Below are 144,179 nucleotides of genomic sequence, written 5' to 3' on the forward strand. Positions count from 1 at the left end.
AATTACCTAATATGTCTTTTTGGAGCTAAATGGGCTAATTATCCCATTTTAGAGGAAAACAAGCTAAGTATATAATATTCATGAGCTAACCAAGGTTCTTATGCCATTTTTAGCTTATTATGGTATTTTGGAGCTAAATGGGCTAGTTATGTCATTGTTGGGGAAACTAAAGCAAGGATAATATGAAAGAGGAGAAGAAAGAGGAGGAGGAGGAGAAGAAGAAGAAATCAAGAAGAAGGAGGAGGAGGAGGAGAAGGAGGAGGAGGAGAAGGACTAGAAGGTCCTTGGCCTTCTCCTCCTTCTCCTCCTCCTCCTGCTCCTCCTCCTCCTTCTCCTCCTTCTCCTTCGCCTTCTTCTCTTCTTCTTCTTCTTCCTTTTCATTTTGCCTATTTCTTCTCCTCTTGTTGGAGCTAAATTACCTAATTATGTCTTCTTGGAGCTAAATGGGCTAATTATCTCATTTTAGAGGAAGCCAAGCTAAGTATATAATATTCATGAGCTAACCAAGGTTCTTATGCCATTTTGAGCTTATTATGGTATTTTCGAGCTAAATGGGCTAATTATGTCATTGTTGAGGAAGTTAAAGCAAGGATAATATGAAATAGGAGAATAAAGAGGAGGAGGAGGAGAAGAAGAAATCAAGAAGAAGGAGGAGAAGGAGGATATGGAGGAGGAGGAGAATGACTAGAAGGTCCTTGGCCTTCTCCTCCTTCTCCTGTTCCTCCTCCTCCTCCTCCTCCTTCTCCTCCTTCTCCTTCTTCTCTTCTTCTTCTTCTTCTTTCTTTTCATTTTTCCTATTTCTTCTCCTCTTCTCCTCTAGTTGGAGCTAAATTACCTAATTATGTCTTTTTGGAGCTTAATGGGTTAATTATCCCATTTTATAGGAAAACAAGCTACGTATATAATATTCATGAGCTAACCAAGGTTCTTATGCCATTTTGAGCTTATTATGGTATTTTGGAGCTAAATGGGCTAATTATGTCATTGTTGGGGAAATTAAAACAAGGATAATGTGAAAGAGGAGAAGAAAGAGGAGGAGGAGGATAAGAAGAAGAAATCAAGAAGATGGAGGAGAAGGAGGAGAAGGAGGAGGAGCAGAAGGACTAGAAGGTCCTTGGCCTTCTCCTCCTTCTCCTCCTCCTCCTCCTCCTTCTCATCCTTCTCCTTCTTCTCTTCTTCTTCTTCTTCTTTCTTTTCATTTTTCCTATTTCTTCTCCTCTTGTTGGATATAAATTACCTAATTATGTCTTCTTGGAGCTAAATGGGCTAATTATCTAATTTTAGAGGAAAACAAGCTAAGTTTGGAGGAGAAACTTACCGTAGTGGTCATCAAGGAGGTGAAACACCACGATTGCTCGTGGCGGCTTCGTTTGGAGACAGTTGCCCAGGAGAAGGGTCGTGCGATGTCGCTTGGGAGTTATTCTGCAGAAAAGATATTTTGCAATGTCTCAGTTAGCATGATGACACTCAATTATTAATACTAGTTTATAATGAAACTCACCGTGCCAATCGAAGAGAAGACGGGCATCGGCGGAGGGACTTGACCGCTCTTCTCGCACAGACCCTAAAGAGTGGGTCGTATTAGTTAGTAATGAAACAGACATTACACGCATGATTTGGCTAATGTGAAAAAAAACATACCACAAAAAGCTCGTACACGGCCCGTTGACCCGCCTCATTCCGGGCCCTCTCCTCCTCAAGCAATCGTGCCATGGTCTGGTCCCTCTCATCAAGAGCAGCCTGGCTTGCCATTCTCTCTTTCTCAAGAGCAGCCTGGTTTGCTGCTCTCTCTTTCTAATGAGCAGCCTGAAACACCATTCCTCGTTACCACAGTGACACACATAATGAAATGGATGAAAGTGTTCTTAGTCCGTACAACTAACCTCGATGGCAAGTTCGACTGGCCGTGGACGACGCGTTATCTCAGGACAGCTGCTCGACTGGCGCAACTTGATCTCCAGAAGAGTGAGTGGACAACGTATTATCCCATCTCCAATGGCTATCGAGCCATGGGGCCTCCAGCCACCAGATATCATCACCAGCTCTGGATCCAAAGGTTCCTGGCTAGGGTTAAAGTCATCCCCTTTCATAGCCTTCCCCGCGTCCTTGTATGCCACGAGCTTCTGGTGGGATGATATGTTGGTGAAGTTATTGGGATCATCCAGGTCAGACTCAGAGAATGCCTTCGCCTTCTTGTACGAGGCAGTATGGGCCATGCCATAAAGGTCGTACAAGTGTGGCATCTCAGTCTTATTGTGATGCACCTAAAAGAGAGGAACAAAATATTAGCATCAAGAATGAATTGCATGAATCATGAAGCAAATCACATACCCAGTTTCGTCCAAACTGAAGTAAGTTGGCGCTGCCTTGATGGTGTGGCACACCAACCATTTGGCTACGCCGATCGTTCGCATTCTCGTGGACGGCTTGCCAGCTGCCTGTGCACCACTCATCAACCAACGCCTCCCAACAATCCATCTTATCCGCACACCATCTCGGGGGCACCTATAAGTTATTAGAAAGAATTTTCAGCACTACGCCTACGAATGAAATCAAGAAAACTACATAGAAGGACTTAAGAATAGGTAATGACCTTCATGTATTCCTCCTTCTTCAGAAACTTTCTGCGGCAATGCTTCTTCTGCTTCTTAATACCACGCGTGGCGTAGTAATTTCGAATAGCCTGCGGCCGAGCCTCGTGGCACAAGTTCTGTAGTAACCTCCTACACTCGGCCTCGAGAACCCTGGCTGCCTCCTCCTCATATCCATCCTCACACCTATAGAAGGTCTGCAATCAAACGTGAAAACACCGATTAGTACAGTCATTAGCTATATTGTTAATTTTAGATTTCATAAAAGGATAATTTACCCAAAAGCTCTTGATCACCATCTCGGCCCTCGTGTGGCACAAGACACCATCTATAATCTCCCCCGGCGGGGCCTGCGCAGACTGGTAGTGCTCGCAGGTAAATCCTAGTGTAAGAACCTGACCCTCACCAGGCAATGTGACAAACCCCGGGAAATTTGTCCGGCAAAGCACACCAAGGACGGAGTTCGGCCTGCGGACTCCAAGAGGGTGTACCCATCCCCTGCAGTTTGATAAGGTCAACGCATTAGATATTTGAACAAACTTGAAGGAAAAGAAGCTAAAAAAAGGGTAAATGTACTTACCTATCTCCTTCAGGTTTAATCACCGGCCTCTGCTCGCGGGTAGCCGGGGTGACCGGGAGACGTGTACTACCACGCTTGTACACGGTGGCCCCGTCCACCTGCACATCGCCCTCACTATCCGTAAGCTCATCCCCGCCATCCCCGCCCCCTGAGCCACCCAGACCCTCGGTCCAATCCGGCAACTCGGTAATATCCGGCCAGGTCTCCCATCCGGGCCTCTCCACGTCGGGTGAAGCCTCCGGAACCGTAGTCTCCTCCGGCTGCTCCTGGGCCGAATGCACCTCGACCCGAGGTTGCTCCTGGACCGGAGTCTCATGGGACGAATGCCCGTCAACAACAGGCTCCTGGAATGGAGTCCCCGTAGTCTCCTCCGCAAACGGGTCGACCATACTAGTCCTATGCTCGGGTGAATGAGCTGGTGGTGGTGGCGAGGACGGCTCAACAGTCCTCCTGGATCTTCCGCAGCCACCACCTCTCCCTGTACCCTTCCCCTTCTTCCCTACCCGACCAACACCTCTCCCAGTGGGCAATGCCACCGACGAAGAAGAACCCACGGGTGGTGTCGACAGACTGTCTGCCAAGGCTCTACAGAGAGATAGGGGCGGAAGGGAAGTACCACCCCTCGTGCGGGGCGCTTGGGAAGAACCCGTCGAGCGATCTGGACCAGCGCCCACCATCTTTCCACACCTGGTGACTTGCCATGATAAAGATTAAAAGAAATTAGTACAACATAAAAAATTGAATAACTGACAAGAATAATAAAGATTAAAAAATATATAATTTAAGTTGTGAATCTTACAAACTAATAATCATCATCAATAAATGCATCATCATCATCACTATCACGCATGTCTTCATGAATGACATGCTCGTCGGGTTCAACGGCGTGAAGTTGTGAAAGGCCTTCCTTTAATCATTGAAGCATTGACAGGTCATCCGCATTAGTAACCTCTACGAGTTCCAGGTCTTGTGGTTCCGGCTCAGGGCTGGAGTCGGATTCATTGTTGCTGTCTACTTCCATGTTCTTCGGCGAAGCACGGCTGTTCTTGAAACATTTCTTGGAAAGACGTGTTTCTTGGAAGAATTCTCCATCATATGTGTCTGGGTTAATGTGAGGTTCATAATCGTGTTCATTTGGGAGAGGTGGTCTGACATGTGGCGGCACTTCATAAACAACATACCAACCTTCCAGATTCTTATCCGTTTGGCATGCCCACGGTAGATAGAAAACTTGGGTCGCCTGTTGAGCCGTAATATAGACATCGGGAACATCTAAATGGGTGTTTGGATTGATTTCGACTAGTCCTATATGTTCATGAGTCCTTCTAGTCTTTTTCGGCTGGAACCAATAACATTTGAAGACTACGACGTTCGGTGGGTTTTCACCATAGAATTGAAGTTCATAAATTGCTTCAACTCTTCCATAATACTCGATAACACCTTCGCCGATAGTAGAGACATCACAATTTGTAGATTTCCGGTCGGGCATAGATAGCTCTTTGCCAAAGGTACGAAAGAGATACCCGTTGATGTTGTATTTCTCAAATGAACGGACCTTATAGTCAAAACCATTAGCGACTTGTCTCAATTCGGCGTCCATAGACTCTGAATTATCCTATAAGTTTAATACGAAACGGTTGTTGCATTAGCCGCAAGTTAGACCAAGAATGAAATGGTCCATTATTTATAATTACCGTTTGTTTGAACCAAGAGATGAAACCGGGATAGCCGCCTCCTGTCTTTGACAGAAGCTCATACTCTTCGACGGAATCATTTTCGATCACCGCTCCATCCGAGAATTTGACGACGTAACGACTGTTTGAAATATCCGGGAATAAGAGAAATTCAAATAAATTAGAAGTTACGGGAAAATGTGCCGAGAACTCACTCGATATATGGCCGCACTTCTATTAGGTTGTTGAAGATATACAACGAAATGTTCCGCCATTCTTCGACAAGCAACGTTATTGGTTTCGAAGCACCAGCTGGTGCGGGCTTCCCTTTGAATAGGCTGAGGTTGGACCCACCTTTTTTAGGGTCTGCATCATTGTGTCGAGGCTTCGGATTATGCAAATGATGATTTTTGGCTTCGTAGTGTGCTGTCACAAAGTTTGCCACCTCCTTAGTAATGAATGCCTCAACCATCGATGCTTCAATTCTATGCTTATTTTTACATTTAGCTCGAAGGGTCTTCTACATCCTCTCAGTTGCATAGCACCAACGATCTTGCACGGGCCCACCCAATCTTGCCTCGGTCGGTAGATGTAAAATCAAATGTTGCATTGGATTAAAGAAGCCCGGTGGAAAGATCTTCTCTAACTTGCACAACAACTCCGGTGCAAACTCCTCCATGTCTTCTACCATGCCAGTCGACAATTCTTTCGCACAAAGAACATGGAAGAAATAGCTCAGCTCCGCCAGTACTAGCCATTCATCCTCAGGAATAAAGCCACGTAACATCACCGGCATTACCCGCTCTAGCCATATGTGCCAATCATGACTCTTGAGACCAAAGATTTTTAAATTTTCAAGACTCGCTCCCCTCTTTAGATTCGCTCAATACCCATCGGGGAACTTCAAGTGCATTTTGACCCACAAGATAATTTCCCTCATAGCTGGCCTTCCAAGATTGAATCAAGCCTTTGGCTTCGACCACTTCTCCTTTCCTTTGCCTCCTCGCATGTTTTGTAACGGTCTATGACATAGTGTCTCTTGATCGACTCTAGCCTTAATATTATCCTTTGTCTTCCCATCTATGTCGAACAACGTACCAAAAATAGCCTCTCCGATATTCTTTTCAGTGTGCATCATGTCAATATTGTGTGGAAGAAGGAGGTATTTGAAGTAAGGCAGATTCCAGAAGCATGGCTTGTGAGTCCAGGCATGTTTTGAATTATACCCCTTGAAATACCCTAGACGCTCTGGATCAGGCTCGAGGGCGTTTAACTGATCCAGGATCTGTTGGCCTGTGAACGCAGGTGGTGCCAAGCTTTTGACAACTTTACCTTTGGTAAAGTTCTTCTTGTCTTTTCTGAACTGATGGTCAGGATCCAGGAACTGTCTATGCAAGTCAAAGAAAGAATACTTCCGACCCTCCTGCAACCAATGAAACTGAAGAGCTGCCTTGCATTGGGGGCACGGGAACCTTCCATGCACACACCATCCAGAGAATAGCGCATCCGCTGGCAAGTCATGCATAGAGTACATGTACCACACATGCATTTTGAAGTTTTCTTTTCTAGCGGCATCGTATGTCTTGACCCCATTATCCCAAGCTTCTTCCAATTCATCCTTAAGCGGTTGCAGGTACACATTCATATTCTTCCCCGGATAATTGGGCCCTGGAATTATCAACGTCAGAAATATGTTCTTTATTTGCATCATCTGCCCGGGGGGAGATTTAGTGGAATGACAAATACAGGCCAACAACTGTATTGGGTTGCCGTCATGCCGAAGGGATTAACACCATCCGTGGCGGCGCAGACTCGAGGATTCCTTGGATCTGCCGCTTTATCCTGATGCAAACCATCGAAATGTTTCCACGCTTCCCCATCCGATGTGTGTACCATCATATTATTCCCATCCGCATCTAGTTCGGTTCTTTTCCCCAATTTGTGCCATGTCATCTGTCTGGCTGTCTCTTCGACCATGAAAAGACGTTGAAGTCTTGGTACGATTGGCATATACCGAAGAACACTAACTGCGATTTTGGTCTGCCTCTCCTCAGCCATACCGTTGTCTACCACAAGATACCTGCAGGACTCTCAATTGGGACAATAGTCCAAGTGTGCATACTCCTTCCTAAATAAGACACATCCTTTCTCACATGCATCTATCTTCTCAAAGGGCATCTTAAGTACACGAAGTATTTTGTACGACTGGTACAGGTTTGCAGGCATGACATGGCCTTTGGGTAGGAAACGTCCAAATAGTGTCATCATCGCGTCGTAGCATTCTCTTCCCAAGTTGAACTGAGCCTTCAGAGCCATTACTTGTGCAATGGCATCCAGCTGACAGAGCTCAATGTGCTCATGGAGAGGACGTTTTTAAGACTCCAACACTTCATAAAAGGCCTTTGCAGATTCCTCCATTTCATCTTTCGAATCCCGAGCATCACCAAAGTCTTGCACCATGTCTTCGATCCCGGTACCATGCTCGTGCGTGCGACGACGGACCACCTCAGCTCTTGTGCGTTGCATAGACTCACCTTGAAATGTCCACACCGTATAATTAGGCTTAAAACCCCTCCTCTGCAGGTGTTTAATCATTACAGCCTCTGTCGTCTTTTTATAGTTGTCGCATCCAGGACAGGGGCGATAGTTTCTTTCCTGGCCATTTCGGATGCGGCTTTCACAAATTCCTTTGTTTTTACAAACCATTCTTTCGTCATCTCTTTCTGACTAGGGTGACCGGTATACATCCTCGCACGATCAATCATCTTGCGTAGCTACTAAAGATAGAAGAAATATATTTATATATAATTTAGCATTTATATTCATCGGTTAATCAGGTTCGCTATTTTTATTACGTCCACGCAACCTACACGCTAATAGGTAAAGATAGGTCCTAATCCCACCCGAGTATGTGTAGATTGGGTTCGTTTTCCCATGCTCTGCTCCGGATCCAACGCAAAATTTCGGCAGCACCTCCCCGCTGTTCTCCTGATACACGTCTCTGCAATAAACAGAGAGGATGTGCATCCGGAGAACAACGGGGGAAGCACTGATGAAATTCCGCATTGGATCCACAGCACAGCATACGGGAAAACAAACCCAATCTACACATACTCGGGTTGTCCATGGATAATGTTGGACAATTCGAAAGGATGGCGGTTATAAATATGCAAAGACATGCATATTTATAGATGTCGCCCTTTCGAACGGGAGACGCATACTGGTCACACATACTGATAAATTAATTGAATTACCTAAATCTAGAAAGTTTCATCCAGAAACCGAGCCACAGTAAATGAAGGGGCGGGGAGGAGAAGAAATTTGTACTGACCCACGAATGCAGGGGCGAAGCTCGTACAACGCACGGGCAGGTCTTCGCACAGCAGACCTCACAGCGACGAGACAACTATCACATGTAAATCCACCCGATCAACACAAATATTCCAATTATGTCATTTTAGAGGAAAACAAGCTAAGTATATAATATTCATGAGCTAACCAAGGTTCTTATGCCATTTTGAGCTTATTATGGCATTTTGGAGCTAAATGTGCTAATTATGTCATTGTTGGGTTAATTAAAGCAAGGATAATATGAAAGAGGAGAAGAAAGAGGAGGAGGAGGAGAAAAAGAAGAAATCAAGAAGAAGGAGGAGAAGGAGGAGAAGGAGGAGGAGGAGAAGGATTAGAAGGTGCTTGGCCTTCTCCTTCTCCTCCTCCTCCTTCTCCTTCTTCTCTTCTTCTTCTTCTTCTTCTTCTTTCTTTTCATTTTGCCTATTTCTTCTCCTCTTCTCCTCTTGTGGGAGCTAAATTACCTAATTATGTCTTTTTGGAGCTAAATGGGCTAATTATCCCATTTTAGAGGAAAACAAGCTAAGTATATAATATTCATGAGCTAACTAAGGTTCTTATGCCATTTTGAGCTTATTATGGTATTTTGGAGCTAAATGGGCTAATTATGTCATTGTTGGGGAAATTAAAGCAAGGATAATATGAAATAGCAAAATAAAGAGGAGGAGGAGGAGAAGAAGAAGAAATCAAGAAGGAGGAGAAGGACTAGAAGGTCCTTGGCCTTCTCCTCCTTCTCCTTCTTCTCTTCTTCTTCTTATTATTCTTCTTTCTTTTCATTTTGCCTATTTATTCTCCTCTTCTCCTCTTGTTGGAGCTAAATTACCTAATTTTGTCTTTTTGGAGCTAAATGGGCTAATTATCCCATTTTAGAGGAAAACAAGCTAAGTATATAATATTCATGAGCTAACCAAGGTTCTTTTCTTCTTCTTCTCTTCCTCTCCTATTTTTCTTCTTCTTATTCTTCTTCTTCTTCTTCTTCTTATTTTCTTTTTTCTTTTTTCCTCTTATTCTTCTCTTCCTCTCGTATTTTTCTTCTTCTTCTTCTTCTTCTTCTTCTTCTTCTTATTCTTATTTTCTTTTTTCTTTTTTCCTATTATTCTTCTTCACCTCCTTCTTATTTTCTTCTCATTCTCCTCCTCCTCCTCTAGCTCTTCTTCTTGTTCTTCTCCTTTTTTCTTCTTCTACTTATTCTTCTTCTTCTACTTTTTCTTATTTTCTTCTACTAAACAGGAAACTAACCTAAGACTAAACATAAACGTAAACTAAACTAAAACTAAACCTAAACTAAAACTATACTAAGCCAAAACAAACCTAAAACCTATAACTAATTAAACAAAACTATTACAAAAAAAGCTAAAAAATGACCTCGATCTGGTGGCGCGGGGAGGAGAGGCGCGGGGAGGAGGGCCGCAGGGGGGAGGGGCCCGAGGAGGGCATGGGGAGGAGGGCCGTAGGGGGGAGGGGCGCGAGGTGGAGAGGCGCGGGGAGGAGGGCCGCAGGGTGAGGGGCGCGAGGAGGGCATGGGGTGGCATGGCGGTGGCGGCGGCGGGGCTGGGGTGGGGTGGGGCGGCAGCGCTGGGATGCGGTGGGGCGGCGGTGCTGGGGTGGGGCGGCAGCACTGGGTGGGGTGGCGTCAGTGGTGCTGGGGGGTGGAGGTTGCGGTGGAGAGAGAGGGGAGAGAGAGTGGGCGAGCGCGCGGGTGGGCAGGACGACCGTTAACGTTAGGGGATCCATCCCCTTTGCCGTCTGCCGCAGACGGCAAAGTTAGTTAGGCTGACGGAAAAGGGGTGGGGTGGGGCGGGGTGGGGTGGGGAAAGAGGAGAGGAGGGGTGGGATAGGTTTGCCGTGTGCCTTCACTACCTTTGTCGTCCGTTGACGGACGGCAAAGCCCTGGCCGATGGCAAATATTCTTTTTACCATCAGTGAGCCCTTTACCGTCCGCTTTAGGTCAGCTGACGGCAAAGAGGGTCTTTGCCATCAGCCAGCAGACGGCAAAGCCCTGGCTGATGGCAAATTACTGTTTTCTAGTAGTGCATGTCTTTCTTGAAGATTTACCGAACTGGCCACATCGTGTAAACCTCTGGAATTTCCTCACGAGCATTGCAAGCTCCTGTCCAAATTCTTCAGGGCACCAATGCTGTCATGCGAATCTTCTTCTTCAGATGAGGAAATTTCTCTAGCCTTTAGTGCACGTGGTCTAGAATAGCTTGGTCCATATAGATCTTTCTTTTCTTCTAGCTGGAATTCATGAGTATTTAGCCTTTCGAGTATATCAGCTGGATCAAGCATCTTGTAGTGTGGTCTTTCTTGAATCATCAGAACTAAAGTATCAAATGAAGAATCCAAAGATCTCAGCAGTTTCTTTACAACTTCGTGATCAGTAATGTCTCGAGCTCCTAGTGCTTGCAGTTCATTTGATATGTCAGTGAGGCGATCAAAGGTGTCTTGGCAACTTTCATTGTCATGCCTCTTGAAGCGATTGAAGAGATTGCGAAGAATATCAACACGAGAGTCACGCTGGGTTGATACGCCTTCATTTACTTTGCACAGTCTCTCCCAGATCAGTGTTGCAGAGCCCAAAGCACTCACTCTTCCAAACTGGCCTGGGCTCAGATGGCCACAGATGATATTCTTCGCTTGAGAATCGAGTTGCTTGAATTTCTTCACATCAGGAGCAGAGACACTAGAAGAGATGATGGGGACGCCATTTTCCACAATATACCAGAGATCATTATCAATAGCTTGTAGATGCATTTGCATCTCGTTCTTCCAGAAGGGAAAGTTCTTTCCTTCGAAGGTAGGACATGCTGCAGTCACCTTAAACATGACTGCAGTCGACATAACTAAAACTCCAGGTGGTTAAACCAAAATCACACAGAACAAGGGAGTACCTTGCTCTGATACCAATTGAAAGTGCGTTATATCGACTAGAGGGGGGTGAATAGGAGATTTTTAGAATTTCATCACTGAGGAAGTTCCTTTTGAGGAAATCCCTCACTGATGACTAACTTACAGCGGAAACAGAAATGATCAGAAGTGCAAAGTTTCACAACAACATTTTTTCAGAGTGAAGAATGAGAGAATAGATTGCACAGTGAGCAGGCATGCAGAAAACAGATGAGGATTAACTAGCATGAAGAATTTATTGTTGAGGAATTTCAGAGAAAGTCTTCAGCAAATTCTTCAAACAGTAGCAGTGAAGGTCATCAACACATAATCTGAGGAAAGTAAGGAGTTGAGGAATTAGAACCCGTTTCATAGCGAAGACAGTAGTTGATGACCCAGTTCCAACTGCTATGATAGTCGTACATCTGGTTTGGAGCGGCTTGGTATTGAAACCAAAGGACACACAGTCCCAAGACTCACAGTCCCTACCGTGTTCTCCTTGGGCTAAGAACACACAGTCCTCGCCCAACACTCGTGGTAAGACTTCAGGGCAGACTTCCAAACCCTCACAAGCTTGGTCACCCGGCGGTCCACAATTGAGTGCTGGAAAGCTCTAGGCCAATACGCCTAACCGTCTGGAGGATGCACAGTACTCAAAGGTAAAAGGCTTCAGTCCCACACAGGAACAACTTCTTCAGTGATGCTCAATCACTAGGTTTGGTTTGTGGTTTCGGTGTATGGGGTATTTCCTCACTGATGAATTACTCTCGAAGACTCTCAGGAATTGGGTTGCTCCCTGAGCAAAGGTCATTCAAGCAACTGATCTGAAGAGATTCAAGCAACTCGACTCGCAAGCGAAGCATATCATTTGTGGCCATCTGAGCAAAGGTCAGTATGGCAGGGTGAGTGCTTTGGCCTCTGCAAACGTGATCTAGGAAAGGTTGTCTAATGTTAATGAAGCAGTCTCCACACAACGTGACTCTCGTGTTGATGTTCTTTGCAATCTCTTCAACTGCTTCAAGAGACTTGATAATGAAAGTTGTCAATACAACTTTTATCGCTTAACTCACATCTCCAATGAGCTTTAGTCCTTTGGAGCGAGAGATAGCACTGACCATGAAGTTGGGAAGAAACTGCTACGATCCCTTAATCCTTCATTTGACACACTAGTACTGATGAATCAACAACGAAGAGACTAAAAGCTACTTGATCCTGCTGATATTCTTGAGAGACTCAATACTCATGAATTCCAACAAGAACAGAAGAGAGACCTTTATGGACCAAGCTATACAAGACCTCGTGCGCTGAAGGAAAAGGTTGTTTCCTCATGTGAAGTAGAAGACTCTGATTGCAGTCTAGGTGATCCACTACTAGGAAAAGGCTTGCTAATGGCGCACCTATTTTTGCTACTAATGGCACACTATAGGTGCGCCACTAGCATCATGCCATTAGATTTTTTTACTAATGGCGCACCACAAGTGCGCCATTAGTATCTGGTATACTAATGGCGCACCAGGTAGTGCGCCATTAGTATTTCTCACGGTGCGCCATTAGTATCTGGTATACTAATGGCGCACCAGGGAGTGCGCCATTAGTATATATCTTGGTGCACCATTAGTATAGATCCCGGTGCGCCATTAGTATAGATCCTGGTGCGCCATTAGTATTGATCCTGGTGCGCCATTAGTATAGCTTATGGTGCGCCATTGGTATGCCTCCCAGGGCCATATTTACCCATATGCTCTGGCTTACTAATGGCGCACTAGTGTGCTGAGTGATGCGCCACTAGTGTGCTGAGTGATGCGCCACTAGTATGAATATTAGGTATTTATTTTATTTTTTCTGATATTTGCACAGATTACAAAATATATTATTGCACAGAATATAGATAGCACAACATATAAACAATAGATTTATCGAATACAATAGAAGATTAGTCTCCGAATACAATTCATCATATTAGTCTCGGAATTTAAAATACCGAACAAAGTTAGAACATTACAAGTCTCGAGACCGCGAGTAGCGAGTTTGTCTTCACATTACAAGTCGATATATCGACCATCTAAACTACCATCACATATAGAAGAGAGCTGCCGTCATCACGATGAGCATAATCGCAATGAAACTGGTCTTCATCCGGTTCCTCCAATGCTCCCTCCTCTCTCCCGCTAGATAGCGCGCGTATCTAACTTCCGCCTCCACCCTTGTGGTGTACCCTTTGTAACTGTTATCGCTGAATCGGTGAACCTGTCTCCGACACTCCTCCCAGTCATCGTAGACTCCGGGAACCTTACCCTTGTACACGACATACGACGACATCTCTATGCACTAGCCAAAGAAAACGTTAGTAGCAATTCATAGAGACATACAAGTTCATTAAAGTGTAATATTACAACTATAACAGCACGATTCATGGTCCTGCTAATAAATAGCATCGATTATATATAAGTTGAACGACTATCCAAACCAAAGAGACATACGAGTTCATTAAAGTTTAATATTGCAACATAAATTAGTAGCGATTCACGGGAACGTGGATGAAGCCGCCGTCTTTCGTGATGGTCATGAAATTGCGGTCGTTGTCAGCCTGTATTTGTAGCATTGTATCTATCTCACTATTGGACAACGGAGATCTGAGGTAGAACTGCCCCGAGGTACGAAGGACATCTTGATGGATGATTTCCGCAAACTCCGACTGGATGCAAAAGAATTCTTGTCTGATGTCCGCATCCTGGATTGCCGACAAGCGTGCGGTCCAATCTTTGAGATTATTTGGTAGCCGAAGGTGATTAATGTCTCGTATGATCGCCCGCATGTGATGGAGGGCGTAGTAGGCATCCTTCTGACTGCCAGGCAGCTGCTTGACGCAGGCGAACGTCGTATTTTGGGTGAACACGTCCTTGCCGTGCCTGAGACTTGTCCTGCTGAAGGTGCCTCCAGATATGGCGTAGCCGGGAAGAGCTTCATCAAGAACTTTCTTGATATTTGTGTAGTCTTTTTTTGACTGACGGTCCGAGTCGAAATACGTGGCCGTGGAATATTTCAGGCTTAAGAGGATGAGTGTGCAACGTGTGTCACTGCACAAAACACGGAATGTTAGAAAAAAAGGACGATCAAAATCTAAGAAATCATATGTTACCTGGCGATGAGGGGATAACTTACCAGGAAAAGTAAGGCACGAGGAAGTTATCCTTTTCTGAGTTTGCCAAAATGACGCCTTCGAGGTATGAACTCGCGACTTGCCGGTCCCCAGCGCTGCCCAAGATCTTGGCACGCATATAGAAGGGGTCGACTATCACTAGGTCCGGGGTCTTGTCTCTAATGATCCGCATCTCCATACTCAGCGAAAATAGCCGAACGAAGGTGTAGTGCAGCGGATGAAGGTTAAACATAGGGAAGATGTCAGCAAACCGCAGGACGATCATACCCCCGATGGCGCTATCGACAAAGCCCTTGCCCTCTGGCACCTTGGCCACGAAAACCGGGTATGCCACATTATTCTCGGAGAGACGCCTCTTCTCCAAACAAAGAACACTGTCATGTAGACTCCGCATAGCACCGGTTGCAGCATTGAGCAGATTAGTCGGTAGCATCGGCCTACCCGCCACATGCACCCTCCTCGAGATATCCTTAGGTGAAGGTGGCCCGTCCAAAGCATGGATCGTAATCAGTGCTGGCTGGCTCGCACCCTTGTTAGTCTTTCTTTTCCGTCCCTTCTTCTGCTGATGTAATGGGATCCAGTTCATCTCCTCAGAGACCACCTTCTTGAGTGTGTTGGGGCTGATAATATTTTGCACCTCGGCTATCTGAGGCTCGGTGAAGGCGGCAGCTGGAGGCGTCTCCTCAAAACTAAACGCCAGACAACGCCTGTTGCAATTGGGTTTCTCCGCGGTACAAGCTAGATCGCGGTCGTCTTTTGAAGGTTTGGGTTCTTGAGAAGGAGGCCCCAAGAATTCCTCACCGTACCCATGTTCGGCAAAGTACTAATCGACCTTGGTAAATGTACCATCATCGTCATCGTCGTCGTCCGGAACCTGTGCCATATGCATGTCCGGATCCTGTGCCATATGCATGTCCGGTAGCGTTGCGGCGGTCTTGCCATGGCTTGGTGCCGGCACGACTGGCGGTGTTGTCTGTGGGGTGGTGTCGCCCGCCCCAAACGAATCTGGCTCTTCGGCCAAAGCAAGGGCCAGCTTAAGCAGGCGTTGAGGGTCATCACATCATCTATGTCGGCCCCAGCGGGGTGGAACGGAGGTAACAAGTCATCGCAGCCTGGCAGCACCCGAACCAGTTGAACCCTATACGTGGTGGGTGGCATCGGTTTACCGTGGAACATGGGGTTGCCCGGTTGACCGATTCTGCCCTTGGCGACATCGATCAACTCGCCGCCCATGAAGTGCAGGAGAGTGCATGGAACGTCGGTGCCGGCGCCCTGCGAAAACATGTAGGGCCTCAGGGGATGCCCAGTCAAAGGCAAGGAGATGAACTCATCGGCCGAGAGAGGCTTAGTTACCGTGATGGCGTCGAGCTAGGCTAATGTTGAGGCATCGCCAACGGCGGGCGTGCAAGTGACGGAGGGGCCGATTGCTACCGAGGTGCCGGCCGGCGTCGGAGACACCAATGGCGCCTGCGCCGGAGACACCAATGGCGTCGCGTGCGCGTTGTGCGAGTTGCTGGCCGTGAAGCTGGGAATCGGGGGCAGCCCCTGTTGGCCGCCCGCAATCCACGCCTACAGCCCCTCAATCAAGGTAGGCACAATGGCGGTGATCACCCCTCCCACTTGGTGTTGCACTAGCTCTTGGACCATCTCCAGAATCCGCGCCACTTTTGCCTTGAGTTCTTCAACCTCGCGCGACTGGCTTACCAAGTTGGTATTTCTCTCCTTTCGCCCACCAGCGTTATAGTATGACGACCATTTCGTGGACAAGCCTTTGTCGGCCACACGACCAGCTGACGACGGCTTACTGGACTTATCCTTGTTTTTCATTATGTTAAACGCCCTATTTAAATTGGTGTCCCAATGGGAGCTCTGAGACGACCCCGCGCTACTGCTTTTAGTGTCCTATGGAAGGAATGAACCATTTAGAAATTTGGCTTCATTAATTAGAATGCAACCATATGGAGCTAATTATGTGGGGTGTATTCCTTACCAGAACACGCTCAAGCGCCCTGGTCTTCGCATCCATGGTAAGCTCCTTTGTTACTGGGTCCACCTTGTACCGGGCCCTGACATAGTTCCTGGTCTGCTTGTCACCGTATTTCTCGAAGCAAGGTGGTAGGCCTTGCTCGGCACGCTCCGCGTCCTCCTTCTCCCATATAGGTTCCGCCACTCTTTAACCGCCGGGGCCGAGTTGGTGTACCCCTAAGTTCAACTCCCGCATTTCTTTCCCCCATTGACTTGATTCGGCGGTTGCCTTGCTCTCGCACTTGATCTTGAACTCCTTGTAGTCATCTTCACTAATCGAAGGATTTTTCGCCTTGATCTTCTCATAACTATCACCTTTGTCAATCATTCTCTTCACCACGCTTCTCCAAGTAGATAGGGCCTTTCTCATCTTCGTGAGGGCGGCACTGTTCACTTTATTCCTTGAGAGGCGTGTGTTTGCGACGTCACCGGGGAACTTGTATCGTTCGTGCAGCTTCGTGAAGAGGAGGTTGCGCAAATTCCCTCGGTCCTTATGCCTTAGGTTCTCGGTGTTGATCGAGACAGTGCTCCGAAGAATGCACCGGAGCTGAACCGCGTACCCCTTGACTATTTCTTTGGGCGCCGTTGGATACCCGTCGGAGTTCACTTCAATAAATTCCTCCTTTACGGTACTGAGCACGTTTGGGCGCCGGTCCTTCCGTTGCCTCTTCGATTGGCTGCCATCTGTGCGTGCGCTGCCATCATCACTGGTGGCATCCTCGGCGGCACCATTAGTGGTGTCATCCCCGACGCCACTAGGGTTTCTGTACTCGGAATCGGTGTCTTCCACGGCATCCTCATAGCAGTGAGGTTCTTCCTCCATCTCCTGGGACAGCTCCCAGAATGGCTTGCCCGAACCGCTGGCCTCATCGTTGTGGGCCATGTTTCGCTCTAAATAGGAAAAAAGTTTGGTCAAAAAGTTGGTTATTATCAAGGAACAAGATCATGGTCTCATCATTTAGGGTTTGTCGACACCGAGGCATCCTAAAAGCTAAGATTTTATCATTTAGGGTTTGTCGACGCCGATGCACCCTAAAAGCCTAAGCTTTCATCATTTAGGTTTTTATCGACACCGAGGCACCCTAAAAGCCAAGGTTTTATAATTTAGGGTTTGTCGACGCCGAGGCACCCTAGGTTGACTGATATATATGGGTATCTTCTAATAATATACCCTATCATGAAAAGGGAAGTTGGGCCTAATCACTTGGCTCTATTGCCACCTATGGTTTAATGCAGCAAGAATAAAGGGGCAGTTGATCCTACTTAATTAAGTACTAAGATACCCCGGCCCATGCATTAGTCGCAAGTACCCCATATGTCCTATTTTTAGCAAAGTCATGCTAAAATTCACGGAAAATTTCAGCATGACCTTTGCTGAAAATAGGACATATGGAGTGCCCGAATTTGCCGGAACGGAAGTTAATCGACATTCCGGCAAACTCAAGGGCCTCTCAGGGTACCTGCAAAATCATCACGACACGATGGTCATAAACAAAACCCAGCAAACTAGCACCACAATGCTAACATCTGGATGCACTACAACTTAGCAAAAGAGTAAAACAGAGACTGGCACAACCATAAGGCAGATCATGGATCAAGAACAATCAAAGGATTCAGCATGAGACCATGGACTGATCACTGATGCAGCAAAAAACAAGAACCTACAATAGCAGGCCCAACACTTAGGGGATCATATCTGTTCAACAAAAACAAGGTCACGTTTAATCTACACCTCAATTCACATGTAATGTACTCTAGTATAAAATTGAATACGCTATTATATTATGTACGGACCTAGTACCTGATTACGAGGTCATGCATGCAGCAATCTGTACACATGATTATTTCCAGAATTTTATACACTGCCCACGTTGTAAAACTAGCAAATAAATAGCCCATAGGAGGGGAAATTAAAATGTTTCTGTGCGTAAGCATGATAGATCCTGATCGAATGGGAGGCTGAGGGTAGGCTCACCGGTGGTTAGGTTGCAGGCGTCGCTGGAGAAGTCAAGCGCAGTGACGTAGTCGGTGTGTCCCCTGAGGGTGTTGAGGTCGAGGTGGTGGTGCTTCTTGGCCGCCTCCTGGAAGACAACACACAATTCAGCTAAGACCACACTCATCACACATTCCAATATTTATATGGAACTATGAATGCCTACGTTTCAACAGAAAGTGGAGGAATGGATGAACTATGAAGATTATGTTCTCCTAGGATACTTCTATGGCAGGCGTATGTCCAGCATGAAACATGGAAGTATCCCAAGATAGAAACAGAGGTTGCTGGTAGAAACTTAAAATGGAAACCCACTGGCTGTTGGTTCAACCCCATTGGGAAGATTAATATGCTGAAAGTTTGAGAGAGCAGTGAATGAAGACAGCAAAAAAAATCATACTGTACAAACAAGATAGTACTACTACTGTTGTACTATAGAAGGAAAGAAAGAACACCTGCAGCGAATGGGGTCGTCGTAGTGGATCGCTACTTGTCTTGGCTGCATATACACATACATAGCTCAGTGTTAATATTGCCTTCTCTTCCGCGAGAAAATTTATTCATCAAGCTGTAAACATCGGCATGTGCACGTGACAAGTATAAACCATACTGCCACATAAGTTATTAAATTTATTTGCAAGGAGCAGAGGTATTTACAGCTGACAGTTGATATAACTATATGGGTGCTACAGATGAGTATTGTATTTCTTGCATGTATCAGTGGCAGCTCTAGTTAGCTGGTTCATGTATGCTTGTTTTAAGTGCAAGTTTGTATGCTCCTTTTAATGAAGGAAAGTATAGTACATTATTGTTGTTCCTTGTCTATTGCTGTGTGAATTCAGCTCAACTGTTCTAATCTAATTTTCTTGGGTGTATGTAGGACAGAGAGAATATTGAAAGACTAGAAATTACTGGTGTTGGTGGTCCATCTAGCCGTGGACTAGGATTTATACTGCCAAAGTACATACTACCAAATGGCGCAGAATATAAGCTATCACATAATTTGCATATAACAATTTGTATAGCACCAAATTTTCACTTTAAGCAAGAACAAGTGATAAAACAGTACCCAGTGCAAGTTATTATAAAGGTGAATAAAACAATAAACATTAGCTGTGGGTGTTCACTCAGGGCTGCAAGCCAAAGCTTCAGAACTTTTTCACTTAACAAACAGTGAAAACTCAATCCCATGTCTGAAGCTGGATACTACTACACGAGGATAGCTGACCTTAACGACGATGTCAGACTTGGCTTGCACCAAGGAATCCCTCGGGTTCTGGGCCTGCGCCGGACCCTGCAAAAACACCATGAGAAATCTCTGTTAGAGCCAGCGCACAGGCCTACAGACTCCTCTGAACCCAAACAACAGCAGAACAGAACAAATCTGTGTGAAATCGGTCGCTCCGTTTGACCGCATGGACTGATGTCTTCATCCAAGCACAATCTCAAGTAGCAGTGGAGTAGACAGTCAAGGTAAATCGAGAGAGAGAGAGGAGGGGAGGCAAAGGGGGAGGTGGAGAGTGGACCTGTGAGCCCCATCCGATGACCCTGATCTGCTTGACGCCCTTGAAGGCCTCCGGGAGCAGCAGGAAGAGGTTCCGCCGGTGGAGACGACGAGGAGAGGACGAGGAAGGTGCTGCGCTGCAGGGGCGGAGGAAGGGGCGCCGCCGGTGGAGAGGACGAGGACGGCGTGGGTCTTGCAGGTGGACTTGAGGCGGCGGCCGAGGACGGTGAGGTCGGGGAGGTGGTGGCCCTCCGCGACGGCGGAGCTAGGGTTCGGGGAGACTGCAGGCGCTGCTGGGCGGTGGAAAGGGGGTAGGGGGAGGCCGCGCGCGGGAGAAGAGGGCAGGGCGCGAGGGCAGCCGGCTTAGGAATGGCGCACCCCGAGCGGTGCGCCATTAGAATGTTTTTTTATATAGTAATGGAGCATGTATATGAGGTGCGCCTTCTCTATGTTGTTAACCTCCGAAGTAGCAACGCAGTGGTACGTGGGTTTTGCCTCCTAGCAGGAGGTGGCGGGTTCGAATCCTCTTCCCCCCTCCTTTTTTAGCCCTTTTTTTCTATGCATTGTTTTCTTGTGCTCGTTGCACCTTGGTTTGAGAAGTGCCTAGTATTGTTTTTGATATTTTGCAAGTAGATGCCTAGTATTTTTTTTTTATGTTTGCAATTAGATGCCTATGAATATCTAGTGCCTCACAACAACACATCTAGTGCCTAGTATTTTTTTTATGTTTGCAAGTAGATGCCTATGAATAGGAGTTGAATCTTGTGAATAGGTGTTCTAGTGGTAAGTGTGCCGACGGCGGCGGCGGTGGAGCGGGGGAGGGTGTGGGGGGTGCTCAGCGGCAAGGGGGATCTTGCGAGGGGTGATAGCTTTCGAGATGGAGGGGATCGAGATCGAGTGTCCTCATGAATATTCAATATTTTTCATATTGAATATGAAAAAATGTCAACAAAATTGAAAATGTCGAAATACAATTGAGAAATGAAGGCTACAATTTAAATACAATCGATCTTAGCTAGCTATTTGTTCACAATCTTCTTGCCCTTATTTTTCATAAATGGAGTTCTTCTCTTGAACGGACGTCCTTTAGGTAGGGTGGTCCTGCTTCTTCTTGTGGTGTATGCTGGTACTTCATCATCGTCGTCATGTTCCATCTTCGGGTCGCCGTACTTGTCGAAGTCTTGCTCATTGGCGACTCGATCCATTCCGATGATCTTCCTTTTGCCTCTCCTCACGATAACACGACTGGGCTTTGGCGGGTCGGGAACGAAGAAGCATTGGTCCACTTGGGAAGCCAGTACCCATAGCTCATTTTTCGCGGTGACGTTTGCGCCCATGGTCTTGGATTTGGCTTCGGGTATAACCATGGTGGTGAAATACCGGTCTTCTTTTATGACGCTCTTGGCCCATCTAACACGGAACATCGGGACCTTCTCTCCAGCGTAGCTCAGCTCCCAGATCTCCTCGATCCTTCCGTAGTATCTATCCTTGTCGTTACAGGTGTAGGATTCCATCGTTACCCCGGAGTTCTGATAACCATCGCTCTTCATGTCCTTTCCCTCGGTGTAGAATGTGTAGCCGTTGGTATCGTACGCCTCATATGCCATCAGATTGTGCTCGGCGCCCTGTGACAAGGCGAATATGAGTTGTTCTTCCGTGGAAGAATCCTCGTGTAAAGGGTACGACAGTAGCTTCTGCTTGAACCAACGTGTGAAACATGAGTTGTGCTCTTTGATTATATCTCAGTCCGTCCTCTGTTGGCCTCGGTCATTGTACGTCTTTTCAATAAAGGTTTTGTGCTCTCCGACCCAAGGATCGACCACGTCTATGTGTTGTAGCGCGTCTAGGTTTGCTCTTTCAAAGTCGGCGAGTCGACCCTCGAAGTCGACATGCATTTCGCGGTGACCCTCACGGTGACCCCATCCTGCGAGCCTGCCGAGGTGCCTGTTGACGGGCAGACCAACGGGGTTCTCGATGCCTAGATAATTAGTGCAGTAGGAGATGCACTCTTCGGTCAGAAATCCCCTGGCTATGCTTCCCTCTGGACGTGACATGTTGCGAACGTATCCTTTGATGACACCATTCATCCTCTCGAACGGCATCATGCTGTGCAGGAACGTCGGCCCGAGTTGGATGATATCCTCCACGATATGGACCAGCAGATGCACCATAACGTCGAAGAATGCGGGCGGGAAGTACATCTCAAGCTCGCATAGTATCACGACGATCTCTTCCTGTAGCCTTCTGAGTAGCCTCACGCCAACCAACTTCCGAGAGATGACGTCGAAAAAGTTGCATAGGCCAAATAGCGTTTCACGGACGTGCGCGTCCATGATCCCACGGATTGCAACTGGAAGTATCTGCGTCATCAGCACGTGACAGTCGTGAGACTTCATCCCGCTAAACTTCTGCTTCGCTGAGTCTAGGTATCTGCTTATCTTCCCCGCGTAACCGTAAGGAAGTTTTACTCCTACGAGGCAGGTGAAAAACTGATCGATCTCCTCCTGACTTAGAGTGAAGCACGCGGAAGGGAAGTCATTTCCGGTCTTCTTGGACTTTTTGCCTTTGCGACGACTTTCCATGTCCTGCTTCGCCTCATCATCATCATCATCATCATCATCATTATAAGCGTGAAGCTCCTCCCTGATGCCCATTGATTTCAAGTCTGCCCTTGCTTTCGGTCCATCTTTGGTCCTCTCTGGCATGTTGAGCAGGGTACCAAGCAGACTCTCGCACACGTTCTTCGTGATATGCATGACATCAAGGCTGTGAGGCACACGGAGGATCTTCCAGTACGGCAAGTCCCAGAAAACAGACCTCGTTTTCCATACCTTCAGCAGCGGCTCTGGCGCCTTTCGCTTCTTTCCCGGCTCTGGCGCCTTTCCCGGTGGGCACTCTTTCCAATTTTTCAAAAGCTCGTATATTTCCTCACCGCTCCTCATAAGGGGGCGTGTTCGGGGTTCGGTTTCACCATCGAACAGATCCTTGCGTATTCTCCATGTGTCATCGTCGCGAAGCCACCTTCGATGTCCCATGAACACGGTTTTTGAAGACCCGGGATCTCTATCTAGCTGGCGATACATTGTGTCATCCATGCACTTGACGCATCCAGAAAATCCGTGGACCACCTGCCCCGCGACATATCCGTAACCGGGATAGTCATGCACCGTCGTGAGCAGTGCGGCTCTCATAGGGAAATATTCTTTCTCTGCAGCGTCCCACGTATTGGCTGGCGTTTTCCACAGCGTGTCTAGCTCCTCTTTCAGCAGCCCCAGATATATATTGATGTCGTTCCCTGGTTGTTTCGGCCCTTCAATTAGCATACTCATGTGAATGTACTTCCTCTTCATGCACAACCAGGGGGGAAGGTTGTACATCCACACAAACACAGGTCAGGTGCTATGTGTGCTTCTCTGGCTGCCAAACGGATTGACTCCATCGGTGCTCGCGCCCAGCACGATATTCCTTGGATCGTCCCCAAATTCTGGGTATTCGTAGTTCAACGCTTGCCACTGGCTCGCATCGTTAGGGTGACTCAGCATCTTGTCTTTTTTATTTATCTCCGGATCATTTCCGTCATCTTCTCACTTTTTCTCCTCCCTATCCGCGTGCCAACGCAGGAGCTTTGCTACCTTAGGGTCCGCGAAATACCGTTGCAGACGAGGAGTGATCGGAAAGTACCACACCACTTTTCGAGGAGCTTTCTTCCTCTTCTTGTATCGACTGACGCCGCACACCGGACATATGGTAGACTCCGTGTGCTCGTCCCGATAAATGATGCAATTGTTCATGCACACATGGTATTTCACGTGCGGTAAATCCAGAGGACATACGATTTTCTTCGCCTCCTCGAAACTGGTCGGGCACTTGTTCCCCTTGGGAAGACGTTCGTGCCAGAATGACATGTTCTCGTCGAAGCATGCGTCGGTCATTTTGTGTTTTACCTTCATCTCCGGAGCCATGAGCGTTACTTTCAGGCGGGTATCCTCGGGCCTGCATCCTTCATACAATGGAGTAACCGCGTCTATCTCCAGTTGATCCAAAATGGCTTTCTCTCGGGCGGCAGCTCTTGCGTTATCCGTCTGCTTGAGAAGCAGCTCTTGAATATGAGGGTCCTACACCCAGGCCATCGATGGTCCATCGCCGTCTGCTCCGGCATCTTCATCCTCATGATCATGCCCTTCGTCTGCTCCGACATCTTCCTCATCATCATGCCCGGCATCTTCTACATGATGACTGTGTCCTGGAGATTCTTCGTCTTCTCGCCCGCCCTCGCCGTAGTTGTCTTGATCATGCCCTTCCTCATTTCTTTCCCGACCCCATGGACGACTTCATAATCATATTCATCACCTTGCCACCGATAGCCATCCATGAAACCACGCAAGAGCAGGTGGTCCCGCACCTTTACGGAATCCGGGTCCATAAGGCTCTTCAGCTTGCATCTTCGACACGGACATCTTATCTCCGTCTCGTTCTTTTGAAGCATCTCGGCCTTCGCGGAGCTCAAAAACCTATTCACGATGCCTTCGGTCATCGTGCGGACCATGGTCGCCTGCGGGGTAGAGCAAAACGATATTTTAGAACCAAAAAAAAATTGGCATGACTTTGCCTAAAAATAGGACAAAAAAGAATGCATAGTGCCAAATTCTCGCCGAAACGGAAATGAATCAACATTCCGGGAAAATATTGGCAACTATCGCATTTCAAATACCGGTATCTGCAAACACAAACATATATGCAACACCACAAACATATGCAACACAACAAACATACGTAGATCTAGCTAGGCCATAAAAAGTGCATGTGCACGTTGTTGGAGGGAGAAAAAAGTAGATCTACAACATAGAAGCTTTCCCCTTACTTACCTATCAAAAAAAGGTAATTTAACCACTTAATTTGGTTGAATCTATGAGGCAAATGAGGTGAGGAGGAGGAGGCACCCGAGACAAGCTTGGAGGAGGAGGTGGAGAGAATGAAAGTGGGGAAAGTGAGTGTGGTAGGTGGCTGTCCAAAATATCTAGCTGGTCCCAGATTACTAATGGCGCACCATCTACATATGCGCCATTAGTAACCCTGGTTACTAATGGCGCACCTCCTCTCGTGCGCCATTAGTAGTTTTGTAAAAAATATATATATATATATATAGTAGTGGCGCACCACCAACAGATGCGCCATTAGTAACATTGGTTACTAATGGTGCACTAGCTTTGGTGCGCCATTAGTAGTTTGCAAAAAAAAACCAAATTTTTTTTATAGTAGTGACGCACTGCTAACAGATGCGCCATTAGTAAGCATGTTACTAATGGCGCACCAGGTACTGATGCGCCATTAGTAGTTTTGCAAAAAAAATAAAAATAAAAAAAAGATAGTAGTGGCGCACCGAGAGTGTGGTGCGCCATTAGTATCCACCACACTAATGGCACACCTCACATGGTGCGCCATTACTATATAGTTGTGGTGCACTGCTTGTGTGGTGCGCCATTAGTATCTATATCATCTATAGCCCTTTTCCTAGTAGTGATCCTGAAGAACTTGGTGAGGAACTTGCAATGCTTGTGAGGAAATTCTAGAAATTCCCAAGGCATGGCTAGTTTGGAAAGTCTTCAAGGATAGATATGAGGAAATCAGAGTCCTCATCCGAGGACTAGAAAGAAGAACATGACATAAATGCAAGAAATCTGGTCACTACATTGCCGATTTTCCTCGTTGGGTGAAGGAATCAAAGAAGAAGAAGTACAAGGATGACAATTCTGTGAGTAGATGAAAAAGAAGAAATCTTCAAAGTCCTCATCCTCAAAGTCCTCATCGCACAAGAAGACCGGCTTCAGAAAGGCTTGGGCATTTATTGGTAAAAGAAATGGATTCTGAAGAAGAATCTGACGAATGTGATGAGGAGGAAGGTTCTGAAGTGGAGTCACAATCAGGCGTGGCAATCCTATCCATTCCTACCACATTCGTCAGCAAGTCCATTTTCGGCCTCGAAGAAAATGACAACGTCAACAACACTGATGACGGTGATGACGACCTTGCTCCCACCTATTGCTCCATGGCAAAAGGTTAAAAGGTAACAAGCCACACATCCTGTTCTCACTCTAATGATTGTGAACCTAATGACTATCAAAATCCCAGTTACTATAAACTTGCTAATATTGCCACTAAGCAACAAACTCCTATTGAAAAGCTTCACAAACTGCTAGACAAAAGCGATGACCTGTTGAGTGAGGAAATGAATCGTACTTAGCTCCTCAGTGATGATGTTCATAGTCTTCAATCTAGGTTTGATTGTCTTCAAGAACATTATGGCACACTCTTGGCTGATCATGAGAAGCTTTCTTATGAATTTCTTCAGAGAAAGCAACATCTTGAGAAGCTAAGAATGTCTCATGATGATCTTCAAATCGAAAACGATTCTTTTCTTGCTCAACAAATCAGTACCGCTCAGGAAGAATTCATTCCACCATGTTTGAAATGCATCGAACGTGAAATTGCTAATTCTTCACCTAAAACTTCAAATACTTCTATCGCTACAAATTCTTCAACTATATATGTGGTAACAAATTCCTCACTTGAGGAAACCACAAATATCACTAAAGAAAATGTAGGGTTGAAGGAATTGTATGTGACGGGCAAATACAAAACCCTCAAAGGGCATCAAACCCTTTGCGATGTGCTCAAAAAGCATATTTTCAACAGGAACCCTAGGAAAGAGGGTATTGCCTTTGAGAGAAAATTGAATGTTGATGGCTCATTCTGGAAACCTGAGTAGTACCCCAAAACCTCATGGGTTGCTGCAAAAGGACCTCATGTTGATCCATCTACTCTAACATGCTTTGCATGTAAAATGTCTTATTCCTCTCATGAGTCATTTGACTCAAACTATAATGTCTTCAAAAATCAGCATAGTGAAGTATTTGCTAGATATGTTGGACCTAACTGCAGGAATGGACCACCCCTGAGGAAAATCTGGGTTCCCAAAAGCAGCTCCGAAAGTCTTCAGGTGAATCTCCTCATGACACCACCAGTGAAGAACAGGAACCCCATATCAAATTCCTTAGGTGGACCAAAGTCTTCACGAGGTTCAAATTCCTTATATGGTCAAAACTATGCTCGTACTCGCACTAATGCTACTGATATGCAGGGAAACTACAAAGGACATGAATATGTGCATTATTCCTCATATCACTATATTTATAAGTCATCAAAGAATTTCTCTGCCTATTCATTTGAGTACTCGAACCCCCCTCCTGTGAAACGAAGTGTATTAGCCTCAATGCCTCAATTCTCATATGGTGCTCGCGGGATGATGAACTCTTTACCACCCATTCAGATGTGGGTGGTGAAGAAATCGAACTAATCACTTCTGCTAGTCAAGTCTCCACATGAAAGTCGTCAACTGGACAATTTGCTAGAAACCTGAGGAAATTGCTTGATAGGATGCAAGCTAATCGTGATCAAATGAGTTGTCATTTCACTCGTCCTTATTATGTATAAAATATACCTTATGTGATGAAATTCAAGTCTAATGAAGTTGATATCATATTCTTCATTTTGAAGCATATGAGATGGTAAGAAACACTAATTCATCTATAGGATGACCAACCCAAAATCAGAGAGTCGGTTCTTGACAGTGGGTGTACAAATCAAATGACTGGTGACAAAAGCCTATTCATGAATAACTCACTGACTCCATCACCACTGAAGCATATCACCCACGCTAACAAAGGTAAAAGCAATGTATTGGTACTTGGTATGGTGGCTATCTCTAAGGACCGACACACGGACAAAGTCATGCTTGTTGAATCCCTTGGGTTTAACCTCATGTCATTCTCAATGATTTGTGATCTTGATATGATTGTCATCTTTCAAAAATATAGATGTGTAGTGATCATGGAATCTGAAAAATCCAAAGTCTCTGGAGACTTTAGGAGAGGAGAATTGTATATTCTTGATTTCTCTGCAGGTCCTCAGCCAGCCACGTGTCTTCTTGCAAAAGCCTCAGAGGGCTGGCTATGGCATCGACGACTTGGTCATGCGGGCCTGAGGAATTTGCACGCACTAGCAAAGAAGAAGCATGTCATTGGCATCGAAAACGTCAAATTCCTCAAGGATCACCTATGCGGGGCTTGTGAGTCTGGAAAGATGACCAGATCCAAGCACCTCTCGAAGACTATGATGACTACTACTCGTCCTTTTTAATTGCTCCACATCGATCTCTTTGGACCTACTCATTATGCTACTCTAACCAATGCAGCATCTCTACATGGCTTTTTCATCGTTGACGACTATTCTCGTTATACTTGGGTGCATATCATTCTTTACAAAACTGAAATGCAGGAAGTCCTCAAACGATTTTCCTCAAGGGCCTCAACGAACTTTGGTGTCAAAAGAAAACATATCAGGAGTGACAATCGAATAGAATTGAAGAATGCAGGCCTTGATGACTATCTTGATGAACTTGGTATTACGCACGAATTGTCTGCTCCTTATACTCCTCAACAGAATGGCATCGTCGAGCGCAAGAACAAGACTCTGGTTGAAATGGCATGGACTATGCTTGAAGAATGTCAGACTCCTCGTTGCTTCTGGCCTGAGGCAATCAATATTGCCTGGCACATCATCAAGAGGGTATGTCTTCACAAATTCCTCAAGAAGACTTCATACAAACTCCTCATTAAGTTATTTCAAAGTCTTCGGGTGCAAGATGCTAGATTGGAGATCCTCACCACAGTTCAAAATTTGCATCGAAACCACATGAGGGTTTTATGCTCGGTTACGAAAAGGACTCACACACCTACAGGGTCTTCAACAACTACCACAACAAGGTTGTTGAAACTGTGGATATGCGATTCGGTGAAACTAATGGCTCGCAAAGAGAGCATCTGCCTCCTTCTTTGGGCACGTTGCATGGGAAACAAAAAAATTCCTACGCTCACCAAGATCAATCTATGAAGATCAACATCTACGAGAGGGGGGAGTGCATCTACATACCCTTGTAGATCGCTAAGTGGAAGCGCATATAGCGCGGTTGGTGTAGTCAAACGTCTTCGCGATTCATTCACAATACGCCCCGTGATCCCATCACGATCCGTCCGACGATCTCATCACGATCCGTCCCGTGATCTCCTCACGATCTGTCCTGATCTAGTGCCGAACGAACGGCACCTCCGTGCTCAGCACAAACACAACTCGATGACGTTCTCCACCTTCTTGATCCAACAAGCTAGGGTGGAGAGGTAGATGAGTTCTCCAATAGCACGGCGACATGTCGGCGGTGGTGGTGGAGTTGTTCCGGCAGGGCTTCGCCAAGCAATATCAAAACCGATCTAGTGGAAAAACTGATCTATGGAAGAGACACGGTTGCGCAGTGGGAGAGTCCCTAGCCCCCTTGTGGATCCCCACCTTTATATAGGCGTGGGAGGGGCTGGTGGCTTGCCCCCCAATCCCCTAGGGTCGTTGGCCAAGGGGGAGGAAGGAAATCCCTCATTTCGTTCCCCACCGATCACGATCCCTCTTTTTTAGGGATCTCGGTCTTATCCTTTCGGGATATGATCCTATTCCTTTTAGGAGGGATCTTGATGCACCTAGACCACGGGTGTGGGGACTTTCCCCCACTACCCACGTCCATGTGGGTCCCCATGCTGGTGGGCCCCACTCCGGAATCTTCTAGAACCTTCCCGGTACAATATCGAAAAATCATGAACATTTTTCGAAACCCTCAATATGACTTCCCTTATAGAAATATTTACCTTCGGACCATTTCGGAGCTCCTCGTGACGTCCGGGATCTCATCTGGAACTCCAAAAAACTTTCGGTTATCACCACATATAACTCACTAATACCAAATTGTCACCAAACCTTAAGTGTGCAGATCCTGCGGGTTCGAGAACTATGCAAACATGACCTGAGACACTCTCCAGTCAATAACCAATAGCGGGACATGGATGCCCATATTGGGTCCTACATATTCTATGAATATCATTATCGGTGGAACCACGATGTTAAGGATTCAATCAATCCCGTATATTATTCCCTTTGTCCATCGGTATGTTATTTGCCCGAGATTCAATCGTCGGTATCTCCATACCTAGTTCAATATCGTTACCGACAAGTCTCTTTACTCATTCCGTAATAAAAGATCATGTGACTAACTCCTTAGTAATGTTGCTTGCAAGCTCATTGTGATGTTGCATTATCGAGTGGGCCTAGAGATACTTCCTCATCATACGGAGTGACAAATCCCAGTCTCGATTCACGCCAACCCAACAGACATCTTGAGATATACCTCTAGAGCATCTTTATAGTCACCCAGTCACATTGTGAGGTTTGATATGCACAAGGCATTCCTCCAGTGCTCGGGAATTGCATGATCTCATGGTCATAGAAATAGATACTTTGACATGCAAAAAATAGTAGCAATAAACTAACATGATCACCTGCTACATTCATAGTTTGGGTCTTGTCCATCACATCATTCTGCTAATAATGGGATCCCGCTATCAAATGACAACTCATGTCTATGGTCACGAAACCTTGGCCATCTTTGATCAATGAGCTAGTCCTTAGAGGTTTACTAGGGACATTGTGGTGTCTATGTATCCACACATGTTTTTGAGATTCCAATCAATACAATTATAGCATGTATAATAAACGATTATCATGAACAAGGAAATATAATAATAAATAATTTGTTATTGCCTTTAGGGCATATTTCCAACACTCTTATGCCTGATAAATTGACTCGTGAGGAAACTAATAAGCTCAACGCTACTGAATATATCATTCCTACTAAGGAACAACCTCCCGTTGAAGAAGTCGTCCCCAACAATGACAAAATTAAAGCAGAGGCACATGGGGAAATTGCTCCAGATCAAATTCCTCAAACCAACCAATTGCAAATGAAGTGGAAATTGACAAAATCCTCGATGATAACAATGCACCAGGTCCCCTCACTTCATCAGTTCAACGTGAACAACATCTAGGAACTTGTCGAACGACCTGATCCTCGCAAGCACAATATTATTGGCACCAAGTGGATCTACCGAAACAATCAAGATGAGGATGGTTAGGTAGTGAGGAACAAGGCACGACTTGTAGCCCAAGTCTACACACAGGTTGAAGGAATTGAAGTTGATGGAACTTTTGAACCTGTTGCTAGACTTGAAGCTATTCGTATATTGCTTGCTTATGCTAACCATCACAATATTACACTGTATCAAATGGATGTGAAAAGTGCATTCCTCAACGGTAAGCTTGAGGAAGAAGTATATGTTGCTCAGCCCCAGGTTTTGAAGACCCGAAGCATCCTGACAAAGTCTTCACACTCAACAAAGCACTGTATGGCCTCAAGCAAGCCCCTCGGGCGTGGTATGATACATTGAAGGAATTCCTAGTGGAGAAATGCTTCAAACCCAGTTCACTCGCCCCCACTCTTTTCACAAAATACTATGATAACGAATTGTTTGTATATATGCCAAATATATGTGGACGATATCATCTTTGGTTGTACTCACAAACGTTACAGTGACGACTTTTCCTACATGATGGGTGAAGAATAACAAATGTCCATGATTGGGGAGCTGAAATTCTTCCTAGGGCCTAAAATGCATCAACAACTCAATGACATCTTCATATCTCGAGACAAATACCTCAAGGATGTCCTTAAGAAATTCGGCATGAATGAATGCAAAGGCGTCAAAATTCCCATGTCTACCAACGGCCATCTGTGCATTGACAAAAATGGTAAAGATTTCGATTAGCAGGTATAAAGCTCTATGATTGGCTCTTTATATTACCTATGTACATCTAGGACAGACATTATTCTTAGTGTTTGCATCTATGCCCGTTTCCAAGAAAAAACGAAGGAATCACACCATAAGTCTGTGAAACATATTCTTCGATATCTAGCTCACACTCCAACACTTGGATTATGGTACCCCAAAGGGCTGAAATCTTCACCTTGTTGGATATTCTCATTCTGATTATGCTGGTTACCGTGTGGATCGCAAGTCAACTTCAGGCACCTCCATTTTTTGGACAATTCTTAGTGTGTTGGTCCTCAAAGAAGTAGAATTGCATGTCACTTTGCACTCCTGAAGCTGAGTACATTTCTGATGGTTCTTGCCATTCTCAATTGATGTGCATGAAGCAAACTCTCAAGGACTACATCATCAACATGAAGAATGTGCCACTCTACTGCAACAACGAGAGTGCAATCAAGATTGCACACAATCCAGTACAACACTCAAAGTCCAATCACATCCAGATTCGTTATCATTTTCTACATGATCATGTACTCAAGGGAAACATAGTCATCGACCACGTGAGGGTTGAAGGCCAGCTAGCGGATATCTTCACTAAGCCTTGATGTCTATCCACACAATCTTCATCTTGTAGACTCGTGTTGGACATCCAAGCACAAAGTTTTGTAGACTGTAGCAAATTTCCCTCAAGTGGATGACCTAAGGTTTATCAATCCATGGGAGGCATATGATGAAGATGGTCTCTCTCAAGCAACCCTACAGTCAAATAACAAAGAGTCTCTTGTGTCCCCAACACACCCAATACAGTGGTAAATTGTATAGGTGCACTAGTTAGGCGAAGAGATGGTAGTACAAGTATAATATCGATGGTAGATATAGGTTTTTTGTAATCTGAAAATATAAAAATAGCAAGGTAACAAATACTAAACAACGAGCAAAGCATTGTATAAATGCTTGGAAACAAGGCTTAGGGTCCATACTTTCACTAGTGCAAGTTCTCTCAACAATACTAACATAGTTAAATCATATATAAATCCCTCACATGCGACAAAGAGTTCACTCCAAAGCCACAAATAGCGGAGAACAAACAAAAAATTATTGTAGGGTACGAAACCACCTGAAAGTTATATTTTCTAATCAATCTTATGAGCAAACCCTATAAGTGTCATGAACAACCTAGAGTTCATACTAAAATAACACCTTAAGATACACATCAACCAAACCCTAATGTCACCTAGATACTCCAATGTCATCACAAGTACCCATGGGCATGATTATACGATATGAATCACAAAATTTTGGATTCATCATGTTCAATCCAACACAAAGAACCTAAAAGAGTGTCCCCAAGTTTCTATCGGAAAGTCAAGACGAAAACATGTGACAACCCCTATGCAAAGATTCCCTACGTCACGGAACCCGTAAGTTGATCACCAAAACATACATCAAGTGGATCAATAGAACATCCCATTGTCACCACAGATATCCCATCGCAAGACTTACACCAAGTGTTCTCAAATCCTTAAATACTCAATCCGATAAGAAAACTTCATAGGGAAAACTCAATTCATCACAAGAATATAGAGATGGGAAAACTACATATGATTCATCTATATTAATAAAGCTTGCGATACATCAAGATCGTGCCATCTCAAGAACACGAGAGAGAGAGATTGAAAAAATAGCCACTAGTACATACCCTCAGTCCCGAGGAGGATTACTCACACATTATCATGGTGAGAAAGAGATGTTTTTTGATGGAGATTTGCAGCCCCGAAGAGATGGAGGCAATGGAGGCCACGGCACCGGCGACGGGCGGCGGCCCCTTGCCCCTGCTTCTTCCTTGGTCTTGCTTCCACAATGGACGAGCCTCTCCCCTTCTTGGCGGCGGCCAAGGGAGAGGCAAATTCATACCAAAATTAGGGTTTTTCTCTCCTTATATGTGCCACTGTTGTGCTATATGGCCCTCTGATGGATGGACCCTTGATCCAATGGCTCTCGGGCACCTCTAGAACCTTCCTAGGGGCTCCTCACGGCCCTCATGAGTCTCCAAAGTAGTGGATTGGCAGAATATATCAGATATGGTAAGCGTTGGAGTCAATCACGTCAACAATTCTTGTGATCCCGTAATCAAATATTCTTCTTCAGTAAAACAGGTCTCCAGATTGAATACAAACTCCGTTTTCGACGAATTTGTAGTCCAGAATCATTGTGAGAAAACTCCCCACACTTTCCTAGTTTTAGAGTTTTCCATTTGACGCCGTATTCGGGGGTCAAACTGACAATCCCTTAAAACTATTGGTGGACATATTTCAGGAGAGTCAGAGTCCTCCTCCAACAAGGCTCCTTTTGTGTTTTTTTCGAAAATTTCTAATTAATTCCTACGAATCAAAGTGTGGAAGAAGAACTTGTGGAATTTTGAAACCATTAATAGGTTAGTCCCAAAAAATAATATAAAGTTGTAGTAAAACGATTGGAAAACATCCAAGAATGATAATATAACATCATGGAACAAGGAAAAATTATAGATACGTTGGAGACGTATCAAACCCTTGGATGCAAAGAGATTTTGCAAGTTTTGGTCTGAGCTAAATATCCTAGAATCTTTGAATGTTTTGCGAAAAAGCACGCATTCTAAAACTTATGGAAAATTGATGACTTAGATGTGCAACACACGAAAAAAAGTTTTTCTTCAATCAATGAAGAATAAAACTCTAAGTGTGAAGAAATCAATGTATAATTTGATTCTCACGGCCCTACGACAATTGTACGCGGTGCGTGAAATCATCATTCTTACACGGTGTGCAACGCCACCAACCCAAGTTGAATTCTTCAAATTTGAAATTATTCAAAGTTGAAATCCTTCAAAATTGAGTCTTTTTGCATATTCTTCAAAATTTCAAATTCTTCAAATTTCCAAGTTCCTCAAAATTTGCAAATTCCTCAAAAAGGATCAAATTCTTCAAACTTCTCAACATGTGTTCTTCATTGACTATATATATATATATATATATACATGAGATTTCAAAGTCCTCGACACCATTCACTTATTGCTAAGTCTTCAAGTTGGTTTTTCCTTTAAGTGACTGTGATCGGACCCGTCTCCCCTCTATGCTAAGCTCAACCCAAACTATTGTCAACTCTTCATATGCGTTCTATTTGACACTCGCTCAAAGGCCTCACTGAGTCCTTGTGAGCTAAAGACTTTGTTAACAAAATCCTGAAAAATTTAAACTCAAATTTTTCTGTAGTTGCCCCTCAAACTGAGCACACTACCCACGATTGGGTAAGAACGATCTCCACAAATCCACCGCCTAGTACATGTCTAACACGTGTCAAGCGGAGAGGAAGGGTTAGGGGAATTTAGGTCCAAAACTTTCGCACCAGATCATTTTTGACCTGGGCTATAAATAGCCCCTACCCCCTGAGTATAAGCTCTTCCGCTCTCTCTCATCTTCCCCGCTCGAGCTCTAACCTAGCTCCGTCGCTAGAAATCTTCGCCACCGGTGAGGAACAAGTTCACTGCCTCGACCTCGACTTTGACGGACTCAGGCCGACCGATGATCATCGTGCTCCGCCGTCATTGTAGATGTCTTCAACCGCCAAGTTAGGACGCCGGAGATCTGAACTGACAAGCTTTCGTTTTCTCCTTCACAGTTCGTCTTTTTCGTTGTGTTCATCACAGAGGGTAATTAAAATCTAATTTTACTACCGTTTTAGATCTTTGTGATCCTTAAAATGTGCAAAATAAGTTGTTCCATCAGCACATTCATCACATGTACACTTGGTTATGTTGAAGACTTGATGAATTTCTCTAAGTTGCTAAATTCTTCACGAGATTCCCCAATTGTCTAAATCTTCAGATCTGCACAACTCTGGAACCCGAGATAAGAATACTTAGTGAAATTCCTCAACACAGAATTGGTCAAATTCCTCAATGCAGTATTGGTAAATTCCTCAACTTGAGTCATTTTTAAAATTCCTAACCTTTGAGAATGCATATGACCTCTTCAAATTCTTTGCACCTATACTCTGTTCATAGGTACAGAATGTTGGCTGACAATTCACTAGGTTCTTATCAACTTAACTCATTTACAACATTTCTTGAAGAAAATCTACCTGTTTTATCAGATTCCTGAAGAAATCAAATTCCTCGGCAAGTTCCTCAATTGAAGAAAATGTGTGAGGACAAGAAAAAGAACAAAGGTGGGAAGAAGCGAGAGACCAACACTGCATTTGAGACCCTGGAGACATTTATGCTTAATAGTACATGCCCAATGAAGAAATATATGCGAAATAAACCAAAGAGAAGCGCAAAATCAGGCTTCCAAAAGTTGAATGGTGATGGGCTAAGGAGTGGAGGGAATACAAATATGTCACTCCCAAGTACATGAATAATTTTGCCCTGATGTCTCCTTGCAAAAGACCTCCTCTGGGAGATAAACAAGTTGCACATGCCTCAAGTATGGCTACTATTGAAGACTATCCTGAAGAAAAAGTAAAATATCTGGCAAAACTGAGCAAAGTTGCCTAACAAGCTGTGAAGACTTTCAATGAGGAATCTGTTGCTGCAGCTGCTGCAGCCTCCTCCTCCGCTGTTGAGCCTCAGCCACTGGATTAGCTCCATAGCAGGCCCTGATGAAGAAATCAGGTGTAAAGCCCAAGTCCTCAACAGCTCCCTGAACATACAAAAATCCTCAGCCAGCTCCAAGTGTTGCTGGAAAATCCTCAACTGCTGCCAATTCCTCAACTGCAACAAAGTCTTCAATACCACTGCGACCCTAGTCAAGTTAGTATCCAATAGGGACCCTGATTCCCTCAGGACCATGTGCGTATGGCTGTGCACACAATTCTTCAAGTGGAACTATGAGGAAAAAGATGACGAATGCGAGATGAACAAGGCCCAGCCCAAACAAAGTTATCTTAAATGTAGCCTCTCGATTAGATAAGGATGAAGGAGATGATGAAGAATAGGCTTCTATCATCAGGAATAAGCAAGAAAGAGTTTCTATGGCCAAAGTCTTAACCATTCCCCTCACACTTGATGTGAAAATGGTGCTGGACTTCATCGATCTTTGGCACAAAGATCCCAACACACCCATTGATGATTTCAAGCTTCTAGGTGGACCTAATGACATGGTGGCAACATTCATCAATGAAGAAAAATGGAAGTCCCAGGAAGCGAGACAAGCTCAAAGGACAAAGGTTCAAAAAGGGAAGTACTTGCAACAAAATCTTATGTCCTTGACGCCACAACAACTTATCTCCACTAAAACTGAGATCAAAACCCTCAATGAGAAATACACTATCTACCATGTTGATTGGAAAGGAGCCAAAGTGAGATTCGCCAAGGCCTCTACCGTACCGGTAGCGGAGTATAACAAAAAGGTTGCAGCCTCAACGCCCCGATTAGTTCCTCAGGCCAACGACGTTGTCCAACTGCCTCATGACTCTGATGAAGAACCTACTACTAATGAACCTGCCAGGTCGCCTAAAGAACATGTTGTGCGTGAAGAAACTGCTCCTACCAGTACAACTCCATCATCCATGCCTGAAGAAAATGCTCCATCACCAAGGTCTTCAAAGGTGAAGCAAATCACTCTTCCTTCTGCATCAGAAGTGAAGAAAACCAAAGCAGTTGAAAAATAAGCCAAGAAGAGAAAGGCATCAACAGTTTCAGAGTCATGAGAAGCAGAATACTTCAGGACTTTGAAAAGTTCCTCAACCACACCAATTGATGCCACACCGACCAACACTGCACTCTCTTATGTGGTTGTGCCCCTTGGTGTCGAGCATGTCATCCCGCGAGGGATGAAAAAATGGAAAACCCTCGTCCGGTTGCTTCCACAGAGTCATGCGATGAAGAAATAGAAGCTGACCCTCAACCTTCAATTCCTCAAGCCTAATCTCCCCAGCCGCAGGAAAGAACTGAAATGGGAGATGAAGAAATTGATGAAGATGTGTACATAGGCTGTACAACGCCTGTCATCAATGATAACTATTGGGAACATGCATATGCCAACTCTCCTCTGGCAACACCACTCATTCTAAGTGCTCAGTCCCATGCAGTTACTGAAGAAATTCAGACTAGGACTGAAGAAAGTAGTTCTCCGATGAAGTCTTTCCCAGAGCAGGAATCAACTACATCAGCTGATGAAATTGAGAAAGATGAGGAAACTGCTGCACTAGAAACTGATACATCAACACAACACCTTCCTCAAACTGAAGAACATGTGGTTGAAGAAACTGCACCTACACAAAGTGAAGAAACTGCTGCTGAACCACATGTTCCAAATCCTCACACAGCTGTAGTTGTGGCTAAAATTCCTGAGGGTGATGCAAATCTTCAGCAAAATCCTCAACCAAAGCCTTCTCGGCCTTACTCCAAAAGGCCAAAATTTCAGAAGGAACAGGTTTATGATGAACATCACTTATTCATTGGTGCAAATCCATATGAAAAACTGTGTATAAGGCACAAGAGGTTTTGGACAAGCACGCAACTCAACTACTATGGTGCTGTGCTTGTAGACAAGAACAAGATCTTCCACCATCGACATATTCCTCATGGAGATATGGAAAACATTCCATGCTTTACCCCAACTTTGAATGTTCTTCATGATGTAGGGTTACTTCAATTCTGCACCGACATCTGTGATTGGATTGTAGAGCTCCTTCTTCAACTCTATGCCACATTGCACATCATTGGTGACCCCAAAAACATTAACACTTGGGTCTTGGACTGGAAGACCGAATATGCTCATTTTACTGCTCCAACCACCGAATTTCTTCGAGCCATGTCGGTTCCAATTCCCTCAAAAGGGGCAAGGTGTTTATATGATGACAAAGATCTGCCCAATCATCTGATGCAAGTGCTCATGAAGCCCTTGGCTCCGGGCAAGCCTCCAAGGACTCAATTCCTGGTGAAGGAATGCTATATCTGCCCAGGACTATCTACAAATTCTTGGCCCAAACCTTCACTCCTATCAAAGGTCATGACTCTGAAGAACATGCTCTTTAACATCATTCATGGAATCCAAATGAATCTTCACGATTTCTTCATGAGGACCTTGGCCACAAATGCCTTGTCACCAATTGAGCTGAAGATAGATGTGCCATGGATTATGAGATTCATGAGGACAAGATCCTCAATACACTATCATGCTAATTATCTGAATCACCTTAGTTACTTGCCTCCTCTTGAAGTACTCAAGAAATCTATTAACCTGATTGAAGGCAAAGAAAAATCTGTGATAGATGAAGGATCTTGGCCATCGAATGGCCCATTTCGTAAGGTAGCATCATACTCTACCAAGGACGACACTACATCACAAGAGTCTGATGGTAAGGGAAAAGCTCCTAGCCCAAACATCCCACGGATGATGACTGACCGAGAACTTCTCATCACTCTTCATCAGAAATTTGATCAAAACATTAAGTGGTTTAAATGTCAGTTTGGTTCCATTGTGAAAACCCTCAACGCAACTCAGAATGATGTGAATAAAAACCACTACTATCTTCACGAAGTATTAGATCGCACTTGGGCCATACTGTCACATCTAAAGACTCCTAAGGAACTAGCAGAAATGGAGTTCGGGCAAGACTTCGACTGGTCATGGCCTCCTAAGAAGAAATTCAACAAGATCCCATTTCCTGATCTGGTGGATAGTTCATAGTCCTCATTTCGCTCTGTTGATGAAGATGAAGATCTTGATGACACAGTTGCTGGTCAAACCAGGGAGAATGACCCCAATAATGTTGGTGCTCCTCCTCCATTAAGAAGTTGATATTCTTCGGGGGAGTTAGTCCTCAGTTTTTGTCCCTTCTCGTCACTTGATGACAAGGGGGGGGATCTGAATTAATCTTCAAGCGGGTCTACTTTATGGGTATTATAAACTTTGTTAAGTTACAACTCTTGTTCTTCTGAAGTTTTTTACTATAATGAGTTGTAACTTAAGCTCGGTGGTGGTCTGACACTTTTGAAAGTTTTTCCTCGCATGCTTCTTGCTCAAGTTGATTAATGCATGCATGCTGAAATTCGATAGACACCATTTTTCTTCATGCAATTCAAATTCCTCCTGCTATATGTTTAATGCGTGTATGAGTTACAAGATATAGGGGGGATTTCCATGGTATAAATCATCAATGAGCATTTGCAGTCCAAAGCAAATTCCTCAAACATGCACATCTTCACGGGGAATCTTTCTATATCTTGCAATCAAATTCCACAAACTCTGTACTTGGACTCCATATTTTTACCCCCGTTGAAAACTTAACCTATTTGTCATCAACCACCAAAAGGGGGAGATTTGAAATGCATCTAGTACCCCTTAGTGATTTTGCTGGACTGAAAACTTATAGGTTAAGAGACTAATGTGTTTGTGAGTGTACACAGACCCTATAAGACACTAAGGAGTTTGAGTTATTCGAAGAATATCGACCCCTAAAAATATATGTCTTCGGGTGAAGACTTTGGTCATTCCTTGAAGACTATGATAGCGAAGAAATTGCTATTCCTCATGAACACTTTGAAAATGAGGAAATTGGTGTATCCCGAAGAAAATGCTGTGAAGACTTTGAAGCTTGAAGATTTACTCTTTCTGTTTCATTTTGTTATTTGTTGAGTCACAGGAACACCGTGTTGTTAAACGTGGTCGAGGTAGTACTAAGGAAAAGTTTCCTCATGATGCTCAACTCAAAACCTACACATACCAAATCCTTTGAGTGAAGCCTTTGAAAATCTCTCACGTCTTATTCAAAGTATATAGTGACAGAGATGAAGTTCTTCTAGTCGCTTGAAGAAATTGCACTAACTAAGGAGTTAGGATCTCGCTAGTGCAAACTGCCTATCAGTGAGGAACATGAGAGACATGAGGACTTTCACGACTGAAAGATCCGACCGTTGCCACACCGCGCGCCACCTATCCCCAATCTTATCCACCCAACGGTCATGTCATTGGGGGCATTAATGTCAAATCATGTCGGGATGCTCCGAGGCTATAAATAGCCAGCCCCCACAACCACTATTTGGTTGGCTGCTCCACGAGAGAAACTGACACTTGGTATTTGAGATCAACCCAATCCTCGAAGACTTCCAGATGAAAATCATCAAGTGAGGAAAAACCCCAAACACCCAAACCAAACCCCAAAAACCCAGAAGTGATTGAGAATCATTGAAGAGACTATTGTTGTGTGGAACCGACGCTTGTTACCCTTTAGGACTGTGCATCCTCTAGACAGTTAGGCTTCATGCTCTAGAGCATCCAGTAGTGAATTGTGGATCGCCGGGTGACCGAGTTTGTGAGAGTTTGGAAGTATTCCTTGAAGACTTACCACGAGTGTTGGGCGAGGACTGTGTGTCCTTAGGTCAAGGAGAATACGGTAGTGACTCTGTGTCCCGGGACTGTGTGTCCTTCGGTTTGAATACCAAGCCGCTCCAAACGAGAGTTACGACTTTCACAACAGTTAGAACTGGGTCATCAAACCAGTGTCTTCATCGAGCAACTGGTTCTAATTCCTCAAGTCAATCATTACCTCAATTCCATGTTGATGACTTTGATCTTTAGTGTTTGAAGCATTTGACTGTAGGCTTTCTCTAATTCCTCATCACAAACTCGTCACTTAAGTTATTTATCACCTGCTTATCCTGATCACGGGACATGTGCAACCTGCACGTTTCATTTCACTCTGACGACTAAGTTATAGTTGTTTTCGCACATGTGTTTGAGTACTTATTCCGATGTACTGAATTCGTGACTGAGGACTTTCCTCACTAGGAATTTCCTCGTAGACGCATTTGTAAAAATCGCATATTCACCCCCGCTTGTCGATATAACACACTTTCAACCGGTCATTGACAAATCTGCAAAGCATATTCCTCACACTGAAGAAAATGTGGCTAAAGAAACTGCTCCTCCTCAAGGTGTGGACACTACTGATGAACTTCTATTCAAAATTATCAGTCTGCAGTAGTAGTGGCTTAATTCCCTCACACTGAAGAACTCCAAAGACTTGTAGGCCAATTCAAGCCAAATCTTCAACAGAAGACTCTTTAGCCCTCCCGTGGTACAAAAAGGCCCAAATTACTCAAGGATAATTTTTTGATGAACATGATTTCTTCATTGGTGCCAATCCATATGACTCTACAAGGATAAGGTGTCCTGGGAATGTACCTAACAAAAGAGGTGAGGGATACTGTTGGGGATATGACCTGCGGTGTAACCTGCCCTAATTGGGTCGGGTCACTAAAGGGGCGACTCATCCTTTGTTAATGCAAGCCTTGGCCTAGGGGCCCATGAGCCGGATGGTGGTTCAGGATTGATGCAGAAGATAAGCTGCCAAGGAGGTTTCCAGTCTTCAAAAGCACGACGACTTAGAGATATGGAAGACCACGATCTGTAGCGTGGCTAGGACTCTAGTAAACCCTAGGGCCTCGACCTGTATATAAAGGCGAGTCCCTTGGGCAGATAGGGCAGGTTAGAAATCATCGAGAGCTAGGTCAGGAGAGTTACGCCCTCCTTGTAATCGAATCCATCATCAATCTACACAAAGCAGGACGTAGGCTTTTACCTCCACATGAGGGGCCGAACCTGGGTAAATCTCAGTCTCGCTTTCGCTCACCCCTTTTGAGTCGCCACCAAGGTGCGATGGCTCCTTCACTAAGTCCTTTCATGAGGAGATCTGTCGTGACAAAACCATGACAGTTGGTGCCCACCGTGGGGCTAGCGAACAGTGGAGTTGAGTTCTCAAAGGGAGCCCTACCAGGGTCAGGAAGCTATGCGGTTGGCATCATGATGAAGAGACGATGTGGAAATTACTACATCGACAACTCGCAGTGGGGGCCTAAAGCCGATTCAGTCGAGTCTGGTTACAGGGTCCCCTTCGGCAAGATCAACATCTTCATCGGCATGTTTGGAGCGCCCGTACCTTAGCCGTACACCTCCACCGACATCGTCGAGTCGGCCAGGTATGCTCTCCCCATAGCACGTCAGGATAGGAGACGCCACGTTTTCGTCGGTTTTACGCAAGGAGCCAGCGTATAGGACGAACCGGCAGTACCGGAGATCACCCCCGTGAACTTTGACGATGAGTCATCCATGGGCGACACAGATTCAGTCCACCCTCTCTACGAGGGACAACTCGGAAGGTTGCCACTAGCGGCAAACTCCGAGGGTTTGTAAAGATCCCATCGACAAGTCGCCATCTAAATGGCGGGGGCGGAACAACCTCAGCCAAACCCGGCCGGCAACAATGAGACTCGCGAGTCGTCGAAAACTCCGGCTCAAGCCATGGCGGATTTGACGGCGGAAATCACCAGACTCATGACAACTGTTGTGACGACGGAGAATCAGGAAGCGATCAATGCCGAACTGGCAAAACTACGGGAGGAGAAGGCGAAAACTCAGCGGGACGTGGAAGCAAAAGCCGCCAGGATGGCGGCACAGCAGGCCCGGATCACCGCGGAGACAGAACGACTGAACACCGAAGGCTGGCGGCTCGAGAGACAACAACATGCGTCCGATGCTATTCACCAGAGGAGGCATAATGGGTGCCTCCCAGGCAATCTACATCCGACTCACCTCTTCGACACCCCGCGCACTCCTGGGATTGGACCCGATCCGCCTTTGCAGGCGCTCCAGGGGAGGGTCCTGTTCACCCGCCTAACCTGCCACCACCTCAACCTACGGAGGCCCACACACCTCGCTTCCAGACACCATGATTCCACTTCTCAAATCCTGTGGATAACATGCTGGCGGCAACTCGCCACTTGGAGTCTCTCCCAATTTATGGAAACTCCCCGGCTGAGGTGGAGGCGAGAAACGCCATCGAGATGCTAAAAACATCGGTGGTCCAGCATGCGCAATATTCGCACAGCCTTGACCGGTTGCACTCTACACCCTAGGCGAGTCACACCAGGAGTCGCCATGAGGACCAACCCACGGTGACCAGTGGGCAACGGCGTCCACCGCAAACCAATCCACCCGGGATGCACAATACTCGAGCCCAAGACATCGTGGATGCAGTGCGAGCCGCCCGCCTGGTGGAGACGGCAGCCGCGACGGGTCACGGCTACCCGGATTACACCCAGGCCCCTCCCGCGTCGCTCGATATAGGCGGCAAACACGTTGGGTTGCCTCATCTCATGCCTGCTCTGCGCAATGAGCGAATGCCAAAGGATTTCAAGGGACCGAGGAAGGTGCCCAATTACACATCAGATCTTGAGCCAGGGTCATGGATGGAGAGTTACGAGCTTGCGATGGATATGCTCGATGTGAACGAGGCAGTTTGCGCCAAGTATTTTACCATGATGCTTGAAGGAACGGTGCGTACGTGGTTAAAAAACCTGCCGCCTAACTCCATCAACACTTGGGCAGAGTTAAAGGAGTGTTTCATCAAAAAATTCCGAGGGACTTGCAAACGCCCAATGACCATCATCGACTTACAACACTGCGTTCAACGACGTGATGAGTCGGCCCATCATTGGACACTGCGAGTCGCAGAGGTCATTCATTCGTCGGATGGCATCTCGACGGCTCAGGCAGTGCTGATTCTGGAGAAAAATTGCCATTATGAGCCTTTGGTACTGAAGCTGGGGCGACTTAAGCGTAAGATGCAGGACATGGGTGAGTTGATGGACACCCTCACCAGATATGCCGAGTCAGACAACACTAATGATCTTGGCGAGGATGATGACAAGGTTAGCACCGCCAGGAGGGTGAGTCGTCAAAAGGTCACTCCTAGTTTCAAGGGCGGTGTAACCACAACCACGGCGGACAAGGTAAGAGGAGACAACAGGAAAGTCCCACAGACTTCGTTGCCAATACAAGTGTCAGCAACGGGAACCAACGCCAGAAGAAGCTGGGCTTCAGCGGGAAGAAGCCGCGCAACTATCATGAGATGCTCAAAGGACCCTGCCCATAGCACGCCACGGCTGAGGGACCGACTACCCACTCCTGGGAGGATTGATATGTTATGCAGGAGTTCCGAGCTGAGGCGCTCAAGAATGGCCAAGGAGGTGGTCAGGCGAGCGATAGGAACAGTTCAGCGCGCCCGGGCCATGCCAAAGCCCGTTCGGTGGGTTTCCTAACCCGGGCCGCAGGGCGGGTCACAGCCTAATAGTGGACAGTACCAAGTTCACAACCAACAACGTTATAACCCACATGGCATGTTTCAGGAACCGCCCCGCGCAAGGAGATCCCCAGCAACAGGATGACAATGGCGGCTTTCAGAATAACCCTAAGCAGCTGAACAGTAGGCAATAGCATGTGTTCACCACCACCACCTGCAAACGGGACCAGAAGGTGAAACATAGAACTTTCAGCCTGGCTGAGCCAACGCTCCCTAGGTACCTCCATTGGTCCGAACAGCCCATAACCTGGAGTAGGGAGGATCACCCACCCCGAGTTGATAACCCTGGCGACTTGGCTTTAGTCGTGGCTCCCCAAGTCGGAGGATACACCCTTTCCAAAGTCCTTATGGATGGTGGCAGCACCATAAACATCTTATACTTCGATACCTTTCAAAGGATGAACTTTTCAAAGAAAGACTTGATGCCTTCATCCACGATTTTCCATGGCATTGTTCCAGATAAGTCTGCCTACCCAATTGGGCGTATCAAGCTTAACGTGGCTTTTGGCACAGAGTCCAATTACAGGAGCGAGTCACTCATGTTCGAGCTGGTCAAAATCAAGAGCCCTTACCACGCATTGTTTCGAAGGTCGGCTTACGCTCGATTCATGGCTCGCCCATGTTATGTTTATCTCAAGCTCAATATGCCTGGTCCTAAGGGGACTATTACAATCAACGGAGACAGGAAAATAGCCCAAGAGTGCGAAGAAGGAGACGCAGCTTATGCCGAGACGGCTTGTGCGGCCAAGGAGATGAAGTTTCACCAAGCCAATGTTTATCCGGCATATATGACGCCGCTCAAGAGACCAAAGATTGACTCAGAGCCGCCCCTCAAAATTTAAACAAACGGATGACACGAAGGTGATAAACCTCATGCCTGGCGACTCAACCAAGGAGTTCACCATTGGGACGGGCCTGGATCCCAAATAGGAAAGCGCGCTCAACAAATTCATCAGTGAGAATCGGGGCATCTTCGCATGGAAACCTTCAGACATGCCGGGTGTCCCGAGAGAATTCGCTGAGCACCACCTTAATAATGACCCCAAGGTAAAGCTGGTTCGGCAGTATTTTCGCAGGTTTAACGAAGAACGGCGTAAGGCAATTGGAGAGGAAGTCGCCCGGCTTTTGGCCGTCGGATTCATCATCGAGGTTTTTCATCCTGAATGGTTGGCTAACCTGGTCCTAGTGCTAAAAAAGAACGGCACTTTCCGCATGTGCACCGACTACACCGACCTCAATAGAGCATGTCCAAAGGATCCTTTCGCCCTCCCCTGCATTGATCAAATCATTGACTCAACGGCGGGTTGCGAGCGTTTGAGTTTTTTGGAAGCTTACTCAGGATACCACCAGATCAAGATGGATGTGTCATACGAGGAGAAAACGTCCTTCATAACCCCCTTCGGAGCCTTTTGTTACGTGTCTATGCCATTCGGGCTCAAGAGTGCGGGGGCGACTTACCAACGTTGCATCCAGAATTGCTTGCATAACCAGATCAGACATAATGTCCAGGCCTATGTTGACGACATCGTGGTCAGGTCTCAGAAGGAGTCACTCTTGTAAGATCTCAAGGAGACTTTTGACAATTTGCGAGTATATCAGATGAGGCTTAACCCTACCAAGTGTGTGTTTGGTGTTCCCGCAGGAAAGTTGCTGGGTTTTTTGGTGTCAGAGGGCGACATTGAAGCTAACCCAGATAAAATTGAAGCGATCACTTCGTTAGGCAAGCCGACCAATATCAATCAAGTCCAGCATATGGCGGGTCATATTGCGGCTCTAAGTCGCTTTAAAAGTTGCCTTGGGGAGAAAGCCATCCCTTTTTATTAGTTACTCAAGAAATTGATCGTTTCGTCTGGACAGATGAAGCCAACGAAGCCTTTGAATCCCTGAAGCAACAACTAGCTAAGCCACCATTACTGGCTGCTTCGACGAACAAGGAGCCTATGCTCTTGTACATCACGGCTAATTGCAAGGCAGTGATCGTGGCAGTGGTCGTCGAGCGGAAGGAAGAAGGAAAGGAATATCCGGTTCAGCGACTAGTATATTTTATCAGCGAAGTCCTGACCCTCTCCAAACAACGCTACCCGCATTGGCACAAGCTGGTCTTTGGGGTGTTTATGGCGAGTCGGAAGCTGAAACACTACTTTCAAGAGCATCCCATCATGATGGTCAATTCTGCCCCCTTGGTGACATCATACAAAATCAAGAAGCGACTGGACGGACTGCTAAGTGGGCCATCAAGTTCGGACCTCATCACGTGTGATATACCCCTCGCACAGTAATTAAGTCTCAATCACTAGTGGAATTCATCAACGACTCGACAAAGTTGCAGATTCCAGAAGACAGGCCCGATCACACATACTCGACCATCCATTTTGACGGGTCTAGGCAGTTAGAAGGCTCGGGGGCTGGCGTGGTGTTAACTTCACCTCAAGGTGACACTACAGGAATCTGAGAATTTGTCGTCTGCCATGGCAGACGGCAAAGAGGGGAACCACGGACGGCAAAGGCTTTGCCGTCCGTCAGATGGCAAAATAGACAGCAAAAATATATACGGTGAAGAGGTTCTTTACCGTCTTCTTTTGTAAGGCGGATGGCAAAGAATCTTTGCCATGAGGGGGCAGACGGCAAATTAAATGGGACGACAGATCCACAGACGGTCCCGTTAAGTGTTAACGGCAGGCCTCCCCTCTTTGTCGTCTTCCCCCCCCCTTTGCCATGAGGGGCTGACGGCAAAGGGGGGACCCAGCGCCTCTCTCCCCCCTCTTTGTCGTCTGCCCCCCCCCTTGCCATGAGGGGGCTGACGGCAAAGGGGGGATCCAGCCCCTCTCTCTCTCCCCTCTTTGCCGTCTTCCCTCACCCCTTTACCATGAGGGGGTTGACGGCAAAGGGGGGACCGAGCCCCTCTCTCTCCCCTCTTTGCCATCTGCCCTCACCCCTTTGCCATGAGGGGGCAGACGGCAAAGGCTGAAAACAGCCCCTTTTTATTTTATGTCCTATTATATCCAGCAATTTTCACAATAATCAGGATATATATTATATATTTGACAAAAATAAATTTGTTTCCGTACTCATAACCACATTAAAATAACTTTCATCCATAGTACATACATATTATGCAAGTTGCATCCGTACCAAACCATATATTACACCAGTTTCATCCATGCATACGAAGTTTCATATATATCCATATACTACAATAGTTTCAATGCAAGCTTCCGTGAAGCCATGGTACAATAAATCATATTCAAGTATTCCATCAATATAATCCAAGTTTCCCGTGAAGTGAATGTAATCTGCAAAATGACAAATAAGAAAGTTAGAAGAAGAATACTAGATGAAGAAGTATATATAGGTTATTTCGGAGAGAACTTAGCTAAGTATAGGCCATTTAATAGCTAAGTTAGGTGGAATAGGTCATCTTGGAGCTACATAGCCTTATTATGTCATTTAGGAGAGAACTTAGCTAAGTATAGGTCATTCTAGAGCTAACTTGGATAAAATATGTCATTTTGTAGCCAACTATGATTATTAATCCATTTTGACCTTATTATGTCATTTCGGAGCTAAATTAGTCATTTTAATGAGCTAACCAAGGTTCTTATGAAGTTTTTACCTAACTATGCTAATTATGTCATTTTGGAGGATAATTAGCTAAGTACGTCTTTGTTGGGGAAAATAACCTACATAGAAGAAGAAAGAGAAGAAGCAAGAAGAGAAGAAGCAAGAAGGAGAAGAGAAAGAAGAAGAAGAATGAGGAGGAGGAGGAGGAGAAGGAGAAGGAAGAGGAGAAGAAGCAGAAAAGAAGAAGGACAAGCAGAAGCAGAAGAAGGAGAAGGAGCTTCTCTCCTCCTTCTCCTTCTTCTCCTTCCTCTTCCTCCTTCTCCTTCTCCTTCTTCTTCTCTTTTCCTTTTCTTCTTCTTCTTCTTCCTTCTTTTCATTTTTCCTCTTTCTTCTCCTCTTGTTCCCTTCTTTGGGCTAAATTAGCTAATTATGCCTTTTTGGAGCTAATTATGTCATTTTGGAGGATAATTAGCTAAGTATATGTCAGTTTTATTAAATATACTATTTTGGAGCTAAGTAAGCTAATTATGTCATTTAGGTGGAAGCCTAGATAACTATAGGTCATTTCGGTGCTAACTTGGGTAAAATATGTCATTCCAGAGCAAACTATGCTTATTAAGCCATTTTGGATCTAGCTAAGCTAATTATAGGCCATTTAATACCTAAGTTAGGGGGAATAGGTCATCTTTGAGCTAAGTTAGCCTTATTATGTCATTTAGGAGAGAGCTTAGCTAAGTATAGGTCATTTTTTATTAAATAGGTAATTTTGGAGCTAACCAAGCTAATTATGTCATTTAGGTGGAAGCCAAGCTAACTATATGTCGTTTTGGGGCTAACTTGGGTTAAATATGTCATTTTGGAGCTAAATTGGGTTAAATATGTCATTTTGGAGCTAACTATGCTTATTAAGCCATACTGGAGCTAAATTCGCTAATTATATCATTTAGGTGGAAGCCAAGCTAAGTATATAATATTCATGAGCTAACCAAGGTTCTTATGCTATTTTGAGCTTATTATTTCATTTTTGAGCTAAATTGGTCATTTTAATAAGCTAACCAAGGTTTTTATGATGTTTTCACCTAACTAAGCTAAATATGTCATTTTGTAGGATAATTAGCCAATTTAGTCTTTGTTGGATGAGTCTAAGCTACATAGAAGAAGAGAAAGAGAAGAAGCAAGAAGAGAAGAAGAAGGAGAAGTAAAAGAAGAAGCAGGAGGAGGAGGAGGAGAAGGTGAAGGAAGAGGAGAAGAAGAAGAAAAGAAGAAGGACAAGAAGAAGGAGAATAAGGAGGAGAAGAAGTAGAAGGAGCTTCTCTCCTCCTTCTCCTTCTTCTCCTTCTTCTTCCTCCTTGTCCTTCTCCTTCTTCTTCTCTTCTCCTTCTCTTCTTCTTCTTCTTCTTCTTCTTCTTTTTCCTTCTTTTCATTTTTCCTCTTTCTTCTCCTCTTGTCCCCTTCTTCGGGCTAAATTAGCTAATTATGCCTTTTTGGAGCTAATTATGTCATTTTGGAGGATAATTAGCTAAGTATATGTCATTTTTATTAAATAGACCATTTTGGAGCTAACTAAGCTAATTATGTCATTTAGGTGAAAGTCTTGCTAACTATAGGTCATTCCAGACCTAACTTGGGTAAAATATGTCATTCCGGAGCAAACTATGCTTATTAAGCCATTTTGGATCTAGCTAAGCTAATTATAGGCCATTTAATACCTAAGTTAGGGGGAATAGGTCATCTTGGAGCTAAGTTAACCTTATTATGACATTTAGGAAAAAACTTAGCTAAGTATAAGTCATTTTTTATTAAATAGGTAATTTTGGAGCAAACTAAGTTAATTATGTCATTAAGGTGGAAGCCAAGCTAACTACATGTCGTTTTGGAGTTAACTTGGGTTAAATATGTCATTTTGGAGCTAACTATGCTTATTAAGCCATATTGGAGCTAAATTGGCTAATTGTATCATTTAGGTGGAAGCCAAGCTAAGTATATAACATTCATGAGCTAACCAAGGTTCTTATGCCATTTTGAGCTTGTTATTTCATTTTTGAGCTAAATTGGTCATTTTAATGAGGTAACCAAGGTTCTTATGATGTTTTCACCTAACTAAGCTAAATATGTCATTTTGTAGGATAATTAGCCAATTTAGTCTTTGTTGGATGAGTCTAAGCTACGTAGAAGAATAGAAAGAGAAGAAGCAAGAAGAGAAGAAGAAGGAGAAGTAAAAGAAGAAAAAGGAGGAGGAGGAGAAGGAGAAGGAAGAGGATAAGAAGAAGAAAAGAAGAAGGATAAGAAGAAGGAGAAAAAGGAGGAGAATAAGGAGAAGGATCTTCTCTCCTCCTTCTCCTTCTTCTCCTTCTTCTTCCTCCTCCTTCTCCTTCTTCTTCTCTTCTCCTTCTCTTCTTCTTCTTCTTCCTTCTTTTCATTTTTCCTCTTTCTTCTCGTCTTGTCCCCTTCTTAGGGCTAAATTAGCTAATTGTGCCTTTTTGGAGCTAATTATGTCATTTTGGAGGATAATTAGCTAAGTATATGTCATTTTTATTAAATAGACCATTTTGGTACTAACTAAGCTAATTATGTCATTTAGGTGGAAGCCTAGCTAAGTATAGGTCATTTTGGAGCTAACTTGGGTAAAATATGTTATTCCGGAGCAAACTATGCTTATTAAGCCATTTTGCATCTAGCTAAGCTAATTATAGGTTGTTTAATACCTAAGTTAGGAGGAATAGGTCATCTTGGAGCTAAGTTAGCCTTATTATGTCATTTAGGAGGGAACTTAGCTAAGTATAGGTCATTTTTTATTAAATAGGTAATTTTGGAGCTAACTAAGCTAATTATGTCATTTAGGGGGAAGCCAAGCTAACTATATGTCGTTTTGGAGCTAACTTGGGTTCAATATGTCATTTTGGAGCTAATTATTCTTATTAAGCCATATTGGAGCTAAATTGGCTAATTATATCATTTAGGTGGAAGCCAAGCTAAGTATATAATATTCATGAGCTACCCAATGTTCTTATGCCATTTTGAGCTTATTATTTCATTTTTGAGCTAAATTGGTCATTTTAATGAGCTAACCAAGGTTCTTATGATGTTTTGACCTAACTAAGCTAAATATGTCATTCTGTAGGATAATTAGCCAATTTAGGCTTTGTTGGATGAGTCTAAGCTACGTAGAAGAAGAGAAAGAGAATAAGCAAGAAGAGAAGAAGAAGGAGAAGTAAAAGAAGAAGAAGGAGGAGGAGGAGGAGAAGCATGAGGAGAAGGACAAGGAAGAGGAGAAGAAGAAGAAAATAAGAAGGAGAAGAAGGAGGGGAAGAAGGAGAAGGCGCTTCATTCCTCCTTCTCGTTGTTCTCCTTCTTCTTCCTCCTTCTCCTTCTCCTTCTCCTTCTTCTTCTCTTCTCCTTCTGTTCTCTTTCTTCTTCCTTCTTTTCATTTTTCCTCTGTCTTCTCCTCTTGTCCCCTTCTTCGGGCTAAATTAGCTAATTATGCCTTTTTGGAGCTAATTATGTCATTTTGGAGGATAATTAGCTAAGTATATGTCATTTTTATTCAATAGACCATTTTGGAGCTAACAAAGCTAAGTATGTCATTTAGGTGGAAGCCTAGCTAACTATAGGTCATTTCGGAGCTAACTTGGGTAAAATATGTCATTCAGGAGCAAACTATGCTTATTAAGCCATGTTGGATCTAGCTAAGCTAATTATAGGCCATTTAATACCTAAGTTAGGGGGAATAGGTCATCTTGGAGCTAAGTTAACCTTATTATGAAATTTAGGAAAAAACATAGCTAAGTATAAGTCATTTTTTATTAAATAGGTAATTTTGGAGCAAACTAAGTTAATTATGTCATTAAGGTGGAAGCCAAGCTAACTACATGTCGTTTTGGAGTTAACTTGGGTTAAATATGTCATTTTGGAGCTAACTATGCTTATTAAGCCATATTGGAGCTAAATTGGCTAATTGTATCATTTAGGTGGAAGCCAAGCTAAGTATATAATATTCATGAGCTAACCAAGGTTCTTATGCCATTTTGAGCTTATTATTTCATGTTTGAGCTAAATTGGTCATTTTAATGAGGTAACCAACGTTCTTATGATGTTTTCACCTAATTAAACTAAATATGTCATTTTGTAGGATAATTAGCCAATTTAGTCTTTGTTGGATGAGTCTAAGCTACGTAGAAGAATAGAAAGAGAAGAAGCAAGAAGAGAAGAAGAAGGAGAAGTAAAAGAAGAAGAAGGAGGAGGAGGAGAAGGAGAAGGAAGAGGACAGGAAGAAGAAAACAAGAAGGACAAGAATAAGGAGAAGAAGGAGAAGGAGCTTCTCTCCTCCTTCTCCTTATTCTCCTTCTTCTTCCTCCTCCTTCTCCTTCTTCTTCCCTTCTCCTTCTCTTCTTCTTCTTCTTCCTTCTTTTCATTTTTCCTCTTTCTTCTCGTCTTGTCCCCTTCTTAGGGCTAAATTAGCTAATTGTGCCTTTTTGGAGCTAATTATGTCATTTTGGAGGATAATTAGCTAAGTATATGTCATTTTTATTAAATAGACCATTTTGGTGCTAACTAAGCTAATTATGTCATTTAGGTGGAAGCCTAGCTAAGTATAGGTCATTTTGGAGCTAACTTGGGTAAAATATGTTATTCCGGAGCAAACTATGCTTATTAAGCCATTTTGCATCTAGCTAAGCTAATTATAGGTTGTTTAATACCTAAGTTAGGGGGAATTGGTCATCTTGGAGCTAAGTTAGCCTTATTATGTCATTTAGGAGAGAACTTAGTGAAGTATAGGTCATTTTTTATTAAATAGGTAATTTTGGAGCTAACTAAACTAATTATGTCATTTAGGTGGAAGCCAAGCTAACTATATGTCGTTTTGGAGCTAACTTGGGTTAAATATGTCATTTTGGAGCTAACTATGCTTATTAAGCCATATTGGACCATTATGCGGTTGTTCAGCAAAACACTAGAAATAACATACCATTATCGTCATCATGGCGGTGAAGCACGGTGGCTTTGGCTTGTTTCACCTGGAGAAGGCTGCCCTGGAGAAGGCTCCACTGTAGAAGGGTCGAGCGATGCGCTTCGGGAGATATTCTGCACCAAACATCCTTTGCAATGTGTCATTAGCATGAGGACACTCTTAAGATCACTGCACTGAAATGAAACTCACCGTCCCCGCCATGTTAATGACTGGCATCGCCAGAGGGACTTGGACGGTCTTCTCGCACATAGACTGTACGTTTGGTTTCGACAAGTCAAACTTTTTAGTTATTAATGAAATGGACATCAACCGAATTTTCACCCACAATAGCATTTCCCTCATAGCTGGCCTTTCAAGATTGAACCATGCCTTTGGCTTCGCTATGCTTTGCTTTCCTTTCCGTTGTCGCAAGTTTTGCAACGGTCTATCACATAGAGCCTCCAGGTCTATTCTAGCCTTAGGATTATCTTTTGACTTCCCCTCTATGCCGAACAATGTATGAAAAATGGCCTCCGCAATATTCTTTTCAGTGTGCATCACGTCGATGTTGTGTGGGCAAAGGAGGTCTTTGAAGTACGGCAGATCCCATAAGCATGACTTGTGAGTCTAGGCGTGTTCCGTATTATACCCTTTGAAGTATCCTCGACGCAAAGGATCAGGCTCGAGAGCGTTTAACTGATCAAGGGTCTGTTGGCCTGTCAACGCAGCTGGTGCAGTGTTTTTGACAACTCTACCTTTCATGAAATTCTTCTTGTTTTTTCTGATCTTATGGTTAGGACCCAGGAATTGTCTATGCATGTCGAAGCAAGAAAACTTGCGACCAGCCTGCAGCCAACGGAACTGAAGAGCTTCCTTGCATGTGGTGCACGGGAACCTTCCATGCACACACTGGCCAGCGAATAGCACAAACGCTGGATAATCATGCGTCGAGTACATGTACCACACATGCATTTTGAAATTTGCTTTGGTAGCCGCGTCGTAGGTCTTGATCCCATTATCCCAGGCTTCTTGCAACTCATCCTTAAGCGGATGCATGTACACATTCATATTCTTCCCTGGATAGTTGGGCCATGGAATTATCAATGTCAGGAAAATGTTCTTTCTTTTCATAATCTCTCCGGGTGGCAAATTGAGTGAATGACAAATACAGGCCAACAATTGTATTTTGATGCAATCATACCATACACATTGAACCCATCCATGCTGATGGCAACTCTAGGATGCCTTCGATCTTCCAATTTATCCTTATGTAATGCATCGAAGTGCCTCCACGCAAAACCATCTAAAGTGTGTACCAACATCTTGTTCTCATCCGCGTCTAGTTCGGTTCTTTTGCCCAATTTGTGCCATGTCATCTGTCGGGCCGTCTCTTCGACCAAGAAAAGACGTTGAAGTCTTGGTACGATTGGTAGATACCGAAGAACACTAATGGGGATTTTTGTCTGATTCTTCTCACCATACGTTGTCTACCACAATATAGCTGGAAGAATTGCAAATGGGGAAATAGTTCAAGGCCGCATACTCAAGCCTAAATAAGGCACATCCATTATCACAGGCATGTATCTTCTCATAGGGCATGTTAAGTACATGGAGGATTTTCTCTGACTGGTACATGTTTGCAGGCAGTACATGGCCTTTGGGTAGAAAGCGTCCAAATATCGTCATCATCGCGTCGTATCATTCTCCGCCTAGGTTGAATTTAGCCTTCAGAGCCATTACTTGGGCGATGGCATCCAGCTGAGAAAGCTCGGTCTGCTCGTGGAGAGGACGTTTTGAAGACTCTAACATTTCATAGAAGGCCTTCGCATATTCCTCCATCTCATCGTCTGAATCCCGAGCATCATCAAAGTCTTGCACCATGTCTTCGATCCCAGTACCATGCTCGTCGGTGCGAGGAAGAATCACCTCGGCTCTGGCACGTTGGTCAGACTCACCATGAAAAGTCCACACCGTATAATTAGACGTAAAACCCTACTTCTGCAGGTGTTTACCCATTTCAAACTCTGTCTACTTTTTCCAGTTATCGTAGTTGGGACAGGGGCACCATGTTTTTTGCTGGACATTTGCAAATGTGGCTCTCACAACCCCCCTGGTTTTTGTTAACCATTCATTGGTCATGTCTTTCTGACTAGGATGACCAGTGTACATCCAAGCATGATCACTCATGTTGCCTAGCTATCTATGGGCGCACAAGAAATAAATATATAATTCATCATCTATATCCATCCGCTAATCAAGTTTGTCAGTTTTATTACGCCCATGCAACCTACACGCTAATAGGTAAAGATAGGTCCTAATCCCACCCGAGTATGTGTAGATTGGGTTCGTTTTCCCATGCTCTGCTCCAGATGCGACGCGGAATTTCAGAAGCACCTCCCCGCTGTTCTCCTTATACACGTCTCGGCAATAAGTAGAGAGGATGTGTACCGGGAGAACAACAGGGAGGCACTGACGAAGTTCCGCATCGGATCCGGAGCACATCATACGGGAAAACGAACCCAATCTATACATACTCAGGCTGTCCATGGATAACGTTGGATGGCGGTTATAAATATGCAAAGACATGCATATTTATAGATGTCGCCCTTTCAAACGGGAGACGCATACTGGTCACGCATACTCATTATTGAAGAAACCTATATCTAGCAAGTTTCGTCGGCAGGAAGACTAGAACAGAGCAAATTAAGGGGGTAGGAGGAGAAGTCATTTTTGCTCACCAACAAACGTAGGGGCGGAGCTTATCCAACGCACGTGGAGGTCGTCGAACAACTGCGCATTGAAATTCACCCGATCAACACAAATATGATGTTTTATAATTAACATAATCGGAAAATATGTGAACCAACTCCTCGTTCAATAGTTAGTAGAAGAGGTGTCGGGGGCCGGGGCTTAGTGGCGTCGAGGGTCGGTGGTGTCGGGTGTCGGTGGCGATGGGGGTCAGGGGTTAGTTGCGTGGATGGTCGGGGGTCAGTGTCGTCGGGGGTCGAGGGTCACTAGCGTCGGGGGTTGGGGTCTTTTCGATCAAAAAAAGTCCAAAGAGGTGTCGGGGGTCCGGGGTTGGGGGTCAGTGGCGTCGGGTGACGGGGGTAGGGGGTGTTGGAAATATGCCCTAGAGACAATAATAAAATGGTTATTATCATATTTCCCTGTTCATGATAATCTTCTATTGTTCATGCTATAATTGTGTTAACAGGAAACAGTAATACATGTGTGAATAAATAGATCACAATGTGTCCCTAGCAAGCCTCTAGTTGGCTAGCTCGTTAGTCAATAGATGATCAAGGTTTCCTGGTCATGGGCATTAGATGTCATTGATAACTGGATCACATCATTGGGAGAATGATGTGATGGACAAGACCCAATCCTAAGCGTAGCACTAGATCGTATTGTTCGTATGCTAAAGCTTTGTAATGTCAAGTGTCTTTTCCTTCGACCGTGAGATTGTGCAACTCCCGGATACCGTAGGAGTGCTTTGCGTGTATCAAACGTCACAACGTAACTGGGTGACTATGGAGGTGCACTACGGGTATCTGTGAAAGGGTCTGTTGGGTTGGTACGAATCGAGATCGGGATTTGTCACTCCGTGTGACGGAGAGGTATCTCTGGGCCCACCCAGTAGAACATCATCATGAGCTCAATGTGATTAAGGAGTTAGTCACACAATGACGTACTACGAAACGAGTAAAGAGACTTACCGGTAACGACATTGAACAAGGTATAGGTATATCGACGATCGAATCTCGGGCAAGTTCTATACCGACAGACAAAGGGAATTTATACGGGATTGATTGAATCCTTGACATTGTGGTTCATCCGATGAGATCATCGTGGAGCAAGTAGGAGCCACCATGGGTATCTAGACCCCGCTGATGGTTATTGGCCGGAGAGGTGTCTCGGTCATGTGTGCCTGTCTCCCGAACCCGCAGGGTCTACACACTTAAGGTTCGATGACGCTAGAGCTATAGGGAATTGTTATACGAGGTTATCGATAGTTGTTCGGAGTCCTGGATGAGATCCTGGATGTCACGAGGAGCTCCGGAATGGTACGGAGGTAAAGATTGATATATAGGACGGATGGTTTCGGACACCGGAAGTGTTTTTGGCATCACCGGTAACGTACCGGGACCACCGGGACCACCGAAGGTGGCCCCAGGGGTCCATCGAAAGGGGGCAACGACCCCGGGATGCTAGATGGGCCAAGTGGGGGAGGGAACCAGCCCCTAGGTGGGCTGGTGCCCCCCCCACTCAGTCCATGGCGAAGGAAGAGGGGAGAAGGGGGGAAACCCTAGCGCAGGTGGGCCTAAGGCCCACCAGAGAGGTGCGCCACCCCTCCTCCCCCCCTTGGCCGCCGCACCTCCCGCAATATAGGGCTGCCCCCCCCAGGAGGGGGAAACCCTCAAGGGGGCGCAGCCCCTCCCTCCCCCTATATATAGTGGGCACTTTTGGGCTTTTGGAGATAGACTTTTGACTCTCCCTCGGCGCAGCCCTGCCCTTCTTCCTCCTCCTCTCTGCCGGTGCTTCGCGAAGCCCTGCCGGGAGACCTCCTCTCTCCATTGACACCAAGCCGTCGTGCTGCTGGAGTTCTTCCCCAACCTCTCCCTCCTCCTTGCTGGATCAAGGTGCGGGAGACGCCACCGGGCTGCATGTGTGTTGAACGCGGAGGTGCCGTAGTTCGGCACTAGATCGGAATCACACCGCGATCTGAATCGCCGTGAGTACGACTCCATCAACCGTGTTCTAGTAACGTTTCCGCTTAGCGATCTTCAAAGGTATGAAGATGCACTCACCCCTCTCTCGTTGCTCGTCTCCCCATAGGAAGTTCTGAATATGCGTAGGAAATTTTATGAATTTATGCTACGTTACCCAACAGTGGCATTCGAGCCAGGTTTTCTATGCGTAGATTCTATGCACGAGTAGAACACAAAAGGTTGTGGGCGATGATTTTTCAATTGCTTGCCGCTACTAGTCATATTCTTTTCCGGCGATATTGTGGGATGAAGCGGCCCGGACCGACTTTACACCTACGCTTACGTGAGACTGGTTCCACCGACAGACAAGCACACCGTGCATAAAGGTGGATAGCCGTGATGTGATATGGCCAAAGTTGTGATGTTGCATGTATGATGTATGAGATGATCATGTTATTGTAATAGGTTCCACCACTTGCATGTCGATGAGTATGACAACCTGCAGGAGCCATAGGAGTTGTCTTAATTTGTTGTATGAGATGCAACGCCATGTGCTTACTACTTTTACTTCATTGCTAACGGTTAGCTATAGTAGTAGTGATAGTAGTAGTTGGCGTGACGACTTCACGGAGACACGATGATGGAGATCATGATGATGGAGATGATGGTGTCATGCCGGTGACATTGATGATCATGCGATGCCTGAAGATGGAGATCGAAAGAGCAAAGATGATAATGGCCATATCATGTCACTATATGATTGCATTGTGATGTTTATCATGTTTTTCATCTTATTGCTTAGAATGACGGTAGCATAATAAGATGATCCTTCTTAAAATTTCGAGAACGTATTCCCCTAAGTGTGCATCGTTGTGAAGGATCGTTGTCTTGAAGCACCACGTGATGATCGGGTGTGATAGATTCTAACGTTCGCATACAACGGGTGTAAGCCAGATTTACACACGCGAAACACCTAGGTTGACTCGACGAGCTTAGAATGTACATACATGACCTCGAATACAAGAGACCGAAAGGTCGAACATGAGTCGTATGGTTGAATACGACCAGCATGAAGTTGCTCACCATGGTGACTAGTCCGTCTCACGTGATGATCGGACACGGGTTAGTCAACATGGATCATGTATCACTTAGATGACTAGAGGGATGTCGATTTAAGTGGGAGTTCATACTTAATTTGATGAAATGAACTTAATTGTCATGAACATAGTCTAAAAGTTGTCTTTATAAATATTGTAGATGGCCAACGTCAACCTCAATTTCAACGCATTCCTAGAGAAAAACAAGCTGAAAGATGATGGTAGCAACTATGCGGACTGGGTTCGCAACTTGAAGCTCATCTTTGAAGCAGCTAAAAAGGCTTATGTCCTTGATGCGCCGCTAGGTGACCCTCCCGCTCCTGCAGCAGCCCAGGACATTTTGAACGTGTGGCAAACGCGGAGTGATGACTACTCTCTGGTTAGGTGTGGCATGTTATACAGTTTAGAAACGGGGCTCCAAAGGCGTTTTGAGCAACACGGTGCATATGATATGTTCCAAGAGCTGAAGCTAGTTTTTCAAGCTCATGCCCGTGTCGAGAGATATGAAGTCTCCGACAAGTTCTTTAGCTGTAAGATGGAGGAGAACAGTTATGTCAGTGAGCACATCCTCAAAATGTCTGGGTTACACGGTTGTCTGACTTCACTGGGAGTCGAACTTCCGGATGATGCTATAATTGACAGAATCCTCAAATCTCTCCCACCAATCTACAAAGGTTTTGTGCTGAACTACAACATGCAAGGGATGGAGAAAACCATTCCGGAGTTGTACTCGATGCTCAAGTCTGTAGAAGTAGAAATCAAGAAAGAACATCTAGTGTTGATGACACAAGACCACTAGTTTCAAGAAGGGCAAGGGTAAGAAGAACTTCAAGAAAGACGGCAAAGCCGTTGCCGCGCCCGGTAAGCCAGATGCCGGGAAGAATAAAAACAATGGACCCAAGCCTGAGACTGAGTGCTTCTATTGCAAGGGAAAGGGTCACTCGAAGCGGAACTGCCCCAAATACTTAGCGGGCAAGAAGGCCGGCAACGTTAAAGGTATATGTGATATACATGTTATTGATGTGTACCTTACCAGCGCTCGTAGTAGCTCATGGGTATTTGATACCTGTGTTGTTGCTCACATTTGGAACTCAAAGCATGAACTGCGGAATGAGCGGAGACTGGCAAAGGACGAGGTGACGATGCGCGTCGGGAATGGCTCCAAGGTCGATGTGATCTTCGTCGGCACGTTACCTCCACATCTACCATCGGGATTAGTTTTAAACCTTAATAATTGTTATTTAGTACCAGCTTTAAGCATGAACATTGTATCAGGGTCTTGCTTAATGCGAGACGGCTACTCATTTAAGTCAGAGAATAATGGTTGTTGTATTTATATGAGTGATATGTTTTATGGTCATGCTCCGCTAGTGAATGGTTTATTCTTGATGAATCTCGATCGTGATGTTATGCATATTCATAGTGTGAGTACAAAAAGATGTAAAGTTGATAATGATAGTCCCACATACTTGTGGCACTGCTGCCTTGGTCATATCGGCGTTAAGCGCATGAAGAAGCTCCATACTGATGGACTGTTAGAGTCTCTTGACTTTGAATTATTTGACACATGCGAACCGTGCCTCATGGGCAAGATGACTAAGACTCCATTCTCAGGAATATGGAGAGAGCAACCGACTTATTGGAAATAATACATACTGATGTGTGTGGTCCAATGAACGTTGAAGCTCGTGGTGGCTATCGTTATGTTCTCACTCTCACCGATGATTTCAGTAGGTATGGGTATATCTACTTGATGAAGCACAAATCTGAGACATTTTAAAAGTTCAAGGAATTTCTGAGTGAGGTCGAGAATCAACGTGACAGAAAAATTAATTGTCTATGATCTGATCGTGGAGGAGAATATTTGAGTCACGAGTTTGGCACACACCAAAGTAAGTGTGGAATCGTTTCACAACTGACGCCGTCTGGCACACCACAACGCAACGGAGTGTCTGAACATCGTAATCGCACTTTATTAGATATGGTACGATCTAAGATGTCTCTTACCGACTTACCGCTATCATTTTGGGGATACGCATTAGAAACTGCATCATTCACTTTAAATAGGGCACCGTCTAAATCCGTTGAGACGACACCGTATGAACTATGGTTTGGCAAGAAACCTAAGTTGTCGTTTCTTAAAGTTTGGGGCTGCGATGCTTATGTGAAGAAACTTCAACCAGAAAAGCTCGAACCAAAGTGGAGAAATGCGTATTCCTCATACTATATGTGGATGACATATTATTGATGGGGAACAATATAGAGATGTTCGAGAGCATAAAGGCCTATTTGAACAAGAGTTTTTCAATGAAGGACCTTGGAGAAGTTGCATACTTATTAGGCATCAACATCTATAAAGATAGATTGAGACGCCTCATAGGTATTTCGCAAAGTACATACCTTGACAAGATATTGAAGAAGTTCAATATGGAAAACTCAAAGAAAGGGTTCCTGCCAGTTTTGCAAGGTATGAGAACGAGTAAGACTCAGTCGCCGACCACGGCAGCAGATAGAGAGAAGATGAGTTATGTCCCCTACGCTTCAGCCGTAGGCTCTCTTATGTATGCCATGTTGTGTACCGGACCTAATATAAACCTTGCCATAAGTTTGGTAGGGAGGTACCAAAGTGATCCCGGTATGGAACACTGGACAACAGTCAAGAATATCCTAAAGTAACTGAAAAGGACTAAGGAAATGTTTCTTCTTTATGGAGGTGACGAAGAGCTCGTCGTAAAGGGTTACGCAGACGCCAGCTTCGACACAAATACGGATGACTCTAAGTCATAGACCGGATACGTATATGTTTTGAATGGTGGGGCAGTGAGCTGGTGCAGCAGCAAACAAGAAGTCGTGGCAACATCTACATGTGAAGCGGAGTACATAGCTGCTTCAGAAGCGGCTCATGAAGAAATTTGGATGAAGGAGCTCATCACCGACCTTGGACTGGTTCCAAGCGCGTCGGGTCCAATGACACTCTTCTGTGATAACACTCGGGCCATTGCCATTGCCAAGGAGCCCAGGTTTCACCGAAAGACCAAGCACATCAAACGCCGCTAGAACTCCATCCAGGACCATTTCCAGAGTGGAGTAATAGATATTTTTAAAGTACACACGGATCTGAATATTGCAGACCCGTTGACTAAACCTCTTCCACGAGCAAAACATGATCAACACCATAATGCTATGGGTGTTCTATACATCACAATGTAACTAGATTATTGACTCTAGTGCAAGTGGGAGACTGTTGGAAATATGCCCTAGAGGCAATAATAAAATGGTTATTATCATATTTCCCTATTCATGATAATCGTCTATTGTTCATGCTATAATTGTACTAACAGGAAACTGTAATACATGTGTGAATAAATAGATCACAATATGTCCCTAGCAAGACTCTAGTTGGCTAGCTCGTTAGTCAATAGATGATCTTTCCTGCTCATAGGCATTAGGTGTCATTGATAATGGGATCACATCATTGGGAGAATGATGTGATGGACAAGACCCAATCCTAAGCGTAGCACTAGATCGTATTGTTCGTATGCTAAAGCTTTTCTAATGTCAAGTGTCTTTTCCTTCGACCGTGAGATTGTGCAACTCCCGGAAACCGTAGGAGTGCTTTGGGTGTATCCAACGTCACAACGTAACTGGGTGACTATAAAGGTGCACTACGGGTATCTCTGAAAGTGTATGTTGGGTTGGTACGAATCGAGATCGGGATTTGTCACTTCGTGTGACGGAGAGGTATCTCTGGGCCCACTCGGTAGAACATCATCATGAGCTCAGTGTGACTAAGGAGTTAGGCACACGATGACGTACTATAGAACAAGTAAAGAGACTTACCGGTAATGAGATTGAACAAGGTATAGGTATACCGACGATTGAATCTCGGGCAAGTTCTATACCGACAGACAAAGGGAATTGTATACAAGATTGATTGAATCCTTGACATCGTGGTTCATCCGATGAGATCATCGTGGAGAAAGTGGGAGCCACCATGGGTATCCACACCCCGCTGATGGTTATTGGCCGGAGAGGTGTCTCGGTCATGTCTGCCTGTCTCCCGAAGCCGTAGGGTCTACACACTTAAGGTTCGATGACGCTAGGGTTATAGGGAATTGTTATACGAGGTTATCGAAAGTTGTTCGGAGTCCTGGATGAGATCTCGGACGTCAGGAGGAGCTCCGGAATGGTCCGGCGGTAAAGATTGATATATAGGACGGATGGTTTCGGACACCGGAAGTGTTTCGGGCATCACCGGTAACGTACCGGGACCACTGGGACCACCGGAGGTGGCCCCGGGGGTCTACCGAAAGGGGGCAACGACCCCGGGAGGCTAGATGGGCCAAGTGGGGGAGGGAACCAACCCCTAGGTGGGCTGGTGCGCCCCCCCACACTCAGCCCATGCCGCAGGAAGAGGGGAGAAGGGGGGAAACCCTAGCGCAGGTGGGCCTAAGGCCCACGAGAGGGGTGCGCCACCTCTCCTCCCCCCTTGGCCGCCGCACCTCCCCCCATCTAGGCTGCCCCCCCAGGAGTGGGAAACTCTCAAGGGGGCGCATCCCCTCCCCTCCCCCTATATATAGTGGGCACTTTTGGGCTTTTGGAGATAGACTTTTGAATCTCCCTCGGCGCAGCCCTCCACTTCTTCCTCCTCCTCTCTGCCGGTGCTTGGCAAAGCCCTGCCGGGAGACCTCGTCTCTCCATCGACACCACGCCGTCGTGCTGCTGGAATTCTTCCCCAACCTCTCCCTCCTCCTTGCTGGATCAAGGTGCGAGAGACGTCACCGGTTTGCACATGTGTTGAACGCGGAGGTGCCGTAGTTCGGCACTAGATCGGAATCACACCGCAATCTGAATCACCGCGAGTACGACTCCATCAACCGCGTTCTAGTAACGCTCCCGCTTAGCGATCTTCAAAGGTATGAAGATGCACTCACCCCTCTCTCGTTGCTGGTCTCTCCATAGGAAGATCTGAATATGCGTAGAAAAAAATTCGAATTTATGCTACGTTACCCAACTGGGGGTCGGGGTCGGGGGTCGAGGGTCAGTGGCGTCTGGGGTCGGGGGTCGGGGGTCGAGGGTCAGTGGCGTAGGGAGTCGAGGGTCAGTGGCGTCGGGCATCGGGGGTCGGGGGTCGAGGCTCCCCTTCTTTCTTCTTCTCCTCTCTCCTCTTTTTCTTCTCCTTCTTATTCTTCTTCTTCTTCTTTATCATCTTATTACTATTATTATTATTCTTTTTTCTCCTCCTCTTCCTCATCCTCCTCCTCCTCTTCTTCTTCTTCTTTCTTATCTCTTTCTCCTCCTCTCCTCTTTCTTCTTCTTCTTCCTTCTTCTAGTTTATTATTCTCTTATTTTCTTCTAAGTTTTTTTCTTTTCTATCTATTTTTTTTCTTTTCTATCTACTTTTTATACCTAATAAACTAACTATCTAATTTAACATAAAAACAGGAAAAAAACTATCCAATTTAACAGAAAAAAGAAAATAAACTAACTATCTAATTTAAAAAACAGGAAATAAAGCCAAAAAGGAAAAAAAACTCACCAGGCCTTGCATAGAGGCAGTGGGAGGCCGGGGTAGTGGGTGCCGGGGAGGTTAGGTGGCTAGTGTGGTGTCGGGGCCGGCAGTGGAGTCGGGCGGGGGCAGGGCGCAAGGAGGAGGGGCGTGGGGGGGCGGGCCGGTGGTGGTGGAGGGCGAGCTCCGACGGTGTGGGAGGAGGGGAGAGCAACTCCGGCGGCACGGGAGCAGGGGCGCGGGGAGTAGGGGCCTGGGGAGGAGGGGCGGGGGCGACGCAGGGGGCGGGGGCAGGGAGCGGGGGTGGCGCAGGGGGCGGGGCATGGGGCTCCGCTGGTGGTGCTCGAGCGAGGCGGGGCGGTGGCGGGGGCGAGTGAGGTGAGGGGAGAGAGACAGTGGGTGGGAGAGAGAGACAATGAGCGAGGGGAGGGGTTGATGGCCATTATAGTGTCGGCCCCTTTGTCGTCCGCCCCCCCACGGAAAAGGCCCCCGGATGGCAAAGTTTGCCTTCCGTCGAACATGGCACACATGGGACCCACCCGTCCTCTTTGTCGTCTGCCCCAGGTCTCTTTGTCGTCCGCTGGCAGACGACAAAGGGCCGACACATGGCAAATAGTCTGTTTGCCATCAATCAGCCCTTTGTCGTCTGCTTGGTGTCAACTGACGGCAAAGAGGTTCTTTGCCATCAGCCAGCATACGGCAAAGAACCGGCTGACAGCAAAGAACTAGATTCCAGTAGTGTGATAAATTCTGCTATGTCCTCCGACTCATGTTTCCATGTACCAACAATGCAGCAGAATATGAAGCTTTGCTCCATGGGTTGGGACTCGCCAAAGAGATGAATCTCACCCGAGTCAGATGTTTGGGCGACTCAGATCTAGTAGCGCAGGAGGTTTCTGGCACTTGGGATTCTAAAGATCCCTTGATGGCGGCTTACAGGCGAACTGTGTCGGACGTGGCGGGTCATTTTCATTGTTATCAGGTGGATCACATCGATCGGCGACTTAATGATGCAGTAGATTCTCTTTCACGCCTCGGTTCACAACGTAAGCCGGTTCCCCCCCAATATCTTTTTGGATGTGTTACATAACCCCTCAGTGAGGCTACCTTCAGAGGAAGATTTGGCGGTGCCGGATCCTGAGTCTCAACCTTTGGAGGCTCTTCGTGCTACCCCAGATTGGGCGATGCCCTACATGGCGTATCTCACACGAGGCGAGTTATCCAGGATGAGTTGTTGGCTCTCCAAATCGTCCGTCGATGCAAATCCATGGTCATACATAATGGCGAGTTGCACAGGCGAAGCACTTGAGGAGTATTTCAAAGGTGTGTCTCCTTCGAGGAAGGGTGTCTGATTCTCAATGAAATTCACGCAGGCGAATGTGCTCATCATGCTCGGTCACGCTCCCTGGTTTGCAAAGCATTTAGGCATGGGTTTTATTGGTTGATGGCTCATGCAGATGCTGAAGATATAGTTCGCCGATGTGATGGTTGCCAAAAATTTGGACGCCAGATGCATGTGCCGGCTCAGGAATTATGGATGATTCCAATTACTTGGATGTTTGCGGTCTGGGGGCTGGACATGGTTGGTCCTTTCAAAATGTCGTCCAACAAAACGACTCACCTATTGGTGGTGGTTGACAAATTCACTAAGTGGGTTGAAGCAGAACCCGTTAGTAGCTGTGATGCAGACACGGCTGTCAAATTCTTGAAAAAGTTGATCTTCCGGTTCGGATACCCTCATAGTATCATTACTGACAATGGTATAATCTATCAAAGGGCGCAATGCAAGAGTTTTGCGGAAGATAGCATATCCGGCTTGACGTTTCTGCAGTCGCACACCCTCAGTCTAATGGACAGGCAGAAAGGGCGAATCAGGAAATATCGCGAGGAATCAAGCCCCGGCTTATGGTACCTCTGGAGCGTACTCCAGGATGTTGGGTTGAAGAATTGCCCTCAGTGTTATGGAGTATCAGGACCACCCCAAATCTCTGTACGGGTTTTACTCCCTTTTTCCTGGTCTATGGGGCAGAGGCAGTATTGCCAAGTGACGTCAGACACGATTCACCGCGAGTCGCCCCCTATGTGGAACAGGACAACGAGTTGGCACGACAAGATTCGTTGGATGCTTTGGAGGAAGAGCGAGACTTGGCTGCATCGCAATCGCCGATCTATCAACAGGACTTGTGACGCTATCACAGCCGCCGCGTCAAGAGCCGGACTTTTCAAAAGGCCGACTTAGTGCTCCGGTTGACTCAAGACCACACTAGTATGCATAAGTTATCACCTCCATGGGAAGGACCGTTTGTGATCAGCAAGAATCTTCGGAATGGTTCATACTACTTGGTGGATCTTCGCCCTGATAGGCCAACTATAGAGGTTGAGACAAATCGCCCCTGGAATATTGCCTACTTGCGGCCTTAATACACCTAGAGCCATGGGCTTCTTTCTTTTCTGCAAATCTCAGAACTTATATTCTTTTATTTATTAAGCAATAAAGCCGGCACCCACGAACTTCGGGGTCCTTTGCCGTTTCAGCTTCTTGAAAGCATGAGTCTTTATTGTTTTATGAGTCGTCCAAGCATGGACGCTGTCAGTACCAAAGAGCATAAGTCACCATGCTGCACTTGTTTCAAAACTGGGTACTGATAAGCCAAAGAGGACCAAAGTTGCCACACTGCACGGTTCAAACATGGGCGCCTTATATGGTTTTGAGAATTAAGCCGGCTTACTTGGGGGCTACTAGTTCCCAAGTCATTTTGCGGTAAGACCGTAAACGCTTCTGCAATCCTATGTCCGACTTTTCCCTAATCATAGGTCACTTGGGGGCTTCCACTCACTGAGTTCAGCCTAAATACCCTCTTGGCTAGCAAAAAATTACAGCATTACAAATGGTTATACTGGACTATGTGTTGGACGAGTCGCCCTATGGACCCATGTACTCTTGGCGAGTCAATCCGCTTTTTGGACCATGAATTCGCCTTGGTTAGAACATGAAAGGTACCGGACAGAGCCACACATGGAAAATAGAGAAACGAGTGGTTCACTGAACCTGCTTCACTCAAGCTTGACTCGCGCCTCATCAGCCGGTCTAAATAACTTGGGCTGTTGCAAAAGCCTTCTTAGGGTAGCACTAGAGTTTTGCAAACTCGTCCTATCCTGTTGTAGCTCATCGAGCCGACAAGTTTTTACAACTATCTTTGTGGCACTACCACAAGGTTTTGTAAACCTTTTTTATGAATCGCCGCGACTCACTGAGCCGGCTCCTTGCTTATAACTCGCCATGACCCACTGGGCTGGTTTATCTCTTGCCACAACTCATTGAGTCGGCCTATGGTGTTTTCCCTAGAAAACAGGTTGAAGCAACTTTTGCTTGTCAAATTATGACACTTCCTAACTATCAAGCATTAGGATTGGTAAAGGCGATTCATGATTCGCAAAAAGGATAAACAATTCAGAACTGTCAAGCAGAAGGCATGGATGGAAGATTGTTTCCCTGAAACCTAACGACTATTACATGGCTCACTTGGCCATACCGGGCGTCATCTCCCGGTCACGAAGAGATCAAATTGTTTTTGAAGAAATGATTACATGCTGAGTAAACTCAAGCCGCCTCCGGGTCACCTTGCCTTGAGCTCTCTCCATCTTCAATTTGTGAGTCGCCCAGCTTCCAGTTGCACTTGGACAAGGCAACGAATTCATCTTCATCATTCAGAAAGACAGATAGGTCTGCTTCAAAGTCGAACGGATTCTTGCGCCGGCGAGGAGTCAGGCTGGTAATTTCAAACGAAGGAGGAGTCACCTTTTTATTATTGTCATCATACACAGCCTGGTATTTGTTCAAGTCCAAACTGGCTGCCACTGAGTCGTCGTGGAGCGAGACTCTTTCACACCCGATGGTAATCTTCTTTGGTGAACTCCGACTCGTCATCTTTCAACTCAGGATAACGAGCAGCTACCTCCTCTGGCTTGAGTTCAGGGGCATAGGCCAGGCACTGACTTAGGGTAGTCAGAGCTCCCTTGCGGGCGGCTGACCTCTTCAGTTCATCTACTTGCGGTGGCAACATTGACATGCAACCCGGCATATTCATGATGGACTTAATTGTCTCCTTGTTGCCCATCACTGCCTCCATCGTCATCCTGCTCCCCATATACAGCTGCTCTGTAAAGGTGTAAATCCCCTTCAGCTTAAGGATGCAGTCGTTTTGGAGGTTGGCGGCTTGTGGACCTACAAAGGATAAACCATGACAATTAGTATTTGCAAACTAAATTGTGGCTCTTCTTTCTGACGAAGGGAATTGATCCTTATCAAAGATGGCTTGGGTCATGTTGGAGATATGCTTTTTTAACCCGCAGAGCTCTTGTAGGGCGGTTTCCAGCTTTTTCTCGGCTTGTTCTGCCCGCTTCAGGATGGCGGCTTGATCAGCATTGGCTTTCTTCTCAAGTTTTTGGTGATCAACCTTCATTTTCTCCATATCACCCAGGGCCAACCAATATTTCTCTTCAAATTCAGTCCGCGCATTCTGCTGTTTGGCTAAGTTTTTCTTCAAGTCAACAAGGGATGACTCGACCCAGGTTACAGATTCCTGCAAACAAATTTTGGGGAGACAAGTTTTAGAACTGTTGCAAGCAACATCCCTCACACTTGGGGCTAATGTATGATTCTTTTCGAAGTCATACAAAATTCAAGACCTGACTCATTTTTCTAAAGATGACCCGGCCCTTGGGGGCTACAGGTTGAAGTTTTCATCTAATTCGAGACCCGGCTCATCTTTCAAAAGATGACCCGGCCCTTGGGGGCTACAAGTTGAAGTTTTCATCTAATTCAAGACCCGACTCATCTTTCAAAAGATGACCCAGCCCTTGGGGGCTACAAGTTGAAGTTTTTATCTAATTCGAGACCCGACTCTTTGATACATCTCCGTCGTATCTACTTTTCCGAACTCTTTTGCCCTTGTATTGGACTCTAATTTGCATGATTTGAATGGAACTAACCCGGAATGACATTGTTTTCAACAGAATTGCCATGGTGTTATTTTTGTGCAGAAATGAAAGTTCTCGGAACGCCCTAAAAATTTACGGATATTTTTTATGGAATAAAAGAAAAATACCTGCGCAAAGATCCACTGGAGGAGGTGGACCAGTGGGCCACAAGCCCACAGGCCGCGACCACCCCCCCCCCTGGTCGCGCCGTGAGGGCTTGTGGGGCCCACGTGGCACCACCGCCCCCAATCTCAGCTCTATATCTTCCGTTTCGCCTCGAAAAAAATCAGAAGGAAGGTTTCGTCATGTTTTGCGATACGGAGGCGCCACCACATCCTGTTCTTCATTTGGAGGGCAGATCTGGAGTCCGATTCGTGCTCCGGAGAGGGGAAATCGTCGCCAGCGTCATCATCAACCTTTCTCCATCGACAATTCCATGATGCTCTTCATCGTTCGTGAGTAATATCATCGTAGGCTTTCTGGATGGTGATGAGTTGGATGAGATCTATCATGTAATCGAGTTAGTTCTTGACGGGGATTGATCCCTAGTATCCACTATGTTCTAGATTGATGTTGCTACTACTTGGCTATGCTTAATGCTTGTCACTAGGGCCCGAGTGCCATGATTTCAGATCTGAACCTATTATGTTGTCGCAAATATATGTGTGTTTTAGATCCTGTCTTGCAAGTTGTAGTCATGTACTATGTGTTATGACCCGGCAACCCCACACTGACAATAGCCGGAACCACTCCCGGAGATGACCATAGTATGAGGAGTTCATGTATCCACCTCGTGTTAATTTGTTGGTCCGGTTCTTTATTAAAAGGAGAACCTTAATATCCCGTAGTTTCCATTAGGACCCTGCTGCCACGGGAGGGATGGACAATAGATGTCATGCAAGTTCTTTTCCCTAAGCACGTATGACAACATACGGAATACATGCCTACATTAGATTGACGAATGGGAGCTAGCCACATTTCTCTCCGTGTTATAGCTGTTATATGATGAATCACATCCGTCACACTCATCCATCACCGATCCACTACCTACGAGTCTTTTACTACTGGTTCTCGCTATATTACTTTGCCTAGGCTTGTCGCTTGCTACAAGAGGGATTGGGACACTTTGCTAGTGCTTTCACTTTGCTGTTACTTGTTACTTTGCTGCTATTGCTAATATTGTTCCTTTCTACTTCGTTGTTACTTGTTGCAAGACTTTGTTGGCGCTAACATCCCGTCAACAAGCCTTTTTCTGGCGCCGTTGCCGGGGATTGTCAAGGCTTTTTCTGGCGCCGTTGCCGGGGATTGTCAAAACTTTTTTCTAGCACCGTTGCTGTTGTACTACCTTGCTACTGATACTTTGCTTGCAGACACTAATCTTTCAGGTGTGGTTGAATTGACAACTCATCTGCTAATATTTGAGAATATTCTTTAGCTTCCCCTTGTGAGCGAATCAATAAATTTGGGTTGAATACTCTACCCTCGAAAACTGTTGCTCAAGCTAAAGAAGAGAGTCTCCCACAAGCTTGGGGGAGGCTTATCCAGCTACTGAATGCTTTGCCTGATCACCCTCTTGAGAAGAATGAGATACTTGATGTCTTCTATAATGGACTTACCGATGCTTCCAAAGACCACTTAGATAGTTGTGTCGGTAGTGTTTTCAGGGAACGAACCGTAGAACAAGCAGAGATTCTACTGAATAACATCTTGTGTAATGAGAATGCTTGGACTATTCCCAAACCACCTCCTAAGCCAACTCCGAAGAAAATAGGTATTCTATTCCTCAGCCCTGAAGATATGCACGAAGCCAAGAAATCCATGCGAGAGAAAGGCATTAAATTTGAAGATGTCAAAAATCTACCACCTATCGAAGAGATCCATGGTCTCGATAACCCGATACAGGTAGTAGAAGTAAATTCTCTGTGTAGGTTTGATGAGAGTGATATTCCTTTTGATAAACCTGCTAGCTTATTCATGGATGAATTTGATAACTCTAACATCCCAAAATTATAAATTTTGGAATGTTAATATAATCATTAGATTGATTATTTGTTGGTTGCCTGAGTGACTGAAACTTGTGTGAGATTTGAAACTTTTCGAAACTTTTGAAAGAGAAGGAATAAAATGACTTTCCCCTTCTCCGGTGAATTCAAATTCAAGCTTTTGAAAAGCCAAGAGAGAAGATGACATGACTTCTTCAATTATAAAGAATTTGAACGGAGATATTTGCATTGGATTCTTTTGCATTTCCATTTCTTTCTCCTAGCACGAAAAGCCCGGGAAATACCCTCTTGCACGCAAGAGAGAGAGCGGAGGAAAATGACCCTCCAACGTACGGGCAAATTTCTGAGATATTTGAGCCAAGAAACCCAAGGTCTATTTGCAAAAATATTTGCAAAGAGAAATAAAGCAATTTAGTGAATTTCTGAAGAAAAAAACATTTTTTTAAAGATTTTATTTTTGCCATGGAAAAATGCCCATCATTTGTATTTTATTTTTCTGATAATTTTAGTATATAAAAACTTTTTATTCCGAATTGATTTGATTTCCTTTTTATCGTTTTAGTTTCCAAGTTTTAAAAATAGGAAAGGAATCACTTTTAAATGGAAATAAGAGCTGGCCCATTAAGCACTTTCCTATTCTAGCCCAACAGGAGATCATCTTCTTCCTATGTCTCTCTCACGTCACACAGATTTTTCCTTCCATGGACACAGGAATCCCCACCTCCGGGATTCGCGAAGCTCTTTCCCTCCCAGCACCTCCCGTCGCCCCTATAAGAACCCCCACACCCTCCTCTATCCATTTTCCCCAAGAACCATACCTCTCCTCGCCTCTAGCCGCAGCCCCCGCCTCGTCGGAGTTCATCTTCAACAAGAACTCGCCGGAGGTCCTGCTGCCTCCTCCCGTCGCCCCACGCCCCGCTGGCACCACCAACCTTCGGCCGGAGCCCTCCTCCCCCGCCTGGACCCCTCCGTTGCCTCGGCCGGCCACCGGAGCCACCTTCCCGTCGTCTTCTCCAACTCCGGTGAGATTCACGAAATCCCGTATTGCAGTTTTTTCAGAAAATTGCAATCTTAGAAAATTCATATCTATTAGTATATAACTCCGAATTAGGTGATTCTTTTTGCGTTGGATCACAAATTTTATGCAGTTTTTGTAGATATATAATTTGTCTACGTTTCATTTATAAAAATTGAGTTAGATAAGATTTGAATTAAAGCTTATTTTTCTTATTCCGGGAGTTTAAAAATAGCTTTTAATTTGATTCTTTTTGCTGCTGCTTCCTATTGATCATATCTTTCAGTAGTTTAGGTTTCAAATTTTTTCAAATATTTTAATTGGGGTTTTTACCAAAACAGATTCTGTTTTAGCTCTTTTAGGACCATGGCTATTATTTTTCTGTAAATTGTTTTAAAATATTTTCTTTATTATTTCAGAAAAATTATTGTTTTGTTTCTGTTAGATAAAACAGTAGTTTTGCAACCAGTTTTTATTTTATTTTTATTTGTTTTCATGAAATCAATTCTAGTTCCTTAGTAACTTGCAATTGTTATCACCGTTGTTTCAAATCCCGTTTGGGAATACTTTCAAAAGGTTTTGTGAAAAATACTTTATTTTATCCTAGTTAAACTTATATCTTAGTTCCTTGTTATTATTTTTCTGTTAGACAAAACTATTTAGTGGTTGATGTAGTAGAAGACTCTTTAGTTCTATTTGAAGTTTCTTTCGGTTTCTTATTCACTCTCTCTCTTTTGTTTTGATTGCTAGAATGATTGCTAGTATGAGTGCTTATGTGAATGATATGTTTGCTATATAGATTTCATCGGAGAGTGACGAGTAGTCTATCAAGTTATTTTCTCGAGAAATTCTTCTTCGTCAACATCACAGGCAAGTCACTTTGATCATACTATCACCTATGTTTTTATGCATCGTAGTTCTACCATCCTATGCCCATTTGCATGCTGCCTAGGTACTTGGAAACTTTAGCATAAGTTGTAGTATCATGTGGTAGGAACACAACAACCCCGACACTTGGCCCCGGGACGACAATGTTATATTTTCTATGCTTAAGTAGACGGGTTATCGGTTGAGTGTATACCACGAGTGATGCGAGGTTGATATAATAATCAAGACCAGACTAAGACAAGATTTTCAAGACCTCGGACGCAATGCAACACTGGGTGAAGGACGGTTGACCGGCTCCCTGGAAAACCCAGTGGATGCCCGGGATGCTGGAGAGGCCATGTCATCCTGCGGAAAGCTTCACCCAGGCTCAAAGAGACGGACGTATATTTTCAAGACCCAAGGCTTACCTGCACAGCCACAAGTCATTATGGGCTCTGGCTTGGTTGGACAACGCGGCGACTCTGGATAGGCGGTGCTAGCAGATGTAGACGAACGGTAGGAATGGATGGGCACCGACAGGGATTTAGAGGGACCCGTTGAAAGACCATGTTTTGATCATCCGGTCTTCAAACACCCTGAAGTGCGAGGACATACACGGAGGCGATCAAATCTTGTGGGGAACGTGTGCAAAACTCTGCAGAGTACTCAACCTAATCGATTAGCCGTGTCCACGGTCATGGACAACTTGAGACAAAGGAACTGAAATTATCTGGATTTCTCAACACCATTAAATATATTTGATGAGGGTAACTATTGACAACTCGGGTACGAGAACTGGTTGGCGGAACCATCTCGTTAACAACCAACTTTTATTGTAATATTTTGCTTTTAGCCCTCTCTTGATGTAGGAGAAAACTTGCTTTTTGGCTAAAAAAACTTATAGCCCCACCTTCCATATATCCATTAGGATAGATGATTACTTTTCACCCCTCTCTTATGTGACTTGCCAGCATATTCAATATGCTGACCTACACGGCTGCAACGTCTTATGTTGCAGATATTTTTCTTCGACGAGTAAGAGTACGATTCAGGGTTACGGTCTACACTCAACTTGCCGTTGGTGTTTATTGGGACTCCACTCCCTTGACTGCTTCCGCTGAAATAATTAAGGTATATATCAGTTTTACGCTATTTACATGTGATTGCAATTTGATATATACATTGATGTACTGTGTGTGCCAGCATACTGATCTAGGGATGGCACAGAAACACAGAGGCTTGACTCGTTTTGAGTCGGGTCGCTACAGAGATGGTATCAGAGCACATGTTGATTGTAGGACGTGACCCTAGAAACTGGAAATTTCTTAGGAAAGTATCTCTCAAAAATTTTATTTTCAACAACACCTTTTACTTCTCATCTCTTCTGATTTCATCGAATGTTCTCTCTCACCTCAAATAGTTATACAATCCCCTTACCCCTTTGACCTCATGAAGAATCAACGGAGTTCTACTTCAAAGTAAAGAGGATTTCACCATGCATTTGAAGAATTGAAGCTACACCAACAGTAGACTCTCAAGACCCGAAGAACTCGAAGACCATGAAGTGTTCGAATAATTATATGACCATTAGAATTCCAAACCCCTTTTATATACCCATGTTAGATACGATGATTTGTGAGCCGTCATTGGTGTGTGTTTTCCGACGGCCACAAATAAAACCTATTCTCAAAAATGTTGTTTGTATTGTGTGTATCTCCCTCTCTCTTACCCGTCTCATCCCCAAAACCTCAACCCTACCAGATGGAGTATGAAGTTGGACTTGTAGTCTCTGGACCAATGACCCGACTGGAGGCTGAAATATGGATTCAGAACATGGAGAACCACTTCGGGAGCAACTTCGTCTCAAGGAAGCATGAAGTGGAACATGCTCTTCTGTACTTTACACAAAGTGCTGCAATCTGGTGGAAAATGCATCATGCCATACAAGGATTTAGTGGAGCAGAAACCTGGGACGAATTCAAGAAGACTTTGTTAAGATCCCGTCGTATTAAAAAGTGCTATGATAATCCGAAGGAGAAGACTTGTGCATGCAAGATCTATGGAGAAATAGGACACACCCAGGAAGAACACAAGGATGGATGCACTCATTGTGATGAAAATCACCCAGCTGAGGAGTGCCCAAGCAGTCAGGTGACTTGTTTCCTTTGTGAAGGAACCACCCACTACCCAGCTCAGTGTCACATTTACCCCAAGGTGCAACAAGTTGTCAAGCAGCAGAAAGATGTAGTGAAGGAAACACTCAAGAAGAAGATTCTAGAAGAACCGGTGATGAACGAAAATATTGAAGACCCTGATGGACAAGGTCTGACCAGATTTTTCTCCAATGCATGCTACTCATGTGGAGAAGAAGGACATTATTCACAGGACTACACGAAGAGAAGCCAAGAGTATCTGGGATACTTCCTGACGGAAGAAGTGGAGTTTGATCCACTTGAAATAGAAGAACTGGCCAAAATAAAGGAGTCCGGAAAGAAGAAAAAGTACCCTCGGAACAACCAAATCCCTGTAGACATAGACCTGAGTCATGTCAGATGTTACAAGTGTATGAAATTTGGCCACCACAAATACATGTGCTCAGGAAGGAAGCCGGGAATCCAAGGAGCAAAAGCAGAAGCTAAGAAGCCTCGAGACTGGTCAGAACTCATTTGCTTTTGTTGCAAGGAAGCAGGACATTTTGCCAGCGATTGTCCATAAAGGAAGAAAGCTAAGAAGGAGTAGTTAAGTTTTGACCGCGGCAATTAGTGTAATCTGAAGCACTCTTGTTTTTCATGAGATCATGGAGTGAAATTTTTGTAACAGTAGTCCCTGAGATTGTAATAACATCATGAATAAATGGAATTTATTGTCTCATGATTGCCTATGTTGAAACTATATGCGTTGTTTCTCATCGAACAAAGAATTCTGAACATTATGAGGATATGAGAAAATATGGTCTATGCAGACATGAGTATAATTCAATTTTAAGTGTGGTAGTAATCGGTAAACCCACAGGATCCATTGAGTAGGAGTGTACCATGATTATCAAGGAGCACCTCGGAAAGTTCGAGTGGAACTAAAGTACCTCCAAGAGAGGCAGATGAATAAAGTTGGCAGAAATGCTCGACCATACCGAACAATGTGGATGGCAGCATTTGTAATAGAGTACTTTTGAATTGCAGTTTTTGATAAGAAATTAAGGATGTAATAAAGGATTGATTATGAAATGCATATGATTTATGGAAGAAGTTATGATGGATCAGCAAACGTTTTCTTAGGAGCATACGACAACTTGAGAGTGGTGCAGAAACGATAGATGTTTCGTTCAGCTTGCAGAACCAATGGATTATCCGAACTTCGTTCGTGGACAAGAGAAATTCTGCAACGCTTGTGAGGATGCCCGAGTGTTAGAATGCGAGATTCGCTAAACCTTATATAGAGAAATGATTTGGGTGCGGAATGGATTGATCACCATGACGACTTACTCTATCATTTATCTTACTATTCGGAATGGTAAATCTGAGAGACTTACCCATATAGAGAGACGACGTTCTTTGAAGCTTTTGTTTAAGCCTTAGAATGGTATGATGAAAGCCCCCTGTACATGGCATTTGTCGTCACGCGTAGGAAATTTTACGGTGAGGATGAAGACAAGACCTCCCTCTCTGCAGGATAACCACAAATGGTAGACCACCATGAGAACCATCGATATGTTATTTAGAATTGATCACGAGACTGTCAGTTAAGAAGACCTAGTGACGGAAGAAGCTTATATCAACGGGAGCGCATCACCAAGGATTTAATATGAAGACTGTGCGATGTCAGTTGCCAAAACCCCAGAGGATCGTTAAAACATTTTGAGGGACCAGTAATCTTCATTTTAAGTGTGGTAGCATCCCACCTTGCCGGGGATTGGATTTGTTAGAAGACCCCCAAACCCTAACCTCTCTTTCTAGCCTCTTCGAATCTCGAGGACGAGATTCATTTTAAGTGTGGTAGTTTGTAACATCCCAAAATTATAAATTTTGGAATGTTAATATAATCATTAGATTGATTATTTGTCGGTTCCGTGAGTGACTGAAACTTGTGTGAGATTTGAAACTTTTCGAAACTTTTGAAAGAGAAGGAATAAAATGACTTTCCCCTTCTCCGGTGAATTCAAATTCAAGCTTTTGAAAAGCCAAGAGAGAAGATGACATGACTTCTTCAATTATAAAGAATTTGAATGGAGATATTTGCATTGGATTCTTTTGCATTTCCATTTCTTTCTCCTCGCACGAAAAGCCCGGGAAATACCCTCTTGCACGCAAGAGAGAGAGCGGAGGAAAATGACCCTCCAACGTACGGGCAAATTTATGAGATATTTGAGCCAAGAAACCCAAGGTTTATTTGCAAAAATATTTGCAAAGAGAAATAAAGCAATTTAGTGAATTTCTGAAAAAAAAACATTTTTTTAAAGTTTTTATTTTTGCCGTGGAAAAATGCCCATCATCTATATTTTATTTTTCTGATAATTTTAGTATATAAAAACTTTTTATTCCGAATTGATTTGATTTCCTTTTGATCGTTTTAGTTTCCTAGTTTTAAAAATAGGAAAGGAATCACTTTTAAATGGAAATAAGAGCTGGCCCATTAAGCACTTTCCTATTCTAGCCCAACAGGAGATCATCTTCTTCCTCTGTCTGTGTCACATCACACACATTTTTCCTTCCATGGACACAGCAATCCCCACCTCCGGGATTCGCGAAGCTCTTTCCCTCCCAGCACCTCCCGTCCCCCTATAAGAACCCCCACACCCTCCTCTATCCATTTTCCCCAAGAACCATACCTCTCCTCGCCTCTAGCCGCAGCCCCCGCCTCGTCGGAGTTCATCTTCAACAAGAACTCGCCGGAGGTCCTGCTGCCTCCTCCCGTCGCCCCACGCCCCGCCGGCACCACCAACCTTCGGCCGGAGCCCTCCTCCCCCGCCTGGACCCCTCCGCTGCCTCGGCCGGCCACCGGAGCCACCTTCCCGTCGTCTTCTCCAACTCCGGCGACTAACTCCGGTGAGATTCACGAAATCCCGTATTGCAGTTTTTTCAGAAAATTGCAATCTTAGCAATTTCATATCTATTAGTATATAACTCCGAATTAGGTGATTCTTTTTGCGTTGGATCACAAATTTTATGCAGTTTCTGTAGATATATAATTTGTCTAGGTTTGCATTTATAAAAATTGAGTTAGATCAGATTTGAATTAAAGCTTATTTTTCTTATTCCGGGAGTTTAAAAATAGCTTTTAATTTGATTCTTTTTGCTGCTGCTTCCTATTGATCATATCTTTCAGTAGTTTAAGTTTCAAATTTTTCAAATATTTTTAATTGGGGTTTTTACCAAAACAGATTCTGTTTTAGCTCTTTTAGGACTATGGCTATTATTTTTCTGTAAATTGTTTTAAAATATTTTCTTTATTATTTCAGAAAAATTATTGTTTTGTTTCTGTTAGATAAAACAGTAGTTTTGCAACCAGTTTTTATTTTATTTTTATTTGTTTTCATGAAATCAATTCTAGTTCCTTAGTAACTTGCAATTGTTTTCACCGTTGTTTCAAATCCCGTTTGGGAATACTTTCAAAAGGTTTTGTGAAAAATACTTTATTTTATCTTAGTTAAACTTATATCTTAGTTCCTTGTTATTATTTTTCTGTTAGACAAAACTATTTAGTGGTTGACGTAGTAGAAGACTCTTTAGTTCTATTTGAAGTTTCTTTCGGTTTCTCATTCGCTCTCTCTCTTTTGTTTTGATTGCTAGAATGATTGCTAGTATGAGTGCTTATGTGAATGATATGTTTGCTATATAGATTTCATCGGAGAGTGACGAGTAGTCTATCAAGTTATTTTCTCGAGAAATTCTTCTTCGTCAACATCATAGGCAAGTCACTTTGATCATACTATCACCTATGTTTTTATGCATCGTAGTTCTACCATCCTATGCCCATTTGCATGCTGCCTAGGTACTTGGAAACTTTAGCATAAGTTGTAGTATCATGTGGTAGGAACACAACAACCCCGACACTTGGCCCTGGGACGACAATGTTATATTTGCTATGCTTAAGTAGACGGGTTATCGGTTGAGTGTATACCACGAGTGATGCGAGGTTGACATAATAATCAAGACTAGACTAAGACAAGATTTTCAAGACCTCGGACGCAATGCAACACTGGGTGAAGGACGGTTGACCGGCTCCCTGGAAAACCCAGTGGATGCCCGGGATGCTGGAGAGGCCATGTCATCCTGCGGAAAGCTTCACCCAGGCTCAAAGAGAGGACGGATATTTTCAAGACCCAAGGCTTACCTGCACAGCCACAAGTCATTATGGGCTCTGGCTTGGTTGGACAACGTGGCGACTCTGGACAGGCGGTGCTAGCAGATGTAGACGAACGGTAGGAATGGATGGGCTCCGACAGGGATTCAGAGGGACCCGTTGAAAGACCATGTTTTGATCATCCGGTCTTCAAACACCCTGAAGTGCGAGGACATACACGGAGGCGATCAAATCTTGTGGGGAACGTGTGCAAAACTCTGCAGAGTACTCAACCTAATCGATTAGCCGTGTCCACGGTCATGGACAACTTGAGCCAAAGGAACTGAAGTTATCTGGATTTCTCAACACCATTAAATATATTTGATGAGGGTAACTATTGACAACTCGGGTACGAGAACTGGTTGGCGGAACCATCTCGTTAACAACCAACTTTTGTTGTAATATTTTGCTTTTAGCCCTCTCTTGATGTAGGAGAAAACTTGCTTTTTGGCTAAAAAAACTTATAGCCCCACCTGCCATATATGCATTTAGCATAGATGATTACTTTTCACCCCTCTCTTATGTGACTTGCCAGCATATTCAATATGGTGACCTACACGGCTGCAACGTCTTATGTTGCAGATATTTTTCTTCGACGAGTAAGAGTAGGATTCAGGGTTACGGTCTACACTCAACTTGCCGTTGGTGTTTATTGGGACTCCACTCCCTTGACTGCTTCCGCTGAAATAATTAAGGTATATATCAGTTTTACGCTATTTACATGTGATTGCACTTTGATATATACATTGATGTACTGTGTGTGCCAGCATACTGATCCAGGGATGGCAGAGAAACACAGAGGCTTGACTCGTTTTGAGTCGGGTCGCTACAATAACTTCGTTGCCAAACAACAAAGTTTCAATGATTATGTTAGCAGACAATTGGAAAAGAATGCTCATATGCTTAGTCATTTAAGTGCTTGTGTGGACAGAAATGTCAATGATCTTAAGCTTCTGAGTAAACATGCCTCTATGGTTACTACTCAGGTAGAACAAGTACTTAAAGCTCAGAATGACTTGCTCAATGAGTTGAATAAGAATGTCGTCAGAGTCGTCACTAGAGGCGGTAGAATGACCCAGGAACCTTTGTATCCTGAGGGTCATCCGAAGAGAATTGAACAAGATTCTCAAGGAGTTAGCACTGATGCACCTAGTCATCCTAGAAAGAAGAAGAAAGATGATAGGAATCTGCATGCTAGCAACCCTATTGCTTCTACACCTGAGAGTCCAAACGATGCCTCTATCTCTGATGCTGAAACACAATCTGGTGATGAACATGAGCCTAATGATAAAGCAATAGTGATGTTCATGAAGATGCTCAACCTAGCAATCAAAAGGATGTGGAGATTGAACCTATTGATCTTGATAACCCACAGCCTAAGACTAAGAGATACGATAAGAATGACTTCGCTGCTAGGAAGCATGGTAAAGAAAGGGAGCCATGGGTTCAGAAACCGATGCCCTTTCCTCCCAGACCATCCAAGAAAAAGGATGATGAGGATTTTGAGCACTTCGTTGAGATGATCAGACCTGTCTTTCTGCAGATGCGTTTAACAGATATGCTCAAGATGTCTCCGTATGCTAAGTACATGAAAGATATTGTGACTAATAAGAGGAGGATACCTGATCTTGAGATCTCCGCCATGCTTTCCAATTACACTTTCAAGGGTAGAACTCCAAAGAAACTAGGTGATCCTGGTGTGCCCACTATACCTTGCTCCATTAAAGGCAACTACGTAAGAACTGCGTTGTGTGACCTTTGGAGCCGGTGTTAGTGTTATGCCTCTCTCTCTTTATCGTAGACTTGAGCTGGATAAGTTGACACCCACTGAAATCTCTCTGCAAATGTCCGACAAATCAATTGCTTTCCCTATCGGAATTTGCGAGGATGTGCCTGTTGTGGTTGCTAACACCACTATCTTAACAAACTTTGTTATCTTGGATATTCCTGAGGACGATGACATGGCTCGCATCCTCGGAAGACCCTTTTTAAACACTACAAGGGCTGTTATAGATTGCAACAAAGGCAATGTCACTTTTCATGTCAACGGTAATAAGCATACGGTGCACTTTCCGAAGAACCAATATCGAGTACATTGCATCAATGCCATCGAAAAAACTTCATCTATTCTTATTGGGAGCTTTGAATGCCCTATTCCTCATGTCAAGATGAAGTATGATTTTCTTGTTGGGGAGATACACATCCCCATTGAGGTGACTTAGTGACTATTCGGATATTCTCAGTTCTCTTTTGCGATTCGAAAAGTTTTGTCGAGGGCATTTGATCAACCCCATTGACGGATTTCTTTCGATGACCATGAGATGGATGAATCGAGGAGTCACAAACCTCGGTTCCAAGCTTTCACTTTAGGTTGCTTAGAAGAAAAATGATAGATTTAGTTTAGTTTTCCTTGTTTTCTGTTTTAGCGTCCGGTGGAAAAGTACCCCGAAAATAAAAGTTCTCCGAACGCTGTGAAAATCTAGTATTTTCTGGAATATTTGAAAAATACTGGGACAAAGAGTCTGTCTGGGAGGCCACACCAGTGGCCCACAAGCCCTAGGGGCGCGGGCACCCCCCTGGCCGCGCCACCCAGGCTTGTGGGGCCCACAGGTACCCCTCCACTCATTCTTGCTCCCATCCGCTTCTCCTACCTCCAGAAAAAATCGTTTCGGAGCTCAAACCCGTGTTCTTGCTCCTCTTGCTGGGATTTTCGATCCCTTTGCTCAAATCACCGTTCTCCGAACTGTTTTGGGGAAATTACTCCTTGGTAAGTGACTCCTCCATTGGTCCAATTAGTTTTTGCTCTAGTGCCTTGTACTCCGCATATTTTTGCTGCCTTAGTGACCATGTTCTTGAGCTTTGTATGCTGATTCTAGCTGGTCCCAAGTAGTTTTGATGCGTGATATGGTCTCTAGGCACTTGTTGGAGTAGTTGCTACAAGTTTAGTTGAACCTTGTTCACCTTTCCTTTGGGTTACTAGAAATTTCAGAAAAGGAAGATGTTCAAGAGAAACTATCATGGTGGTTCCTCAAGCAAGAGAGGTTCCCGTCTTGCAATTCGGGAGCCTGATCCTTACCAACCTAGGGACGCGCAGGTACAACCTTGTGAATGGCCTTCTGATGAATTTATGATTGAGGCAGGTTTCAAAGATGAGTTTGATGCACTTGTTCGCAACGTCGGACTCGAAGCATTCATCTCCGATAAATGTGAGCAGTATGTCGCTCTCACTGCCTCTTTTGTTCGTGGATTCAAATTTTCAGCTGGCCGTGAGCCATCATTACTGTTTGATCTCTATGATAAATCGTATACCATGTATTTAGAGGATTTTAGTAGAATTTGCAAAATACCTATTTGGGGTAACCTCAATGATCCTCCTAAATCTTCGGTTAGAGATTTTTGCGCTCGTATTATGGTTGGAGAAACTAGAGACATTACGCAATCTACCATGGGGAGTATTCATTTTACTGCCTTGCATTACTTTGCCCTCTTCATAGGCAGATGCATTAATGGCAAGATTGAGCATTGTAACCTCTGCGCACCCGACCTTCGTATCCTTAAGAGGGCAGTGACAGGTGACAAAAGCTTCAACATGGGAGCTATTATAGCAAGGAGGCTGAATAAGAATGCTATTGATGGGGATTTCTTGTTGGAATTATGCCCTAGAGGCAATATTAAATATAGTTATTATTATAATTCCTGTATCAAGATAATCGTTTATTATCCATGCTATAATTGTATTGAATGAAGACTCATTTACATGTGTGGATACATAGACAAAACACCGTCCCTAGCAAGCCTCTAGTTGGCTAGCCAGTTGATCAAAGATAGTCAGTGTCTTCTGATTATGAACAAGGTGTTGTTGCTTGATAACTAGATCACGTCATTAGGAGAATCACGTGATGGACTAGACCCAAACTAATAGACGTAGCATGTTGATCGTGTCATTTTGTTGCTACTGTTTTCTGCGTGTCAAGTATTTGTTCCTATGACCATGAGATCATATAACTCACTGACACCGGAGGAACGCTTTGTGTGTATCAAACGTCGCAACGTAACTAGGTGACTATAAAGATGCTCTACAGGTATCTCCGAAGGTGTTAGTTGAGTTAGTATGGATCAAGACTGGGATTTGTCACTCCGTGTGACGGAGAAGTATCTCGGGGCCCACTCGGTAATACAACATCACACACAAGCCTTGCAAGCAATGTAGCTTAGTGTAAGTTACGGGATCTTGTATTACGGAACGAGTAAAGAGACTTGCCGATAAACGAGATTGAAATAGGTATGCGGATACTAACGATCGAATCTCGGGCAAGTAACATACCGAAGGACAAAGGGAATGACATACGGGATTATATGAATCCTTGGCACTGAGGTTCAAACGATAAGATCTTCGTAGAATATGTAGGATCCAATATGGGCATCCAGGTCCCGCTATTGGATATTGACCGAGGAGTCTCTCGGGTCATGTCTACATAGTTCTCGAACCCGAAGGGTCTGCACACTTAAGGTTCGACGTTGTTTTATGCGTATTTGAGTTATATGGTTGGTTACCGAATGTTGTTCGGAGTCCCGGATGAGATCACGGACTTCACGAGGGTTTCCGGAATGGTCCGGGAATGAAGATTGATATATAGGATGACCTCATTTGATTACCGGAAGGTTTTCGGAGTCACCGGGAATGTACCGGGAATGACGAATGGGTTCCGGGAGTTCACCGGGGGGCAACCCACCCCGGGGAAGCCCATTGGCCTTGAGGGTGGCGCACCAGCCCTTAGTGGGCTGGTGGGACAGCCCAAAAGGGCCCTATGCGCCTAGAAAAGAAAATCAAAGAGAAAAGAAAAAAAAGGAGGAGGTGGGAAGGGAAGGAAGGACTCCCACCCACCAAACCAAGTCCAACTCGGTTTGGGGGGGGAGCCTTCCCCCTTTGGCTCGGCCGACCCCCTTGGGGCTCCTTGAGCCCCAAGGCAAGGTCCCCTCCCTGCCACCTATATATACGGAGGTTTTAGGGCTGATTTGAGACGACTTTTCCACGGCAGCCCGACCACATACCTCCACGGTTTTTCCTCTAGATCGCGTTTATGCGGAGCTCGGGCGGAGCCCTGCTGAGACAAGGTCATCACCAACCTCCGGAGCGCCGTCACGCTGCCCGAGAACTCTTCTACCTCTCCGTCTCTCTTGCTGGATCAAGAAGGCCGAGATCATCGTCGAGCTGTACGTGTGCCGAACGCGGAGGTGTCGTCCGTTCGGTACTAGATCGTGGGACTGATCGCGGGATTGTTCGCGGGGCGGATCGAGGGACGTGAGGACGTTCCACTACATCAACCACGTTCACTAATGCTTCTGCTGTATGATCTACAAGGGTACGTAGATCACTCATCCCCTCTCGTAGATGGACATCACCATGATAGGTCTTCGTGCGCGTAGGAAATTTTTTGTTTCCCATGCGACGTTCCCCAACAGTGGTATTAGAGCTAGGTTCATGCGTAGATGTCTTCTCGAGTAGAACACAAAAGTTTTTGTGGGCGGTGATGTGCGTTTTGCTGCCCTCCTTAGTCTTTTCTTGATTCCGCGGTATTGTTGGATTGAAGCGGCTTGGACCGACATTACTCGTACGCTTACGAGAGACTGGTTTCATCGCTACGAGTAACCCCGTTGCTCAAAGATGACTGGCAAGTGTCAGTTTCTCCAAGTTTAGTTGAATCGGATGTCACCGAGGAGGTCCTTGGATGAGGTTAAATAGCAACTCATATATCTCCGTTGTGGTGTTTGCGTAAGTAAGATGCGATCCTACTAGATACCCGTGGTCACCACGTAAAACATGCAACAACAAAATTAGAGGGCGTCTAACTTGTTTTTGCATGGTATGCTTGTGATGTGATATGGCCAATGATGTGATGTGATATATTGGATTTATGAGATGATCATGTTGTAATAGATAATATCGACTTGCACGTCGATGGTACGGCAACCGGCAGGAGACATAGGGTTGTCTTTATACTAATGTTTGTGCTTGCAGATGCATTTACTATTTTGCTAGGAGGTAGCTTTAGTAGTAATAGCATGAGTAGCACGACAACCTCGATGGCAACACATTGATGGAGATCATGGCGTGGCGCCGGTGACAAGAAGATCGTGCCGGTGCTTTGGTGATGGAGATCAAGAAGCACGTGATGATGGCCATATCATGTCACTTATGAATTGCATGTGATGTTAATCCTAATATGCACCTTATTTTGCTTAGAATGACGGTAGCATTATGAGGTGATCTCTCACTAAAATTTCAAGACGAAATTGTGTTCTCCCCGACTGTGCACCGTTGCTACAGTTCGTCGTTTCGAGACACCACGTGATGATCGGGTGTGATAGACTCAACCTTCACATACAACGGGTGCAAAACAGTTGCGCACGCGGAACACTCGGCTTAAGCTTGACGAGCCTAGCATGTGCAGACATGGCCTCGGAACACATGAGACCGAAAGGTCGATCATGAATCATATAGATGATATGATTAGCATAGGGATGCTTACCACTGAAACTATATTCAACTCACGTGATGATCGGACTTGAGCTAGTGTAAAGTGGATCATGAACCACTCAAATGACTAAGAGAGATGTACTTTTTGAGCGGGAGTTTAGCGTATAATTATGATTAAAGTTAAACTCTAATTATCTTGAACATAGTCTAAGTCCACTTTGAATATATTTATGTTGTAGATCATGGCTCACGCGACAGTCACCCTGAATTTTAATACGTTCCTAGAGAAAGCTAAGTTGAAAGACGATGGAAGCAACTTGGTAGACTGGGCTCGTAATCTTAAGCTAATCTTACAATCTGGGAAGAAGGATTATGTCCTTAATGCTGTGCTAGGAGATGAACCACCCGCTACGGCTGATCAGGATGTTAAGAACGCTTGGTTAGCACGTAAGGAGGACTACTCAGTAGTTCAATGTGCAGTCTTGTATGGCTTAGAACCGGGACTTCAACGTCGCTTTGCGCATCATGGAGCATTTGAGATGTTCCAGGAGTTGAAGTTTATCTTTCAGAAGAACGCCCGGATCGAGAGGTATGAGACCTCCGATAAATTCTATGCTTGCAAGATGGAGGAAAACTCGTCTGTCAGTGAACATGTGCTCAAAATGTCTGGGTACTCAAACCGTCTAGCTGAGTTGGGGATTGAACTCCCGCAAGAGGCTATCACTGACAGAATCCTTCAATCACTGCCGCCAAGCTATATAGGCTTTGTGTTGAACTACAACATGCAAGGGATGAACAAGTCTCCCGGCGAGTTGTTTGCGATGCTGAAAGTCGCAGATCTGAACTCCGTAAAGAGCATCAAGTGTTGATGGTGAATAAGACCACTAGTTTCAAGAGAAACGGCAAAGGCAAGAAGGGTAATTCAAAGAAGAGCGGCAAGCCTGTTGTCAATCCGACGAAGAAACCCAAAGCTGGACCTAAGCCTAAAACGGAGTGTTACTATTGCAAGGGCATTGGTCACTGGAAGCGCAATTGCCCCAAGTATCTGGCAGATAAGAAGGCGGCCAAAGAAAAATCAGGTATATTTGATATACAAGTTATTGATCTGTACTTAACCAGCTCTCGTAGTAGTGCCTGGGTATTCGATACCAGTTCTGTTGCTCATATTTGCAACTCGAAACAGGAACTGCGGAATAGACGAAGGCTGGCGAAAAATGAAGTGACGATGCACATAGGAAATGGTTCCAAGGTTGATGCAATCGCCGTCGGCATAGTTTCACTTCAGTTACCATCAAGATTAGTGATGAACTTAAAACATTGTTATTTAGTGCCTACGTTGAGCATGAACATTATATCTGGATCTTGTTTATTGCGAGACGGTTACTCTTTTAAGTCAGAGAATAATGGTTGTTCTATTTCTATCAGTAAGATCTTTTATGGTCATGCACCCAATGTGAGAGGATTGTTCATATTGAATCTTGATAACAATACACACATACATAAAATTGAGACCAAAAGAGTTAGAGTTAACAATGATAGCGCCATATTTTTGTGGCACTGCCACTTAGGTCATATTGGTGTAAAGCGCATGAAGAAACTCCATGCTGATGGACTTTTGGAGTCACTTGACTTTGATTCACTTGACACGTGCGAACCATGCCTCATGGGCAAGATGACTAAGACTCCGTTCTCCGTAACAATGGAGCGTGCAAGTGACTTGTTGGAAATCATACATACCGATGTGTGTGGTCCGATGAGCGTGGAGGCACGCGGCGGATATCGTTATTTTCTCACCTTCACTAACGATTTAAGTAGATATGGTTATGTCTACTTGATGAAGCACAAGTATGGAACATTTGAAAAGTTCAAGCAATTTCAGAGTGAAGTTGAAAATCATCGAAACAAGAGGATCAAATTCCTACGGTCTGATCGTGGGGGTGAATATCTGAGTTTCGAGTTTGGTGCTCACTTAAGACAATGTGGAATTGTTTCACAGTTAACACCGCCTGGAAGACCACAGCGTAATGGTGTGTCCGAACGTCGTAATCGTACTTTATTAGAGATGGTGCGATCTATGATGTCTCTTACCGATTTGCCGTTATCGTTTTGGGGTTATGCATTAGAAACAACTGCATTCACTTTAAATAGGGCACCATCAAAATCCGTTGGGACGACACCATACGAACTGTGGTATGGCAAAAGGCCAAAGTTGTCGTTTCTTAAAGTTTGGGGATGTGATGCTTATGTCAAAAAGCTTCAGCCTGAAAAGCTGGAACCCAAAGCGGAAAAGTGCGTCTTCATAGGTTACCCAAAAGAGACAGTTGGGTACACCTTCTATCTCAAATCCGAGGGCAAAGTGTTTGTTGCTAAAAACGGAGCTTTTCTCGAGAAGGAGTTTCTCTCGAGAGAATTGAGTGGGAGGAAGATAGAACTTGACGAGGTTGTCGAACCTCTCATCCCTCTGGATGGTGGCGCGGGACAAGGGTAAACCTCTGTCGTTGCGACGCCGGTTGAGGAGGAAGTTAATGATGATGATCATGAAACTCCGGTTCAAGTTTCTGCCGAACCACGCAGGTCGACGAGACCACGTGCTGCTCCAGACTGGTACGGTAATCCCGTCTTGTCAATCATGTTGTTGGACAACAATGAACCTGCAAATTATGAAGAAGCAATGGTGGGCCTGGATTCCAACAAATGGCTAGCAGCCATGAAGTCTGAGATAGGATCCATGTAAGAGAACAAAGTGTGGACTTTGGAGGTACTGCCTGAGGGCCGCAAGGCTATTCAGAACAAATGGATCTTTAAGAGGAAGCCGGACGCTGACGGCAATGTGACCGTTTATAAAGCTCGACTTGTGGCAAAGGGTTTTTCGCAAGTTCAAGGAGTTGACTACGATGAGACATTCTCACCCGTAGCGATGCTTAAGTCCGTCAGAATCATGTTAGCAATAGCTGCATTTTTCGATTATGAAATCTGGCAGATGGATGTCAAAACGGCGTTCCTTAACGGTTTCCTTAAGGAAGAATTGTATATGATACAACCCGAAGGTTTTGTCGATCCTAAGAATACTAACAAGGTGTGCAAGCTCCAGCGATCCATTTATGGGCTGGTGCAAGCATCTCGGAGTTGGAACAAGCGCTTTGATGAGGTGATCAAAGCATTTGGGTTTATACAAGTGGTTGGAGAATCTTGTATTTACAAGAAAGTGAGTGGGAGCTCTGTGGCGTTTCTAATATTATATGTGGATGACATATTGCTGATTGGAAACAACATAGAGTTTTTGGAGAGCATAAAGGATTACTTGAATAAAAGTTTCTCTATGAAAGACCTTGGAGAAGCTGCTTACATTCTAGGCATTAAGATCTATAGGGATAGATCAAAACGCCTGATAGGACTTTGACAAAGCACATACCTTGATAAAGTTTTGAAGAGGTTCAAAATGGAACAGTCCAAGAAAGGGTTCTTGCCAGTTTTAGAAGGTACGAGATTGAGTAAGACTCAGTGCCCAGCAACTGATGAAGATAGAGAGCATATGCGCTCCGTCCCCTATGCTTCAGCCATAGGTTCTATCATGTATGCAATGCTGTGCACTAGACCGGATGTTAGCCTGGACATAAGTATGGCAGGTAGGTTCCAGAGTAATCCAGGAGTGGATCACTGGACAGCGGTCAAGAATATCCTGAAGTACCTGAAAAGGACTAAGGAGATGTTTCTCGTGTATGGAGGTGACGAAGAGCTCTCCGTAAAAGGTTACGTCGATGCAAGCTTTGACACAGATCCGGACGACTCTAAGTCGCAAACCGGATACATATTTATTCTTAATGGGGGTGCGGTAAGCTGGTGCAGTTCCAAGCAAAGCGTCATAGCAGATTCTACATGTGAAGCGGAGTACATGGCTGCCTCGGAGGCGGCTAAGGAGGGTGTCTAGATGAAGCAATTCATGACGGATCTTGGCGTGGTGCCAAGCGCACTGAATCCAATAACCTTGTTCTGTGACAACACGGGTGCCATTGCCTTAGCAAAGGAACCACTGTTTCACAAGAAGACCAGACACATCAAACGACGCTTCAACCTCATCCGCGACTACGTCGAGGGAGAGGACGTAAATATATGCAAAGTGCACACGGATCTGAATGTAGCACACCCGCTTACTAAACCTCTTCCACGGCCAAAGCATGATCAACACCAGAACTGTATGGGTGTTAGATTTATTACAATGTAATTCGCATGATGATGTGAGGGCTAGATTACTGACTCTAGTGCAAGTGGGAGACTGTTGGAATTATGCCCTAGAGGCAATATTAAATATAGTTATTATTATAATTCCTGTATCAAGATAATCGTTTATTATCCATGCTATAATTGTATTGAATGAAGACTCATTTACATGTGTGGATACATAGACAAAACACCGTCCCTAGCAAGCCTCTAGTTGGCTAGCCAGTTGATCAAAGATAGTCAGTGTCTTCTGTTTATGAACAAGGTGTTGTTGCTTGATAACTGGATCACGTCATTAGGAGATTCACGTGATGGACTAGACCCAAACTAATAGACGTAGCATGTTGATCGTGTCATTTTGTTGCTACTGTTTTCTGCGTGTCAAGTATTTATTCCTATGACCATGAGATCATATAACTCACTGACACCGGAGGAATGCTTTGTGTGTATCAAACGTCGCAACGTAACTGGGTGACTATAAAGATGCTCTACAGGTATCTCCGAAGGTGTGAGTTGAGTTAGTATGGATCAAGACTGGGATTTGTCACTCCGTGCGACGGAGAGGTATCTCGGGGCCCACTCATACAACATCACACACAATCCTTGCAAGCAATGTAGCTTAGTGTAAGTTACGGGATCTTGTATTACGGAATGAGTAAAGAGACTTGCCGGTAAACGAGATTGAAATAGGTATGCGGATACTAACGATCGAATCTCGGGCAAGTAACATACCGAAGGACAAAGGGAATGACATACGGGATTATGTGAATCCTTGGCACTGAGGTTCAAACGATAAGATCTTCGTAGAATATGTAGGATCCAATATGGGCATCGAGGTCCCGCTATTCGATATTGACCGAGGAGTCTCTCGGGTCATGTCTACATAGTTCTCGAACCCGCAGGGTCTGCACAATTAAGGTTCGACATTGTTTTATGCGTATTTGTGTTATATGGTTGGTTACCTAATGTTGTTCGGAGTCCCGGATGAGATCACAGACGTCACGAGGGTTTCCGGAATGGTCCGGAAATGAAGATTGATATATAGGATGACCTCATTTGATTACCAGAAGGTTTTCGGAGTTACCGGGAATGTACCGGGAATGACGAATGGGTTCCGGGAGTTCACCGGGGGCGGCAACCCACCCCGGGGAAGCCCATAGGCCTTGAGGGTGGCGCACCAGCCCTTAGTGGGCTGGTGGGACAGCCCAAAAGGGCCCTATGCGCCTAGAAAAGAAAATCAAAGAGATAATAAAAAAAGGAGGAGGTGGGAAGGGAAGGAAGGACTCCCACCCACCAAACCAAGTCCAACTCGGTTTGGGGGGGAGCCTTCCCCCCTTGGCTCGGCCGACCCCCTTGGGGCTCCTTGAGCCCCAAGGCAAGGTCCCCTCCCTCCCACCTATATATACGGAGGTTTTAGGGCTGATTTGAGACGACTTTTCCACGGCAGCCCGACCACATACCTCCACGGTTTTTCCTCTAGATCGCGTTTATGCGGAGCTCGGGCGGAGCCCTGCTGAGACAAGGTCATCACCAACCTCCGGAGCGCCGTCACGCTGCCGGAGAACTCTTCTACCTCTCCGTCTCTCTTGCTGGATCAAGAAGGCCGAGATCATCGTCGAGCGGTACGTGTGCTGAACGCGGAGGTGCCGTCCATTCGGTACTAGATCGTGGGACTGATCGCGGGATTATTCGCGGGGCCGATCGAGGGACGTGAGGACGTTCCACTACATCAACCGCGTTCACTAACGCTTCTGCTGTACGACCTACAAGGGTACGTAGATCACTCATCCCCTCTCGTAGATGGACATCACCATCATAGGTCTTCGTGCGCGTAGGAAAATTTTTGTTTCCCATGTGACGTTCCACAACATTTCTTTGGCGGCATCTATGCCACTCGCATAGCAAATTTTCTTGGAGTACCCATCCGCGCAGGAGATCCCCCGCTCCATACAGCTTTCCTTGACCGCGTCGCTATGACACACTACCAGTTCCTTGAGAGGGATGATGAATCCCTCCAATACCGATTGATATTTAACCGGTAGCGTGTTTTCCATATTACCCTTCCTGCTCCTGCTTTCTTTGACTTTCACGTAAAATAGAGATATGATACGTCTCAAACGTATCTATAATTTTTTATGGTTTCACGTCGTTATCTTGTCTTCTTTGGATGTTTTATGTACCTTTTATATCTTTTTTGGGACTAACTTATTAATTCAGTGCCAAGTGCCAGTTCCAGTTTTTTCTGTGTTTTTGACTCTTTTCAGATCTGATTTGGGAACGGGGTCCAAACGGAATAAAAACCCCGAAATGATTTTTTCCTGAACGGAAGAAGATCACGGGGCCTTTGGGCCAAGCGAGGTGGGCTCCAGGGAGCCCACAAGCCCCACTCCGCCACCAGGGGAGGCGGCGGTGTCAGGGCTTGTGGCCTCCCTGGCTGCCCCCTGACCTAGATCCTTGGCCTATATATTCCCGAATATTCAGCAAAAAATCAAGGGAGCCTCAAAAATACTTTTCCGCCGCCGCAAGCTTCCATTTCCGCGAGATCTCATCTAGAGACCCTTCCCGGCGCCCTGCGGGAGGGGACTTTGGAGTTGGAGGGCTTCTTCATCATCATCATCGCCCCTCCAATGACTCGTGAGTAGTTCACTTCAGACCTACGGGTCCGTAGTTAGTAGCTAGATGGCTTCTTCTCCCTCTTGGATCTTCAATACAAAGTTCTCCATGATCTTCATGGAGATCTATCCGATGTAATCTTCTTTGGCGGTGTGTTTGTCGAGATCCGATCAATTGTTGATTTGTGATCAGATTATCTATGATATATATTTGAGTCTTTGCTGATTTCTTATATGCATGATTTGATATCCTTGTAAGTCTCTCCGAGTCTTGGGTTTTGTTTGGCCAACTAGATCTATGGTTCTTGCAATGGGAGAAGTGCTTGGTTTTCGGTTCTACCATGTGGTGACCTTTCCTAGTGACAGTAGGGGTAGCAAGGCACCCATCAAGTAGTTGCCATCAAGGGTAAAAAGATGGGGTTTTTATCATTGGTTTGAGATTATCCCTCTACATCATGTCATCTTGCTTAAGGCATTACTCTGTTCTTATGGACTTAATACACTAGATGCATGCTGGATAGCGGTCGACGTGTGGAGTAATAGTAGTAGATGCAGAAAGTATTGGTCTACTTGTTTTGGACGTGATGCCTATAGATATAATTATTGCATACATATCGTCACGACTTTGCGCGGTTCTAACAATTGCTCGACAATAATTTGTTCACCCACCGTCTACTTGCTTTCATGAGAGAAGCCACTAGTAAACACTACGGCCCCGGGTCTATTCACATCCATCGTTTACACCTCCGCTTTTACTTTGCTTTGTTACTTTGTTGCTTTCAGTTCTCACTTGGCAAACAATCTATAAGGGATTGACAACCCCTTAATAGCGTTGGGAGAAAGCTTTTGTCTTTGCATAGGATCTTGAGATACTCCTCCATTGGATTGATACCTTGGTTCTCAAACTAAGGGAAATACTTACCGTCGTTGTGCTACATCACCCTTTCCGCTTCAAGGGAACACCAACGCAAGGCTCCAAGGCCACTGGGGAAATCCTTTGCATACTTGCCTAGGAAGTCCCTTAAGGCGTAGCCGCGGCTGAAGGATTCCTGGTGCCGTCGACACATCTTTTTCTGGCGCCTTTGGAAGGACTTTTGTGCATTAGCATAGCTGACATCAGAAGCATTTCTGGCGCCATTGCCGGGGAGGAGAAATCAAGATCTATCCAAGTAGGTCTCACAAACTCTTCTCTTGCATTTACTTTTGTTGTGAGTTGCCTCGTTTTCCTCTCCCCCACTTCACATTTGCCGTTTTCATTTGTTTTTCTCCTTCGCCGTTTTGTTTTGCCTTTGCCGTTCCCTTTCACCCGTCTGCTCTTAGGTTTGTTCGTGAGAGACCTTCCTCATGGCCAAACCAAACTATTTCAGAAAATTCGAAGAGATTGAAACTAATGTCAAATGTTTCATGTCTTCTCAATTTGACCAAAATAGTTACTTCCGTAGGGAATTAAAAGAGCAAATTTCCTTTTTGGTCTGTTTGAATAAAGAGGTTGATCATATGACCAATGATTTCCTTGCACTTAGTTCTCAGTTTGCTCACCTTGAAAAATTGGTGGGCCAAATTTCTGAAAAGCAGGCTATCTTAGTCAATAAGATGGCAGCTAAACCTCAAATTTGTGATGCAAATCCCAAAGATCTTAAAGTGCTTGGTGTGTCTCCTCTTGAATCTTTGTTTTCGCGTGTCAAACCTACTGATGGAGGGGCTGGATATGAATCCACTTTGGTTGAAAAACGCCCCAATGATTCGGAGTCCACCTATCTTGATGATAAAGGTGTGGAGAGTGGAGTAGAAGAAGTCAAAATTTTGGGTAGTAATGAAACTCCCACTTTGGATTTCAAGGAATTCAATTATGATAATTGCTCCTTGTTTGAATACGTTTCTTTGATGCAATCCATTGCAAACTCTCCACAAGCTTATAGCCAAAGGAAAGCCTTTACCGCGCATATCGTAGATCCTATGATGTAATCTCTTCAAGAGAAGCTCAAACTAGAAGTCTCTATACCTAGAAAACTTCATGATGAGTGGGAACCTACTATCAAAATCAAGATCAAAAACTATGAGTGCAATGCTTTGTGTGATTTGGGTGCTAGTGTTTCCGCGATTCCAAAGTCTTTATGTGATATTCTTGGTTTTCATGAGATTGAAGAGTGTTCTCTTAATTTGCATCTTGCGGATTCTACTGTCAAGAAACCCATGGGGAGGATCGATGATGTTCTTATTATTGCAAATAAGAACTATGTACCCGTGGATTTCATTGTACTTGACATAGATTGCAATCCTTCATGTCCCATTATTCTTGGTAGACATTTCCTCAGGACTATTGGTGCTATCATCGATATGAAGGAAGGGAATATTAGATTTCAATTTCCTTTAAAGAAGGGCATGGAGAACTTTCCTATAAAGAAAATAAGATTGCCTTATGAATCTATGATGAGGACTACCTATGGTTTGAGCACCAAAGATGACTATACGTGATTTTATCACCTTTCCCCTAGCTAAGGGCGTTAAACAAAAGCGCTTGTTGGGAGGCAATCCAACGAATCTATCCTTTTTCTTTCTGTTTTGTATTTTCCACACTTTCATAATTCTGTTATGATTGTGTTTTTTTTGTTTCTTTTTGCGTTTGTGCCAAGCAAAACCGTTATGATTAGTCTTGGGGATGATCATTTGGTCATGCTGGAAAAGACAGAAACTTTCTGCTCACGAAACAAATTTTCATTTTTTTCTGTAAGAGATTTTGAGTTGATTCATTTTGCTGCTGATTCCTATGCAAATTCGTAAGACTGTCATAATTTTTCAGAATTTTTTAACTAACAGAGGTATACGAAATATACAGATTGCTACAGACTGGTCTCATGTTAATAGATTCTGTTTTTGTTGTGTTGGTTGCTTATTTTGATGAAACTATGGATAGTATCGGGGGGTATTAGCCATGGAAGATTGAAAATACAGTAACTCAACATCAGCATAAGTAGAATTTAAGTTTGCTACAGTACCTAAGGAAGTGGTGGTTTGCTTTCTTGTACTAATGTTATCACGAGTTTCTGTTTAAGTTTCGTGTTGTGAAGTTTTCAAGTTTTGGGTGAAGTTCTTATGGACAAAGAGATAAAGAGTGGCAAGAGCTCAAGCTTGGGGATTCCCAAGGCACCCCAAGAGATTCAAGTATGTCGTAAAAGCCTAAGCTTGGGGATGCCCCGGGAAGGCATCCCCTCTCTCGTCTTCAATCCATCGGTAACGTTGCTTGGGGCTATATTTTTATTCACCACATGCTATGTGTTTTTGCTTGGAGCGTATTGTATCATAGGAGTCTTTTTTTTGTGTCACAATCATCCTTCCCGCACACCTAGATAGAGAGACATGCACTCACCGTGATTTTGTCGAGCTTCACTTATATCTTTTGGTAGACAATTCAGCTCACATGTGCTTCACTTATATCTTTTGAGCTAGATACTTTTGCTCTATGTGCTTCACTTATATCTTTTAGAGCACAGCGGTGCGTGGCTTGGTAGTTGATCTATGCTTTGAAAGTAGTCTCAAAAGGGGTAGTTATCCAAAGGGATACGAAAACTTCCACCTTCATGTGCATTGAATAGTTAGAGAAGTTTTATTCATCTCAATTAGTTTTGAGTTGTGGTTATGGTAATTTTGAAGTCATGATAGTAAGGTGTTGTGGATCTAGAAATACTTGTGTTGAAGTTAGTGATTACCGTAGCATGCACGTATGGTGAACCGCTATGTGATGAAATCTGAGCATGATTAGTATATTGATTGTCATCCTTTGCGTGGCGGTCGGGATCGCGCGATGGTTTATACCTACCAACCCTTCCCCTAGGAGTGTGCGTTGAATGCTTTGTTTTGATTACTAATAAAACTTTTGCAACAAGTATATGTGTTCTTCATGACTAATGTTGAGTCCATGGTTTAGATGCACTTTCACCTTCCACCATCACTATCTTCTTAGTGTCGTGCAACTTTCGCCGGTGCACAAAACCCACCATTAGCCTCCCTCAAAACAGCCACCATACCTACCTACTATGGCTTTTTCAAAGTCATTCCGAGATATATTGCCATGCAACTACCACCATGACATGTGCCACTACGTCTACATTGCCATTGCATGATCGTACGATAGCTAGCATGATGTTTCCATTGATGTCTATGCCATGCTAGATCTTTGCTACAGTACACTACCGAAGGCATTCCATATAGAGTCATAGTTGCTCTAAGTTTTGAGTTGAAAGTGTTATGATCATCATTAATGGAGCATTGTCCCATGTGAGGAAATAAAAGAGGCCAAAGAAGCCCACCAAAAAAAAGAGGCCAAAGAGTCGACCAAAAAAATGAGAGAAAAAGAGAGAAGGGACAATGCTAACACTTTTTCCACACTTGTGCATATTAAGCACCATGATCTTCATGATTGAGAGTCTCTCATTTTGTCACCACCATATAGCTAGTGGGAAATTTTCATTATATAACTTGGCTTGTATATTCCAATGATTGGCTTCCTCAAAATTGCCTTAGGTCTTCGTGAGCAAGCAAGTTGGATGCACACCCACTAGTTTTATTTAAGAGCTTTCACATACTCGTAGCTCTAGTGTATCATTTGTATGGAAATCCTACTCATTCACATTGATATCTATTGATGAGCATCTCCACAGCTCTTTGATATGCCTAGTTAATGTGCCTATCTTCTCCTTTTTGTCTTGCAACCTCCACCACACTCCACACCATCTATAGTGCTATAACCATGGCTCACGCTCATGTATTGCATGAGAGTTGAAAAGGTTTGAGAAAGTAAAGGTGTGAAACAATTACTCGGCCAATACCGTGGTTGTGCATGATTTAAATTCGTTGTGCAATGATGATAGACCATAGCCAGACTATATGCTTTTATAGGGATAACTTTCTTTTGGCCTTGTTATTTTGAAAGTTTATGATTACCTTGCTAGTTTGCTTGAATTATTATTGTTTCCACGTCAATATAAAACTATTGTTTTGAATCTAATGGATCTGAATATTCACGTCACATTAGAGGAATTACAAAGGACACCTATGCTAGGTAGCATGAAAGCATCAAAAATTCATTCTTTATCACTTCCCTACTCGAGGACGAGCAGGAGTTAAGCTTGGGGATGCTTGATACGTCTCAAATGTATTTATAATTTTTGATGGTTTCACCCTATTATCTTGTCTTCCTTGGATGTTTTATGTACCTTTTATATCTTTTTTGGGACTAACTTATTGATTCAGTGCCAAGTGCCAGTTCCTGTTTTTTCTGTGTTTTTGACTCTTTTCAGATCTGATTTTGGAACGGAGTCCAAATGGAATAAAAACCCCGAAATGAATTTTTTTCCCGAACGGAAGAAGATCAGGGGGCCTTTGGGCCAAACCAGGTGGGCTCCAGGGATCCCACAAGCCCCCACTCCGTCACCAGGGGGAGGCGGCGGTGTCAGGGCTTGTGGCCTCCCTGGCCGCCCCCTGACCTAGATCCTTGGCCTATATATTCCAAATATTAAGCAAAAAATCAGGGGAGCCTCGAAAATACTTTTCCTCCGCCGCAAGCTTCCGTTTCCACGAGATCTCATCTGGAGACCCTTCCCGGCGCCCTGCCGAAGGGGACTTTGGAGTTGGAGGGCTTCTTTATCATCATCATCGCCCCTCCAATGACTCGTGAGTAGTTCACTTCAGACCTACGGGTCCGTACTTAGTAGCTAGATGGATTCTTCTCTCTCTTGGATCTTCAAAACAAAGTTCTCCATGATCTTCATGGAGATCTATCCGATCTAATCTTCTTTGGCGGTGTGTTTGTCGAGATCCGATGAATTGTGGATTTGTGATCAGATTATCTATGATATATATTTGAGTCTTTGCTGATTTCTTATATGCATGATTTGATATCCTTGTAAGTCTCTCTGAGTCTTGGGTTTTGTTTGCCAACTAGATCTATGGTTCTTGCAATGGGAGAAGTGCTTGGTTTTCGGTTCTACCATGTGGTGACCTTTCCTAGTGACAGTAGGGGCAGCAAGGCACCCATCAAGTAGTTGCCATCAAGGGTAAAAAGATGGGGTTTTTATCATTGGTTTGAGATTATCCCTCTACATCATGTCATCTTGCTTAAGGCGTTACTCTGTTCTTATGGACTTAATACACTATATGCATGCTGGATAGCGGTCGACGTGTGGAGTAATAGTAGTAGATGGAGAAAGTATCGGTCTATTTGTTTTGGACGTGATGCCTATAGATATAATCATTCCATAGATATCGTCATGACTTTGCGCAGTTCTATCAATTGCTCGACAGTAATTTGTTCACCCACCGTCTACTTGCTTTAATGAGAGAAGCCACTAGTAAACACTACGGCCCCCGAGTCTATTCACATCCATCGTTTACACCTCCGCTTTTACTTTGCTTTGTTACTTTGTTGCTTTCAGTTCTCACATGGCAAACAATCTATAAGGGATTGACAACCCCTTCATAGCGTTGGGAGCAAGCTTTTGTGTTTGTGCAGGATCTTGAGATACTCCTCCACTAGATTGATACCTTGGTCCTCAAACTGAGGGAAATACTTACCGTCGCTGTGCTGCATCACCCTTTCCGCTTCAAGGGAACACCAACGCAAGGCTCCAAGGCCATGGGGGAAATCCTTTGCATACTTGCCTAGGAAGTCCCTTAAGGCGTAGCCGCAGCTGTAGGATTCCTGGTGTCGTCGACACATCTGTTTCTGGCGCCATTGGAAGGACTTTTGTGCATTAGCATAGCTGAACTTCAAGATATTACATAACCAGAGGAGAAGCAGAGGAGTATGAGAGCGAGGCAAAGGCTGCTCGTCTCCGTGAGGCAGCTATTCAGGTAGTGGCTGCAGCGCTCCCGTATAACCCTGATTATGATTTTGGGTTTCGCCAGGACCGTCCTTGGGAGTAGAACAAGTTAGGCCAAAAGCCTAAGCTTGGGGGAGTACGTGTTCTCACCGACTTTGCATTCTTGCTTATGCTTTCACTTTGTTAGCCGGTGTTCACACTTTGCCACTGTATCATCCATGCTAGTTTATTTTCTTTTTCTCGTTTTCTTTTCGTGTGTCTGTCTAGTTTGAGAAAAACCAAAAAGATTTTCTTTTTCTTCTTTTGCTGGTTGGTATCTTGCCCTGTAGATATTTTTCTTTTTTTTGGGTCAAGGTAGAAGACCATGGTTACAATGTTTAGTGGCTCTTGCATGCATACCTGTTTAGCTTTCAAAGAGCCATATTACTTTGTCTTCTCCTTTGTGTTTGCCTGCAGATTCCAGCTTTAGTCCAATGCACGAGCACGCTTATTATTATTCACATCATTCGGTCATTCAAGTGAAAGGCAATAATGACGATATATGATGAAGTGACTGGGCCTGGAGAAGCTGGTATGAACTCGATCTATTTTGTTTTTGTAAATATGACTAGCTCATCTTGCCCGATTCAGCTTTGTTGTGAGAGAAACATGTTTGCAATGAAAACTTAGAGATCATAATTGCTTATGCCTTTCTTACTTAGCTAGGAGCTTATAATGGTCTGTCTTGATTGCCCACATGAATGTTGAGATGACTATGATGTAGTATGATAGGATGGTATCCTCCTTTGAATGTTTCAAGTGGCATGACTTGGCGCATGTTCACGCATGTAGTTGAAACAAAATCAACATAGCCTCTATGATGTTCATGTTCATGGTGATTTATGTCCTACTCATGCTTGCACTCAATGTTAGTTACTCTCAATGCATTTTGATGACCGTTGTTGCTCTCTAGTTGGTCGCTTCCCAGTCTTTTGCTAGCCTTCACTTGTACTAAGCGAGAATACTTCTTGTGCATCCACTTCCATAAACCCAAAGATGTGCCTTATGAGTCCACCATACCTACCTATGTGCGGTATCTACCTGTCGTTCCAAGTAAATTTGCATGTGCCACTCTCTAAATCTTCAAGAAATAATCTGTTTTTCATGCCCGAACCGCTCATGTGGTGACAGGGGGCTATTTGTATCTTCCATGCTAGGCGTGTTATCCTCGATATGTGTTTATTCACTATCATTCAAGAGAACGGGGCCGGTAATTGGAATTCCCAGTTCCATGCTAAAATCGAAAAGATAATTGCAAACAAAAGTCCCCCAGGATTGATGTTGGTATGGACCGTACCCGAGGATTCGGCTAGCCGTGGAGTGTGATTGATTAGTGGTGGGGGAGTCAAAACTTTACTTTTCTGTTTGGGAACCGCCTATAGCATGTGTAGCATGGAAGATATTGAGAACTCCTAGTCATTGCATTGACAATGAAAGCATGCCACCCAAAATTATTATCTTTGTTTTCAAAGCTTGAGCTTTGGCACCTCTGCAAATCAATGCTTCCCTTTGAGAAGGGCATGTCTATTTATGTTCCTGTTGAGTCATCCTCCTCTTACAAAAGCATCAATTGGAGAGCACCTCTGTCATTTTAATGCTTTGCTTTTAACTGTGTTGAGTATGACTATGACTGGATCTTCATTGCCATGAATTACAATGTTTAGTCAGCCCTTGGTCTTTTAAGGTGCTCTGCATTTATGTTTTGCGGTCTCGGAAAGACCTAGTGAGATACCATCTATTCATACTGCTTCATGTTGTTTTGATTGAAGTGTTGACACTTGAGGCTTATTATTATTTGCTCGCTAGTTAATTATGCCATTGATATGAGTTTACCGTGAGACCTAGATGTCAATTGCTTATGTGGTTTTCTTGTGATCTTGCTGAAACTCTGGATATGAGTTAGACATAGTTGCAACAACAAGATCAAACAGAGTTCGTCAAAGTTTTTCTTTTGTCTCTTTCAATTTGTCAACTGAATTGTTCGAGGACAAGTAAGGCTTTAAGCTTGGGGGAGTTGATACGTCTCCGTCGTATCTACTTTTCCGAACTTTTTGCCCTTGTTTTGGACTCTACTTTGCACGATTTGAATGGAGCTAACCCGGACTGATGCTGTTTTCAGCAGAATTGCCATGGTGTTGTTTTGTGCAGAAATGAAAGTTCTCGGAACGTCCTGAGAATTTACGGAGATTTTTTCTGGAATAAAAGAAAAATACATGCGCAAAGATCCACCGGAGGAGGTGGCCTAGTGGTCCACAAGCCCACAGGCCGTGGCCACCCTTCCTTGTCGCGCCGTGAGAGCTTGTGGGGCCCACGTGGCACCACCGCCCCCAATCTCAGCTCTATATCTTCTGTTTCACCTGGAAAAAAATCAGAAGGAAGGTTTCATCGCGTTTTGCGATACGGAGGCGCCACCACATCATGTTCTTCATCTGGAGGGCAGATCTGGAGTCCGTTTTGGGCTCCGGAGAGGTGAAATCATCGCCATCGTCATCATCAACCTTTCTCCATCGACAATTCCATGATGCTCTTCATCGTTCGTGTGTAATCTCATCCTAGGCTTGCTGGATGGTGATGAGTTGGATGAGATCTATCGTGTAATCGAGTTAGTTCTTGACGGGGATTGATCCCTAGTATCCACTATGTTCTAGATAGATTTTGCTACTACTTGGCTATGCTTAATGCTTGTCACTAGGGCCCGAGTGACATGATTTCAGATCTGAACCTATTATGTTGTCGCCAATATATGTGTGTTTTAGATCCTATCTTGCAAGTTGTAGTCACGTACTATGTGTTATGACCTGGCAACCCCGGAGTGACAATAGCCGGAACCACTCCCGGAGATGACCATAGTATGAGGAGTTCATGTATTCACCGCGTGTTAATGCGTTGGTCCAGTTCTTTATTAAAAGGAGAACCTTAATATCTTGTAGTTTCCATTAGCACCCCGCTGCCACGGGAGGGATGGACAATAGATGTCATGCAAGTTCTTTTCCCTAAGCACGTATGACTACATACGGAATACATGCCTACATTAGATTGACGAACGGGAGCTAGCCACATATCTCTCCGTGTTATAGCTGTTACATGATGAATCACATCCGTCACACTCATCCATCACCGATCCACTGCCTACGAGTCTTTTACTACTGGTTCTCGCTACGTTACTTTGCCTAGGCTTGTCCCTTGCTACAAGAGGGATTGGACCACTTTGCTGCTGCTGTTACTTGTTACTTTGTTGCGGCTGCTACTACTGTTCCTTGCTACTCCACTCTTACTTGTTGCAAGACTTTGTTGGCGCTAACATCCCGTCAACAAGGCTTTTTCTGGCGCCGTTGCCGGGGATTGTCAAGGCTTTTTCTGGCACCGTTGCCTAGGATTGTAAAAGCTTTTTCTAGCACTGTTACTATTGTACTACCTTGCTACTGATACTTTGCTTGCAGACACTAATCTTTCAGGTGTGTTTGAATTGACAATTCAGCTGCTAATACTTGAGAATATTCTTTAGCTTCCCCTTGTGAGCGAATCAATAAATTTGGGTTGAATACTCTACCCTCAAAAACTGCTGCGATCCCATACGCTTGTGGGACATCACTCATCTTTCAAAAGATGACCCGACCCTTGGGGGCTACAGGTCGAAGATTTCCTCTAATTCAAGACCCAGCTCATCTTTCAAAAGATGACCCGGTCCTTGGGGGCTATGGATAGATATGGGTCCACCAGATATTGCAACAAACATAATTCATCAAACAAGACTAGTCTTCTGGAAGGCTAATGGGTGGAAGTACAAATAACAAAGGACGTACCTCATGTTTAAGTCGCATCATGTTGATCAAGCTCTTCTCCATTTCATAACTCGTCTCCATGCGACTTACGAAGCGAGAGCAAAGTTTCTCAAATTCAAGCTTCTCATAATGGGGAAGCTTCAGCTTAGTGATGTCTTGTTCCACGGAAGGATGGGCCTCTTTTGATGCATGTTTGGATAACACCGTTGTTACAGGCTTTGAGTAGCCAGTACCAGTAACAATTACGATATCTGGATCTTTAGTCGCCTTGGAAGAGCTTGGCGGGTTAACATTTTCAGTGGTCTCCTTCACAGGGCCTGGAGAGTCGGTCCGGACGTCAGGAATGTCATCAAAAGGATCATCACGAGTCGCCGTTTGGTCTTCATCAAACTCTGGGGTAGAGGTGCTCATACCTAACACCTCAGTTGTCTTAGGAGCAGAAGACAAATCACCAGTTTTTCTCTTCTTTGCTTGTGCTCTGAGATGAAAAGACATCAAAGTTAGAAGAAGTATCATTATTGGGAAGGAAAAAGGTTAAAAAAGGACTTACCCCTGTACACGAATCATTGGCGGGAGAGCCGACATTACTGAGTCGCCAGATGAAGGAGGAGAGACCTGAAGAACAAAAGTTCAAGGAGTGAATGAATTGCGAATAACATTTTCTACAAGAAGGAGAATGTGTTAACAAGAGTATACCTCACTTGGTCGTTTCCGACGAGTTGTCTTTTCGGGTAACCCGGAAACTAAGTCGCAAGAATGGCTTCGGGTCTGACGTTTGGGAGCATACCTCGACTTCTTCAAAAGGAAATCAGGGTCCACATAAGCATTTGGGTGAGACATGGGAACCTTTCCACAAATCCGCCTGGCCGGCCTAGGTGAAGAGGAAGTTGAGTCGGAAGAAATAGAAATTACCTCAACGACGTCATCCTGGCTTTCATAACCATCATCCTACACACAGAGGTAACATGGCATAAGGATAAGTCGAACATAGTGATGACAAACAAAAGGGTAAATTTTTACCTCTAATTGCTCTTCGCCGGCTCGAGACTCACCTACGACGGATTACTCCTTGACGGCGGCTTTGCCCTTGCTCTTCTTTTTCCTCTTCGGTGGCGGCTTAGTTGTTTTTTGGACAGTCACCTTTGGCCTTCGAGACCACAATGTTGATCCTTTCTGGTGGATAGAATCAAATTTCAAACCTAGAATATTGGCGCATATGTTGAAAGAGCAAAAAGGAGGCGACTTAGATTATTACCAGTGGAGCCGGGTTGGAGAGACAGAAAGGCTTGAGCCCAATCTTGTCACAGTTTTCCGAGGACTCGCCGGTTAACTTCCTGATTATGTCGATAATGTCTTTTTCGGTGAGTTTTATATGAAAAAAGCATTGGGGGTGGTTCTCACTGTCGTCGTACTCGCACATGAGACCATCCCGGCAACTCAAAGGAAGAATTCTCCACTCCACCCAACAACGGAATAGGTCAACCCCGGTGAGCCCATTATTGGTCAAAGACCTTAGCTGGGAGAAGATGGGGATAAATTCCGATTCTTCTTCTTCGGTAAGTTTCTCTGGCAGCTTGAAATCCATGGGTAAGCGATCTTCTCTATAACCCGGAAGTGGGTTCTCGTCGGGAGGAGAAGTGTCACAACAATAAAACCATGACTCGGCCCAGCCTTTGGGATGGCTGGGCAGGACGACAGACGGGAACCCACATTCGCGGCGCCGGTGGATGTTGACCCTCTCAAGTTCCAAGTTGGGCCCGCTGGTAAATTCGGTCTCGCGGTTCAAATGGAAGAATTCCAAAATAGTAGCGATGTGGGCTCTGTCTGTAGATAGGCCTCGCAAAATACTTGGAATTGGCACAGGTTACTAATGGAGTTGGGCCCCAAATCTTGAGGGTGAACATTGAGGAAGTGCGCAGCGTCTCTAAAAAACTTTGACCCGGGAGGCTTGAAGCCTCGCTCAAGATGATCAACAAAAACAACTACTTCCCCCTTGGCAGGATTGGTAGTCGCCTCGCCTGCGGCGGTCAGCCAACCAACAACTTCCTTACGGTCAAGATAACCCGCCAAAACATATTTCTCGAGATAGGCATCAGTGATCTTGGTTGGTAGCGAATTGCATTTCTTGATACTGACCATGACTACAAAAAGAAGGAACAAGGCGGTTTATTAAAGACCATAAAAGTGGTAACTCGCCAGTTGGGAAATCTACAATATGACTATAGGGATGTTATGACACGTCATTCGGTAACCAAAGGTCTGGATATGGGAATATTCTGACTCGCCAATTGAGAGATTTACGACATGTCTGCAAAGGCGTTATGACTCGCTATACAGCAATCAAAGGCGTAGCTATGGTGATGTTCTAACTCGTCGTGGTGGAAGAAGGTGAGTGGCGACTCTAAAAGGATTTTTTCCTTAGGAATATTCCCTGGAGGAGGATAAACATGTTTCTAAAGGCAAGCAATAAATAACAGATCTACGGGCGGACAAAATTGAAAAGAAAGTGTGTGGCGAAATCATGAAAGCTATGAATGCGGAAAATGCGACAGGTATGTCGTATGAATCCATGAAGTAAAACATCAGGTGGACGAGGGTTGTGGCGAAACTACAATGATCTACCGCCACAAAGGATCTACCATAAAAATGTTGATGGATCTAAAATAAGAGGGGAAATGTTCATCGCATTACTGAAGATAACCTAGAAGAACATGGGGGCAAGGTCTAACCCTAATGAAGGAAAGGTGCTTACCTGAGAAAGAAGGACGATCCCCAGAGGTGGATGCGGAAGATCTGCGGCGGATACTGCGCCTTCGGTAGGCCTGGAGACGTCCGGACCACGATGGCTGGCGATGGAGCTTTGGGAACAGCGAAGAGGCAGAGGCGCAGGAGCGAGGAAGACGAAGCTGATGAGGAAGATGAAGTAGGTGTAGGTGACGGCGCCCCCACTTCCCCCCGCGGTTATTTAAAGGTTGGGTGCTGGAAACAAAATGGCACGCGCAGGAATAGAGGCGACAAATTGAAAATTCGCAATCATGGCGCCTGGATATTCGGGATAACCAAGTGACGGTGAAAAAGATCCGTTGGGTAGTTACATCATTAAAATCCCGAAACTTGAGGGAAAAGGTTATGTCATCAAAAACAACTTGGCGGCGCAGACAATTCATGATGGATGGCGACTTGTTGTTCGTCAAAAGATGGAAGTGATATAAGTCGTCCCAAAATGAGCGTGGAAGTTCATTGGCATGAATAAATTCAAGTCAATCTGGGGCCTAATGTTGGGGATATTACCTGTAGTGTAACCCGCCCTAACTGGGTCGGGTCCCTAAAGGGGCGACACATCCTTTGTTAATGCAAGCCTTGGCCCATGGGCCCATGAGCCGGATGGCGGTTCAGGATCGATGCAGAAGATAAGCCGACAAAGAGGTTTTCAGTCTTGGAAAGCACGAGGACTTAGAGATATGGAAGACCACGATCGGTAGCGTGGCTAGGACTCTTGTAAACCCTAGGGCCTCGACCTGTATATAAATGTGAGTCCCTGGGGCAGATAGGGCAGGTTAGAAATCATCGAGAGCTAGGTCAGGCGAGTTATGCCCTCCTTGTAATGGAATCCATCATCAATCTACACAAAGAAGGATGTAGGCTTTTACCTCCACACGAGGGGACGAACCTGGGTAAATCTGAGTCTCGCTTTCGCTCACCCTATTTGAGTCGCCACCAAGGTGCGTTGGCTCCTTCACGAAGTCCTTTCATGAGGACATCTGTCGTGACAAAACCACGACAGGTACGAAAGGAGAGGGCAGAGTCCGAGCTACGATACGCTTGTACACATGATGTATGAGTTCAGGCCCCTCTCGTGAAGGTAACATACCTACGTCTCAGTGCTCAGGAGCTCTTGTTGTGTGAAGTGTGTGTTACAGGGGTGCGAACCCTTGTGCCATAGGGGAGGGGTGGCTTATATAGAGTGCGCTCCCCCTCATCAAGGCCGAGGCAACCAAGGGTTCGTGTAATGAAGACAAAGGATAACGTACGTAATAAATGTTACTTATGATGACCGGCCGAATGCCTATTGTTGGCCCTCCCTGGGGTAACTTCTGAACTTCTGTGGTCGACTTGCTTCATATTCTTCTGAGTGGAAGTCTTCTATCGAGTGGATAGGGCAAATCTCCGAGTGGATGCTCTACCGAGTGACTCATGGTGAGTTACTCGGAATCTTCCTTTGAATTTTTAAGTCCTTAATGTTGTGTCCTTGGGTAGGACATGTAGGTCAGGCCTATGACCCTACGCTAGGTATATATCCCCATCATTAGCCCCTGAATGGATCGGGGTTCGAGTGGAAAGGGATTGATGCAGATTCTGATGAACATGCCAAACTCCGAATGCACATCAAACGTTCAAGTGGAAAGACATCGATTGAAATATTTTCCATTCATCCTGATCGATTCTGTCTTGAAATACTTCCGAGTGAATTTGAAACTGAAAACTGGTCCTAGCTATCAATAGGATCTTTTGATGTGATGGGTCACCTTGTGAGGCCCGTATTCCACGGGATTTGAAAATTTGGTAAGCGTGCGCCGCGTGGTGGTGACGTAACAATCGGGTAAATGAGAGCCCGACGCCTCGAGTATCGAACCATCCTTATCGCCATATATCGTGCTCCCTCTAATATTGGGATATAAAGAGATCTATGGGCCCATAGGTCAGCGACTCACTCGGGTGATTATAAAATGAGCCGTTGGTAGGGTTGGAACAGTGCTCCTTCTCAGTCCCCACATTTTCTCCATCTCCTGTGCCTCCCGGGCTGTGCCTAGATCTGTCTTTGCCACCACCGTAGAGATGACTAAATTGAACACGGGGAAACTTGAGCGGGACAAGAAGGGAGTCAGTGCCAAGAAGCCGTCAAGCGCTCGGCCTGCGGTGCAGCCGGGCTGGATCCAGGGAGATTTTCTCCCGTCAACTCTCAAGGAGGTTGAAGTCTTGAATCTCGTCCATGACGGATTAATAGCCGCCGATTCCTGGAGGCTACCGGAGGGGGAAATCGAGCCAGAGTTGCACGAAGGTTAGAGAGTCCTCCTCACCACTCACGTAGAGCGAGGTTTTTCTCTACCTCCCCACTCATTCATCTGCGGGTTCTTGAACTTTCTCGGTGCCCAACTCCATCATCTTCCTCCAAAGCCATTGCTCATCTTGATGCGTTCATCATGTTATGCAAGTGTTTCCTGGGCTGTTCTCCTCATTGGGGGTTGTTCAAGCATATATTTACTGTTCATTCCCAGTCGGTTAAGAGGTCCAAACCCAAGGATAGTAGAACCTATATCATCCAACTGTGAGGGGGTTTGGGGATCCAAAAGTGGAGTAAGAGTGCGTATCCACAAAAGACCCTCCCCGAATCCGTCTGAGGCTGGCAATTAACCTGATTTTACTGCAAAGATGTCGTATGCCCGAATATGTCAACTGATCTTCCTCCCTTTACTTTGGAGCGACCTGCTGCTCCCAGAACATTGACAGTGTTAGAGGGGGAAAGGGTCCAGGTAGGGATTCTGGTGAACGCGTTGGTAGATGTAATCAGTGGCGGAGTGATTGGAATGGATCTGCTTGAGACATTCCTTAGTTGGCGTATCCAACCTCTCCAAGTGAGAGATCATCCCATGTGGTATTATTCAGGCCGTGAGGATTCTACTCAGTCGCACCCAGAGGAGGTCTCCGAAGAAACCGTGGCTCAATGGCTCAAGGGCATCACTCGGGCCTACGACAATCCACTAGGAGTCAAACGGGTTTTGCCCTTCTCTGTCGAGAACAAACCACCGATCATGATGAGTTATTCCCTTGCCGATTACTTTTGTATCTTTGTTGAGTGATTGAATCTTCAGCCGACTGACTTTGCTGTTTTTATATCCTATAGGAGTTGAAAAACATGTATTCACCTATGCCGAATGGGGAGAACCTTGATGCCGGAGGGGAGAATGAAGGTGGCAGCACGGATAGTGACTACGCTAAGGAGAGCGAGGGAAGTGAAGATGACTCGGAGGAGAGTGAGGAGGAGGTTCAGTCTCCTCCGTACAACGAGACTCGATCCAAGCATCGCCAAGATCCAGCAGCTATCCCAAGCAAGACCTTGGTCTCAAGCACTAGGAATGTGAAGCGTGACCGAACTGTAACAACTGAGTCGGCGGAGAAGGCTGCAAAACAACCCAAACCTAACGCTCCCAAGCCTCGGAAGGCTCTGCCCGAAATGCGGCTTGTTCTACTAGTCGCTTCAGCGTGTGTGTTTACCTATTTATTTCTTTTGTCGTTGTGAAATTGCATGCCTTTGATGTGCAAGTGGAATTTGCTTGCCAGAGTTGCTACCTCGGTGACGTCGCCTCCTGGAGATGAAGAGGATCCCATGGAATTGGATGTTGCACACATGGTCACCTCCCGATGAGGTATAATAAATCGTCATTATGTTCTGTTTTCTGGACGAAGTTGGTCAATTGGACCGACTCATGTTGCTGACTGACAGCTACCGACGTCATCTATCTCGAAGATGATGAAGAACCACATCGGTCAATTACTGAATTGCCTCTGGAACTTGGAGATACGTCCCGAGTGAACACTGGGCTCGAGATCCTACCGTCGAGTGCGCCTCCAGTGACTTCGGCTATTGTGACTCCTGCTTACATTGAACAACCTCTAGCAACTCTTGCGACCTCAGCCATTGTGTTGATTCCTCCAATGTCTGCGTTCACTCTGCAACATGTTCCAGAAGACCAAACTGGAGCCGGGAATGAGGCCATGATCCAAGCAGAGCAGATGATGATGCGAACAAATGAGGCGTATGAAGCCAGCAAGTTGGCGTATGACGCTAGCTCGGCACTTCGTGCTAATGTCCGAGTATGTTGGATGGTAAGTTCTTTTCGGATTGCATTTTGTCCATATTGACTTTACACCCACTTGGTGTTTTCTTTTGGTGAATACCTGTTTGTTTTTGGTCGAGTGGGGGCACGCTTAGTGCACCCACTAGGTGTAGTCCCCGAGGCCGCTGTTGAATGAATGTGACATCGGCACGGGTCTTTTATTGGTTTTCAACAATCGATAACACTCGACATGGCAGACCAGTGTGAGTGATGATAATTCCAGTAGGGGCACGCCGAGTGAACCTACTGGGTGTAGTCCCCGAGACCGCTGTCGAGTGCTTCCACCGGCGGGGGTCTGATTGAGATAGTTTCAGATATTTGCTTTATCTCTCTTTTTTTCACTCGGACAGGCCGGACCTGGTCGAGTGGTGTCGTATCTAGTGGGGCACGCTAAGTGCTCCCACTGGGTGTAGTCTCCGAGACTACTGTCGATTGTGTACGATGGACGGTAGTCTTAAGAATTTGGACTCGGGGTCCCTTTTTGTACTTGAGCACTTTTACCACTCGATCTGTCGAGTGAATGGAAATGTCTGAACCAGTAAGATTTATATTGCTGGTTTCATGGATATAATTTCCATCAACCTTGATATGACGCTTTGTAGGGGGCTGTGGAGTGGGGCGGCGGGCCGCTGTCCACTCGACTGAATTGTTATACTTCACTCGAGAGTGGCGAAATACTAGTCCAAACTGAATTACTTGTTTGATGATTTTAGAAATCTTGTGAGCTTGGAGCCAAGTACGTAAACTTGGAAAAGAAGAAGAACCAACTCTAGCTAGACTTGGAGGTGACGGTGAACGATTTGGATCACCTGGACCAGGCTCTTGAAGACAATGACAAAGCACTTGCTGAAGCAAAGGAGAAAACTGAGGCTGCAAAAAGGAAACTCGTAGCAGTTGGCAAATTGGAGGAGGAGAATACCAAGCTGAAGCAAGAACGGGCCGACTGGAGCAAGAGGCTGGAATAGACGACCAAAAGATGGAACGGCTTGGAGAACTACTTGGGAAACTTCACAAAGAAGATGTTCGGCATGCTCACAGGTAATTTCCTTGCATCGAGTGGATTTCCTCCAATTTCACTAAATTAAAATGTGACCCACTCTTCATTTTCCCTTTGTTCAAACTTCTGACACACTTCAACAAGGAGACTAAAGAGCTCGAGCTGAATCTGGACCCTGTCCAGTCACCCGTTGGAGATGTGATATCCATTAATATGTTCCACATCGACGCTCGCCTTAGGAAAGTTCAAGAATATTTTTCCCAACTCAGAACTGCCCTCGAGAGGATTGACAAGGAGCTGTGGCCAGAAGACACTCTCCAAACCGATCTTGAATCAATGATTGGTCGCCTTAACCAGATCCCGGATTGAGAGCGGGCTTGGAAGAAATATGTTGCACGTTGTGGAGCTGGTGTGGCTCTTTCACTCGTTCGGATCCATGTTAAGGAGGCTACACATGAAAAGTTGAAGGCGCTCCAGGTGGCCAACATGAAGAAGCTTTAGTTCGAGAACTTCATCGAAACCTTCATCGACGCGGCTACCCGTATTGTTGATGGGATTGACTTGGTCACCTTCGTCGAGCCTGCGAGTCCTGGCGCACCTTAAAAAACTTTGGTTATGATTAAATTTTGCTTGTTTCAGTATGCCGAGAGATGGTGTAACCGTTGAAAACTTTGTTCAGTCCTTTAGTCCAGGTATTTTCATTCGTGAATACAGCTTTAATCCGAGCTGGAGATCTTGAGTTTTATCTGCATTTGGCTTTCCAATCTTTTACTGGATTGAATTTATTTGGTTTCCGAATGAACCCGACGTTCATTTCTCGGGGGAAATTTAGTTGGGCAAAGATTGGTTCGTGGCTAAGTCCTCGAGCGGAAGGATTGTCCTGCACTCCGAGTGTTTTTAGAGACTTAGGCGCAATCTTGTTCGCAACTAAGTCTCCGAGTGAGAGGACTGCTCATCACTCGGAGTATTTTTTTTAGCTTAGGCGACTGATTAGCATTGAAGCCCCCGAGTGAGAGGATTGCTCGCCACTCGGAGTATGTTTAACTTAGGCGACTAAATCGCAACTAAGTTTCCAAGTGTGAGGATTGCTCGCCACTCGGAATATGTTTCGACACTTAAGCGAAATCTTGTTCGTAGCTAAGGCCCCGAGTGAGAGGATTGCTCGCCACTCGGAGTATGTTTTAACTTAGGCGATTGATTCGCAGCTAAGCCTCCGAGTGAGAGGATGGCTCTCCACTCGGAGTATGTTTTGATACTTAGGAGAAATCTTGTTCGCAGCTAAGCCCCCGAGTGATAGGATTGCTCACCACTCGGAGTATATTTTAACTTAGGCGATTGATTCGCAGCTAAGCCTCCGAGTGAGTGGATTGCTCACCACTCGGAGTATTTTTGATACTTAGGTGAAATCTTGTTCGCAGCTAAGCCTCCGAGTGAGGGGATTACTCAGCACTTGGACTATGTTTTAAATTAGGCGATTGATTCACAGCTAAGCCTCCGAGTGAGAGGATGGCTCGCCACTCGGAGTATGTTTTGATACTTAGGCGAAATCTTGTTCGTAGTTAAGCCGCCGAGTGAGAGGATTGCTCACCACTCATAGTATATTTTAACTCAGGCGATTGATTTGCAGCTAAGCCTCCGAGTGAGAGGATTTCTCACCATTCAGATTATTTTTAATACTTAGGAGAAATCTTGTTCACAGCTAAGCCCCCGAGTGAGAGGATTTCTTGCCACTCAGAGTATGTTTTAACTTAGGCGACTGATTCACAACTAAGCCTCTGAGTTAGAGGATGGCTTGCCACTCGCAGTATGTTGTGATACTTAGGCGAAATCTTGTTCGAAGATAAGCCCCCGTGTGAGAGGATTTATCACCACTCGGAGTATATTTTAACTTGGGCGATTGATTCGCGGCTAGGCCTCTAAGTGAGAGGGTAGCTCACCACTCGGAGTATTTTTGATACTTAGGCGAAATCTTGTTCGTACCTAAGCCCCCGAGTGAGAGGATTTCTCACCACTCGGAGTATTTGTGAATTTGAGATTGCACAATCTAAATCGGCAAAAACTACAGGAGTCATATCTTTGATAAGAACATTGTCTAGTAAACTCTTATTACATCGAATCACACGGTCGTCAAGGGTAAAATCGTCGCAGCAAATCTGTGTGCCACGCAAGAGGTTCGTCGATTCTCTTCTTGAGATTGAAGAGGTGGTAGGCACCATTATTCAGCACCTTGGTAATGAAAAAAGGTCATTCCCATGTAGGGGCGAGCTTGTGTGGCCGTTGCTGATCCACTCGAAGCACCGGATCACCTTCGTGAAATGACCGGCTCCTAACATGTCTTCCATGAAAACGGCGTAGATCCTGTTGTTAGACTGTCGACCTAATCAGAGCCAGTTCACGTTCTTCTTCCAGATGGTCTATGCCGTCCTGTCATGCCTGTCCAGCTTCAGCCACAGAATAAAGTTCCACTCGGGGAGAATTGTGAAGGAGGTCAAACGGTAACACAGCTTTGGCTCCATAAACCAAGAAGAAAAGTGTGTCCAGTCGACCGACTGGGTGTTGTCCTCAAGCCCCACAAGACAGATGGTAGTTCAGTAACCCAAGCTCCGGCTGCATGTTCCAAATCTTGCATGAGTCGATGCTTCAACCCTCGAAGGATAAGTCCATTCGCTCGCTGAGCTTGATCATTAGTTTGGGGGTGCGTGACAGACGCGTAATCAACCCGAGTGCCTTGGGCGGAGCAGAAGTATCTGAATTCTTCCGAGTCGAAGTTAGAACCATTGTCTGTGATAATACTATGGGGCACTCCATATCGGAATGTGATCTCCTTTATGAACTTGATAGCAGTGCGTGAATCCACCTTTTTCATGGGTTTGGCTTCAATCCACTTGGTGAACTTGTCGACTGCCACAAGTAAATGAGTGAATCCACTCTCGCCTGTTCGGAGAGGACCGACCATATCCAGACCTCACACAGCAAATGGCCCGACGAGTGGAATAGTCTTCAGAGCGGACGCGGGTTTATGTGACAAATTGGAGTTATATTTGGCATCCTTCACAGTGATCCACGATTTCCTTGGCCATCTCATTAGCACGTGGCCATAAAAAGCTAGCTCGGTATGCTTTGGTAGTAATTGTCCGAGAGGACGCATGATGACCACAGGTCCCTGAGTGGATTTCATCCAGAATCAATCAACCTTCTTCAGGAGAGATGCACCGCTTAGCTACACCAGTCACACTTTCTCTGAAAATTTTCCCGTTCATTACAGTAAATGCTTTGGATCTGCGGACAATCTGTCAAGCTTCAACCTCATCTTCTGGGAGTTCTTGCCTCAATACATATGCAATGTATGGAACTGTCCAATCGGGCGTAATGACTAGAATCTCCATGACCAGATCAATAACTGTTGGAACATCAACCTCAGTCGGGTTGGAAGTGCTTATCCCTTGTGGAGGCTCTTCACTGAAGGGATCTTCTTGTACTGAAGGATAATATAAGTGTTCTAGAAACACATTGCTGCATACAAGTTTCCCAGTGGATCCAATCTTGGCTAGTTCGTCGGTGGCTTGATTTTTCACTCGGGGAATATGGTGAAGTTCCAGACCTTCAAACTTATTCTCGAGCTTTCTTATTGTGCTGCAATTCCCGGTCATGCAGGGTTCCTGACATCCCATTCTTCCATCACTTGATTGACCACCAAATCCGATTCACCGTACACCATCACGCATCGGACGCCGAGTGAGATGGCCATACGTAGCCCGTAGAGGAGTGCCTCGTATTCATCTACATTATTGGAGGAATCAAAGTAAATCTGGAGAACATAGCTGAGCTTGTCACCTTTGGTAGATACCAAAACCACGCCGACACCAGACCCGTTCAACATTTTAGAACCATCAAAGAACATGTCCAGTGTGGCGAATGTATTTGAGTCGGTTGTTGCTATTCTACCCACTCGGCCATGAAATCATTAAGCGCTTGAGACTTGATTGCCTTCTTTGCTTCAAATTTGATATCGAAATATAAGAGTTCAATGGCCCATTTGGCCACTCAACCAACTTATTCATTACAGTTGGTTCTTGAAAGTAGTGTGCCCATTACCGTGTCTCGGTTGTTGAGGATCTCTGACAACAGAACATCACTAACGACTGAGACTGAGTGATCTTGAAAGTAGTGTGCCACCTTATTCACTGTTACATATATGCCATAGAGGAGGTTCTAATAATGGGGGTACCTTTGCTTCGAAGGAGTCAATACTTCAGAAATATAGTATACTGGGCGTTGGACTTTGTAAGTCGTGCCCTCTTCTTCATGCTCAACAGTTAGAACTGTCCTGACAACTTGATTTGTAGCTGTGATGTATAAGAGCATGGGTTCTTTTTTGTGCGGAGCAGAAAACACCGGTTGGGTGGAAAGTAGGGGTTTTAGCTCAAAAAACTTTGCTTCTGCCTTGTCAGTCCACTCGAACATATGTGACTTCTTCATGAGTCGGTACAAAGGCAATAACTTCTCACCGACGCAAGAAATAAACCGACTCGACGCTGCAAGGAAGCCTGCGATCCTCTGGACATCATGTACACGCACATGGCTTTTCATTTGGACGATGGCGCCGATCTTCTCAGGGTTGACGTTGATCCCACATTCGAACACGAGAAAACTAAGTAACTTGCTGGCAGGAACTCCAAAAGTGCATTTAGCTGGATTCAACTTGATATCATACTTCTTGAGATTAGCGAATGTTTCTGCAAAGTCAGTTAGCAGGTCGGAACATTTGCAAGACTTGACTACGATATCATCCATATAGGCTTCGACATTTCGACTTATTTGATCAAGCAGGCACTTCTGAATCATACGCATGAAACTAACGGTAGCATTGTCGTGGGTATAAGTCTGAGAGTAGATGTGTAGGGTATGAAAGGATGGGCAGAGCCTTAGCTACGGCGAGGTTGTATGAGTTCAGGCCCCTCTGCGGTGGAGGTAATAGCCCTACGTCTTAGTGCTCTGGGAGCTTGTTGTCGAGTGGAATATGGAATACAGTGAATTGCTAACCCCTGCACCAGTGGGAGAGGGTGGCTTATATAGAGTGCACTGCCCTCCACAACGGTTCGGTGCACAGGGGTGGAATAGTGGCGAATAAATGCCTACGTTACAGGTAACGTATGTCTTAAATGCTAAAAAAGGCACATGGAAACGTATGACCGTTTCCCTCCAGGGCGGTTACGATGCACAGAGTGGAATCTAGTCGGTTAGTTTGATATACTCCGAATGCTCGTCTCCGACTGGATGGTCAAGGATCTGTTACCGACTGGATGATGGGAACTTCTTAGTTCAGTCGGAACTGACTAAGGGCCTTGTCCCTTACGAGGGGTAGTCCTTGGGTAGGACCTACAGGGCAGGCCTATGACCCTACCCTAGGACTATAACCCCATCATTAGTCCCCGAATGGATTGGGGTTGGAACGACGAAGCGATGCTTGAAGTTTGGATCCGACTGGTACGGATGCGACTTTGGCGTTGTTTGCCCCGATCCATTTTATCTTTTCTGACCAACGATCCGAGTGGAAGTATTTGTGAAACAAACTGTCGGAAACTGAGTGTTTCCGTGGTATCTTCTGACGTGACCAGTCAACTGACAGCGGCGGATTTTCTGGGATCCTCAAATTTCGGTTACCGCGCGCTCAGCAGGGATGACGACATCGCGCTCGAGTAGTGCCTGATGCCTCGATTCCCGCGCCTTCATATTCTCCACTGATATCGCCGCGGCCGGTCGGGGGATAAGATTTCGGGGCCACTTGCCAGTGACCCAGTCGGAACCTTACTTAAACCTCAGCGGCGAGGGTTTTTTCGTTACGCTCGCCGGATATCTTGCCTTTACTCCGCTTCCTTCGCCATCCTCTGTGCACCCCAAGCTTCTTCCTTCTCCTTCTCCCTCGCGAATCCGCAGCTTCCGCCATGACAAAGGGGCAGACTAGCAAGCTAGAGGTGCGGAAGAAGAGGGGGAAGGCGGCCGCTGCTGCTCAGCGCAGGCAGCGAACGCTACCGGCGGGGTGGATCCAGGGGGACTTCCTCCCCTCCACGGTGACGGAGGAGGACCTGCTGGAGCTGGTGGAGCACGGGATGATCGTGCACAAGTCCTGCTGCTCAGCCACATGCATCGAGGTTTCTCCCTACCCCCACATCCTTTCTTCAAAGGCATAATGAACCACTTCGGGGCGCAGCTCCACCACTTTCCCCCGAATGCCATAGCTCATCTCTCTGCTTTCATAGTCTTGTGCGAGTGCTTCATCGGCTGTCCTCCCCATTGGGGGCTTTTCAAACATATCTTCTCTGCTAGATCCCAAACTATCAAACGACTTAATTAATCGGATGATAAGACTCACCTTCTCCAGCTCTGCGGAGGCTTAGGCTTCCAAAACAAGAGAAAAGGTAGTTATCCCGCTCTTCAGCTGAGTGAATCGGTTAGGAACTAGCAGTCGACATGGTTCTACTGCCAGGACGTTGCTTGTCCGAATGCCACGACAGGGTTGCCTCCTTTTAGCTTAGATCGACCAGCTCCGCCTAAGCAACTCGCGCTCACGAAGGCGGAGAAGATCCATATCCAGCCTCTGGTCGACGCACTCTTAGATGTCGTCAGAAAGGGAGTCACCGGCATAGATTTGCTGGAGCTTTTCCTCGGTCGGCGCATCCAACCACTGCAGGCCCGAGACCACGCCATGTGGCACTACACGGGGCCCGAAGACTCCACTCGGACCAACGTCGTGTGTGTGACCGGGGAGACGGTGGCGTCATGGGTGCTCCAGATCACAGGCGCCTGAGAGAACCCTAGAGGGTCCCGGCGAGTGAGGGCTTTCTGCGCGGACAACCCTCCTCCGAACGAGGTGAGTACAACTTGTCGAGTGCACATAACTGTCTTAGTTTTATCGCTTTCTTGAATCACTGTCTGGCGTCTGATGTCGCCGACTGTATTTTATGCAGAAGTGGACCAACTAGTTCTCTCCTGTCTCGAACGGGAACCCAACCGAGGAGGAGGAGGAGGGTAGCCAGGAGGGCAGCATGGAGAGCGTCGAGTACGTCTCCGACAGTGGGGAGACGGAGGAGGAGTCTGGTGAAGAGGAGGACGAAGAAGAAGAGCAGAACTCGCCACCCTCGCCTCCAGAGCTTCGAACCAAGCGCCGACATGAACCTGCAGCTCCCTCGGCCCCTCCAGCATCCTCGAGTGCCCCGCCAACCGCTCCTACGGTTCCGAGTGCCCCGTCAACTATTCCCGTGGTTCCGAGTGCTCCGAGCACCAAGAGGACCAGGGACGCTGCTGCTGAGCCTGCGGGTCAGCCTTCCAAGATGGCCAAACCGAGCGGATCTAAACCTCGGAAGGCTTTGCCGCGGATGAGGGTCATCGTTCCCGTCACCTCAACGTAAGTGCATTGTTCTTCTAACTTCTTCCGATATTCGATTGAACTCCTGTTTATTGGTCGTATGAATTTCACTCGACAGAGTTGCTACCTCTGCCACCTCTGCGGCACGCCAGGGGGATGATCCCATGGACATGGACAATGTTGTCTCGTCCCAGCCAGGTGCGTCGTAGCGATTCCGAGAGTTTACATTATTGCATCACGAATTCAGTCTCCGGTCTTGCCTTTTTTCCTGTAATCTCACGCCGTTCGGTCGGGTTTCTCTCAGGGGCAATTTATGTGGATGAGGGTGACCAGGGGAGGTCTGAGCAAGCTGCGGTGCCTGTCCTTGAGGCTGTTCCGCCAGTTACTGCTCTCGCCGCGGACGTGCCGCCGACTGAGGCGATGTCGTCGACTGAAACGGCGCTGGTTGCTGCTGAATCGACTAGAGCGGGCCTTGGGATGCCAAAGGAGCCTCCAACGATGCCAGGCCCATCGACTGTCGAGTACAACGTCCAGCGCCTCCCGGCAGATCTGGTGGGAGTGGCCAACGGGGCCATGGTGCAGGCGGAGCTGATGGCGGGAGAGGCCAAGAAGGCGTATGACTCCATCGCGTCCGTGTACCAGCGAAGCTTGGAACTGCGGGACGATATCCGAGTAAGTGGGCTAGTAAGTATTTACTTTTCTCTTGTAACCCACTGGGTGTGCTCGGATATCGTATGATTTTTGCAATGGGTTCACTCTTAGTGAACCCAGTGGGTGTAGTCCCCGAGACTTCTGTCGAGTGCTTGCACCGGCAGTTGTCTTTATACACATTTTCTTTGACTTGATCAGGTCAAAAATTAATCTGTTCGAATGCTAATAGTTGGGGCACTCGGAGTGCACCTACTGGATGAGTCCCCAGGAGTAATTTTACTCAGGTCGGGTAGTAGTGGCCTCATAGGCTTAGGTGTTGTCATGTAGCTCAATAGGACGGACCTGTTTGAGTTTCATGCCAGTGGGGTCACTCTCAGTGAACCCACTGGGTGTAGTCCCCGAGACCGCTGTCGACTGCTTGCGTCGGTAGGGGTCTGAAGAACTTAGACTTTTTATTGTTGGATTTGTCTGATCGTCTCTTGGCGTTGGCTGGCAGAAAACTTGCGAGATGGGGACAGCGTACGAGACTCTTAGGGCTGAAAAGGTTCAGTTTGCTGGTGAGCTGGATGCGGCAATGGTTGCAATGGCTGGTATGAAGGATGTTCTGGCGGAACGAGAAAAGTCCTTGGAGCAAGCCCGTGAGGCAAACAAGGCATTGACTGCTGAAGTGGAGAGAATGAAGGCGCAAAGGTCCGAGCTGATGGACAAATTAAAGTGCTGAACAAGCGGTGTATAGCGCAGGAAAAATACATCAGTGACTGGGCCCGGCAGATGATAACGCTTCTGGGTGGTAAGTTCTATTTTTCCGAGTGCTTGTGGTATGTGCATTTCACTCGGCGCTTATTGTTTGCTCGTCCTGTCTTTGCAGATTTTTGTATGGACGCTGAGGCTGAAGCAGCTGGCATTGAGCAGTCGATTCTTGAGAACATTCCACTCGGCGAGGACGCCAATCGAGATCTGCTCCGAGCGCACATTCGCCTGGGCAAAGTTGGGCCTTTCATCGGACGACTGAGAGAAGTCGTCGGCCGGATCGACAAGGAGCTTTGGCCTGAAGACGAGTCTCAGCATGAGATGGAAGGCTTGATGACTCGGCTGGAGGAGGTCCCAAACCGAGTGCAGTCATGGAAGAAGTCTGCGGCTCGCTGTGGTGCGGACGTTGCTCTCTCTCTGGTCCGAGTGCATTGCAAGGAGGTGCGCGAAGAGAAGCTGAAAGAGTTGCAGGTTGCCAACACGAAGAAACTTTGATTCGAAGACTTCATGGAAACCTTCCTTGAGAGCGCCACCCGCATCGCCGACGGGATCGACCTGGACACATTCGTAGAGCCTGCCAGTCCTAGCGCCAGTCCGGATGACGCTTAAGAAAACTTTTACCTCGGTATGTCGAGTGTTGGTTGTAAGAAACTTTGGCCACTGCTGTTGGCCGTCACATTCTTGGTTCGGTGCGGGTAAGCTTGATCCACACCGAGCCAACTATTTTTAGGTGAACTTTGAATTTGAATCAAACCTTTTGCTCTTCTTTTGCCAAAGAGTTGCTGATACGATTTTGGCTCGAGTTTTTGTTTGGCGTTTCTTGGTGAAGCCAATGGAAAACATGCGGAGCATGTAATTGTCAGTTGTCTTGACATCTGCATGAGCCTCCCTGAGGGACTGCTGAGTCTCCAAGTGGATCTGTAGGATACACTCGAAGGCAATAGAGTACTTAGGCGATTCATGATCGTGGCTAAGTGTTCGAGTGCGACTCTCAGGCCGCACTTCGAGCGAGTTGTTACTCATGTAATTGTCAGTGGTCTTGACATCTACATGAGTCTCAATGAGGTTCTGTTGAGTCTCCGAGTGTATCTGTGGGATACAGTCGAATGCATCTGAGTAGTTAGGCGATTCATGATCGCAGCTAAATCCTCGAGTGCGACTGTAAGGTCGTACTCGGAGCGGGTTGTTACTCATGTAATTGCCAGTGGTCTTGACATCCACATGAGCCTCAATGAGGGTCTGCTACTCATGTAATTGTCAGTGGTCTTGACATCCACATGAGCCTCAATGAGGGTCTGCTATTCATGTAATTGTCAGTGGTCTTGACATCCACATGAGCCTCAATGAGGGTCTGCTGAGTCCCCGACTGTATCTGTAGAATACAGTCGCAGGAAGCTTTCTCATTTAAGCGATTCTGGATCGTAGTTAAGTCTTCGAGTGTGACGAGTAGTGCACGCTCGGAGAAAATTTGTACTTAGGCGATTCTTGATCGCAGCTGAGTCCCCGAGTGCGACGTTTAGTGCACACTCGGAGAAAGTTATTACTTAGGCGATTCTTGATCGCAGCTAAGTCCCCGAGTACGACGTTTAGTGCACACTCGGAGAAAGTCATTACTTAGGCGATTCTTGATCGCAACTAAGTCCCCGAGTGCGACGTTTAGTGCACACTTGGAGAAAGTCAGTACTTAGGCGATTCTTGATCGCAGCTAAGTCCCCGAATGCGATGTTTAGTACACACTCGAAGAAAGTTAGTACTTAGGCGATTCTTGATCGCAGCTAAGTCCCCGAGTGCCACGTTTAGTGCACACTCGGAGAAAGTCAGAACTTAGGAGATTCTTGATCGCAGCTAAGTCCCCGAGTGCGACGTTTAGTGCACACTCAGAGAAAGTCAGAACTTAGGCGATTCTTGATCGCAGCTAAGTCCCCGAGTGCGACGTTTAGTACACACTCGGAAAAACTTATTACTTAGGCGATTCTTGATCGCAGCTAAGTCCCCGAGTGCGACGTTTAGTGCACACTCGGAGAAAGTTAGTACTTAGGCGATTCTTGATGGCAGCTAAGTTTTTTTTTTGAGACCGGAGTTTGCGACCGCGGAAGAATTTTGAATCGGCAAAAGCTCAATCTGTTTTATATTATTTCACCAATACTTGTTCTTTACATTGCTTCAGTCGACGGTCACGTGTAGAAGCCCTTTAGGAGATCTCCGTTCCATTCTCGCGGCTCGTCTGTCTCCCAGTCGATGTTGTAGAGTCTGTATGCTCCGTTGTTCAGCACCTTGGAGATGATGAAGGGTCCTTCCCAGGCAGGAGCCAACTTGTGAGGTCTTTGCTGATCCACTCTGATCACCAGGTCGCCTGCTTGGAACGTGTGACTCCTGACGTGTCGTGCGTGAAAGCGCCGCAGATCTTGTTGATAAATGGTTGAGCGAGTCAGTGCCATCTCCTGCTCCTCCTCTAGAAGGTCCACTCCGTCTTGCCTTGCTTGTTCCGCTTCAGCTTCAGAGAAGAGTTCGACTCGTGGAGCATTGTGAAGCAAGTCACTCGGAAGGACAGCTTATGCTCCGTAAACGAGGAAGAACGGTGATCGCCCTGTAGATCTGTTCGGTGTTGTGCGAAGACCCCAAAGCACTGAAGGTAGCTCGGTGACCCAAGCGCCAGCGGCATGTCCCACCTCTCGCAGGAGTCGGGGCTTCAAACCCTGCAGAATAAGTCCATTCGCCCGCTCTGCTTGTCCGTTTGTTTGAGGATGTGCCATGGATGCAAAATCCACTTGGATACCTTGGCTTGCACAGAAACCTTTGAATCTGTCCAAGTCACAGTTTGTCTCGTTGTCCGTGATTATGCTGTGAGGTACCCCGAATCTGGAGATGATGTCCCTAACAAACTTGATGGCTGTTAGGGCGTCGAGCTTCTTGATGGGCATGGCTTCAATCCATTTTGTGAACTTTTCGACTGCCACCAACAGATGTGTGTATCCTCCTTGGCATGTCCTGAATGGACCGATTGTATCTAATCCCCATACTGCAAACGACCACACAAGAGGGATTGTCTTCAACGCAGATGTTGGCTTGTGGGACTTGTTGGAGTAGAACTTAGAGCCTTCACATCGGTCGACCATCTCTTTAGCCATTTCGTTTGGCTGTAGCCAGAACAAGCCAGCTCTGAATGCTTTGGCGATGATTGCTCTTGAAGAGGCGTGATGACCGCACGTTCCCGAGTGAATTTTTTCTAGGATTAACTGTCCCTCCTCTGGGGAGATGCATCATTGAAGAACGCCTGAAACGCTTTCCTTGTACAACTGGCCATCAATGACAGTGAACGACTTCGACCTGCGGACTATCTGCCTGGCTTGGACTTCGTCTTCTGGTAATTCCTGCCTCAGGATATATGCAATGATCGGCACAGTCCAATCGGGGATGACAGCAAGAATCTCCATGATCAGATCAACCACAGCAGGTATGTCGACTTCAGTCAGATATGTTGAGCTCTTTGGTTGTACTGGTTCCTCTGTGAAAGGATCTTCTTTGACTGAGGGAAGGTGGAGGTGCTCGAGGCAAACATCACTCGGGACAGGTCTCCGACTGGATCCGAGTTTTGCCAACTCATCAGCTGCTTGGTTCTTCAGTCGCGGAACATGGTGGAGCTCTAGACCTTCAAACTTCTTCTCAAGCTTCCTCACTGCATTGCAGTATGTGGTCATGGTGGGGTTCCTGACGTCCCACTCTTTCATCACTTGATTAACCACCAAATCCGAATCGCCATAGACCATCAGGCGACGGACGCCGAGTGCGATGGCCATGCGCAGTCCATAAAGGAGAGCTTCATACTCTGCCTCATTGTTGGAGGAATCAAAGTGTATCTGCAGCACATACTTGAGTTTGTCGCCCTTTGGCGATACGATCACAACGCCAGCGCCGGAGCCATTCAACATCTTGGACCCATCGAAGAACATTGTCCAATGAGCCGAGTAGATGTGGGTCGGTTGCTGTTGTTCTACCCATTCTGCTATGAAGTGAGCCAAAGCTTGAGACTTATAGCTTTCTTGGCCTAGAACTTGATATCGCAGTACAACATCTCCATTGCCCACTTCGCCACTCGGCCCGATGTGTCTCGATTGTGGAGGATTTCCGACAACGGAGCATCAGAAACGACAGACACCGAGTGGTCTTGGAAATAATGAGCCACCTTCTTCGCAGTCATGTAAATCCCGTAGATAAGTTTTTGATAGTGGGGATACCTTTGCTTGGAAGGAGTTAGGACTTCGGTGACGTAATACACTGGCTGCTGAACTTTGTATGCTTTGCCTTCTTCTTCTCGTTCGACTGTAAGAACAGTGCTGACGACTTGATTTGTAGCCGTGATATACAGAAGAAGGGGCTCTTTACTGAGCGGAGCAGTAAGAACCGGCTGGGTGGAAAGTAGGACTTTGAGGTCATCGAATGTGACTTGGGCTTCATCTGTCCACTCGAAAGTATCTGATTTCTTCATGAGCCGGTACAGAGGAAGTGCTTTCTCGCCGAGTCGACTGATAAACCTGCTCAAAGCCACTAGGCAACCTGTGAGCCGTTGAACATCGTGTATTCTGACGGGCCTCTCCATTCGGACGATGGTCCCGATCATTTCGGGGTTGACATCGATCCCTCGTTCGGAAACGAAGAAACCGAGTAACTTTCCGCTAGGAACGCCGAATGAACACTTGGCGGGGTTGAGCTTGATATCGTACCTACGAAGGTTGGTGAATGTTTCTACCAAGTCAGTCAGCAGGTCGGAACCTTTGCGTGACTTGACTACGATATCATCCATATACGCCTCCACATTCCGACCGATCTAGTCGAGAAGGCATTTTTGGATCATGTGCAATAAAGGTAGCTCCTGCATTCTTCAAACCGAATGGCATAGTGATGTAGCAGAAGCACCCGAATGGGGTGATGAAGGCTGTTTTTAATTCATCGGGGCCATACAGACGGATCTGATGATAGCCCGAGTAGGCATCAAGAAATGACAAACGCTCGCAACCCGCAGTCGAATCGACAATTTAATCGATGCGGGGGAGCGGAAAATGGTCTTTCGGGCAGACCTTATTGAGATGCTTGAAGTCGATGCACATTCGAAGCGACTTGTCCTTCTTGGGCACCATGACAACATTGGCGAGCCACTCGGAGTGGTGAACCTCGCGAATGAAGTTGGCTGCCAAAAGCTTGGCCACCTCTTCCCCGATTGCCTTCCTCTTGTGCGCGGCGGACCAACGCAGGCCTTCTCGGACAGGCTGAGCGGTGGGATCCACATGCAGTCGGTGCTCAGCCAACTCCCTGGGTACACCTGGCATGTCAGAGGGTTTCCATGCGAAGATGTCCCAGTTCTCACGGAGGAATTGGGTGAGCTCGGCTTCCTATTTAGGATCGAGGGTGGTGGAGATGTTCGTCGGGGCAGCGGTGTCGTCCGTCGGGTGGACGCTGACCTTCTTCGTCTCTCCCGCCGACTGGAATGCGGACTCCGAAGCTGGCTTCTTCGAACGCATCAAGTCAGTGGGGTCGACTGTTTTCTTGTACTCGTCAAGCTCGAGGACGGCCATCTGCAGGTCGGTGATTCATGATCCCTGCTGCAGACACTCTTCGGCCCGCTGTCGGTTGCCTGTGATGGTGATCACACCTTTCGGGCCTGGCATCTTCAGCTTCAGGTAAACGTAACATGGACGGGCCATGAAACGCGCATACGTCGGGCGGCCCAGAATTGTGTGGTAAGCGCTTTGGAAGTCCACCACCTCGAACGTCAGCTTTTCCTTGCGGAAGTTCTTGTCAGAGCCGAAAACGACGTCCAACGTGATCTGGCCGAGTGACTTGGCCTTTCGTCCAGGGACGACACCATGGAACTGCATGCTGCTCTCGCTGAGTTTGGACATCGGAATGCCCATCCCCTTGAGAGTGTCGGCGTACATGATGTTCAAGCCACTACCGCCGTCCATGAGGACTTTGCGCAGTCGGACTCCTTCCACCACCGGGTCGACGACGAGAGCCTGTCTCCCTGAGGTGGGTACGTGTGCTGGATGATCCGACTGATCAAAGGTGATTGCAGTCTGAGACCATTTAAGGAACTTGGGGTTGGTAGGGGTGGCCATGTTCACCTCCCTGTTCACCAGCTTCAGTTGACTCTTGCTCTCAACGTCAGCAAAAATCATCAGTGTTGCATGGACTTGGGGGAACGGATCCTCCTTATCCTCCTCATCCTGTTCATTGACCTTTTCACTCGGTTGCCCTTCGCCGAACCCCTGGATCAGGAGGCGACATTGTCGAGTGGTATGCTTCAGATATATGGGGTTGCCCTCTTCATCCATCTTCGTATGAATCGTACATGGCTGGTCCAGGATGGGATTATTGAACTGCTTCTTCTTGGGGGTGAACTGAGCCTTCCCTTTGCCCTTGAATTTGGCATTGGTTACAGCTGCGGCTTCTGCCTGCGGAGTGGATGGAGCTTTCTGCTTCTGCTTCCGAGAGTTACTCCCATCTCCATCGGCGACTGTTTTGTGCTTGCCGCTTCGGATGCAGTCCTCTTCTTCGCCATTTGCATAGCGTGCCGCTATCTCCATCATCTTGCTCATGGAGATGTCGCCTGTTCGGCCGAACTTCAGGTACAGATCCCTGTACCGCACGCCTGCCTTGAAGGCGCAGACTGCTTGATGCTCTCTGACGTTCTCCACCGTGTGGTAGAGGGTTGTCCAACGCTGAATGAAATCACGCAGGGGTTCATTCTGCTTCTGGACACAATGTTGGAGCTCCACGAGGCCAGCAGGGCGCTTGCACATCTCTTCGATGGTCGTGATGAACACTCTTGGGCCGAGCCGTCGAGCATCAGAGGGAGGTGCTTGAGGGGGCCAACTGGTTCAGCCACGCTTGGGCCGAGCTGTCGAGCATCAGAGGGAGGTTCAGCCACGCTTGCGGCTCTCCATAGAACCCGCCATGAAGACCGCCACCGCAGGATCGCAGCTCTCGCACTCGGAAGGGACATCAGACTGATCTGACACCGAGTCGAACGCACCGCGAAATGACTCGGCGGGCTCGATTGCCGCAATCTGCAGAGACGATGCCAAGTGAGCCATCACGTGCTTCACCCATCGTTGGAGTCGCGAGCGCTTGGATCGCTTGTGGTGATGAGCACCGGGGAGAACAGTCGACACAGCGGTCGATGGCTGTCGAAGGAGAACACCGCCGGAACTTTCACGGAAGTGCATTGCCCCGCGGATCGGGAGCGCCTGAATGTCGAGAGACGCCTCCTGAAGCCATGCCGAGTCATCGGCAACGAATACGAGCGCATCGAGACGGATCTCACAGCCCAAGAATGAATCACCATCGGAAGACATAACTAAGAATGAAAATCACAAACTTGCGGGAAGTTGCTTAGACGCCTACCCCACGGTGGGCACCAACTGTCGTGGGAATGAACGTAGCAGTAGAGGTGAGGGGTACGAAAGGAGAGGGCAGAGTCCTAGCTATGGCAAGCTTGTACACACGATGTACGAGTTCAGGCCCCTCTCGTGGAGGTAACGACCCTACGTCTTAGTGCTCAGGAGCTCTTGTTTTGTGGAGTGTGTGTTACAGGGTGTGCGAACCCTTGTGCCAGAGGGGAGGGGTGGCTTATATAAAGTCTGCTGCCCCTCATCAAGTCCCAGGCAACCAAGGGTTCGGGTAATGAAGACAAAGGTGTCCGTTACTGATAACGTATGTAATAAATGTTACTTATGATGACCGGTCAAATGCCTATTCTTTGGCCTCCGTGGAGTGACTTCTGAACTTCTGTGGTCAACTGGCTTCATATTCTTCCGAGTGGAAGTCTTCTGTCGAGTGGATAGAGCAAATCTCCGAGTGGATGCTCTATCGAGTGACTCATGGCGAGTCAGTCGGAATCTTCCTTGGAATCTTTAAGTCCTTAATGTCATGTCCTTGGGTAGGACATGTAGGTCTGGCCTATGACCCTACCCTAGGTACACATCCCCATCATAAGGCACGAGAGATTTTGTACTGCCTCTCAAATGAACTTCTATGGTGTTGTGCTCTTTGAGAAGAATAAGGTTTTTCAGTATCACTAAATTCCTCATGCACACATGAATTCTTTCCTTGCTTCTTGACCATCCTTAGTGTTCTTCATGGTGCTACCCTACTGCCATTGTGCGTTGATATATGCAACTAGAATGAAGAGCTAATTCTTGATTTCCATGCAACTTTGCATCTCTCTCGTGAAGCACAAGACATAAAAACCTGAGTTCTTGACTGGATGACGGAAAACACACACTACACTGCTCCTTCAATGGAATTACTTCGTGTGGCCCAGTTGCAATCCCCTCAGAATGAGCCAGATGCATCTACGATGAACCTAAGCTGTCCAATCACCGATGCATGTGTTGATGAAGACTTTGGCTCCTGGCAAGCCACGACGGATCACATTTGTCGTCAAGGATCTGTTGTATGTTCCAAGGACTGTGTACCACATCTTGACCAAAATCCTTAGCCCCATCTGAGGCCACAATTCTTAAGAAGGAGACATGGTGGGAATCATGAAGAATTTACTATTCAACATCATTCATCGGATTCCCATAAATCTTCGCGAATTCTTCATGAGCACTTTGTCCAACATTGCTATGTCACCATTTGAACGGAAGCCCTATGTGTCGTGGATCATGAAATTCATCAGGGCCAGATCCTCAATACCTTACAAAGTTGATTTCCAAAATCACTTCACCTATATGCCCCCACTCAAAGACATCAAGCAAACCAAGCATATTGAAGGCAAGGGCAAAACAGTTATTGTTGGAGGATCTCGTCCTCGTGATGGACAATTTTGCAAGGCAGCATCTTAGTCCACAAATGATAACACTGCTTCACTAGACTCTGCTGCATAAGCCTTAGCTCAAATTCCTCGTGAGTCTGCTCCACACGTGATGACTAACCGTGAGCTCCTGCTAAGTATTCATCAAAAGGTCGGTCGCAATCACAAGTAGGTAAAGCATCAGTTTGGTGCCATTGTGTGCGATATGATTGTGACACAAAATGCAATGAAGAAAAATCACTATTATCTTCATGAAATCTTTCATCGCACATGGGCTGTTCTTTCTCACCTCAAGACTCGTGAATAACTCACTGAAATGGAACTTCAGCAAGACTTTTATTAGTCGTGGCCGCCCAAGAACAAATTCAAGAAAGTTCAACTTCATCATGAGGTGGCTAGTTCATTTTCTTCATCGTGCACAACTAGTGAAGCTGAGGATCTTGACGACACTGCTGCCGGCCCGACAACGACAAACGACCCCAACAACACTGGAGATCCTCCTCCACCAACAAGTTGAAATACTTCATGGGCGTTAGTCCTCAGTTTCATCCCTTTTCGTCACTTGATGACAAAGGGGGAGAAATTTGTGTTAGTCTTCAAGCAGGTCTTAACTTATGGGCTATATACTTTACTTATGTTGTGACTCTCGTTCTTCTGAAGTGTTTGGTTGTATGAGTTGTAAACTTAAGCCCGGTTGTGGTCTGACAATTTTGAAGAATTTTATTTGAATGCTTATTCCTCACATTGGTTAATGCACGCATGCTGAAACTCGTGAGACACCACTTTCCATCATGCATTTCAATTTCCTCATGATATATGTTAAATACGTGCATGGATTAAAAGATATAGGGGGATATGTGATGACCCACAAGTATAGGGGATCAATCGTAGTACTTTCTATAAGTAAGAGTGTCGAACCCAACGAGGAGCAGAAGGCTCTGATAAACGGTTTTCAGCAAGGTAATAACTGCAAGCACTGAAAGTAGCGGTAACAAGTGATGGTGTAGTGAGGTGAAATGTAGCAAGCGAAAATTAACAAGTAACAAGTAGTAGCAACGGTGAAGCAAGTGTCCCAATCCCTTTTGTAGCAAGGGACAAGCCTGAACAAAGTCTTATAGGAGGAAAAACGCTCCCGAGGACACACAGGAATTTCTGTCATGCTAGTTTGATCATGTTCATATGATTCGCGTTCGTTACTTTGATAGTTTGATATGTGGGTGGACCGGCGCTTGGGTACTGCCCTTACTTGGACAAGCATCCCACTTATGATTAACCTCTCTCGCAAGCATCCGCAACTACAAAAGAAGAATTAAGACAACGTCTAACCATAGCATTAAACTAGTGGATCAAAATCAGCCCCTTACGAAGCAACGCATAGACTGGGGTTTAAGCTTCTGTCACTCCAGCAACCCATCATCTACTTAGTACTCCCCAATGCCTTCCTCTAGGCCCAAATATGGTGAAGTGTTATGTAGTCGACGTTCACATAACACCATTAGAGGAAAAGACAACATACAACATATCAAAATACCGAACGAATATCAAATTCACATGACTATTATCAGCATGACTTATCCCATGTCCTCAGGAACAAAAGTAACTACTCACAAAGCATAATCATAATCATGATCAGAGGTGTAACGAATAGCATAAAGGATCTGAACATAAAATCTTCCACCAAGTAATCCAACTAGCATCAACTACAAAGAGTAATCAACACTACTAGCAACCTTACAACTACCAATCGGAGTCGCGAGACGAAGATTGGTTACAAGAGATGAACTAGGGATTGGAGAGGAGATGGTGCTGATGAAGATGTTGATGAAGATGCCTCCCCTCCGATGAGAGGAGTGTTGGTGATGACGATGGCGACAATTTCCCCCTCTGGGAGGGAAGTTTCCCCGGCAGGATTGTCCTACCGGAGCTCTAGATTCGATCTGCTCAAGTTCCGCCTCGTGGCGGCGGCGAAACCACGAAAAAGCTCCCGAATGATTTTTTCTGGAACGAAACCCTTCATATAGCAAAAGAGGGGGGCTAGTGTGCGGCCAGGGAGCCCACAAGCTTGCCCTCCGCCACCAGGGGGTGGTGGTGGCAGGGCTTGTGGCCCCCCTCCGGTACTTCTTTCGCCCAGTATTTTTTATATAATCCCAAAAAATTCCACGTAACTTTTCACGGCATTTGGAGATGTGCAGAATAGTGGACTAAGATTTGCTCCTTTTCTAGTCCAGAATTCCAGCTGCCTGAATTCTCCCTCTTCAAATAAACCTTGCAAAATAAGAGAGAAAAGGCATAAATATGGTACCACAAAGTAATATAACAGCCCATAAAGCAATAAATATGAACATTAAAGCATGATGCAAAATGGACGTATCAACTCCCCCAAGCTTAGACCTCGCTTGTCCTCAAGTGAAAACCAAGTTCCATAAACATGTCCACATGTTTAGGGACGAAGGTGTCGATAAAGCATAATACGGACATGAGGGCATCATGATCACACATAGAATAGCACTACATCATAAAGATACTTATGGCAAAGTAACAATTCCTTCACAAAGCAAAGGCTGAGGTAAAAACCTTACCGAGAAGTGACCAACAACAGTCCAAAGTCATTGACGCAATTGCTATTTATTATAACATCAGAAAGAGTCAAATAAGAGCTTGTAAGGCAAACCCACATACTCAATCATCGCTTTTGTTTTCCACAATTATTACAACTCACGTGGTACTCATGGTGTCAAAGTTTCAGCTGGACACAGAGGAAGATAGGGGCTTATAGTTTTGCCTCTTAACGATTTACCTCAAGGGTAAAGTCAACAATAATAAAGCATAAGTACTCAACTCCGAGTTGATATATGAATATAGATCTTTCCCAAGCATGTGACGGTAGCCAAGACAAAGGAAAAAATAGGGAATTGGTGAAGATCACCATGACTCTTACAAGGGCAAAAAGGTAAAGGTACAATATAGGCCCTTCGCAGAGGGAAGCAGAGGTTGTCATGCGCTTTTGAGGTTTGAATGTGTGTCCTCTTAGTGCGGAGGAACATCACTTTATATTGCCTCCTGTGATAAAGAACTTGATTATGCAGTGTGTCGCTTTTATGTCTTCCTCATCACAGGTTCATACAAAGCTTATTTTCCACACACTAATAGATCATACATATTAGAGAGCAATTTTTATTGCTTGCACCGATGACAACTTACTTGAAGGATCTTATTCAATCCATAGGTAGGTATGGTGGACTCTCATGCAAAACTGGGTTGGAGGTTTATGGATGCACAAGTAGTATCTCTACTTGGTGCGGGAGTTTTGGCTAATATGAGGTGGGAGCAATCGTCACATGCTAAGGGATCTCTAATCATATAACATTGTTTGGAACCAAGCAAACAAAATTCATTATGTTGTCTTCCTTGTCCAACAACTACTCCTAAGCATGTAATAATTTGGTGAGTGCTCACAATTGTAAAAAATGCCTAAGATAATATATTTATATGTGAACCTCTCTTTCCTTATTACTTCTTTTTAATTGCAACAGTGACTGAGGTCCATGTTGATTTATTCTCAACAAGTTTCAATCATCATACGTGTCATATGTGAAGTTATCACTTTCCATAAGATCGTCTCATGATCTTTCATGCTATCGTTCTTTTCATACTTTTGATCATGGCACAAAGCAAATCCCTTGACTAAAGTACTCTTTATTATATAGCTCGCGAGCTCGAATACATCGGGGGAGAGACAAAGAAAAAGACTCAAACTAAACACTAAAGACTTATTCCTCTAAGAGAAGAAATAAAAACTGAAAAGGAAAGAACTAAAACAAAGGTAAAAGCAAAAGATATAAAGGTGATACGATACCAGGGCAACTCCCCCAAGCTTGGCAGAAGCCAAGGGGATTGCCCAAACCAATGCTTAGTTGTCTTCCTTTAGCGGTGATGGTGGTGGAGTTGTTGGAGTAGTCTGATCCTCCGTCTTCCAAGGCATAAGTGCTCCATCATGGCAGGATGAACGAGTCGCTGCAATCCTCAAATCTGCAGCCAACCTTATCGATTTAAATCTGTACTCATACTCACAGTTTTGGTTCTGCAGGTCATAGATCTGGCCCTGAAGTTGATCAACCCTGTCATAGAGCTTGGAGAGGTGTTTCCCAATGTCAATGATATCCATCTTGTGATTGCTAGTGAACTCCGTGACAATCATGTGGTTGGCGTTGAGTCCACGCTCCACCATCCCCTGGCACTTGAAGACTTGTTGCTCCATTGCTTCGAGCCTCGTCTCCATGCTTCGGTCTTCTTAGGCCCCTCAACATCACGGATATGCAACATCCCCTCGCTCATCTTGATAGATTGAGGGTGTTTCAGCACTTCCGTGAGGTAGGGATTGATGACCTTCTCTAAGATCTTGTCCTTAGGAGCGTTTGGGGAATACATGATGATCTTGATCTGCCACAAAAACAGGCTCGAAACGAAAACACAGGAAAACTGCGCGATACGGAGATCAAAACCTTCGGGCGAGTATATATTGATTTTTCTGGACCAGAAGGAGTGCTCCGCAAGAAAACGGATTCCGGGAGGCACACGAGGTGCCCACAAGCCCTCTCTCCGCCACCAGGGGGTGGCGGTGGCCAAGCTTGTTGCCGCCTCGTGCGCTCTCCGGACTGCCTTTTATTTTTCTAATTTTCCAAAAATTCCAAAACGGAGGAAATTTCCTATTGGAAAAGCATCGGAGTCCAATTTCTTAACGAAACAGATACTTCTTCGTTTTCAGGGTCTGAAACAGACTAATAAACATCCCTTATGTACTCCTCTGGAGTTATGACATTGATGATATTGGTCTCAACATTTATGGGAGTACAGAGATGTATTGCTTGATTCTTTGCCCATTTAGCACTCTAGGAAAATTTCCTTCCGTGTTATTGATTTTGATGGCACCGGAACGATATACTTCCTCGATAACATAAGGACCTTCCCATTTAGAGAGAAGCTTTCCTGCAAAGAATTTCAAACGAGAATTGTATAGCAGGATATAATCACCTATATTGAACTCTCGTTTCTGTATTCGTTTATTGTGCCATCTTTTAACCTTTTCCTTGAACAGCATGGCATTCTCGTATGCCTGGGCCCTCCATTCAACTAACGAGCTGATATCAAACAACCGCTTCTCACCGGCAAGTTTGAAATCAAAGTTGAGTCTTTGATTGCCCAATAAGCTTTGTGTTCCAGCTCAAGAGGTAGATGACAGGCTTTACCGTAAACCATTTTATACGGCGACATGCCCATGGGATTCTTATAAGCGGTCCTATAAGCCCATAGTGCATCGTCAAGTTTGCTAGACCAATTCTTTCGAGATCTATTGACGGTCTTTTGTAGAATCAATTTGATCTCCCTATTACTCAGCTCCACTTGACCACTAGACTGAGGATGATAAGGAGATGCAACTCTATGGTTGACATCATACTTGGCAAGCATCTTGCGGAAAACACCATGAATAAAGTGTGAACCGCCATCAGTCATCAGATATCCAGGGACTCCAAATCTTGGGAAAATGACTTCTTTAAGCATCTTAATAGAGGTGTGGTGATCAGCATTTTTAGTGGGGATAGCTTCTACCCACTTAGTGACGTAATCCACAACAACTAAGATGTGAGTGTACCCATTGGAACTCGGGAAGGGCCCCAGATAATCAAAGCCCCAGACATCAAATGGTTCAATGACAAGTGAATAGTTCATAGGCATTTCCTGACGCTTACTGATATTCCCTATTCTTTGGCATTCGTCACAAGACAAGACAAACTTACGGGCATCCTTGAAGAGAGTGGGCCAATAGAAACCTGATTGCAATACCTTATGGGCAGTTCTATCTCCAGCGTGGTGTCTAGTCTGCAATCTCTGGCATTAGCTAGACGAATGCTTATGACAACAAACCTTCTTCCTGCAACGGCACCAGAAGAATGTTAAAAGCACTCCCCAGTAATGAGACTGGAAGAACGTTGTTGATGGCCCACCAGTGCGTGGGTTCGCAACAGTTTTCGAGGGTAGAGTATTCGACCCAAATTTGTTGATTCGCGCAACGGGAGGTGAGAGAATACTCTCAAGTATTAGAAGCTGAATTTGTCAGATTCAACCACACCTGAAAGATTAGTATCTGCAAACACAGTAGTAACAGCAAAGTAGCAAGTAACGGCAGTGTAACGAGCAATAGCAGCGGCAAGGAACAGTAGTAGTGACAGCAATAGCAAGCGACGGTACTAGCAACAGTAGTAGCAGCAGAAGCAGAGCAAGACAAGTAAGAGCAGTAGCAACACTAGTAGTAGCATCAGCAGAGCAAGACAAGTAACAGCAGTAGCAACAGTAGTAGCAGTAGCAGAGCAAGACAAGTAACAGCAGTAGTAGGACAAACTCGTAGGCAATGGGTCGGTGATTTGTTTGGATGATATTCATCATGCAACAGCTATAACATGGAGAGATATGTGGCTAGCTCCGGTTCATCAATGTGATGTAGGCATGCATTCCTTGTGTCGTCATACGTGCTTAGAGAAAAGAACTTGCATGACATCTATTGTCCATCCCTCCTGTGGCAGCGGGGTCCAAAAGGAAACTACGGGATATTAAGGTTCTCCTTTTAATAAAGAACCGGAACAACGCATTAGCACTTGGTGAACACATGAACTCCTCAAACTATGGTCATCACCGAGAGTGGTTCCGGTTATTGTCACTCCAGGGTTGCCGGATCATAACACATAGTAGGTAACTACAACTTGCAAGATCGGATCTAAAACACACATATATTGGTGACAATATAATAATTTCAGATCTGAAATCATGGCACTCGGGACCTAGTGACAAGCATTAAGCATGGCAAAGTAGTAGCAACATCAATCTCAGAACATAGTGGGTACTAGGGATCAATCCCCATCAAAACAAACTCGATTACATGATAGATCTCATCCTACGCATCACCGCCTAGCGAGCCTACGAATAGATTACTCACGAACGACGAAGAGCTTCATGGAATTGGAGAGGGAAGAAGGTTGATGATGACGATGGCGACGATTTCCCCTCTCCGAAGCCCAAGGCGGACTCCAGATCTGCCCTCCAGATGAAGAACAGGAGGTGGCGGCGCCTCCATATCGAAAACGCGATGAAAACTTCTCTTTTTTTCTAGGACGAAAGGCAACTTATAATGCTGGAGTTAGGGGCGGCAGGTGCCTGTGGGCCCCACAAGCCTGCCCACCGCCACCAGGGGTGGTGGCGGAGCAAGGGCTTGTGGCCCACTGGCCCACCCCCTGAGGTGGAACTTGGCTCAGATATTTTTGATATTTTCCAAAACTGCTCCCCGTAAATTTTCAGGACATTTGGAGAACTTTGATTTCCGCACAAAAATAACACCAAGGCAATTCTGCTGAAAACAGCGTTAGTCCAGGTTAGTTCCATTCAAATCATGCAAATTAGAGTCCAAAACAAGGGCAAAAGAGTTTGGAAAAGTAGATACGATGGAGACGTATCAACTCCCCCAAGCTTAAAACCTTTCTTGTCCTCAAGCAACTCAGTTGACAAACTGAGAGAGAAAGAAAAACTTTGACAAACTCTGTTTGATCTTGTTGTTGCAACTATGTCTAACTCATAACCAGAATTTCAGCAAGATTACAAGCTAACAACATAAGCAAATGACACAAAGGTCTCACGATAAACTAATATCAATGGCATAATCAGCTAACGAGCAAATAATAATGAGTTTCAAATACCAACACTTCAATCAAAACAAGCATGAAGCAATATGAATAGGTGGTATCTCGCTAGCTCTTTCTGAGACCACAAAACATAAATGCAGAGCACTTTCAAAGATCAAGGACTGACTAAACATGAAAGTGCTCTGCATTCATGTTTTGCGGTCTCAGAAAGAGCTAGCGAGATACCACCTATTCATATTGCTTGATGCTTGTTTTGATTGAAGTGTTGGTATTTGAAACTCATTATTATTTGCTCGTTAGCTGATTATGCCATTGATATTAGTTTACCGTGAGACCTTTGTGTCATTTGCTTATGTGGTTAACTTGTGATCTTGCTGAAATTCTGGTTATGAGTTAGACATAGTTGCAACAACAAGATCAAACAGAGTTTGTCAAAGTTTTTCTTTCTCTCTCAGTTTATCAACTGAGTTGCTTGAGGACAAGCAAGGTTTTAAGCTTGGGGGAGTTGATAAGTCTCCATCGTATCTACTTTTCCAAACTCTTTTGCCCTTGTTTTGGACTCTAATTTGCATGATTTGAAAGGAACTAACCTGGACTGACGCTGTTTTCAGCAGAATTGCCTTGGTGTTATCTTTGTGCAGAAATCAAAGTTCTCCAAACGTCCTGAAAATTTACGGGGAGCAGTTTTGGAAAATATAAAAAATATAGGCGCCAAGTTCAACCTCAGGGGGTGGGTCAGTGGGCCACAAGCCATGGCTCCGCCACCACCACCCTGGTGGCGGTGGGCAGGCTTGTGGGGCCCACATGGCTCTGCCGCCCCCCAACCCCAGGTCTATAAGTCCCCTTTTGTCCCAGAAAAAATAAAAAGAGAAGTTTTCGTCGCGTTTGCGATACGGAGGCGCCGCCACCACCTGTTTTTCATATGGAGGGCAGATCTGGAGTCCGTCTTGGGCTCCGGAGAGGGGAAATCGTCGACATCGTCATCATCAACCTTCTTCCCTCTCCAATTCCATGAAGCTCTTCGTCGTTCGTGAGTAATCTATTCGTAGGCTCGCTGGGCAGTGATGAGTAGGATGAGATCTATCATATAATCGAGTTAGTTTTGATGGGGATTGATCCCTATTATCCACTATGTTCTGAGCTTGATGTTGCTACTACTTTGCCATGCTTAATGCTTGTCACTAGGGCCCGAGTGCCATGATTTCAGATCTGAAATTATTATGTTTTCACCAATATATGTGTGTTTTAGATCCGATCTTGCAAGTTGTAGTTACCTACTATGTGTTATGATCCGGCAACCCCGAAGTGACAATAACCGGAACCACTCCCGGTGATGACCATAGTTTGAGGAGTTCATGTGTTCACCAAGTGCTAATGCGTTGGTCCGGTTCTTTATTAAAAGGAGAACTTTAATATCCCGTAGTTTCCTTTTGGACCCCGCTGCCACGGGAGGGATGGACAATAGATGTCATGCAAGTTCTTTTCCCTAAGCACGTATGACGACACAAGGAATGCATGCCTACATCACATTGACGAACGAGAGCTAGCCACATATCTCTCCGTGTTATAGTTGTTGCATGATGAATATCATCCAAACAAATCACCGACCCATTGCCTACGAGTTTGTTCTACTGCTGCTGTTACTTGTCTTGCTCTGCTGCTGCTTCTACTGTTGATACTGTTGTTACTTGTCTTGCTCTGCTGCTACTGTTGCTACTACTGTCGCTTGCTACTGTTGCTACTTGCTACTGATGTCACTACTGCTTTTTCTTGCCGCTGCTATTGCTCGTTCACTGCCGTTACTCGCTACTTAGTTGTTACTACCTTGCTTGCAGATACTAATCTTTCAGGTGTGTTCGAATCTGATAAATTCAGCTGCTAATACTTGAGAGTATTCTCTCACCTCCCATCGTGTGAATCAACAAATTTGGGTCAAATACTATACCCTCGAAAACTGCTACGATCCCATGCGCTTGTGGGCCGTCAATAACATTCTTCTAGTTTCGATTGCCGGAGAGTGCTAGCAGCATTCTTCTGGTGCCGTTGCAAAGGGTAAGAACAGTTGACATCACTCACAGAATTTGATAACATGCCCATCTATGTCTTCGGCTAAGAGATCTTTGATGATAGCAACACTAGGTTCAACTCTAATCTCCTCAGGGGGTGCAAGTGGTCTAATGTAACCCCTACGTATCACAGTTGGAGCTTTAGAATAATCCTTTATCCTAGCAGGGTATGGTGGTTTCTCAGTGTAAGCACAAGGAACAACAGGATCACTAAAAGCAATGACTTTCTCCTCAACTAGATTGGTTTTGACTATGTTGCTTTCTACAGGAGGATGATACTTAAACCACTTCTCTGTGGGAAGATCAACATGAGCAGCAAAATATTCACATAGAGAAGCTACTATCTCAGAGTCAAGTCCATACTTAGCGCTAAAATCTTTAGAAGTGTTTGTCTCAACAAAAGATTTAACGCAATCAAACTGGAAATTCATACCTGACTCCTTACCTTCCTCCAGCTCCCAATCTTCAGAGTTGCGTTTGATTCTTTCCAATAAATTCCACTTGTGGTCAATATCCTTCTTCATAAAAGAACCGGTACAAGAAGTGTCAAGCATGGTACGATCTTCATGAGAAAGCCGAGCATAAAAGTTTTGAGTGATAATGTCTATCGAGAGCTCATGATTGGGGCATGAATATAGCATTGATTTAAGCCTCCCCCAAGCTTGAGCTATGCTTTCCCTGTCACGAGGCCAAAAGTTATAAATAAAGTTCCGATCACGATGTACTAAATGCATAGGATAGAACTTTTGATGAAATTCCAATTTCAACCGGTTGTAGTCCCATGATCCAGTATCATCACATAGCCTATACCATGTCAACGCCTTATCCTTCAAAGATAAAGGAATGACTTTCTTCCTTACCTCATCCTCGGGCAAACCTGCAAGATTAAATAAACCACAAACTTCATCTACATAGATCAGATGTAAGTCTGGATGTGAAGATCCATCTCCTGTGAAAGGATTAGCCAGCAGTTTCTCAAGCATACCCGAAGGAATTTCATAAAAGATATTTTCAGTAGGTACCTCAGGTCAAGGAACAACTCCTCGTGCTTCCGTTCATGGTGAAGATACCCCGAACAAACTCCTCAAAGGAACAGTTTCCATAGTCACAAGTGATAATAAATTTCAGCACAGTATAAAAATGTTTCCTTACCAAAGGCGCTTCACTCCCCGGCAACGGCGCCAGAAAAGAGTCTTGATGACCCACAAGTATAGGGTATCAATCGTACTCCTTTCGATAAGTAAGAGTGTCGAACCCAACGAGGAGCAGAAGGCACTGATAAACGGTTTTCAGCAAGGTAATAACTGCAAGCACTGAAAGTAGCGGTAACAAGTGATGGTGTAGTGAGGTGAAACGTAGCAAGCGAAAAGTAACAAGTAACAAGTAGTAGCAACGCTGCAGCAAGTGGCCCAATACCTTTTGTAGCAAGGGACAAGCCTGAACAAAGTCTTATAGGAGGAAAAACGCTCCTGAGGACACACGGGAATTTCTGTCATGCTAGTTTCAATATGTTCATATGATTCGCGTTCGTTACTTTGATAGTTTGATATGAGGGTGGACCGGCACTTGGGTACTGCCCTTACTTGGACAAGCATCCCACTTATGATTAACCTCTCTCGCAAGCATCGGCAACTACAAAAGAATAATTAAGACAACGTCTAACCATAGCATTAAACTAGTGGATCCAAATCAGCCCCTTACGAAGCAACGCATAGACTGGGGTTTAAGCTTTTGTCACTCCAACAACCCATCATCTACTTACTACTCCCCAATGCCTTCCTCTAGGCCAAAATATGATGAAGTGTTATGTAGTCGACGTTCACATAACACCACTAGAGGAAAAGACAACATACAACATATCAAAATACCGAACGAATATAAAATTCACATGACTATTATCAGCATGACTTATCCCATGTCCTCAGGAACAAATGTAACTACTCACAAAGCATAATCATAATCATGATCAGAGGTGTAATGAATAGCATCAAGGATCTGAACATAAACTCTTCCACCAAGTAATCCAACTAGCATCAACTACAAAGAGTAATCAACACTACTAGCAACCTTACAAGTACCAATCGGAGTCGCGAGACGAAGATTGGTTACAAGAGATGAACTAGGGATTGGAGAGGAGATGGTGTTGATGAAGATGCCTCCGCTCCGACGAGAGGAGTGTTGGTGATGACGATGGCGACGATTTCCCCCTCCGGGAGGGAAGTTTCCCCGACAGGATCGTCCTGCCAGAGCTCTAGATTGGATCTGCTCAAGTTCCGCCTTGTGGCGGCGGCGAAACCACGAAAAAGCTCCCGGATGATTTTTTTTTCTAGAACGAAACCCTTCATATAGCAAAAGAGGGGGGCTAGTGGGCCATCAGGGAGCCAACAAGCTTGCCCTCCGCCACCAGGGGGTGGCGGTGGCAGGGCTTGTGGCGCCCTGGTGGCCCCCCTCCAGTACTTCTTTCGCCCAGTATTTTTTATATAATCCCAAAAAATTCCACGTAACTTTTCATGGCATTTGGAGATGTGCAGAAGAGTGGACTAAGATTTGCTCCTTTTCAAGTCCAGAACTCCAGCTGCCTGAATTCTCCCTCTTCAAATAAACCTTGCAAAATAAGAGAGAAAAGGCATAAATATGGTACCACAAAGTAATATAACAGCCCATAAAGCAATAAATATCAACATGAAAGCATGATGCAAAATGGACGTATCAATATGTCCATGGTATAAACCTACAGTGTGCATTTGCAGTCCAAAGCAAATTCTTCAAATATGCACATCTTCAAGGGGAGTTTCTCAATATCTTGCAATCAAATTCCTCAAACTCTGTACTTACACTTCATGTGGGGACCCCGACTTACGAGCCAAGATCACCGAATAAACGTGCTCAGTGATCCCAGAGATCAATGCTCACCGAACACACAGATACTGAATATTAAGGGTCTTACATCCAACATATCGAAAGGTTACAACAAATGACCATTAAGGTCAAGTTCTCACAGGTAGGGCCTATATGGCCAAATCACACTGATACATCTACTAGCGGAAATATTGGGGAGAAGCGGGTGCCCATGCCATCAGCCTACACCAACAGGCATTCTGACTGGGAAGCGTCCTAGTTCGCAAGTCCGTCTCTGATGACGTATTCATCTCCAAACTCTGGTCCTTCCATGTCTCATTAATAACATAACCAGTGGCAAGCCAGTGAGTACTTTGAATGTACTCGCAAACAACCCATGATATGGATAATGCAGCAGGTATGACAACAAGTAATATGTAGTATTGGTGGATAGCGGCTTAACTCTAAATAAACATGATCATAGATTGATGTGCAACATAAGATCGATGGCATTTAGACGAACAGGTTACAGATATCAGCATATCTGTTAAGGCTGAACACTTCCGGTTCGTCCGATATGCCAAGTCACCAAACTTGGTCATATGTCTTTCAGATAACACCATTAAACACACACACAATTGGTTTATGCAGAAATGACTGGACGTACTTTAAGCAGCACCACCCAACTGTCCTTGACCATGGACACAGCTATTCGAATAGTTTGACACACTGCAGAGGTTGTACACTGTACCCACGAGATCCAGGAAACTTTCGTGTCAGCCATGACTCGCGTTATATAACATACCCAAGGGTAAGTACCCGATCAATGCCTTTCCCTTAACGATACTAGACAATGTAGTCCACTCGATTGGTACCCAGCCCACATGTTGTACGTCTTACGAGCACCAACTCTGGACAGTATCATCCATGCCGGGACCAACGGTGTGCATGGAACATGTGAAACGGCATAGTCGACCTACCTGGTACGACCCCGTCATGAGAGTGAGCACACATCACTCCTGCCACTAGTAATGTGGCTCTTTACTAGCACCGACCAGAGTAATCAACAAAGCCCCATCCCATAAAGGGGTACATGGTCGCACATGTAAGGTTGGGACGGTCGACACATCATAAATCTATTCCTATTTCTGAAACCACTCACACCAAAATATACCTCGTGCACCACTTCTTCACAAGTGGCCACCTAACTCATCATCACCCTCGGGCATTTGTGTCACCCGACGGGATTTTCAAAAACCTTTGATATTTACCATCATCATGCTCATGCTTCTACTATGCTTAGCTCTATTGTCTACTTTTCAACAAAATATTAGCATGACCCTCATAGATGGTAGGATGATGCTCAAATGCAAGTGCTCCGGAGGAGCCATCGGTAACATCATATCGATGATTTACTGAATATTCATGATCATATGCAACAGGAATAATTGCTCTATTAGCATGCAATATAATATTTTCTCAAACATGGTCAAAGGGCTGCTTGCCTTAATCAGCTAAGTATCCGGGGTCTTCGGTGTCAAGTCCAACTCCTTCATCAAACGTGGTATCTATCCTCGTAGTAAATAATAGAATAATAAGTAGCTCACTCAAAAACAGAGCACAAACTCACTTTTAAAATGTCGCCTTATTCTGATAAATCTACATTACTATTTTGAAAACATTTGTCTCTGGTTTTGGTGAAAAGATTATTTTTAGAAATCATTTTAACAGAAGCCAAAGTATTCAAAATAGCCTTTTTAGTTATTACTATATAGAAAAGTTGTCTTAAAAATGTGTGCAATGGCTCTATTAAATTCTACTCATTTTTAGAAGAATTTTGGTGGAAAAATAATTAAATAATATTGGATAATAAATTCTACAAAAATCTTTGAAAAAAGGATTAATCAGAAAAGGAAAAAGGGCTTTGGCTGAGGCCTCGCTTGGCCTATGGCTTGGGCCGGCCTAGCTGGCCAGCCAGCCAGCTAGCCCAGGCGCACGCACTGCTGTTGCGACCCGACTCAAGAAGGGTCAAGCATCTGGTGTTTCCGTACCATCCCAAGATCATGCTGGTACACACTCAGTACATAATATATATATTCAAGAGTTCAATCACACAGCTTTATTAATCGAAATCTCATAAAGAGTACTTTATTACAATAAAGGATTACAATAAAGTGGCTGAAGGCCATCTCATGAGATATCTAACGAAGACTAGCGGAAGCATCAGGTAGATGAGTCCATCCGACTCCAAGGGCATGTCGTTGAGCGTAGATCGTAGCCTCACTCCTGGTCGGAAATGTACTGTGCAACATGATACGTCGCAGTCGTGTAGGTCAGCATATTGAATATGCCGGCAAGTCATCAAAGAGAGGAGTAAAATAATAATCAACTATCTCTACATGCATATTTGGCCGGGGGGCTAAGTTTTGCATAAAGCCAATTTTATCCTACATCAAGAGGGGTTGGAAGCAAAATATTACTACATTGTTTGTT

This window comes from Hordeum vulgare, chromosome 6H, assembly GCF_904849725.1.
Source record: "Hordeum vulgare subsp. vulgare chromosome 6H, MorexV3_pseudomolecules_assembly, whole genome shotgun sequence".
Taxonomy (NCBI): Eukaryota; Viridiplantae; Streptophyta; class Magnoliopsida; order Poales; family Poaceae; genus Hordeum; species Hordeum vulgare.